The sequence below is a fragment of the Brachyhypopomus gauderio genome, chromosome 11, assembly GCF_052324685.1.
Source record: "Brachyhypopomus gauderio isolate BG-103 chromosome 11, BGAUD_0.2, whole genome shotgun sequence".
Classification (NCBI taxonomy): domain Eukaryota; kingdom Metazoa; phylum Chordata; class Actinopteri; order Gymnotiformes; family Hypopomidae; genus Brachyhypopomus; species Brachyhypopomus gauderio.
In genome coordinates this window covers 9,235,823-9,357,718 of record NC_135221.1, presented here as the reverse complement: position 1 = coordinate 9,357,718, position 121,896 = coordinate 9,235,823, and the positions used below count along the sequence as shown (strand labels likewise).

Sequence of the window (121,896 nt, the reverse complement as noted above, 5' to 3'; positions counted from 1 at the left end):
ATATCTAATGTAAAATCCAAAAACTCAAAAGGAATTATATTTCTTAGTTTAATTTGCAGGACCTGTAGCCATTTTCTAAATTAACATCTATCTGGTTGTGATTTTTTTTTTATTATGTTTTTACATCCTGACACGAGTCCTGCTCATTTATTTATACAGGCTTTTAAATAACTATTCTCGGTATGTTTCAAGAGGAGACCCTGCAGTTCACACATTTTCGAAGCAGTGAAGTAATAAGGTACGAATCACTCAACAGAACTTTCAATTTAGTTGCACTATTTTGACAAAACCCTTTTTGTGTTTTTAAGACCTAGTGTGGAATGAAGGGCAAAATTCAATCAGGCTATCGTGGAATTGCTACCAAGGCTATTTTAGAGTTCATTTGCTCATTTCTATACTCTGTTAAGAATGACGGGCATTTGTGGGTAACTGATTTTTGAATGCATAAAAAAGCACTGATTACCAAACAACATAGGAAATATTGACTTTATGCCTGATAATCGCTATTTTTTCTTGTCTCTGTGTATTAAAGCATGTAAAACCTAAACCATTCCCAATATAATGGTAATCAGGACAATTATAGTATGCTGAACTGTGAGCAAATGCTTCGGCATCCCTCTTGAAATCACATGAATGGACTGATATGCATATGAATAACTGAAATGGAAACACCAATCTGTTATTTTTATTTTAAACATTGGTCAAGAACATATCTCACACTATACTTTGAAAGAACATTTGGAATGACTCATGAAGTGCCCCTAAGAAACTTAGATCAAACTTGAATTGACTTTCTTTTCTTCACATTTTTCAACTGAAGAGAAATATTAACCAAACAAAATCAAAATAACAAAAATGCAGAAACATTCAAAGTGGATGTCTGCTCACCTCACGGAAGTAAAGTAGGTTTTCAGACTGATAGGAAAATAAATAACATATGTATCAAGTGACTGCATGCCTTCAAATACTTCTTGAGACAAAATTGGTATTGGAAACCAATATAAAAGATTCAGAGCTCCTATTAAAAGTGAATAAAAACCTCCTCCCATCTGTCCTGAGGTTTGAGTCTACCTTTTTCCCTTCCTTTTGTTAGTTGAAATGCTAGTCAATGGTGTCTGTTATACGTGGGCTAACAGGGTTAAACACACTGTCTTTCATGTAACCAAGACATCAGAATAATCATGTGTTTGTCATAAACATCTTTTTATTTGCTGTTTAAAACACCCTGAAGCAGATTATTTTGGACTTTTGTGAACCTAAAAACAATAGATAAAACATGAGAAAAATATCAATTGGCTAAGACGAGTTGATTTGCTCTAGCCCCAATCTGTAGTTTGAAATGCTCCCTTGATTAGATATTCATTCATTTGCTTGTTTGTTTGTTTGTTGTTGTTGTTTTACCCCTCATTGTCTGTTTGGATCCACCCACTAGAAGCAGTTAGGTTATAAAATTAATGCTTATTAAAATGTTGAAGTTAAAGAAAATACAAGGAGGACCATACCAAAACAGTAAGTGCCTTTGTAATAGAAGTCACTGTTAATAGTTGTTTATTTATCTAAGTCAGTAGTCTTAAATGCTCTTTTTTCAGTCTTTCTAACATGCCCTCACCCACATCACCTTGCCTTTATCACTCTGGGGAATCACTGATGCCATCTTAAGGGCAGTATTTATACATTTATACTTTATTAACTGAAGTGAAGTGGTGTTAAAGGAGCCCTTGGGAGGCTGAGGGAGTGAGTGAACACAAATCTACACTTCAGCAGCAAAGCTTGACCAGTTTCTATTTCCATTCCATCAGCAAAAACAATCGATCAATTTATATATATATATAATATATTGACTGCTCAAAAAATAAAGGGAACACTTAAACAACACACTTCTGTGAAACCAACCTGTTCAGTTAGGAAGCAACACTGATTATGAATCAATTTCACAATCAGTGTTGCTTCCTAACTGAACAGGTTGCTCAGTTATGCAAATGCTGTTATGCAAATGGAACAGACAACAGGTAGAAATGAGAGGCAATTAGCAAGACACCCCCTATAAAGTAGTGTTTCTGCAGGTGATGACCATAAACCTTTTCTCTGTTCTCATCCATTCTGGCTGATGTTTTGGTCACTTTGGCATTTTGTCAGTTCTCTCAATATAGTGGTAGCATGAGGCGGTGTCTACAAGCCACAGAAGTGGCTCATCCAGGATGGCACATCAATGCGAGTGTAGCAGATGTCAACGGGCTTGGCACCCAATCGCGGAAGAAAGCCACAAGAAGTTGGGGATCTCAATTTGCCTCACCGTTTATTTGTGCCTGTACAAGACATACGGCGCAATTGACACACACACGCACTTAGTTGTTCTTTCTCTCCCATATAACGTTCGCCATCCGAGTGACAAAAACCCGGGAAAACACTCAGTGAACAGAAAACAAGACAATACAGATATCCTGAACAACGAATGACCACAAGATAAACAGCAGAAAAAAATAAGCGGGAGCGAAGATGAGCTAACGAAGCACGACATTAAACAGCACAGTGACGTTACAGATCGGCAATATCGATACATATAGTTAATCTTACATTTTACATTTAATGTTGAACAGCAAATAAAACATACCTGTACAAGACATAAGGCGCAATTGACACACACACGCACTTAGTTGTTCTTTCTCTCCTAACAAATAAGGGGAAAAACACGAGGATCAAAAAATTGTGCACAAAGAACTGTGTATGCAGTAAACTCAAATAAAATCCCACTAACAATGTTTGCAATGGTTTATTGATGTTTTCGTCAACTAAGGTTTTACTGCGGTTTTCATATTAAAGTCCCCAAAGAACAACTCTGGAGAGAGAGAGAAATCGTCGTGCCTACCCATATAACGTTCGCCATCCGAGTGACAAAAACCCGGGAAAACACTCGATGGATAAGAATGGTGTTACATCAATTAGCGCCCTACGTGCAACCGATTAAGGGGAACCCCCCAAACAAAATAAACATGTATATATATATACATAAGCCCTTCCTCCCACAACCAGCTAATCTCAAGCGGCACATTTTAATCATCACTAAACTTTGGGGAGTTCATTTCAGGACATTTCAGATGTAATAACATACAAAATAAAAAAATAAGAATTAAAGAAATCAAAACGAAAGCACCACTGCCACACGAGCAGTACACCAGGAGACATGGAGGGGGCCGTAGGAGGGCAACAACCCAGCAACAGGACCACTGACTCCTCCTTTGTGCAAGGAGGAACAGGAGGAGCAGTGCCAGAGTCCTGCAAAATGACCTCCAGCAAACCACTAATATCCATGTTTCTGCTCAAACTGTCAGAAACAGACTCCATGAGGGTGGTACGAGGGCCCGACATCCACAAGTGGGGCTTGTGCTTACAGCCCAACACCGTGCAGGGCGATTGGCATTTGCCAGAGAACACCAAGATTGGCAGATGGGAAGGAGATTCCTCAGGAGAACATCTGCCGCCTCATCAGGAGCATGACCAGGTGTTGTAGGGAGGTCTCATCAGGAGCATGACCAGGTGTTGTAGGGAGGTCTCATCAGGAGCATGACCAGGTGTTGTAGGGAGGTCTCATCAGGAGCATGACCAGGTGTTGTAGGGAGGTCTCATCAGGAGCATGACCAGGTGTTGTAGGGAGGTCTCATCAGGAGCATGACCAGGTGTTGTAGGGAGGTCTCATCAGGAGCATGACCAGGTGTTGTAGGGAGGTCATACAGAAACATGAAGGCCACACACACTACTGAGCCTCATTTTAACTTATTTTTAGGAATTTCCACTGAAGTTGAATCAACCATTTTCAACTGGAATATTTTATTAATTGAGATCTAGGATGTGCTATTTTTAGCAGTATGTGTGTGTATATATATATATATACATATATATGTGGTCATGTAGGTTGGCATAACTGAAAAAAAAGTTGAATGAGAAGATTGACTTCATGTTTGCAGTGCTTTGATTAATATGGCTTAATTGGACAACAATGTTGGGCCCAGCTGGGACACTGATAAAAGTATTTAACATTGATGTTAAGAGCTTACAGCTATGACAAACTCAATTGATTCTTCAAGGTTCATATTTCCTTATAGGTTATTTTTACAGTGTACTGGCTAGCAACCAACCTGACCTTGTACAGAAGACATTAGCACTCTGGTGTTGAGCATTGCTACCATACCAATATCCTCTAAACAACCCTCATCACTCTAGTCCCTTTCTCTCCAGGTCCCAGGATGAGTTTATTCATCTAAATGTTGTCAAAGACTTTTCCTTGATATCAAAAAGGATGTTATATTATATAAAATAAAATTTTTCCTGCAGCATGTGAGGTCATGTGAGGTAAGAGTTATAGCTGTTTAACATTTTGATTTATTTATTTTGTAAAGTAAATAAAATGCTATTAGACCTGTCGAGGAACAAATTCATTGTTTAAAAGTCTCATGGAGAGCTGAATCAAGATTTATTTCAGTGTATTTAATAATGAAATTATTACATACAACAGAATACCAGCCTGAATCCTTGATCCTGAATGATGGAAGAAGACTGGACTTGTGTGTGTGTGTGTGTGTGTGTGTGTGTGTGTGTGTGTGTGTGTGTGTGTGTGTGTGTGTGTGTGTGTGTGTGTAATAATTTGGATTAGGTCCAATATTTCTGAGTGTGCTCAGGGTGGGCTTGATCAGACTGGTGGCAGTATCACCCAAGTGGCACACACACACTTTTAAGACTCTGCCTAGAAAAAAAATCCTGATATCTATATCTACTGTTCCTATGTGACCCCTGTCATTGAAGATTGGGTGTCTTTAGAGTATCTCATTCTGATGCCAACCTCATGGGTATCATTTCAGCCGTTCTTGTGGGTATGTGATCATGTCACATGGTTTCCCGAGCAGAGCAGAGCTGTTTTGCAGATGATCATAAATATCCTTCTGCAAAGTCTCTAACAAACATAAATATGTGGTCAGAACAGGATCAAACATCCATTTGAGTCATTTTTCTTTTACTTTTAAGGAGCACATAAAGGTTTACTGTCACACGGACACAGATTTAACCCTCATATTTAAATTCTCTTTGCAAAGGACGTCTTAGATTGTGCAGGAAATGAATGATCACTGAGGTGTGTCCTCTGAGGAGAAAATCTCTCTGTAGAAGAATATAGGCATAGACATTTTAATCATCACTTATCACTTTCCTTCATCTTCCACTTCCTCACTCATTTAAGCTCTCCATTATTTACAGTTTCTTGGAGCTGTCAGTATTCCTGTTGTTAACGGCCGTTTACACTACAGATGCTAGTCAGATGACTGCACTCGATGTGAAATGTAGGACTTGGCATACATTTTTGCATGAAAGCCAGTGGCTTTGAGAGATATGAACTAAAAGTAGGCTGAAGCATTTTTTTTTTTTTATCTTGTCACAGTTTAGAATGTCACTATTGACCGAGCAACGTATCGGGCTTCATATCCTGATTTTGGGAAATGCATGAACAGGCTGTTGTTCCCTCACTGTCGGGCTGTGCTGGTGTCCTGATGAGACCGTGTCCGTATGAATGAAGAGCTTCTCCTTTAGTCTACAGTAATGGAGATTCTTGGTTGGCCACCTTCCAGGCCCTTCCATTTTCCTCTCCAATTGGTTTGATTTGCATCTGTCAGCTTTCACTCACAGCCCTGACCCAAGTGGAAAGGAAGAAGCGCTCGAGCAGGTCTCACGCCAGCGAGCACACCACAGACGTCTCACCTTCGGCAGGCTGCGGCCGCCTGGAAGGGCATGGTTGAGCTTCCGGGGGGTTATTCGAAGCGGCTCCATTCATCAGCTCTCGTTATTGGCGCTAACAGCTGGCGGCACAGGAATACAACAAAATAGCAACGAATCTCTTCATCCACCCCCATCTGTTCCAGCCGATTAGCCCAGGAGATGGGCCTGGGACTGCAATAAATGCTTTCCAGAACATTCTAATCCCACCTAACTCTCGCCAGCTTCTTTCGCTGTGCCATGCCAGCCCCTTTATGACAGACACAACATGGCGACTTGGGGTGGGTTATAAAAATAAGCATTATAATGATAAACCAGGGAAATGCCAGTAATTATCAATACAACAACTCTGAAGTTTAAAAATGGCCTTGAGTGATTCACTTGTCAGTCTCTGAGTATGAGCTCATACTATATTTTAAAACAAAAAAGATAAACAAAAATTCAAACGCAAAAATAAGCTTTCTGTTTATCTGTTTATTGCACACTGTTTACAGGTCCAGACTGCAGGATAATAACTACAATTATCCCAACATCTTCCACATGAGGCATAACTTCTCAGAGGCATTCAGAACTTTGTCTGTTTACACTGAGAGCTGGTTTGGCATTTTCAAAAGCGCTGTCAATGTTAATGGCTCCATTAACTTACCAGATCTGGTCACCCTTCACTAATTTATTCATGAACACGCCAGGAGCACAGCCTTTGAAAGTGTAATTGACCTTTAGATTGGCTTTCTGTAGCGGAGCACGAAAGGAAACAGGCACCAGGAGGCCACCTGGTTAACACACAATGCTAACCAGCATCCCCAGTATAATACACCATGAGCTGAATATGCAAATCCCTGTGCTGTGTTCAAATGAATCAAAATTGCAAATCTAAATTGCGTATATGGTTTTCCCAAAAGCTTTAAGAGCAGTTAATTAAAAAAGTAACTTAATCAGGAATGCAAATGAAATTAAATATAATGTGGACTAAAAAGAGAAGTAATAGCTGAACTGAGTTTTTTTTCGTGTGTTTTACAAATATAAATCAAACCTAAATTGTGCACTATATTTTGGTGCATGGACAGTGAACTAAATTTGTGAATTGCATGTAATTCAGATTATTCGTATGGACTATTGCCTAAAAATATAATAAAAATAATTCTGCAAGAATATGTTTAGGTGATGGTTGTAAAGTCACAGGTCTCTTACAGTCATGTAACATTGTAGACACAGACATTGGTAACTGTGGAGTTATGTAAGCTCCATCAGAACAAAGAGGTACTCAGAGTTCCATCTAAGGAGAACTCCCTGTACCTTTCAGTCTGAGAGCACCTCACCTAAGAGATTCACAAACATATACCCTGAACTCAGAATGTACTGAGACAAGAATAAGTGTAATTAGGCTCTGGAGGCAAACGAGGCTAATGGGTTGGTGCATGTATTTATTGTCACTTGTTCGCCTATGTAGACAAGGATAATTTTTTTTGGTACAACATCTAAAGTAGATAATCTAGTTCAAGGACTTTCAAGGAAATTTGGAACAAGTCTGGGGCCTTTATATCCAGGACTGCAACACAGCCTCATCTAAACATTTAATCTGATGGCAAAACCAAACTGGTTTTAAACCAGTAATGCTAATAATAGTCTTTGGATGCTTTACCACCCTGTGTCCGCTCAGCTGATGATTTTTGGAGCAAACAAATATCAGTACAGCAATGCAGTTCAAATTATATTCCTGCTTTACATCGATCATCAGATAAGCCCAAAACATTCAAGCCATGCATAACAGTCGTCATTGTTCTCCTGTTCTGGTGAGAGATGGTGCCGTATCTCACCCAATGTAGTGTTATGCCAAAAGATCTCATGAATATTTAACGCCATACCCACACATTCCACACAAACACTGGCAGTGTTGTACAGTGAGGTGCAGACCACTGCACCCATGCAGCTGTCTCTACGTTACCACCGCCCTCCCGGCTACACAGAACCCAGGGGAACCATTCAAGAGGCAAAAAGGTTGTTCACGCATTCGGAAACTCATAATGCACCATTTAGTTTTTTTTCTTTCTTATTAAAAACATAAAAGACCTGTACAAATGAATGGCTCTTTGAAATATAACAAGCTGCAATTTGAGATGTGTCCGGCAGATCTCTCTATTATAGGGAGAGCTTCCCTGTAATTATTACCAGTTGTTTACCTTAGGAACACTGATTATGAATTCTTTTATTCTGCATATTATTTTCATATTGATAGTCCTTACAATACAATGTTCCAATTTTAAAATGACATGAAATCCATTGCCTGAGACAAAAGGAAGAAATTTTATTTTTAAAAAATGCCTCCATTATCATTTAAGATTTTTTGCTATCTTTGATCAGTGGAAAGACATTGCATGGGCTAATTAACACTGAATCGTTTGGGCAGGGTGTGATCTGGGCAGCAGAGTAGCAGGAGTTGAGATCCAAACTTCATAAAGGAAGCTTGGCCTCACCAGGCACGGTGTGTGGCCACAGAATCTGCTAGTGTGTGCATCAGAGTTAACTACCAACAAAATGGGTTCATTCATTCGCTCGTTAATTTGTTGCTTTATTAGGGCGTGACAAGTAAATACCTGCAAAAGTGATGTGTCTTCCGTTCATCGCAGTCCCAGTCGTGATCATGTTGCCCACGTGTTTTCTGTGACGCTTATTTTTAGGTGTGGAATAAGGCTAATTGTCCTTCAGAGGCTGGCGTGTGAGAGTGAAAGAAGGGTGTGCCAGCACAATCGTGTGTCACTGTCAGTGTCACACTCCCACATTAAAAGTGTTGTTTTAACCAGCAGGTCTTATTGGCATGGTGCTAAATCGCTCCATCGTAGTCCAAACATAGCATGCATGAACAAGCATGGCATATTCACTTCCTGAAACAGGAGGTATGACCTTTATATGGCAACTTTTATTATGCAGGATGAAGGAGTGGGGTACATATCTTAACTACCTTACAATACAGCACAGCAGATGCTACCAAACTTGTATTATCTTTGAACAATCAGTTTAAACACTAAATAAGTTGTAGATGTATTTAAAGGAGCTTTTAAAAAAGTTTAGGGTGAGTCTGAATCTCATTGTTTTAATCTGGGAGAATGGTTGTGTGTAGACCTGCATGTGATATACATTTTGTGTGCTGACCATTTGAACTTGTTTTTTCACTGAGCTTCTGTGTTTTACAATGGCTCGTGTGTACTACTGTGTTTACATTTTGTTCTTACACTCTTTTACACACATTTCTCAATAGTTTACTTTCTAAAATTCTTCACACATTTTTCTTACACCAGTTAACCTCACAACCAAAGTACCAAAACTTCATATATGCCACAAAATGACATTTTGAACATGACGACAAGGTTAATTTATCATTCCATGCAGACTGATATAAAATATACTAATATCGCCTATCTTTAATTTATGGAGTTGTTCACAGTAATGGCATTCAGCAGTCGTATCCAGAGCAACATACATATTTATCAGGATGACAGTACACCCAGTTCACTTCCTGGGAATCAAACCCATGACCTTGGGGTTTCTAACACCTTACAGGAGAACCATATGAACTAGTGCAGTTTCCTCTGATTTACTATGTGATCAGTAACAGCAGCTCTAATCTCATCTGAGGCTACAGATCATCTTCCACATTGACTATGCCCCCCCTCCTCTCTCATTCTCTGTCTCTCTCTCATTCTCTCTCTCTCTCGTTCTCTCTCTCTCCCCCAGTCACTCCTCTTTCTTTGCCATCCAGATCCATGTTTACATGCCAAAATCATTCCTATTATATTCACTTTTATATCGATGGCAGTAAAATAAAAGCACTGGGTAGGTCTTCAGCTAAAATGAGAATCATCTGTGATTGGTCTATTGTTTGTTTGTTTTTCCTAGTGCTTAAGAGGAAATTGCATATCTTCTAGCATTTCAGGAAACATAATACACATTTTGCAAATCCTTACATATTGTGAGTAAAATGAAACATTTGCTTTTATAACCACTTTTTGAACACTGGCCTCAAAATGAAATATTCACACCAAAATGCCAGACATTTATCATATACATTTCTACCACAAACCACATTTTTCACACTACACCAGTAAAATGGGTGGTTGTCATGATGTTATTTGACTATCCTGGCTCCATAGACCATAGACAATGAATTCATGTACTTTTATGACGAATTATTTATCAATGCATCATGACTCTTTTATATTTCAGATCGTTCGAACTTATGTTGTAATAACAATATATAATAATGATGTACATACTGCATAAGTAGAATATACGATGCATGTCCTAAGGACATAATCTGAGAATTTTACACATCCTGGTTGGGCCACAGCTAGTCCTAACATAGTGGGAACCAGCAGTCAGAGACAAAAACTGCTTCCATTACAGTTTGTGTATGCATGTTCATTTACTGCTCAAATACTCTGAATGTCCCAATTTTTCCCTAATCCCTAAGCCATCATACAGTATCTTCTATTCATTTCTACTACTGTAAGTTACAATTCACAGAAATGTGTGTGTTCATATCCAGTAGTGTTGCTTTGAGATTTACAGTATGAACATTAACATGACAGTTAATTCTTTATGTAGAAATAACACATCCATCAATGTGGGGCATCTAGTGCATTTGAATTTCTCAGACACATCAATACTATTTTCTACAAAGAAATGACATTTTGACTTTTATCTAATGACCTACCACTTCCACAAGTGTAAAGATAAGCTCTTTAGATATTTGTCCTACTGAGGTTGTAGTTTCTAGAATAGAATAGAATATACTCTATTAGTCCTGGAGGAAATTAGGGGTATAATAGAATTATTTCTGTCACCAATTTGTTCATTCTACAGAAATATAGCATGGAGGTTTGTACTGCAGTGTTGTGTGCAAAAAGTGTGCATGAAAACGTGCACGGAAGTGTGCACAAAAGTGTAAGCCATTCGTAATGAAAGTCCATCTAGTAATATACTGTATAATTATATTTTTGAAACACTGACACTGGCAACAGGAACCTGAACATCAGTGACTGAGATCTGTGGTTAATAACAATGAGATAAATGTATGAAAATATAATGTAGGAATATGCATATGTACAGAAATTGTTATAATGCACATTTCTGGGGCCCCACTACGAGAAGCAAAGTTATTATTATTATTATTATTATTATTATTATTATTATTTATTATTAGATGTATTGTTATTTTTAAATTATGATCAATTCCTGGGGACCCCCACAGTTCGAGCCCCCACCCCCACCCCACTACCCCCACAGCGTGTCCCCCAAATACCCTTCCCTACCATGGAGAATACTGCAGCAAGAGGACATGCATTCAGAAAACAGTGCATCTTTGCCCCTCCCACACTCTTAGCTCAGTGTACTGAGCCTGTGTGTGTGTGTGTGTGTGTGTGTGTGTGTGTGTGTGGGAGGCCCCATCTGGGCACTATACCATAAAGAGTCCTTGGGCAAGACTCCTCACACTACACTCACCTTCCCTTGTAACATGATTAAAACTTGTAAGTTGTTCTGAAGAAGACTGTCTGCCAAATGCATAAAATGTAAACCTAGAGCAAACTTCTAATTTTAGTGGCTGCTAGCATGCTGGGAAAAACACACACCTGATGGGACTATCAGTGAATCAAAATAAAGGGTTCAGGCCAGGGTATAAAAATAGATATGATGGCTGAAATGAATACAACATATGAGTATGGTTAAAAAACCTAAACGATCTAGGTTTGATTATCTGTCTATAATATCTATGATTGGATTACCTCTGACAAAGGGATTAGTGTGTTTGTCTTCATAACACTTAGTCAGCATAACACGCTTCTAAAAAGTAAGTGTAGCCATAATCAGTAGGACTCTTGGCTTGTTTCTGCAGTCAGCAAGTCCCACACCAAGACTCCTTCCCTTTCTGCTTTGGCAAACTGTGTGATACAGGGACTATCTAGGAAGTGAAGGAGTTAACCTGCTATGTAACAAACCATTGCTCTGTCAGAATGATTGCACTCGTTAAACCTCTAATGATCTAACCCTCATCAGCAAGTCACTGCACTATATCAACACAATTTTTTGCATGTCATCTTCAAGCCTCTGGTTGAACTGCCACATACTGGGACACATCCAGGATCCTGCCTCCAGGTGGGCGGTCAGATCCAGAATCCTGCCTCCAGGTGGGCTGTGTCACATGGTCCCGCCTCCCTCCTGTCAGTCATGTATTCTGTTTTATGTATGTGTTTGTGTGCCTTTTATTTTGAAATTCCCAGTTCTCCGCCCCTCGTTATTGCTTTCTGGTGTGTCTTGTTGGGTTCCTTGCTTGGTCAGTGTATTTAAGTCTTGTGTTTAGACTCTTGTGTTGTCAGTTATTGTAAGTACCACTTGTTTGTATGCTGTCATTTATGTTATGATGCTGTTTGCAATCGTGGTCATTTATGTTATTAATACATATGTATGTACTCCCTGTTCTATGTATTTGCATTCTCTTTTAGAAGTACTTAGTGTGATTTTGGTTTCTCTAGTTGTTTGCTTGTTCATGTTTTTCTTTCTTTTTAGCCACATCTCCCCAGTTTCTGTTAGTGTTATTTGGTTCCTATGGTTGGTGTTGTTTGATTATTCTTGGTGTTAGGTCTGTGTGTGCTGTGTAAGTTTGTCAGTGTTAATAAATCCTTGCTCAGTCCTCACTTGCGTCCAGCCCACTCTTCCAGTTCGTTATGGACTGTCACATTTTAGATGCTGTTCACAGGGTAGGTTCATCCTTCCAGCTCTCGGTATCTGGAGGGTCAGTTTCTATACCAACACCCTCAGCTACAGCTCCACAGAGATGTACAACGCTTTCAAGATAACAGAAAATTGATTTTAAAAGTTACTGCAATGTCTTTCCTTAAATTTGCATATCATTTAGACTACAATCAATGACAAGGTGTCTGTTCCTTATTGATGGAGACCTTTACTATTTCTTTTTAAATACCATTATGCTCCATAATATTCAAAATGTCACTTTCATTTTAAGTTTTAATTATGATCAGCTGAGTGATACCAAGCAACGACATGGAAGAACAGTAATTTACATGTTGATGCTGATCTTAAACACATTGGACAGCAAAAGACACAAATGCACACATTATTTCATTCAAATAAATATACAGAAAGAAAGAGAGAACTATAAAGCATTGTAAAGAGAATAGGGGTTACTGATGGCTATATTAGTATTTTGTAATGGCAAATTAGTCAGTCAGTTGTATTCTCTCAGAAAGTAGGCCTCACACAAGTGAGGGCTTATCCACGTTAGCCCACTGTCTACCGGTCTCACCTCGCTGTTTTCTACAGCCTCTGAAGTCTACAAGACTAACACAACATTGAATGAATGGATATATTTATTTACAGTATTATATAAATTGGGCTTTGGCCCAAAGATCATTTGGTGAATTCTATTACGATATTCGTTTCCCACAGTATTAGTGGTCATGAACAAATTTCACTCATGGACCTTTTTTTGCTGACAACAGATGGAAGAACATGGCTGTTCCCTCCTCTCACTGCTTTATGCTTTGGCTGTAGAGCCATTATCTCCTGTGCTCGAAATCTCACCGTTCATTCATAGTATTTGTAGGAGAGGACCACAACCATCAATCTATATGCTGATGGTTATTTCTAGATCTATTTCAGATCAGGTTTCTTGTGCCCTAAATGTACCAAAATATATTGCACACATTTGGTTTTGCTTTCCTGTTAATTGTGCAATTCTGCATCAGATTCAGAATCAGCTCTAGGTCTGTCACAATCAATCTTCAGTCTTTTATCAAATCAGTAGTCAAAAAAATACATCAGCATTTTCATGATATCACAGGAGTCCTAAAATACATAAAGAGGATCTTCAAAGGCATAGAGCTCACAGTGCAAAACAGAATCTCCAAGTGGTGTAAAATACAGGGTGTCTCAAAGGTAAGGAAACACCCATTTAAAATCATACTCTGAGAACATGCAGTGTTCATCTTAAAGACAGGATTGTTGTTACTTGTGCATTCAGCCAGATGTTTTAGTGAACATTCAACAATGGCAGAAAAGGACAGCCTTAACACTCATTTCATTTTGTATGGGTGCTTCCTTACTTTTGAGACACACTGTCCAAATGGTACAAAATAGAACCTCTGAATGGTGAAAAACAAAATCTAGCTCATCTTTGAAATGTAGCCCTTTTTACCCTAATAAGAGTCAAACTGACCTTTTCAATTTCACAAGACACTTTCTGTCTGATTGCTGGTTCTGCTTTGAAGATCTGAGTGTATTTTGAATTTCAAGACCTTTCATGACAACCCCAACCACCTGTTTATTCAAGTTAGCATTACTCAACTTTAGAATAGAACTGCAGACGATCTTGGTAAATTCAATGGTTTTTGCCTGTTTTAAACATTTATACATTCATCTCCCAAGCCACTTAATCCAATTCAGGGTCACAGGCTGTTTTACATACATTTCAACTAAATTTCAACTTGACAGTCATGACTTTGTTAACACTAGTCTTTTCCTAACCTGCCACTGGACTCATTTTGGTAACTCTTGTACAACCCACAAGCCTGATACTTTGTATTTGTGGTGATGTCTTGTCCTCTAAAATAGGGTGACAGGTAGGTTACACTCTGAAAGGGAGAATGACAATTAATGATATAGATATAATTAATAGAACATACTCTTGAGTCTAATTCTGTTCAAAATCGTTCACTATATTAATTAGATTAAAGCTAAATTAACTAAGATATGATAAAGTATACATGTGTATATTCACTGTGTTATATTCACTGTGACGCTGTTATGGGTCTTCCCCTCCCCCGGGGCTGTTGACAGGGTAGGGATGGATTTGTGGGATGTGTTATTTCTAAGGAAAACAAGAAAACACCTGGAGAATCTTATGTTCTACCCATACATATAATACTCATGCTACTATAAATATCATTTTTAAAAGACCAGGAATAGTCCCTAATATATTATGCTACTATATCTTCACGACATGTACTTCAGCAGATGGTATGTGATGTTACAATCACTCACATTGATTTCTATGTTGAGTTTCAGACTACAACAATTATGGTTAGATGAGACGTAAGGCTGGAGAACATGGAAACGTTTCAGCTCTTCACATAGACGTGAACGCGCCCTCTGGTGGTGGGCGAAGGATCGTTGTTCTTTATCTGCTACATTCCCTGCAGTAGGTCACTCCAATGCAGGTACCTGCCAATCAAAGCCACCCTGCCATTCTCAACAAGGCTGCCTGTGGCTAATGACTTTCATCTCACCTGTGGCCACAACAATCATCTCCCCTGTGGTCATAACAGTCTCCACAACAACTCACTTCTTCTACTGGGGGACATATGGCCTGTGAAGTGGCATTGAATTTTTTTTTTGCACTTTCAGGAGCTTGACGTTTGTCTCCTGCCCTTTGAGTGGACTGTTTGCAGGGCATGACATTTTGCTGGTGCCTGGCATTTGCAGTGTCTCGCAAGTGTGAGCTCTGCTGCTCATCTCTGCAGTGTTTCCCTGTTGATGTTGACGGACAATACATTTTTTAACTTGCTCATACCACTGCACTGTTTACATGTGACATTATAGATGTGCTTTTCAGTTTGTTTGTTTGTTTGGGGGCCGGGAGTGTTGTAGTCTGAGGTTGCTCAGTAAGATGCGGATATATAGAAACTAGAGCTGGCAGACAATACTAGTACTTGAGAAAGCTACATTTAGTATTTTGTGAGTTTCTTTCTCTCTGTGTATCCCTCTTTGTATCTCTCGTTTTAATACCTTTGTTACACATGCTTTTGAGCTTACACAGATTAGAGCACAATATGCAGATGACATTTTCACACCAGTATTTGGAGTCTGCCTTCAAACTGACTCATGGTTCTGGATGGAGAAGGTGGGTGCTGGCTCTCAGAGCTGTCACACCACCACCACACACCACCTCCCTCCCCTCCACCCCCCTGCTGCTCCACACATCCTGCACCGTGCAGTTTTGGGAACCGAGGTCGCGAGAATGCGTGTTCTTAAAGCGGTAACAGGTCTGTAAAGTCACACACATCAGTGTGTCATTCGAGTACAGACGTGTAGATCTAGGAGAGCCTTCTGCAGTCGTCCTCAAAGTTTCATTCTTGCCTACACATGAAACGATGAAATCAGGTCACACTGCTCCTGTTCAAGGTCAGCTCATGAAAGAAGTTTTAAAAGTGAGAGGTAGTGCACGAATCCCAGTCATAAATATGTCTTGAAACAGTCACTTGTTAACCATTGATAATTTACTATACGGTCAAATTCTATTTTCTCACCTTTAGTGAGCTTTGCTGTAGGTAAAACAGCATTTTCACAGATAACAGGCATGCGACAACACTTCAGTAATCGGAGACCGCAATGACTGATAACAAAAAATAAAGCGTTTTAGTGCCATCTAGCGAGCTAATAATGACGCATTTCAAATAGTAAAACGGGATGAAGCTCAGAGAAAAGTGCTGCTATGTATAACCTTTAGAAGATAATCAAACACATACCATATATAATGTTGTACCACTGTGTAGTGGAGACTGACCGTCAGACTCATTATAACTGCAGTGAAACAGCGATGTCAGATACAGCCCATCTACATTGTCCCAGCGTCTTCTACATCTAATTCAGCTGGCGTTGGCAAATCGTTGGATCGACTTCTATGCACTGTTGGCAGCAGTACATTTTGTACGACTAACCAGTAAGTGCATCTTATCTGAAACCTATTTGTGAAGTCTGCTGTCTGCTGCTTTCACTGTGTTTCTGAATGAAACATATTTATAATAAGTTAATTTTAGATTAATAAAGGATAAGATGACCGACCTAAAATGGGGAGATGTATTTTCAGTCATGAATAAGGGCATTGCTTAATTTTGTCGTCTAGTCATTTGATAGCTGTTTCCACACTTCTAACAAGGATTGGTCTCAGATGTTTCATAGCAGCTGATTTCATCACATCGCTCCTTGTGGAGTTGCCTCACACTGATCATCAACGCTGGAAGTATTCCTCACTAAATGTCTCACGTCTTTGCAACCCCTTGTCCTTTTCCCTGAATTAGACAATGTGAGAGTCAACAACAGAGGCTACCCAGATAAAACCCCCCATTTAAAACAAAGAATCTTAAAATTAATAATATAAACTAATAGTGAGATGAAGAGTAGTGTTGGGATGTAAGTCAATAAGTAGTCTCTCCCTCAGTACACATAAGAAGGGCATTTTGAAAGTGCAGCGTCTGATTTAGTTCAGAATAAGAACTGCCAGAGGTTCATGTGCTGGTAGCACAATGGTCTATAAATACAGAAAAGAAAAGTAGAAAGCTAAGGAGGTCAAAGTGAATCCGAATAAAACAGCAGCAAAAACAAGAGGATATTGCGAAAGATACTCTACACAAGGCCACGCTAGCCCGCCTGCTTTTGGCAGTCTCAGCTCAGGGATGGAGGACGTGGGAACAGAGCCCAGCATACAGGAGCTCAACGCCGAGATCGCAGACTTCTTCCTCCGGATCCGAGAAGTAACGGCCGTGCTGTTTCTGAGCATCAGGCAGAAGTTCATTCAGACCGGCGTCGTCCTGTGTATGATCGCCCTTCTGTTCTGGGTTGCCATCTTCCTCTACGGTAGCTTCCACTACTCTTTTATGCCCACCGCAAACTTCATCACTCCAGTGCACTTCTATTACAGGTGAGGGGACAGTCGCTCAGGTGAGTCTGGGCAGGGCTGTAGTGTAGTAGACACGAGAGGACCTCAATTCACTGTTTACCTCTGCTGTCATAAGCTGATTTTGCTACTGGAGATATATACCTTCTAAACAATAAGAAAAAGAATAATAATCATTGATCTAAGTGTTATTTGAAATGCCTGCATGGCAAAAGAAACAAACTGTGCTAAACTATACAACTATACAAGAGTGAATGCCTGAAAATGATTTTAACCGGAAGGTGAATTATATAGTTTTCTACAGTTTCCTACAGATGTAGTGTATATATATATATATATATATATATATATATATATATTTTTTTTTTCATACCAGAAACACTGCAATAATAATAGGCCCCCTGTCCGTGTGTACAGGGGGCGGGGCAGGGGGTTGTGGTCTGCTCTCTGTGTGTACAGGGGGCGGGGCAGGGGGTTGCGGTGTGTACGGGGGTGGGGCAGGGGGTTGTGGTCTGCAGTCCGTGTGTACAGGGGGCGGGGCAGGGGGTTGTGGTCTGCAGTCCGTGTGTACAGGGGGTGGGGCAGGGGGTTGTGGTCTGCAGTCCGTATGTACAGGGGGCGGGGCAGGGGGTTGTGGTCTGCAGTCCGTATGTACAGGGGGCGGGGCAGGGGGTTGTGGTCTGCTCTCTGTGTGTACAGGGGGCGGGGCAGGGGGTTGCGGTGTGTACGGGGGCGGGGCAGGGGGTTTCGGTCTGCAGTCCGTGTGTACAGGGGGTGGGGCAGGGGGTTGTGGTCTGCAGTCCGTGTGTACAGGGGGCGGGGCAGGGGGTTGTGGTCTGCTCTCTGTGTGTACAGGGGGCGGGGCAGGGGGTTGCGGTGTGTACGGGGGCGGGGGGGGGGGGGGTTGTGGTCTGCAGTCCGTGTGTACAGGGGGCGGGGCAGGGGGTTGTGGTCTGCAGTCCGTGTGTACAGGGGGTGGGGCAGGGGGTTGTGGTCTGCAGTCCGTATGTACAGGGGGCGGGGCAGGGGGTTGTGGTCTGCAGTCCGTATGTACAGGGGGCGGGGCAGGGGGTTGTGGTCTGCTCTCTGTGTGTACAGGGGGCGGGGCAGGGGGTTGCGGTGTGTACGGGGGCGGGGCAGGGGGTTTCGGTCTGCAGTCCGTGTGTACAGGGGGTGGGGCAGGGGGTTGTGGTCTGCAGTCCGTGTGTACAGGGGGCGGGGCAGGGGGTTGTGGTCTGCTCTCTGTGTGTACAGGGGGCGGGGCAGGGGGTTGCGGTGTGTACGGGGGCGGGGCAGGGGGTTGTGGTCTGCAGTCCGTGTGTACAGGGGGTGGGGCAGGGGGTTTCGGTCTGCAGTCCGTGTGTACAGGGGGTGGGGCAGGGGGTTGTGGTCTGCAGTCCGTGTGTACAGGGGGCGGGGCAGGGGGTTTCGGTCTGCAGTCCGTGTGTACAGGGGGTGGGGCAGGGGGTTGTGGTCTGCTCTCTGTGTGTACAGGGGGCAGGGCAGGGGGTTGTGGTGTGTACGGGGGCGGGGCAGGGGGTTTCGGTCTGCAGTCCGTGTGTACAGGGGGTGGGGCAGGGGGTTGTGGTCTGCAGTCCGTGTGTACAGGGGGCGGGGCAGGGGGTTGTGGTCTGCAGTCCGTGTGTACAGGGGGCGGGGCAGGGGGTTGGGGTCTGCAGTCCGTGTGTACAGGGGGCGGGGCAAGGGGTTTCGGTCTGCAGTCCGTGTGTACAGGGGCGGGGCAGGGGGTTGTGGTCTGCAGTCCGTGTGTACAGGGGGTGGGGCAGGGGGTTGTGGTCTGCAGTCCGTGTGTACAGGGGGTGGGGCAGGGGGTTGTGTCATCACAATGCTAACTCATGTCTATCAAACATCAACGACCGCCCAACCCTAGTACCAAAAGTGTATTTATTTCTCACAGTCCTCCTTAACCAGTGTGTGATTGTCCAGCAGGACAGACTGTCCATCCGCCCAGCACTCTGTGTGTTCCCTGCCCACAGCCAACTTCTCCCTCCTCAGAAACAGCAAGAAACAGGTGACCTCATATTCTTATTCACTGTCTTATTCCGCACTTCTTCTGGTTTATAGCAGCATAGATATTGCATAAATAGTGAACGCTTTGCTACTGTTTGCTTCAAAGCATTTTGGTCATGTTTATGAAAGGAAACAAATGGATACAACTCTGGCTTCTAGCATGTGTTCTGGTTTGGCTTCTAGCATGCGCTCCCACAGTCTCACAGCGAAACACTGCTGTACACCACCCCTGGGTCTCTACACCACCCCTGGGTCTCTGCTTTCTATGTAGCTGCTGCTATGGGAACAATATCTTTCACTTCTTTCCCCACCCTCTGCAGGTGATGACATATGGTCAGCCCTACCACATCACACTGGAGCTGGAGATGCCCGAATCCCCGGCCAATGAGCAGCTGGGGATGTTCCTGGTGAAGATGACCTGCTACTCCCATGAGGGCCAGATCGTCGATTCCTCCGCCCGCTCTGTAAGAGTCCACAAACGGACACACGCAAGCTCAAACACATAAATGCAACCAAGCTTGACTGTGCCAGTTCGGCGCGTCGTCGTCCCTCGGTCACGGCCCTGTGTGCGGGTTCCCTCTAGGCCATGCTCCGCTACCGTTCCGGCCTGCTACAGAGTCTGGGGACTCTTGCTCTCCTTCCCCTGCTGCTGACGGGCGCTACTGAGCAGAAGCAGCAAGTCCTGGTGGAGATCTATTCCTCTTACGTCGACAGCTCAGTGAGTAGAGCCGGTGCTCAGAACGAGGAGGTGGTCAGAGCCACGCAACAGGCCATATATTATCACCTTATAGAATGACCACAGAGTGTGTACTGTGTAGAGCTTTTTTTTAGGTCATATTAAAGTGCTCTATGTAGTGTCTAATGTCCAGTGGCACTGGGGAACATCGGATCACTGCACAGTGCAGTGCTGTGGCACACCTGCACTAGAATATCAATTTTTGCAAAAAAGTCTTCAAAGGGTTCCGTACTCATACTCTTCTGACTGAGAAACTATTGTTATCACAGCCACATACAATGTGCAGAACACTGTGAGATAAAATAACATTTCCCCTGGACTGAAAATGCATGCATACAAATGTACATACACAGTGCTGAAAGTAAATGCAAATAGCAAAACAGTAAAAATCATGAATTGAAATAATTGTACAACATGAAAATCTTTTTTCACCCCTTTATTCTCTCTCGTGATCTCCCTGCAGTATAAACCCACTACTGGAGCCGTTATAGAAATCTACTCGGAAAAAGTTCAAATCTACAATGCCTATCTCTACATCCATGCTCACTACACAGGGATCAGGTGTGTGTGTGTGTGTGTGTGTGTGTGTGCGAGAGAAAAGATAAACAAATGTTAGAACTTTAGTCTAATGTTAGTCTTTAAGCTGTATCTAACATGTTTGTGACATTTATCTACAGGTACATGCTCTACCACTTCCCCCTTGCCTCAGCTGTGGTGGGCGTGGCAAGTAACTTCACCTTCCTCTGCATACTCATCCTCATCACCTACCTGAAGGTCACCCTGGATGGCTTGACAAATCCACAAGTGTGCCCTCCTAATCTCTAACCAGTGTTACTTTAGTTTCTGAGAGTGTGTGTGTGTGTGTGTGTGTGTGTGTGTGTGTGCTTGATTGCATGCTTTGTGATTTCATTTCCTTCTGATGATTTCAGGTTGTAAATTGGAATAGAATTAGGCTGAGCAGAGCAGGAACTATAGATCAGTATCACAGAACAACACCCACTGAAGACCACAGTGCAGGTTAATACTACACGGTACTGAGGCTTTTGTGATATGGTAAAGAGAAAAGTAAAAACAAACAAACAAACAAAAAACAATATGTACTTTTTTCTTTAGACACAAAGACAAATCTGCAGGAGACCTCTGTAATGGGATCTGGTGACATGAAGAATTCTGGTTCTTCAAGGCACATGGAAGAATCCATTCTTGACACAAGGATGGAGAGAGAGATGAATGATCCCACAGGCTTCCCCGAGGGTCAGTCTGTACCTCGGGTAGTTGACATGGATGTTTTTTTAAAGCACAGATTTTTGTCTGAAGGGCCTTCAGGTTCATCTCTGCCTTTCTCGGACCAAGACAACACCTGCTGTCACAGTGGACCTTGCTTAAGCTAATAAGTAAATGGAGAGCTTTAGAAATGAGAGTAAAGATTATGACAGACAAAAGCAACATTGAGCTAATATTCTCAGTTTCATAGCTTGAAACCAATTAATCATTCTTAAATGAATTAGATATGCATTTTGGCCATTAACAAGCATATGTGTATTTGTGGATTAATTCCCCAGAAATCCAAATTAAGGAATTCAACCGTTGTTTTTAACAATTGCAGTTTGTTTGTGAACAACAAAGCCCTTCTTTGCATTTATTTACATGCACTTTCTTTTTCACTCTTGAGATATATGACAGGTTGCATGTTGAACAACCAATAGTGTTGTTTCCTTTGTTTACATTACAGGTACACCCCGTGGTTTTTAAATACACTATGAAGGAGTTGGAGGCATGATATGCAACTCAAATGAATAATAAAACTAGGCCTAGGTTCATATGTGTCAGACAGGCGAGATCTTTATCAAATTTAATTAATTTGTTTGTTTTTGATACCATGTCAGGTTCAGTAGCATCATCCTAAACCCCTGATGTCACTGAAGTTGGGACATTCTCGTATTATTACGATGTGTCCTCGCATGCTGTTAGTACTGGCGCTGGTATGGACGGCTTGATTTTTGTATTGACATTGCAATAGGTTATGTAAAGGTTACGCCAGGAGGTTACGTTTCATATATTGATGTAAACTAAATAAACGGAAATGCATACGAAAAGGTTTTCAGTTCACATGCTGATGTATGGAAATGCTTTTTACATTTTGCAATCTGTTGATGCTATTTTTGTTAGTCCTTGGACTATAACGATATAACCAAAGTGTTAGAATAAAACTCCACAGTCTCTCTCCCTCTCTCTTTCACCAAGAACACCAAGAAATGAACACCAAGACTAGTCTTTGTTTAATAAATTATTTGTTTATTTTTTAACTGGGACGCCTGTTGTCTGGCTGTAATGCACGCTAACGTTTCACATCTCTAAACTTTGTGTAACGGTAAGTGGTACTGACAGGTAGGCCTACTTACAGTTGTGGAAACTTCATGATGTCATTTTATGCAAATACAACTCTACGAACCTTGACGTCAAGCCTTCAGACCGAACTAAATTGCAGACTTTGGTGGAATTCTGTTTGCCTTTAGGAGCTGACGGGTCAACTTAAGACCATGAACGTGGAAATGTGATGTGGTTGTATGAAAGTGAGTTATCATTACACGGGAATACTTTAAATGATTGTTTTTTGGTTTGTTTCTCACTAAATTATTAGGTTTAATAGTTATGCAATTTTAAGTGTTTTATAATGTAAAATGGTAATTTTCTCATGTATGTTTCACAAGGTAGTTAGATCACAATTTATTGTCGGATTTTGTTCTGCGCACTGTGTTTGAGGATTTAGCTTCATGAAAGGACGAGTTTTCAGTGAGAAATATGAGCACATGGACATATAAGCAGAATGAAGACAATACAGGAAGACATTATACCAGGAAGACAGAGACTGAAGAGAGTGTGAGAAACCCGTTTAGAGTGAAGGGAAAGAAACAGGATGACTGTGCTCTAAAGCCCAGTGAACCTGTTCTCACTTGGAATATTTGCACGAGAGAAGCACTGCTAAGTGGTCAGAGGTCCAAACCAAAACTGGCGTTAGCTCAGGCTGCACTCTCATCAAGACTAGAACCAGAGTTCATTCAGGAGGAGCCATTTGGGGCTCTGGCAAATGCACTGGGAACACCTCAGGACACCGATCCAAATGGGAAACAAGAAGGCATACCATGCTCCATAGAAACCAGCACCTCCAGTGACCGAAAACCCACAGACAACGAGGGAGTGACGGAAAACGTGGAAGAGGGAAATGCTGCCAGTTCATTAATGGAGACTGGTGACATGTCCAGAAGAAGCGCGTGGATAGCAGGACACAGGGAGCGAGGGAGGGGGAAGAGACGTGAAAGGCTGGGAGGGAGTGTGGAGAACATGGCAGAGGACGTCAAGACCGCTGAGAAAGAAATAAATCGAGGCGTCCGATGGAGGCGCCCACGAAAACACTCTGGATCTACAAAGAGGGAAGATGAAGAGGATGAAAGGGTGGGAGGAGAAAGACAGGCGGAGCGAGGGAGAGCGGAGGGGGAGGTGGAGACACGAGGGGTGACCACACACCGCATGTTCTCAAGGGTCCTCGCTCACTCCTTCGTCTCATCTTCCTCCTCTTCATCTTCATCCTTTAACTGCTCCTCTGCAGAGAGTGATGAAGTGTTCAGTGAGGGAGAGGAGACAGTGAGGAAGAAAGACGTGCGGCAGGTGAGTGGCAGGTTGCCTAGACAGCAAAACTCATCACTCTCCACCTGCATAGACAAAGAGACCACGGTGCACCCGTTTCATTTACACATATTAACATTTTGCACTGCATGGCTTTTCTAAGGCTTACTTTGAACACAATGTTCAACATGTAACCAACAATTTCATTTAGAAAAAACAGCGCACTTACATTGTAGAAAAAAAGTATTTTCAGTAAGTCTCTCTGTCATGTTACTTTGCATACTTTTGAAAGAGAAGCTTGAGAGCATCCATTTGAATAAGCTATTTGCATAACCCAGTAGATGGAGACAGCATGTGATAATATTCTGTCACTGTTAAATTTTAAATGTTATTTGCTAATATTCCAATAAATGTCAACATGACAAAAGTTTCAGCTAATGAAAGAGTGAATATAGGCAAAAGTAATATTAATCATTATATAAAGCATTTTATAACCTTCAGACTTTCACAGTTTGAAAATTCTTCATGCATTTTAATTTGTCTGTGGCATTTGCTGTGTCTGGTTAAACATTTATTTTAAAACTGAATTTTAATAATTCCAGTTTGAAGAACTCAACCTTTTATGACTTTATCTCATATGCAGGCCAATGATTGCAACTTAATTTAAATGTGAATTAAAGTTGGCTTAGTGCAGAAGATAAAACCGAAAATACAGCAGGCCTTTTTTTTCCAGTCTCGATCCTGGAGAATGTTCCTGACCATGATGCAGTGGTCAAAGCGACGGCAGAGTTCCTGGGTTCAGCTGGCTGGGCACCAAGGCCAGTGACCTGTGCCCACTCACTGACATCATCACCCCACTCCCCTCATTATCCAACCCTGTCTAGTTATTGTTGATAATGAAATTACTTTGTACATCTAGTTTTACACATTAACTATATCCCATCTGCACCATGTAAATCTTGTAAACATGTGCTCTGACAAATCCATGCATCTGCAGCTTTATGAAACTGTTCCACGGCCTTGCAGAATGCAGCGCATGTAATAAAATGTCCTCTTTGACCTGTGGGGTTCAAGGCAACATCCAACAGGGTGAAGGCGGGGAGGTGTTGAAGAAGTTCAGCGTGGTGGAGGACACCTGCCTGCAGGCGCTCATGTCTGATCCGCTCCACCTGTTCGTGCCTCGCTACTATGGGCACGTCAGCAGAGATGGAGAGCACTACATCCGACTCGAGGACCTGCTTAGCGGCCTGAGGAAGCCCGCCATCATGGACCTCAAAATGGGGATCCGGTGCGCAAGTGCCTTGTCCATCTTATTTGGCGTGGTGAAGACTAAGATACAAGGCCTGTTTCAGTTGGTATAACAGTTCAATACAAATGGCAGAGATTAGTAGTTTCACTGGATTTATTCTATGCTATGTCCACATCAATGTCAACTGTAGGGATATGTGCTGTGTGTGAACCATGTGAACTAAAATACTTTGCATGCTGTTTGACAGTAGGGCAAACGAGTGTTTCCAGATGTAAAATGTAACATTCGGTTCTATCCACACACAGTTAGTCAAATAGTGAAAGAGCCAGAAGACTAAATTAACATTTAATAGTGTGACAGTGGTCTCACTTTTCACACCACTGCACTGTGAGGATATGCGGCACTACTTAGTGCCAAATCTGTACTCTTATTTTTGGGAAAGACAGCTTGTTATGAATCCAAACCACACATAGTTATGGCTGCGAAATCAAACTACGGAAGCTTAATGATCTGGGCTATACTGCTGCCAGCTAAGGTCTGGCAAGCATAGTGGATTCAACAGTGAAATTATACTGTATGCAGGTTTTATTACAGAATTCAAAACAAAAATGATCTTATGTAATGTATGAAGGCTTATTATACACGGTATGGTTCAGCAATCTCACGCATGGCATGTGATCATGGTTTTGATAGCTATTTTCTAGTGTTTACTTTATAACATGCAAAAGAGCTCAGGAGCGGTGCCTTTCATGATAATGCCCAGATTGTCAGTAGTTAAAAATGGCCAGTATTCACCTGCATTTAATCCTTTAATACTTGTGGGACTGACTGTCTGTCCTCAAATTTACACACTTGTTTAACCATTACCTTCACTATTTTTCTACCTTTCTTCCAGCACTTACCAGGAGGAGGAGATCACTATAGCCAGGACCAAGGCTGTCCTGCGGTCCGATATGTATCAGAAGATGGAGAAAGTGGACCCTACAGCTGCTACAGCAGAGGAACAGGCGCAGGGAGGCGTGACAAAGCTGCGTTACCTGCAGTGGAGAGACAAAACTAGCAGTACCTCAACGCTGGGGTTCCGCATCGAGGGGATAATGGTACGCCACTAGCAGGAAGCGCCGGTGCCAGACCGCTGAGGCACACGGCATTGCTTGGAGACCCGTTTTAGTCTGCGAATGTCAAGCTCCCTTCTGCTCCCTTGTGTCTCTATGTTCTCTTTCAGACAGAGAATGGGACTGTATTCCGAGATTTCAATAAAACCCGAACCAAAGCACAAGTGACTGAAACGCTGTTATTTTTTACCAGGAGGCAGGTACACATTCTAGTAAGTTGCTGATGTTAAATATTTCATTCATTTTTACCAGAATAAAAGTTCAAAGTTTGAAATCTAATATTGAATAATGTTGAAATTATCATATAATTGTAATAAAATTATGCAATAATTTGTCACAAGGTATTTAAGTCCTTCAAAACGTTTTCCTCATTACCCCATGTATGTTAGGAAGCCTATCTGTCCAGATTAGAAGCACTGAGAGAAACATTAAAGGAATCGGCATTTTTCAACACCCATGAAGTAAGAACATAAGCAGTGCTTCTTCCTAGTGTGTCTGTTTTTCTTGAAAAACTAAAATGTGCATTCTGTACATTTGGCATCCAGTAACTGTATGCTTCCTTTTGACCCCTAGATAATAGGAAGCTCTCTCCTTTTCCTCTATGATCAAACCAGCAAAGCCAACATATGGATGATTGACTTTGGGAAGACCATACCAGCACCAGAAAATGTGTATCTGAAGCATGATGTACCATGGATCGAGGGGAACCGTGAAGATGGCTACCTCATTGGGTTGGCATCTCTCATCTCTCTGCTGCATGGGGCTATTGCGGAAGCTGTGGCTCAGAGTCTAGAAAGCCACCACACAAAGATTAATCATAGAGAGCCAGATACTTTTATGAAGCCTCTGCCTGGGGAAAATAAGTCAACACCAGAGCTGTTAAAGAAAACCATAAATGTCCACCATCTTGGCTGACACCTTGCTATTCTAAAGCATGCTTATGCATGCACATGGCAATAACATCTTTTTTGTTTTAATCTTTTGTTTTAAATGTTGTTTTTTAATATTTGTTTTAATAAAGTTGAAACATTATTTACCCATGGATGTAAAGCCTAGCAGTAAACCAACGAAAGAAGAGACGCTTGAATACTTTTTCGTTTTGCTTGTCAAGTTTCTGCAGTGGGGAGAAAAAACGTTGGTCTGCTGTAAAGTAACGTTACGTTTCTTAACATTTATATCCCCCTAGATGGCACCACTAAGACATTACCTTCATACTGTTATACAATTTGAAAGACTAAAACTATTCTAGTTTGCAGTTAAGTTTAAACGACAGACTGTCCTCAACCTCTTCATTCTTAGGCCAGACACACACGTTGAGTCCCACTTTTGTAACCAGGTTTCGCTGTGCTGGAAGGCGGGAGTGTAAACGCTGCGTTGCTCGTTTTTATTTGAGCTGTACGTGGGGGCTCCACACGTGATAACACCAACACTAGTGTAAAAATAACGATAACACCAACACTAGTGTAAAAATAACGACAACACTAGTGTAAAATATTGCTGAAACGAGATGTCTCCGTTTCGAAGATGGTACCATAATTTAGCCGTGGTCACACGTGTCCGTCCTGATTTCCCACAGCAAGGTAACGTTTTCTTTTCGAAATTAACTTGCTAAATATCTCGATGGCGCGCAGTTTTGAAGTTTTAAACGTCTTTCTCGTAAATGTTGGTAATAAATACAGTAGTTATACGGGGCTGGTGGTGGCGTTCACATATCAAACACATGTTGCACAGCTTAGCCGTGCAAACGAAGGACGAGGAGTTAGTTAACATAGCTGTAGTAGATTATTTATTTATTGTTGTCGATATTATTTATTGTGAGGTGGTATATTGTTTATAGTTATTTCCTGGCGTTATTGTTAATATTTTATGGTAATAAAGATCAGTGGAGTAAATACGGGGCAGGTGTTGGCTCGCTAACATAGAGTTGGTCAACTAGGTTGGACAGGTTAGCTGAGTAGTTAAACACAGTAGCCACACGCATTTGTTCCGTCAAATGTAGACATGAAATATAATGTATGTATGCAGTATATTTGGAATTGCTGATTATTGAGGGAAATTGTGTAAACGATAGTCAAATTCTTTTGATTTCCATGATAACGCTGGTTGCGGGGGCGGGGATCAACCCGGAAGTAAATGGCAGCGACGTGCTGGGTAGTGTAGTTCTTTAATCATATTGTTTGGGTAGTGAGCAGTCATAGTAACCATTTACTGCTGTCATATAACTTTAAAGAAATATGTGAAAGGTAGATTTTAAATGTTCATATTTGTTTGAAATAATATGCAGTTTAGCTTTGGTAAGCGGACACTGCTGTTAGTTATTTTTTAAACCGACGGTTCCGTAGTCCGAGGGGATATGGCAGACGATGGGCGCTACTACAATGGTGAGTAAATAATAGTGTCAACTGTGTTGACAGTGAACACATGTCTCACTCCTACTCTAGATGTTGACCAGTTTCCTGTTGTAAGGGAGGTCTGGAACAACCACAGCGTGGTCAGAGGTAAACAGACTTAGACGAATGACATTTGTTTTCCCATATGTTGTTCGTCCGTTTCTCGACTTGTAGTTGCATAGTAAGTTAAATTTAGTATTTGCAGAAGATGTTATGTAGGGCGCCGTGTGGGTATTTAATAAATTGTGTACCTTAATACACTTGGGTGCAGTTATAAATAATAAATGCACTACAATAATAACACAGGAGCAGTGAGAGAATGAGTACCTGCTATCGTTGTTTAAGTTTGAGAGCGCACTGTCCCACCTGTTTATTGTACGGCGCAGTTAACTTTATGTACAATACTTTAAAACCTCTTTTAATGGGATGTTACATGAATCATTTTGCTTAGTTTGTGTACACTTATGGAACTTTTCTGAATATTGTAAAACTATCTACACCAGTTATTTCTGTGCATTCTTTTTCTGCAAGGTATCAAGTGTAGTGCCATTTCTGGGATACTTTCACAATTTTCTGCATCCATGCCAGTGTTGTATTTGCAAGAAGACTTTTTCACTACAACATAAGATTGTCTTTACACCGATTCTTATGAGTGGTATTACATAGAAACCAATGTAAACACTCATAAACTATTTCAGCCAGTCAAAGAATTGTGTATATCCATGCAAAATCATATGTTATGTGGTCCAGAGCATGACAACCGTGTGGGCGGCCCCCAGTTCCGTCATCGTAAAGGTCGTGGGCCCTTCAGGGGACACATGCACAAGGAACCGGTACGTCAGAGGCACAGAGGCTCTGCCGCGGGGGGCTTTGGCCCTGGTCCCCTGATCCAGTTTGAGGATGAAGACTGTGATGTGGCCATGAATGATGGTCAAGACGGGCCATCTCATCGGCGATTGTGAGTGTAAACGTGCGTGTTGGAGTTTGTGCCTGCATGAAAAGAACAGGAAATCTGACTGATTTGCGATGCTTTCTTTGTAGCAACCCCTATGGACGTCCCATACGAAGGGGAGATGGCAGAAGAGGTGGGAGATTTTGCAGGTCCTGGCCAGCAGGAGGCAGAGGAGCGTTTGGGGTTGCAGGAAGACTAGGAACTGGAGTCAGTTCAGACACGTCCAAAACATGGTACAAAATAACGGTAAGACAAATGTATGGAGCCGCTTCCCATTTTGAAATGGGAAGACTGTTCTCGCTTCTGTTCTCGAATTCATTGGATATGACCCATGGCTCCCTTCTACAGATACCCTATGGCAGGAAATATGATAAGAAGTGGCTTCTGACTGCATTACAAAATCTCTGCCCCATACCCTTTACTCCAGTACACGTGAGTACACGTCTGTCTGGCTGACACTTAGTTAACGTACTGTTTAAAAAAAAATCGTAAATGAATAATAGATCAATAATCATGTAACATGGAAAGTCTGAATATGTTAATAAATATAATTGATTAGGATGGCACGAGCTGTTGATTCATTCAGGTGATTGTCCCTCTGTCCACGTGTAGTACACCACAGAGGGACAGAAAGTTCAGTTCTTCTTGGAGGACGCCACTGCAGCCAGCGCCCTGTGCAAGATCACACGGAGGATCCCAGATAGTGAGGGATATAAGGCACGACGCGTCATTTTCACTACCTTCTCTCTTTTCAAATTAATCTGTTGAACTGTGTGTGGGTATGCAGTCATGTTTTTATTAGTTAAATTACTTTCCTATGCTATCAGATTAATGTTTCCCACCAATATACTGTCATTGCTAATCCTGAATTAATCTGGTACATCACCAAACTGAAAAGAGATCCTGATAAGTCACATCAAGTAGCATTCTTTCATGTACACCACTGTAGCATTATTTATCAAAGTATTTTGTGAAGAGTTTGTGTTGTTTTTGTTCAGGTGATTGTGTGGGTGAATCCCTGCTCCCCCCCCTCCTTCCTCCAGAGTGACCTGAAAGACCAGGATGTAATGCACTTAAAGGTTAGAGAGTGAACATCATTTAATGGGAGAGGTTGATTCTGAAGGCTTGCATTCACTGCAACTCTTGTGTTTACCTAGGAATGCATGTCCAAGCGTTTCGATTGCTCTGAGCAGTTCCTCGATCTCAACAGCATCTGCACTGACCCAGGTAAAGCTTCTGCTCTGTCAGTGTATTTATGTGAAATGTAAGGACGTGTGATGTATGTTCCAGGTCAGTTTTCAGTTGTTTCAACTGGGTAGATGCCGATAGGCAAAGCAGGGTAGAATATACAGATAGATTCTACAGATAGATCATCCTGTGATGATTGACTATTGTGTTGTCTTTCCCAGATTTGGTGGTTAAGAACATTAAGGTGATTTTGAACAGAAAGAACTGCATGCAAGCTGTCATAAAGATAATTGAGGAGAATATTCCAGAGGTAAGACTGCTTCAGAAGTAACAATCTCCCAAGGAGTTTAAATGCAGCACTTGCAGGGAATATTACATTTTTATGCTTTTTTTTATACACGTATAGACCACTTTTTACCACTGAAAAAAAGTAGTCTATACCACTGAAATTTGTGAGGATTAAGGCCATGGAGCCAATCCCAGCATCAAGCAGGTTGCCAGTCCACCACATACACTCACACTTATGGGCAATATAGAGTGACCGATCAACCTAACACACATGTCTCTGGACTGTGGGAGGAAACCGGAGTACCCGGAGAAACCCACACAGGCACAGGGAGAAATTACAAACTCCACACAGAGCAGCCTGTACCGAGAATAAAACCCAGACTGCCTTGCTGTGAGGCGACAGTGCTAACCACCATGCCACCCCACTTCCGACATAGTTTACGTATTTATTGCTGAACAATAAATGTGTTTCACTTTTTTCTGACTAGGAATGAAATCGAGCTCATTGAGTATGGAACATACAAACTGATATTATATGTACCTGCAGGCTTTTACACTAATCGAATCCACAGCTGAAGATTTCAGCACAGCTGCTCCTCTAAACAACTGTTAGCCACTAGCTAGCCAAACACTGCAGCGTTATCAATGATGGAGAAGTAGGAGAGAGAACATTCATGCATATTTGAATGTTCCTACTAACTAGCTAGCTACATAATATTTCAATCATTAGAATATAAACCCGAGCTAGACCTGAAACCCGATGCCTCTCAGCTTGGGGTCAGGTTGCAGACATCTAATTCCAGTTAGCCAGAACTTTGTTTTACACATAACGACATTATTTGAAAAATTTAACTGTTAAACCACCTTCATGCTGTTCAAGTGGGATTGTAAACATAACTGATTATCACTGAGTTTATTGCTTGCATTGGCCAATATTGTACATGTGACAGGTTGATACACACAGTGACAATATCTTGTTGCGTCCCCAATAGCGTTATTGTATTGTATTCCTATATACCGACACATCTACGTAGCACAAACATGACACGTTTCACAGTTTTGTCATTTCACCTCCAAAGTTTATTTATACATCATTATTGCTAATGTCACAGTATACTCCTAAAATATGCAGTACTTCGGTCAGGAGAAGAGTGAATTATATGAACAAATCAGTAGAAAGCTGATGGAGATGAGTATATTCATATCTTGGTATTTCTTAAGCACAAGCCTATTGTAACTCACACTTTGTGATTGTTGTGAGAATGTTTTTTCTGCTGTGGTTTAAATAAGAGAAAGGAGTTATAGAATAACTGAAATAGGGGAGAAAAATTACACCTGAATCTCCACTCTGGTTTCTTCCTGTTTATACTCCCAAACTCCCTATTTTTGTCTGTGGTTGGTGTTGAAAATGTCCTTCCTGGTTCCCATACTTGTTGCCTCTCTTGCCTCTTCTGTGGGGGGGGGGGGGGGGGGGGGGGGGGGTCAAACGTCTACCCCAAAGTTCACCCACATGTTCTCCCTTGCCACTGCCCCTCACACAGACGCACACCGTCTCAAACATCTATTCCAGCCCCTAGGGAAGATGTGCACTTGCAAAATGAGATTTGTGTTTAAAATAAAAAAAACAAAACAGCTAATTAGATGCTCTGATTTGTTCAGTGTGGACTAACTATGGAAAACAAAGTCAATAACACCAGAATGGGACTAGCCATGGAAGGTAATCAATACCATTATAGGTTTTCAAAAGTCATTTATAGCACCACTGATTCAGCACACGCTTTCTTTCCTTCTTGCTCTTTTTGTCAGCTGGTGAGTCTGAATCTAAGCAATAACAAGCTGTACAAGTTGGACGACCTGACTGATTTGGTGAACAAAACCCCCAGTCTGAAGGCACTCAACCTGTCTCATAACGAGGTGACGCATCAACATATAAATACTGCCCTCCCACCACTTAAAAATACACGTCCAAGCTCATTACTGTTTACACTTCTGAAGTATCTCAGATTTATCCTTGTGAAATGCCTTTACTTGAAATGGCTAACGTGAGCATCTCCTAATGGCGGTTGGTGTCTCCTCTCCCCTGCACTCGTGCTACAGCTGAAGTCCGAGCGGGAGCTGGACAAGGTGAAGGGCTTGAAGCTGTCGGAACTTTGGCTGGACCGCAACCCGCTGTGCGATCACTTCAAAGACCAGCCTACGTACATTAGGTGAGCGTCCACACCCAGTGCAGCGCCATGCGGGGTAAGAGGATTGACAAGGCAGGTACAGGAAACGCGTCCTAGTCTCGGGTTTCTGCGCGCTTGTGGTTGAGGTTGGATTTCAGATTCTTAGTTTACAGTGTCCGGGTTGTTCCTATAGCACAGGTCTCTACTTGAATTCTAAGCAGGCTAGCGATCATATCAGTGTCTTTTTAAGAGCATGTGAAATGGCTGATAATTGAAAGAAATGCCCACTGGAATTCCAGAAGGCGTGGTTTGACCAGAGCAGGGTCACTCAGTGTCGGTTGCTGTGAAAGTTCATAGTTTAAATGAATGGATAAAGACTAGATACCTGAAATTTCTCATTGCTGGACAAAGAAAGAAGTGAGGTGCATTGTGTGCATTTTGAATTGAGCATTTAAATATTGGTTTGGAATGCTGTTATTTGCAATGCGTTGAATTGACTAAGCATCCATTGTAATCACTGGGTATGTGAAAGTGTGCAAATGAGTGTTGGAGAGTTAAATTTTGGAGAGATTTGCTGAACTGCATTATCTTTTTTTGCCAAGTTGTTTGTGTGTTAACATTTCTCCATATCATAAGCCCCAGTTGAACAGAATAGAAGCACTCTATGTCCTGTTTCTGGGATATTCTCTGTTTTGCTCTGTTCAGCTGTTCTTTCTGGAGACATCTGTCTCCCTGAGTCATCCTCTTGAGAAACAGTTAAACGTGAAGTTGATCTGCTCCACTATAGACAATCATCTATATGGTAATATGAAGTTGTACCATAGACATGTTTCAAGACAGTTGAACAATTCTAAATCAGAAGAATTGTTATATAACTACCTTTCTGGACATCTGAAATTCTTGTGAAACTCAGGACAGCTTGAAGATGTTTTGACCATTACCTCAGTGGAATTCAGTCATGTTATCATGCTGCCTCTGTAGTTTAGTGCTTCTTATTTATCCCCTCCCCTCATGGTCTACCACCAATCAGAGCACTGCTCTTTGGCCAGTGGTGAAGGCTGGTTAGCCAATGACGGGTAAGATCCCACCTTCTACACATGGGGCAACCTAAGGCAGGCACAGTCATAATAACTGGCCAGGAAGTCACACAGAACATGCACTCAGATGGAGAACCTCCACTGGAGGAAACAAAAGTAAAACCTTTTTGTTTGAAAGGAGGGGTACTGGTCTGCGTCGCACCAAAATTGGTGAAAGCGTTGTGTATCTGGACATGACTTGGGAGGAGGTGAATGCAACAAGCCCGCCCAGAAACCTTTGAGAGGGGATGCTCTACCATGGGGAGACAAACATCATTATTCTGTGCTAGAATGCAGTTTTGAATCCCTTTCAGCTGTATGAAGACTTATTTACCTTCAACTGCCTTTGAAACAAAGCTAAAGCTAGATCCAAAAGAAATACTTGACAATTCAGTTACCTCATGTGATTAATGCTATGTTTCCTTTGACATAACATTTGGTTATTTGGTTGGGTTATGTAAATTGGTACTATTTAAAGAAAATGACTTCTATAGTGAAGCTACTATGGTTAACTTCACTGTTTAGCTTTTTTTCGCTTCAGGCTTCTTCAGTTTGGCTTAAAATGGTGCCTTTTTTCTGCAGATTCCTCTGCCTGTTGATGAATTTCTAAAATTTGTTTTCCTGGTCTGTCCATCTGGTCTGAACATAACCTAATGCTGAGTGTTTGTACATAACATTGGTTTTCTTTTTGTTCCCATGAGATGATCCAGTGAGATTCTTGCTCAATGTCTGCCTGCTCTATGCTTTTTTTTCACTTTGGCTACAACCCATGTCTTTTATATGTCTGATTTTTTTATTTTTATATTATGTTGTTGTATTTTGTGTTGTAGTAAAGTTCATTCTCTGCATTATCTTTTTGCTGACATTGTGTTTTTCCAGCTTTGACTCCCTATCTGTCTGTGTGTATATTGTCACTTGGACAAAATCTTGTGTCTGTATAATAATATAATAGACATCTTCGGTCTGGATGTTGCACATTTGAACTGCGTGTATGTGCATACAGATTTCCCTGTATGTCGCATGCTCTGGGTTTTAAATTGTGTGTTTCTCTACATATCTGGGTGTAGGTGGGTGGCAACAGCTGGTAAGTAAACTCTGGGTTTAAATTAAGTGGAGTGGCAGAAGGCAAGTGTTTACAATGGATAGACGTATTCAAATTATGAGGAAAAGACTACTGAATGAAGCACCAGGAAAACACAAAAACATGAAAAGTAAATAAAACATGACGATATAAGAGAACATTTTTACATAGAACTATAATCTGGCAGTCAAATGAAGTGTGATACAAAACTAGGTATACTTATACACCGATGGGGTAGAATTACATCAAAAAATGAAGCTAGGCCCAGGGAGGACAGTACCCTGCTATATTTCTGGTCTTTCAGATGTACATATTTTTAAATACCATAATATTACTGATCATTTCTGACCCTGATGACTGAGTAGAGACTTTCATTGTAGTTATGAAGGGGTGTGTATAAATGTGTGTGCAAAAGTATATATACACACCGGCCACTTTATTATGTATACCTGTCCCAACTGCTCATTAACGTAAATGTTGAATCAGCCAATCTACAGCAGCAGAAGACCACACCAGGTGCCACTCCTGTCAGCTGAGAACAGGAAATTGATGCTATAATTTGCACAGGCTCACAAATTGGACAATAGAAGATTGGGAAAACTTTGCCTGGTCTGATGAGTCTCAATTTCTGCTGCAACATTTGGATGGTAGGGTCAGAATTTGGAATCAACAGCATGAAAGCATGGATCCATCCTGCCTTGTATCAACGGTTCAGGCTGGTGGTGCAATGGTGTGGGGGATTTTCCCCCACCAAATTTTCCTGGTACACTTTGGGCCATGTCATAAAGCGCAAATCATCTCAGACTAATTTCTTGAACACAACAATGAATTCACTGTTCTCGAATGGCCTCCACAGTCACCAGATCTCAATCCAATAGAACACCTTTATGATGTGGTGGAATGAGAGATTCACATCATGGATGTGCAGCCGACAAATCTGCAGCAACTGTGTGATGTTATCATGTGAATATAGACCAGACTCTCTGAGGAATGTTTCCCGTACCTTGTTGAATCTGTGCCACGAAGGATTAAGGCAGTTCTGAAGGCAAAAGGGGGTCCAACCCGGTACTAGCAAGGTGTACCTAATAAAGTGGCTGGTGAGTGTACCAGTGCTTAAAGGTCAGAATTAAGACTTTGTTCTTTCTCCTTCACATTAACAGTGCTATTCGGGAGCGATTCCCCAGGCTCCAACGACTGGTGAGATATGCCTATTGACTCTGTTGTACAGTCGTATCTTAGATGATTTAGTCGCACATCACTTTTCTTCTCTCACTCCTTCTCTCACTCGTCTTCTGTAGGATGGCCATGATCTTCCTGCAACCATAGGTTTTGATGTCGAAACTCGCACTGCACTTCCTGCGTGCAAGGTATCTTGTTCAGTCATGCAATTTATTTGCGATGAATATTATGTTCATACTTTTAACACCTGCTGTTTTTCTTGCCGTTTCAGGGCAGTCGTTTTGGTTCCGATGAAGTCAAGGAGTTCGTCGTGCGCTTCCTGCAGCAGTAAGCTTGTGCCCTTGGGACTCGTTTGGTTTTAATGGTATTGCTTGTTATACACAGAGGGTCTTCAGCATCTCTTTCCGTCAGATACTACAGTGTGTATGACTCGGGGAACAGGCAGCCTCTGCTGGACGCCTACCACGACGGGGCCTGCTTCTCCCTCAGCCTCCCCGTCACCATGCACAACCCTTCCAGGTACGTTGGTATTGTCTCTGGTTCCTAGTTTTTCCAATGTCGTCCTCTCTCTGACTGATTTTTTTTGTCTTTTGAACTATTGCAGGTCTTGTTTGGGAGATTATCAGAAAGACAGTCGCAATATTAAGAAAGTCAAAGATCCTGGTATGTTTTAGCGACATTTTTACAAATGAGGTGGTATTAGTAAGTGTATGTACATATGTATATACACTAGGTACATACACAGGTTTCACTTCTGCACTCCTGCTGTAAGCTTCACTAGGAAGCGTTTAGATTGGAATGCTGCTCTCACATGTTGGTGTGTAGATCTTTCGAAAGATTTCCCTCAAGGGAAACCAGTGAACAAAACGCATCAAGATTTGCTGACTGATGTATCTGCCACCCTTTCCCCGTGATCTTCCTCCACAGCCACGAGGTTCCGCTCGTTGAAGCACTCTCGACTAAATGTAGTCGCCTTCCTCAGTGAACTCCCCAAGACCCAGCATGACACCGCCTCGTTCACTGTGGATGTAAACACGTACACAGTGAGTTTCTGGCCACTTAAAAGTTTTATTTCGCGGTTTGTTATAGAAATTCTCATTGATACTTTTATTTCAATGTCTATGATACAGCAAACATTACTGGCGTTTACAGTCAGTGGAGTGTTTAAGGAAGGTAGGTGTTTCATTGCTACACGTTTGACAAATGGATATTCGCAAGACAAATCATGTTTCCGCCCCTACCTTTAAAAAAAATAATAAAATAAACTTTTATTTTATTTGTTTATTTGCTGTTGTATTAGTTGATGGCAAGTCCGGAGACTCTGTCCGTGCATTCTCCCGGGTCTTTATTGCCGTTCCAGCCATGAATTCTGGGTATGAAAGCACGACCTGTTCTGTTGTCTTGTCAAAGTAAATTTAAAAGTGTAGATAGTGTGTTAGTGCTTAACTGTCTTTACATTTTGTGTAAATATCCAGATCTATGTCAGAACTTTCACGTTGTTACACCTTTAGCTGGAATTTATACAGAAATTAAGAAAATAAAAGCTTTTTAGATTGTTGTGTGTGTGTGTGTGTGTGTATATTTGTTTTGTAGCTTGTGTTTAGTCAATGATGAGCTGTTTGTGAGGAATGCCACCCCTGAGGAGATCCGCCGTGCGTCTGCTGCCCCAGGCCCCGCCCCTTCCAGCAGTCCCGTGCCCACTCTCTCAGCGTCCCAGCAGGACATGCTCTCCGCCTTCTCCCAGAATTCTCAGATGAATCTTGAGTGGTCCCAGAAGTGAGTGGTGTCCTTGGCAGAAACAGCCTTCAGTCTGTCATGTGTTCTGATCTGTGTGTGTGTGTGTGTGTGTGTGTGTGTGTGTGTGTGTGTCAGGTGTCTGCAGCATAATGAATGGGACTACAGCCAAGCCATTCAAACCTTTACAGAACTTAAGGTGAAGCTTAATAATAATGCAATGAATATTAATTTATATTAATAATGCAATCAGAACCAAACAGTATTACATTTTATGCCTACAGCCTGCTTAGTGTCTACTCTCCATAACACTCTCATCCCAAATTTCTCCTAGGAGCAGGGCTGTATTCCAGAAGTCGCTTTCATAAAGTGAAGAAGAAGCAATGTACTTTTGCTTGTTTAGCAAATATAAAACTAAGAAACATAGTTTTATATGATTTTTTATTGTTTTCTTCTTTTTGTAATTTTGTATTATATCTTAAGCTATTCTGGGAGCCTCCGAAAGCACTTGTTCTGTTACAGTTGCATTTTTTATTTAATATATGTAACTACATATAAGCATTCATGTTTTCATTTATACGGTATTATACTGTTTTCTCAGAAATAAAAATTGCCATAATATATTTTTTCCTGGTTACTTTCTCAAATTAGATGGGGATGGTAAAGCATGGTCATTGTACAACCTTCTGAAAAATGTATTAGAATTGTTTAGTATCAATTGACTCGTACTGTAAGGGCTGAAATTAAATGAAGAGTTGGTAAAGAATTAGAGTAAGAAATAATTACTTAAACGTTTTATGTTATGATCACGCCTTATTCGTGACCTTCTCAAAATGGCGTCCCTCCCTTCCGTTTTGCGAGCGGCGCTCCGATGACGCGATGACTCCGCTCTCGCCCCGAGTATGAAAACAATAAACAACCTTATGAGAAGAAACGCAAGAACCTGTCGCTCACACTCGAAATACGTTTAACCAGAGGGAATACCTTGTTTTACAAAGAGACTTGTTTTAAAGTAAACGAGACCTTTAAAAAAAAACTGGACAAATATTTTGTCCCGAGTTATATTTCAGGAATTTAGTGTGTGTGAAAAAGGAAGTTAGCGAGCCCCCTCGGAGATATATCCGTCCCCGTCCTTCACCTGGTGTTCATGGTTATGCGGTTACCGGAGCGCTGCTGTCTCACTCGCCGTCCTCCGCCGCCTCTCCACCCCCTCACCCCGGTCTCTCCGGCCCCATGTCTCGGTGGCTCTTCCCCTGGTCCGGCTCCATAAAGAAGCGGGCCTGTCGCTACCTTTTGCAGCACTACCTCGGCCACTTTCTGGAGGAGCGTTTGAGTTTGGAGCAGCTGAGTTTGGACCTGTACAACGGCAGCGGGGTCATTAAAGAGATCAACCTCGACGTTTGGGTAAGTCGGTCCGGGTGACTGGGTCCACAGCCGTGTGCAGGCCGGTGTCTTCCAAACCAACGCAGAGACCCGTAGCTCAATTCTGAGTAGGTTGAGAACAACAACCCTTAACGTCATCATGCACATCTTAACACTGGAATAAACATGTCTTTATCCACGGTTCCTAGCTCATATCTGTCCCCTGCTCCTTAGTAAGGCCTATAAATCTATTGTCACGTTGACTAAATACATTTTAGCCATTTACACTCAGCTGTTATTGTGATGTACCTCTGAGAGCTACTGTCGTTCATTATGTCTACTGTACCTACTCTTCCAGGCGGTCAACGAGCTGCTGGGGTCCCTGGGGGCCCCCCTGGAGATTGTGGAGGGCTTTGTGCGGAGTATAGCAGTTACAATACCGTGGGCGGCACTTGTCACTGACCACTGCACACTTGAAGTCACTGGGCTACAGATCACATGCAGACCCAAGTACAGAACCAGTAAGTCTACTTAAGTCATCTCAGTCATCTGTGTGGCCGGGTATTGGTTATTGATGCTTTGTGCTGTGAGTCACATACGAGTGGCTTTGCTGTTGTAGGTGGGAGCTGGGACTCCCAAGGCTGGTCCTCATGTATGACGTCCAGTATGCAGCTGGCCCAGGAGTGTCTGAAGGACCCGCCTGAGGCTTCTGAAGAGCCCCCTGCTCCACTGGAGGGGCTGGAGATGTTTGCACAGACCATTGAGACGGGTATGCGTGATCAAAGTGTCATCCGAGCCAGAACCGGTCCTGGGCTATTGGCTAGATACAGTGACAGATGGTGTAAAACCACTAATAGCTTTTTTGGAACTAGAAACAACTGAGTAAATGTTCAGCATTCTTGCTGGTAAAGGATGAAATGTTAAGTATTTCCTTATTTGGCTATTTTTATTTTCCTATTCTGCTGTACAGTCTAACAAAATGTACTTTTTCTACTCTGTGCAGTTCTGCGGCGGATCAAAGTAACGTTTCTTGACACTATAGTGCGAATTGAGCACCAACCTTTTGATGCTGAGACCGGGGTTGCCTTAGAGATGCATATTAAACGGTAAGTACATGTAAAGTGCCTAAATAATGCAAAACGGCTATCAAAGCATCCTTTGTCAAGAGAAAAAAATAATCAGATATACAAATCTGTTTGTGATCAGATGACTGTGCACGTAAACGCACTATGGAGTCACACTGACGTGTTGTGACGTTCAGCAGCTCTGCTTGTGTTCCAGTATCTTGTTGAAAGATGCTAGAGCAGATTCATCTCACTGTAGATGCTCCTTATTTAATTCCTGACTAAATGTTATACTTTACATTTACAGCAGTTAGTAGACACTCTTCTCCAGTGCAACTAACAAAAGTGCTTAGTCGTATTCTCACAGAGTGTATCCTAACCAGTACGGTAGATTAGAATCAAACTGAACAATTGAAATTTTAAACTTTATTATTATCGTTTTATACTCACCATGTTAGGTATGAGTTATGTATGAGGTATGAGTCACTTATTTAGAATTATGCTACTGAAGTCCACTGAGCATGTATTTGATTGACTGAGGAAAGGTGGAAAGCCCTTAAAATAAGCAGACACTGGGAACACGTCCATTACATCAGCAGGGAAGGGCCCTAGTTTCTGATGACATCTGTGACTTCATCAGTCAGGCATTGCAAAGGCAGCCAAGGGCTAAACAAGCAACAAGCCTTTATATAGTAATATTATAAAAGTATTATATTGTCCCATTATGGTCCTCCAAAGTGGGACTACTGCATATAATAATATAATTTGTGAATCAGATGTACCCAGTATTAAGGTAAAGATATAAAGTTTTTCATTCAAATTCCCCTTTATTTTTCCTGTGCTTAAGGACAACACAGGCTACAAATAAACTCGTTGTTAACCTGTGTGTGTTAATGAGCTCTCCTCTGCTCTTGTTGGTCATGTGTCATGCAGTCTGGAGTACTGTGACGAGGCCGTGAGAGACTCAAGCCAGACGGTGCCTGTAGATATCCACCAGCCCCCTGCCTTCCTGCACAAGATTCTCCACCTGACCTCAGTACAGCTGCTCTATGAAACTATTGGAGGGTCACAGGTGAGAGGCCATTTTAAACCATGAGTAGTGGGAGATGGGATTTAATATACATCACTTGGTGTAAGTGGCTGCCTGAAAGTAGAAAACAAAAATGAATTTGATCTTCATGCCAACAAAATGACGATAAAGCCATTAATAAAGCGTTGATCCTGTAAGTTTAAGATGATGGAGGTAAGACAGCTGAGATCCTCTCCCATTATCACCCCAGTACATGACAGTACTTGACTTCTCTGACTAGATCCCTTTATGCTGTTGAGCACAAGCTTTTTTGGCCATCATTTTGATGTAGTTATCTGATGTAATAGACATACATTATTAAAGCCCTCTTGTGTTTTCCAGGGACTTATTCCAGAAGATGCTGGGGGCAGCGAGGGTGATGATGAGGAAGACTCTGCCCCGCGGCCCCTGCGGCTACATTCTGGACCTTTGCTCATTGGCAGCTGCTCTGGCTTCATGGAGACTACAGTTAAAATCAAACAGAATGACATGCTTCCGGGGCCTAAGGCATGTGGCCTTGTGTGTGTGTGTGTGTGTGTGTGTGTTTCTTGATCCCCAGGGAGCACGCACACTGTCATAATGATAAATAATAGTTTAATCTCCCTGGATACGAGCGTTTGCCACCTGCTGAAAACGTCATTTGCGCCATGTGGATTTTGGCAGGACATGTTTTGCTCGGCTAAGACAACCATGTCCTTACAGTGTTTGTACTCGCATCTTTCAGCTGGAGCTGGACGGGAAGGTGGGATGCCTGCACCTGTTGTTGTCTCCCGCTCAGATCGTTCACCTGACGGACCTTCTGACTGCCCTCTGCATCGAGACAGGTCTCACGTCCTCTCACGACCTTTGGCTGCTCGCTGTCGCTCAGCCGTTGTTCGGCTGTCTGTCTGCTGTCTCTTAGACCCCCCCCCCCCCCCCTCTTCTCCTTATTTCTGTCTCTAAGAGGGGAGCAGTAATTCTCGTGGTGCTGGGCTTGGTGCGGGTGGTCACAGCAGGCCTCTGGGTTCAGATGATCTGAGGCTGATAGAGGAAGACCTCAGCAAGCAGCTCAGTACAGATATGGCAGACCACGATCTGGAGCTGGATGGAGAACCTTATGTCTGCAGCCTGGAGAATGGAGGTGTGTGTGTATGTTTTACCGGTCAATGGAAAGAGTCTGTCGCTTTTATTTTTCTTATTTTTTCTGTCGTTACTCCATGTTCGGTGTGTGTTATGCTTGTCTGGTCGTCATTTTCCCTCTCTGCGTGTGTCTCAGAGATGTTTTTCTCGATGGGTCCTGGTGGTATGACCAGCAGTGTAATGTCAGCACGTTCAGGAAGTGAGCTCTCGGACAGTGACATGGAGTCGTCCATACACAGCCAAAGCAGCATGGCCCAGACCAACCCCCTGTCTCCACAGGTCAGGCGTACCAGAGTTTGTACACATCCATGCTTGAGAGAGAAGCTGTATTTTATTCACGTTTCTATGGCTGGTGAATTTTCTGGTGTATTTCACCTTCCAGGGAATGCTGAACTGCCCCAGACGTTACCCCGTACCAGGAACCTTATCCAGCTTGCCTCAGTGTAGCAGACCTCCACGTACATTACCCTTCCTACACACACACACACACACACACACACACACACACACACACACACACACACACACACACACTTCTCATGCCCCACTATTTGTTGAATTTCTCAGTGCACCCAGCCTGTTCCTCTGTGCAGGACACCCAGCCCATGGTGGCCAGTCAGATTCCATGAAGCCTGACGCCTTGCTCCGCCTCTCTCTGGGTGGAGTCACTCTGACGTTGCTGGAGGAAGAGCCGCCTCCCGGGCCCGAAGGCGTGTCCTCATTGGCTCAGGTGTCCCAGGTGTTCTTCCGTGAGCTGGCCTTCTTCAGGGACAGCATGTTCAGTGAGAGGGACTTTAAGAATCTGAGAGGCAGTTTTGCCACTGCCTGTCCTCATTCTCATCTCAGGTACTCTCCTTTTCTCTCTTTCCGTTTAGTATGTTTTATACTTTAAATATTCACGAGGAAGTGCGTTCTGATCCTGGAGAGTTTGGAGACTCTCGCTGCTCACATCTGGTGTGCAGCTGTTCCACAGAGCGACATCAGCAGTGTTGTGGAAGTGTGGGTTACAGTCTCGCAGACAAGAACCGCTCTACCAGAGTCAAAATGAGAAACATGTGATCCGCTAGGGATGTTGGTGGACTGTGTTCTACCTTCTCAGAGCTGCAGAAACGCAGAGACTTTTCCCCTCAGCTTCTATTGCTCACTTACTCTGTGATGACGGAACATGTTAATGTTCGTTGGCACCACGTGGCTACGGGCGGCTAATACTTTTATTAATAGTGCTGTGTTCACACTCACGGAGGTTATTAGCTCACACATAGAAATAAAGAAAGAATGGGAGCAGCTTTTGCTGTTCGAGTGACTAATCTGAATACGCTTGCAGCAGTTCCCCAACTGTGTGTGTTCAACACGGTCTGTACTGCTTACACACCCACCGTAGAACTGGACTAAAACCTGAGCGTCTCGACGCTGGATGGCTTTAGCTTGACAGGCTACGAGATTCAGAGAGACACTCTGCTCTGTGTGTCCACTGTAAATGATAGTGATCAGACTCTAAATCACTGTGTCCACTGTAAATGATAGTGATCAGACTCTAAATCACTGTGTCCACTGTAAATGATAGTGATCAGACTCTAAATCACTGTGTCCACTGTAAATGATAGTGATCAGACTCTAAATCACTGTGTCCACTGTAAATGATAGTGATCAGACTCTAAATCACTGTGTCCACTGTAAATGATAGTGATCAGACTCTAAATCACTGTGTCCACTGTAAATGATAGTGATCAGACTCTAAATCACTGTGTCCACTGTAAATGATCGTGATCAGACTCTAAATCACTGTGTCCACTGTAAATGATAGTGATCAGACTCTAAATCACTGTGTCCACTGTAAATGATCGTGATCAGACTCTAAATCACTGTGAAGACGTCGTCTGCTGTCCTCCTCCCTCCTCTCCGTCGGCCGCTGAGCTCATTCTGCTGTGCTTTGCTCCAGGTTGACGGGGGCGGCGGTGCAGGTGACGTGCGAGACGCGTAGCTCCGGACGACACGCCAGCTCCGTGACCTCCGACCTCTCCTTCAGCAGGCTGGAACTGCTGGAGTGCCTGTGGGAACCCGGCCAGCCCCAGTACACAGAGGTTCTGAATTTCAACACACAAACAGGCAGATGATTGTCCACATTAGGGAGCCCTTACGCCTCATTGAGAGTTCTGCACTCTCATACTGCATGCACACAGGTGCTTGTTTGTGTGCGTGACACACATACAAACAAGTTCAGTGGTTTGAACGCTGAGTGACGACAGCGGTTTGCTAATATGAGAAACTAAGAGTGGACTCCAGGAGTCCCAGGGAGCTGTGAGAGTGGAGCTTGGCATTAATGATCCTGTGTGCCCTTGGATTCAGATTCATTCCCTTCCTAAGAGTGTGGTCAATCTTGAACACACATGATACCATTCGTCCTGCAAGATATTTGTTCATCTATGATAGACTCGTTCAGTTTGTACTGAATTTTATATTACCGGGCATTATGACGCCTGAACTACTGCGTGAGGAAATCCTGGTGGTTCTGGAAGATCCGACTGACCCTGCATGCTGCTCTTCAGCTGTTGCAGTTCCAGACGGCTGGTCTCTTCACTGTGGGAGCCACCGCCAGACCCTGTGCCCAACTCCACTACAGCCTGATGGAGAAACACCAGCGCAAGGTGCTTTGCCTTCTGTTCACAGAATGCATCCTAGACTGTACAGTACATTCGAGACACCCTTGACCCAGGCTACTACTAAACTACAGGAATCCTCGAGAACTTTGTGAGAAGCACAGGCATCACATAGTACATAGTACTAGCAACGTGTCAGGAGATGTTAAACTGTTAAACTGACCACAGGGTGCTATCAGTTGGTCAGGAATTCACACGTAACGGCAAAGTTGTGATATAAATGTCAGCAGCTCAACTCTGGCTCGCATGTGTCTAATTGGCAATGTCTTAAATTCCTGTAGTATTGGTTTGGAAATGGCTTAGTGAGGGTGTGTTTTGCTCTTCCACAGAGCGGCTCCAAACAACGCGTGGTGCACAAGGAGAGCTCGCTGCACGTGGACCTTGGCGAGCTGACCGCCGAGATAGACCTGGACACGTTGGGCAGACTGGACAGCATCATCCGGGCCCTGAGCCACTGTCCCAGCCAGGCTCCAACGCCCGCACACGCCCAGGTCTCGCCGCACGCCACACGTGCTTCTGCCGGGACCGATTACTCTACTGTTCCCGCTCCACTAACGTCACCCTCCCTTTCCTCAGGCCCAGGCCGTAGAGCTGCACTCCTCCCTCGCCCTCTCGTCCCCCCGCGCCGTGCTCCGCCTGCGTTTCCCCATCCCCGACCTCCGACCTTTAGGGCAGAGAAGGCCCGTCGGCCAGCGGGTGGTGCGCACAGAGGTCCTGAGCCTGGACATGTCCAGCCTGGAGCTGAAGTCTCAGCAGGGGCCGGCCGCCGTCTCCCAGGAGACGCCCTCCGCCCCCAAGCTCACGCAGCTGCTGGAGGCCACCTTCAACGACCTGCACGGTGAGGGGGGCGGAGCCTGATCAAGCGTGCGCACCTCCAGCAGTCCTGGTTGAACTAAGGACTACTGCGTTTCACTTTTACGAAAAGATTTATGTAGAGTGTTTCCCCCAGTTTTGTCAAATATGGGGTAGAAGTCCCCAGAGTGTCGACTCCAGTGGAGATGACAGCAGGAGCACTGAGCCATCATAAAGACGTTCTCCACGTGCTGTTTTATATGTGGTTTTCTTCTCTCTCTCCTTCTCAGGGGTCTATGAAGGATGGGATGGGGGATCTTTTCCCTGCATCTGTGTCCAAAGGAACCTGGACGTGCAGAAGCCAGAAGGGACACCTAGGTGGGTTTGTGTAGTGTGGGTGCTGATTGTAGTCCTCACAACCAACATAATTATGTTTAAGATGGTTAGCTTCAAGAAGAATGTCTCCTTGTCTAGTTCCTGAGTGTTTCCAGTGTGTCACACATCTCCACCCACGTCTGTTTTTTTCTCTGTAGAATTGTGGTGCGCGTGAGTGGAGGAGCAGGTTTGGATGGAGGGATGGGTGGAGGTGTGGGGTTGAACAGGGACCTGGGCTCAACGTCTATGGAGAACCCGTGCGAGATGAGGGAAAAGAACAGCTCCCCCTTCTCCTCCAACCGCACCATGTTTGAGACGGAGGAGGTGGGCCACGTTCTCCTCCCCTCACTGTTCACGGTGTTTTGTCTCTACCCTCTGCACCACCCACAGCACCACCCACAGCACCACCCACAGCACCACCCACAGCACCACCCTCTGCACCACCCACAGCACCACCCACTCACCAGGTCTCTTCATCTGTGCTTCCCGTTTCTCGTCTGCCAGATGGTGATCCCCGCAGATCCCGAGGAGATGAAGGAGTTCCAGTCTCTGTGTGTGTCTCAGTGTCAGTGTGAGGTGGAGATCACGCTGCCTGTGGCTTACGTGCTCCTGCCCGGTAAAGACGCCTTCCAGAGCATCTACAACAGGCAAGTGCTTCTACTCCAGGATCACGCTACGATTCCAACCTCCACAGCCAACCTTCCTCAGACTTCCATCTGCGCTGCCCTGAAACGTCACCACCTTGACTGGTGTGTGGGGTTCGTTTGAAGGTCAGTATTAATGTTTCCCATTTGTGTCCTCCTAGGATCAATAATGATTTGTTGATGTGGGAGCCGCCTCCCCCCGCCCCTCCCTCCTCTCCCACGAGCACTCCCAGCCTCCCGCGACACCACAGATCCGAGGACGAGTTTCAGCTCTGCAAATCTGCCTTCAGACTCGGTCAGACACTTAAAAACGCTGCCATATTTTTTACCTGTTAGCCATCAACTCTGTTCATTTTCAACCGATGTGGTTGAGGATTATTTTAATGCTTACGTCTGTTCGTATGTTTTTTTTTTTTACTCGTTGTAGAATCAGATTCAGAAGAGGAAGAGCCTCAGTTCAGTACCACCAAGGACGCTGATAGGCAACCCGAGCCCCAGCTTGACCACGCCCTCAGTCTGCTCTGTTTAACTGTACTTATTGGCAAGGGCCGCCTCCAGGTCATGACGGACACTAAAGTGAGCAAATGACCACGTTGGCCACGCTGTCAGTCAAACGAGGGTGAGAGTGCCTGCTATCCCGTGACCTTTTCCTCTGGTACTTTGGCAGAACGAGGCAGGACAGCAGGGGGAACTGTGTCATGGGGAACTGCTGCTGGACTTTGAAGGAGGCAAAATGTTCAGTGTTACGCAGCACCAGAATAACCCCAACCTAAACTTCTTGACTATTGAAAGCAAAAAAGTGGAGCTCTATCACAAAGGTAATATTGTAAAACACCGTCGCCTCCTCCATAATACAGTCTTGCATGTCTGAATCACATTTATGTCTTGACTATTGCGTGATGTTTTAAGTATTACTTTTAATAAAGATAATTCAAGTCCAAACTAAAATCTTTTTTTTTTTCCCCTCTCTTTATGAAGCGGAAGTTCCAGACTCCCCCATTCCTGTACGATTAGAAATGCCCAGGTTTGTTCCCCCAAACCATCTGGACCCTACCATTTATCCCACAGAGGTGGGGGTCAGCAGCGTGGGAGGCAGAGGGACAGGCGGTCAGATGCTGTCGACTGCCATCAAAATCACACTAGACCTCCAGCGCAATGTCAAGGTTGCTGTGTGCTTCCAACACCTTTATTTGAATTCAGTGTTAAGCTCTCGTGCTCAGCTCTTCATCTTCGTCTTCCTCAGGAGTTCCTTGTTGCCCTGCGACTCCAAGGTGCTACTTTACGACATCACATGGCATTGACCAATCACAGTTGGCACGAACAGGTACAACTTTTAATGTGATGGATTCTTGGATGTCACTTTTTAGTTATAGTTTAGTTATAACTATAACTATATAACTATAGTTTTTGAATAAATCAGATGACTAATGAAACATCATGTAGTGAGATATGTAATGGGGTGGGTCAATGGGAAATCAAGATAAATTAATAAAGGGGGGGGCACTGAGGTGGGATCCCTAGATATGAAAAAAGCAGGAGTTTGTTGATATCACAAAACAGACCCACGACTAGACTCTATCTAGCACAGCCAGACAGAGAAGGAACCCCGACACGTATTCCAGTACAGTGTGCAGAACTAGAACTGTATGTTCATACTCCCACTGCTGCTGAAACCACTTCGCTGTTCTTGTCCTCTGTTCCGTCTGTAGTTGGTGGATTTTCTGGACGTCCTAGATGATGATATTTTAGGGTACACACCACCTGTCATCATTACAGTCTTACACACACACCTGGCCACCTGCGCAGTGGACTACAGGTAAAAGTTCAATCTTGGAGCAAAACCAAGTGAAATATGGTTTAGAAGTTGATATGTGACATGTTCCCTTATAGTATTGTTGTGAAATGCATTTGTTCGTTGAATTGGTATATATATTTTTTTTTCTTCCATTTTTGTGATCTCTATTTTTGTCCCATTCAGGCCCCTGTACCTTCCACTGCGAGTGCTGTTAACGGCAGAATCGTTCTCTTTGTCCAGTAACATTATCGTGGATACAGCCACCTTCCACCTCAGGTACTGACCTCGGCATGCTCTGTAATGTAAGGCAGTAAAGGCCAGGTGTGGTCAGGGCCAGGTGTGGTCAGGGCCAGATGTGCACTGCTGGTTGACAACTTTGTTACTCTTTTTAGGTTCATCCTTGATGACTCTGCGTTGTACCTCACTGATAAATGTGACAGCGAGACAGTGGATCTGAGACGAGGTGCAGCACTTGATTACTTCTGTCTGAACTGTCTGCCCCACTATTAGTGTTCTGCTACTGATTATCTGTTATCTCCTGTCCAGACTATGTGTGTGTATTAGACATTGACCTGTTGGAGTTGGCCATTACTACATGGAAAGGCAGTGACGCTGGCAAACTGGTGAGTTTTGTTTACACCTTCGCATACATTTGAATATCATATTGAATTATGTTCAGAGATGTTTCTAACATTGGTCTTCCTTTTCCAGGCCCAGCCCCTGTTTGAGCTGCGCTGCTCAAATAACGTGGTTCACGTGCACACCTGTGCGGACTCGTGCGCTGCTCTGGTGAACATGCTTCAGTACCTGGTCTCCCAGGGCGACTTGCACCCTCCCCCACGCCACGCCTCCCCCACCGAGATCGCCGGGCAGAAACTCCCTGTGCGAGTTTGACCTTTTTTTTTGCCAAACTCTTCATTACTGCTGTTCACTTGGACATAAATGGGCCTCCAGGTTCTTAGGTGAACATGTTTGTCTTTGGGGTGTGTTTTCCAGCTCTCAGAAGTACCGACGTCTTTACCCCCCTGTCCACCAGCGGAGACAGCAGAGATTAACCAGTGTGATCTTACTGATGCTTTAATTGACACAGAAAGGATCCCGAATGAAGAGGACCAAGACTCTGGTTAGGATTTATGAAAGTAATTTATAGTGATTACGTACATGGTTTTAGTCATTATCTGCCCCTCCTTACTTAACCATGTAGTGGTGGGAAAGCTACTTAAGCCTTGCTACCTTCTGATATGCTGTGTGTATCATTTTCAGAAAAAAATTATTTAATTGTCTATAGCCTTTCTACAGTGCGTAGGTTCATGACTTATTGTGCATTGGTTTGCTGACTTCTTTGATTGGCAGGCTCTCCCTCCTCGATAAAGCGGGCGTCACCGGTCTCTGTGTACCTGTTCCCTGGAGAAGCCCCCAAATCACGTTCCTCCATTTTAGAAGGGGAGGACTCTGAGCTTGATGGACTGGTGGCCACAGCCAACGAGGCAAACGTCGACCTGATGTCGGAGGCGGGTTCCGAAGGTTCCACGGACAACGATGACTTCTGCATCCTGGAGGCTCCTGGCATGGGCATTCCTGTGAGCACCTCCTCCTCCTCCGGAGATCACGCCCGGCATGCTCTTTCTTCCACATTCTTTATATTACGCCTTCATGTTCTACGTTTTGACGAACGTACGGCCGTCAGCATCGGACCAGCAGGATTCTGAATCTAGAACTAAAATTATTTTTGAATGTCATACTGAATCATTATTTTTATATCTGCGTTACAAACGATTCATACATGATTATCTCCAAAGTAATAATATAAAATAGTTGTTTTGTTTTGATATTAATTGAATGTTTTAGGTAAATCATGATAGACATTTAATACTCAGTTGCTTATTGTGACTAATTATAACTGTGTTTGTGGTTCTGCTAACATGACGTTGAGCTGAGTATAATGTTGCATATTAGACTCATTCCTTCTATTTTATCTTTCTATTTTAAAACTGTTCAACAGTTATCAGTCTTGAAAGTGAATTCAGAAATGAAACTCTTCCTCTCGGGTCTCTTCAGCCTAAAGACGGTGAGCCGGTGGTGACGGTGTTGTGTCCGGGCCCGATAAAGGTGCGTGAGGGCTACTTCTCCCGCCCCCGGGGCAGTTCTGACCTGCTCCGTGCCCCCTCACGCTTCCCCATGCCCCAGAGCAGGGTCGTGCTCAGGGAGGTGTCGGTTGTCTGGCATCTCTACGGGGGCAAAGACTTCGGGGGTAAACCCATCTCTGCTCACGCACAACATAGCCACAGGTGAGGAAGCTCCTTTAACCCATTCATGTGTGTGTTCGTGTTCGTGTGTGTGTGTGTGTGTGTGTGTGTGCTGCTGTAAAATACCTGATTCAGCAGACTCCCTTGTTAGCTGATTCAATCAGGTGTTTTATAGCAGGAAACACTCCACTTCCCTTTGACTAAGGCATGAGAACTCTTATGTAACGCATGCACGTCCCTCTTCGTGATCTATTATCCACCCTGTGTGTTCTCTCCAGGGGCCGTTCGGCCCCCCCAGGGGCCCGTGGTTCTCCCTCCCGCACGGCAGGCTCCTCCAGACCCCAGAACTCGTGGCGGTGGGTGGGGGGCAGTGGCCGACAGCACTCCCTCCTCATGGAGATCCAGCTAACTAAGGTCGTGAGAGCGCTACATCAGCACACACACCTTTTGCACCATGTGACGCCTCGCTGGTTCCTAAACCCCCCCCCCGGTCCTTCCAGGTGAGTTTCCAGCACGAGTCCTACCCCGTGGTGGCGCCCTCTGCTGTTCCCGGGCAGGAGGTGGAGAACGCAGCCATCGGGGAGCAGCCTCTCTCCCGCCAGGTGTTCATCGTGCAGGAGCTGGAGGTGCGAGACAGGCTGGCCTCCTCCCAGATCAACAAGTTCCTCTACCTGTACACCAGCGAGAGCATGCCCCGCCGAGCACACTCCAACATGGTGAGCAGACCTCTCCCGCACGGGCCTCTCCCATCTGTGTGTGTGTGTGTGTGTGTGTGTGTGTGTGTGTGTGTGTGTGTGTGTGTGTGTGTGTGTGTGCTGCAGTGTGTGGTAAACAGCCGTGTGTGCACTGCAGTGTGAGGTTAACAGAGCTGTGTGTGTGTACTGCAATGTGAGGTTATGAGAACTGTGTGCGCGCTGCAGGGTGTGGTAAACAGCTGTGTGTGTGTGCTGCATGGTGAGGTTAACAGAGCCGTGTGTGTGTGGTAAACAGCGTGTGTGTGTGCTGCAGTGTGTGGTAAACAGCCTTGTGTGGGCACTGCAGTGTGAGGTTAACAGAGTCGTGTGTGCACTGCAGTGTGAGGTTAACAGAGCTGTGTGTGTGTGTGTGTGTGTGTGTGCGCACTACAGCTGACGGTGAAGGCCCTTCAGGTGCTGCCTGACTCTGGACTGGGAGGAGCTGAGTGCTGTTTGAGAGTCAGTCTCCTGCCCCTCCGACTCAACATAGACCAAGTAAGCAGGCGCTCTGTCCTACCACGGGGGCATCACTGAGGGTAGGGCTGGCGTTAAACTGGCTCCCTCTGCTCAGAGTGCCACCCTTCAGGCACTCCTTGTCCTTGTATTAGGCCTCTGACTGCAGAATAAACCGGATTTATTACTGTTTTTAAGAAAAAAGCTGGAGCTTTTAAAACGAGTATCTCATTTTAATAGAAAATTAAATTAAAATTAAAAAAAAAATTAATCTTTTTTTTATTTTTGTTTTTCCCAATACATTAATATAATTAATTTTTTTTCTGTTTTTATTTTGTTGGTTTATTGACTTTTACTACTGAGAATTCATTAATGTGTGCCATATAAAATAATTCCCTTTTAGGGGTATCATGGGTACAGCACTGATACTGTCTCTCATTCCTGTTGTTCCCTCAGGACGCACTTTTCTTCCTGAAGGACTTCTTTAGTAATATGGCAGCTGGGGTTAACCCCTACCTTCCTGTTGACATAGCAGCTGAGGGTAAGAGTGTACAAGAGTGTACAAGAGTGAGACAGGGGTTGGAGGCAGATGAATATAACACTTTACACTGACATTTGTCCTCCTCCCTGCATTTACAGTGAAGCCAGACACTTCTCAAAAGCAGGCAGAGGAGGCGGAGCCTGGCTCTGGATTGGGCCCTGACCTGACTGCTTCTGTGGAGACAACCTATAGCGAGCAGAGTTCCTCTTCAGCTGGCTCCTCCTCCTCCTCTGACCAGCCAATCTATTTCCGGTAAAACAAACACTGGGTTTTACTGGGTTCTTGCAACAAAGTGCATGTTTTCTCAATACAGTGTGTTTTTGTCTCCTGTTAGAGAGTTCCGTTTCACCTCAGAAGTTCCAATCTGGCTGGACTACCATGGGAAACATGTGGCTATTGAACAGGTAAGAGAGCGACTGCTGCACTGACTTGCACAAGCTTCTCAGATTAGAGCAATCAAAGATCACTAAGACAACAAAAGTTTTTTATAGGTAGAAAAAAAGGTAGAAATATTTTATTTTGTCTTTTTGTTTTTGAATAGTTCTCTCGTAGGACTTTTTTTATTTCGATGTCTTACTGATACATCCAGACTGCCCTCTGTTTAAACCCCATGATGTCGTGCGCCCTCTGTTTAAACCCCATGATGTCGTGCGCCCTCTGTTTAAACCCCATGATGTCGTGCGCCCTCTGTTTAAACCCCATGATGTCGTGCGTCCTCTGTTTAAACCCCATGATGTCGTGCGCTCTCTGTTTAAACCCCATGATGTCGTGCGCTCTCTGTTTAAACCCCATGATGTCATGCACCCTCTGTTTAAACCCCATGATGTCACGTGCCCTCTGTTTAAACCCCATGATGTCATGTGTTTTCTTAGGGCACGTTTGCAGGGATTCTGATTGGCCTGGCACAGCTGAACTGCTCCGAGCTGAAGCTGAAGAGACTCTGCTGTCGGCACGGGTGATTAGCCCCGCCCTCACTCACACGCTGCCCCTCCCCCAGATCCATACCCCTCTCAGCACTGCACCTAGTATAACCCACTCTGACTCCACCTGACTGATCACCTTGCAGCGAACACGTCTGCTTTCTTTCATCATGGTTTTGTCATATTTTCTTGCACTGTCACAGGTGTCTCTTTGCAGGTCACTGCCTGTCAGATAGCTAGATATTGATTGAATGTTAAAAACAAAAGCAAAGGGAAGTTCAATTGTGCTACGCTTTGTTCTGTTAGACTGTTGGGTGTTGACAAAGTCATTCAGTACGCTGTCAACGAGTGGCTGACTGACATCAGAAAGAACCAACTGCCAGGCATTCTGGGAGGTGTAGGCCCAATGCACTCTGTAGTTCAGCTCTGTAAGTATGGATTACGCAACCTGTTTCAGTCACTAACATAATATACTAAATATCTGTGTTAACAATCTCTTTATGGGTTTATTGTCCAGAAGCAGGTGAAGTATTGGCCTGCTATATAACATTGTATTGCATCTCTGAAAATGCAGCACGTATTTTCTGACACTGTCTTGTTTTAAGAGTCCTCTGAGTTCACACTTTTGTAAGTCACTCTGGATAAGAACTTCCATTAAATTCTGTAAATGTAAATCATAGTTAATAACATTGTTATTAGGTGTCTCCCCATTGAACGTTACTTTAGGCTAAGGCTAGGCTTTACCTTTGAACTAGACATGAAGTGCAAACCCACATATTGGTATTATTTTTGTTTCTTTATTTTCCATCACAGTGTTTGAGAGAGGGAGTGGACCTAGCAAAGCTGAGAGATGTATAATTGTGTTGTATGTATCATATATTCTTAATGGCTGCCTCTTCTTCTGTCCTGGTGCCCTCCCATTACCTACTGTAGTCCATGGAGTGCGGGATCTGTTCTGGTTGCCTATTGAGCAGTACAGGAGAGACGGGCGCATTATCCGCGGCCTCCAGAGGGGGGCGGCATCCTTCGGGACCTCTACAGCTTCTGCTGCCCTGGAGCTTAGCAACAGGCTGGTGCAGGCAATACAGGTACAAGAACACTGTGTGTGTGCGCGTGTGTGTGTGTGCGCGTGTGTGTGTGCGCGCGTGCGTGTGTGCGCGTGCGTGTGTGCGCGTGTGTGTGTGTGTACACAAATATTTGCCCTGTTTTTCTAAAGAATTTCCCCCCGATAAAAAATCAATCACATTTTATTTATATAGCGCTTTTTACAACAATTGTTGTCACAAAGCAGCTTTACAAGTGTCCGAGTCCTAGCCCCCAGTGAGCAAGCCAAGGGCGACAGTGGCAAGGAAAAACTCCCTAAGAGCATGAGGAAGAAACCTTGAGAGGAACCAAGACTCAGGGGGGAACCCATCCTCCTCTGGCCGACACCGGTCACCATGACAACAACAACAATTTAGACAAAGAAATAAAGAAAAGGAAAAGATGTAGTAATGTCCATCATGGTGTAGGCTTATCCGGTCCGGCAGTAGGTGGCTGGCACAGGATGGATCGCTCCTCATCTAATTTTTCCTCGAGCAGGCGGGCAGCCATGTGGAGAAATGAAACAGGGAAAATTAGCTCTGTACGGGGACATATACAGGACAGATGAGATTATGAACATTTCTGGAGTGTGGCAGCAACTCCGGCATTAAGTTAAATTATTACAGCCTAGCTAAAAAAGGCAGAGCCAGAAGGTAACATAGGCTTGGGGGCATTCTGAGACAATAGCCGGGTTTCCATCCAAACTTTTCGAAAACATAATGCACAATTTCCAAGTTTCGGCAGAAAAAAATGCGAATTAAGCCTTGTTTCCATTCATTACAGTTATGCGAATAAACTTTAGATCACGTGAGAGGACGCCAAACAATGGTGGTTTTACGTCCATCTGGCAGTTACGCATTTTTGCACGTTGAGGTTTTGAAACATTTTTTTATTTTTATTTTCTATACATGGAGAAGTTAAATTCAATTTTTGCTCTCTCCAGAACTGTTTTTGAATGCATTTGCCATCTTTACATCGTGATCAAGTACAGAACCACATGACTTGAGGCATGATACGTCATCGTTTATGCGAAAAACCCTTTTCCATCCAGTTTTTCCGAATTTTGGCGATGCGATAGTCTAACTTTTCCACCTCCTCCTAGCGTAAAAATCTTTTTGCGATATTTGGGGCTTTTTTCGAATTTTGGTCTTTTTCCATCCAGCTTTTTTCATGCGCATTTTTAAAATGCGCAAAAACTCGGTGGATGGAAAACCCTCTAATGGCATCCATCCACTGCACTGTCAACAAACTTGAGTGATCACGAGCAGTGACAGGACGACAGCACCAGCGCCCCAGTCTACCATAAAACCCTTCGCCTGTGAACCCCTGGATCTGTACCTTTATCTAAGGGGGGATATTAATTATCAAACGCTAAACCAAATAGGTGGGTTTTCAACCTAGACTTAAAGATTGTGACTGTGTCAGAGTCCCGGACGCATTTTGGAAGGTTGTTCCAAAGCTGGGGGGCCTTATAAGAAAAGGCTCTTCCCCCTGCTGTTACCTTATTAATTTGTGGAACTAATAAAAGACCAGCACCCTGTGATCTTAGTGGACGTGGGGGTTCATAGTAGGAAATAAGTTCCTGGAGGTATTCAGGAGCAAGTCCATGCAGTGCTTTATAAGTTAATAATAGAATTTTAAAATCAATACGGAATTTAACTGGGAGCCAATGCAGGACTGATAGGACTGGTCTGATATGCTGAATTTTCTAGTTCTGGTCAGAACTCTGGCTGTGGCATTTTGAACTATTTGAAGTTTATTTAGATTCTTATTTGAGCATCCTGACAGTAATGAGTTACAGTAGTCTAATCTGGAGCTAACAAAGGCGTGCACCAATTTTTCTGCATCATCCTGTGATAATGCATTTCTTAACTTGGCAATGTTGCAGAGATGTAGAAAAGCTATCCTAGTGGTATTATCTATGTATTTATCAAATGATAGATCAGAGTCGAGGATGACACCTAGGTTTTTCGCTACTGAGCCAGGTGTAATGGGATAGTCTGCGAGATTAAGCATTAAATCTGGAATTTTCTGTCTTGAGGCCTTAGGGCAAATGCATTTTATCACTAACTATATTTACCCCCAACATACTGGGACTACAATGTGGATGTTCTGCAAAAACGTACAAATCCCTCACGTTTGAGAATCCGTTCTGCAGGCCACAGCTGAGACGGTGTATGACATCCTGTCCCCAACTCCACCCTTAACACGTTACATCACCGAGGGACGTCCTATCACCCGCCCCAGACGGACCCCGCAACCGGCCGACCTCAGAGAAGGCGTGGCCAAGGCCTATGACACCGTCAGAGAGGTATCATGCTGTGCTGTGTATTTCTGTGCCCTGATTACTTGTACACGCTGGCTGTTTAATCTGTTTATTGAGCACAAAATATTTAAATGTTTTTATATTTCTTAGGGAGTGATTGACACGGCTCAGACCCTGTGTGATGTTGCCTCTCGCGGCCATGAGCAGAAAGGTCTTCCGGGGGCAGTGGGTGGGGTTCTGCGTCAGATCCCGCCCACAGTGGTGCGTCCGTTAATAGTGGCCTCTGAAGCCACCTCCAACCTGCTCGGGGGCATGCGGAACCAAATCAAACCGGACGCTAGGAAAGAGGACTTCCTAAAGTGGCGCACAGAAGATGGCCAAGAATGACTGAGTACTGAATGCTGAATTCTGAGTTTTTTGGTTGTGTGACTGGTAGAGTGAAGGTGTGACTGTACAGGTGAACATGTATCTCTGAGTATTATTGCGAAGATGAAGAAATTTCCCGCTCACTGAAACCCGAGATGTTTAAGTGGCTTCCAGATGTTATTTGCATATTTCATCGTGTTCATGCAATGCAAACGTTTTCATTGTGCACTTTGCTACAAGCAAAGCGCTCCGTAAGTAGCCGAGTGCAAATTGCTGCCATTTCATCTTGGCAGTTCTATCAATCCTGTACACTGTTTACTGTTTACCAAATGACTGGCTACTCGTTTCCTCTTGGAAATAAAACACAAGGCATCAGGGTTTTTTCTTCTTTCACCAGTTTGAATTGTTCAATATTTCTTTTTGTTCGCTATAACAAAACATGTTCATGTTGCCCAAACTAGTTATAAGAAATAAACGTCCATCAGCAAAATTAGGAGAAACGGTATAACAGTGAATTTGCCATGTTTATTTTTAAACAGTAGGACTGTGTTAAACTGTTTAATAACCTTTGGCTATTTTAAACTGTGACCCTGATGTTGTTGTGCCATAAATCTGTTTAATGTCCCGGAAATTTTATTTTTTTAACACCATTTCTGTCTCTCTTCCTTATGTCTGCATTCGTATGTCTATAGCATCTTCATACTTGTTACTTATTGAGTTGTCTGTTTCATTTGATTTTGTTTGCTATGTCATCAGACTCGAGATGAGTGGGGAGAAATCTGCTCATCTGTCCGGTTTCCCCAGTTCAGACATGCTCTGCTTCATCTTGATAGTTGCCTTCTGGAATTTTTAAACGTTTATTTTGTAATTATGATTAACACAATTGTCATTTGTTGTATTGTATCCTGGGTGTTGGAAAGGATTGGAAAAGGTTCTGTGGTTAATATTTTACATTTTGTGTTGCATTATATAGTTTAAGGGAAGTGAGGGTGTGTGAGCACATACATTCATGTTTCTTATTAGTGTGTGTGTGTGTGTGTGTGTGTGTGTGTGTGTGTGTGTGTGTGTGTGTGTGTGTGTGTGTGTGTGTGTGTGTTGGGGTTAATTGTTTCATTGGGGTGATCCATTAGCTATGTCACTCATAGCTCTCAGTATGTGTTTTTCTGTAATTACTACTATATTATAAGCTGTAAGAATCACCTGTATAATACCAAGACAATGTGTAAACAAATTAATACAAAAATAATAAAACATGTACATTTGAATTGATGTTTGAAATTAACATGTCATGTATGTATTGAGATGTTTCTGATTTGAGATCAATTATACTGTCACAGTAATGTGTTTTTACTCTGTATATTAAGGGTGTCTCAAAAGAAAAAAAACACCCACATAAAATGAAACCAGTGTAAACGATATAAAGGAGTGTTTTTTTTCTGATGAACTTTCACCAAAACATCTATTTTGATGCTAGCACAAGTAACACCAGTTATGTCTTAAAGATGAACAGCATTCTGTATCTCGACGGAGTATATTCATTTTATTTGGGTGTTTTGAATGTCAGTCAGAATCCGTTGTTTGTTAAAGGGAACTCTCGTGATGTCCAGTAGGGGGCGATGTGGTCTGCGACGACAGTCTCAGTCACCGTTTGTAATCTGAGAAGAACAGAGACACGTGAGGCGCAAACGCAACTGGACGCTGTTTTCAAACGTTTCTCTTCGGTATTAGTAAAATGAAGCTGTTAACTCATAACATGTTGACATCGCACGTGAAGGGTGTGACTAAAGGATATCCTCTCCTGATTAAAGTAAGTTAACGGAACTGGTACAGCCATTTATGTTAGCTAACGTTAGTTCCGCGTAGATTCGCACGTCCTAATAAACGTTTGTGTTGCTGCTCATACTGACTTGTGGCAGCACCGTGTGCTGAAGGGTTTAGACTAGACCCCTGTAGATATAGTCCTGTAGTGTTGTTGTTCCCTACTTTCTGAAGGGTTTAGACTAGACCCCTGTAGATATAGTCCTGTAGTGTTGTGTTCCCTCCTTTCTGAAGGGTTTAGACTAGACCCCTGTAGATATAGTCCTGTAGTGTTGTGTTCCCTCCTTTCTGAAGGGTTTAGACTAGACCCCTGTAGATATAGACCTGTAGTGTTGTTGTGTTCCCTCCTTTCTGAAGGGTTTAGACTAGACCCCTGTAGATATAGTCCTGTAGTGTTGTTGTGTTCCCTACTTTCTGAAGGGTTTAGACTAGACCCCTGTAGATATAGTCCTGTAGTGTTGTTGTGTTCCCTCCTTTCTAAAGGGTTTAGACATACACCTGTAGATATAGTCCTGTAGTGTTGTTGTGTTCCCTACTTTCTGAAGGGTTTAGACTAGACCCCTGTAGATATAGTCCTGTAGTGTTGTTGTGTTCCCTCCTTTCTGAAGGGTTTAGACTAGACCCCTGTAGATATAGTCCTGTAGTGTTGTGTTCCCTCCTTTCTGAAGGGTTTAGACTAGACCCCTGTAGATATAGTCCTGTAGTGTTGTGTTCCCTCCTTTCTGAAGGGTTTAGACTAGACCCCTGTAGATATAGTCCTGTAGTGTTGTTGTGTTCCCTCCTTTCTGAAGGGTTTAGACTAGACCCCTGTAGATATAGTCCTGTAGTGTTGTTGTGTTCCCTCCTTTCTGAAGGGTTTAGACTAGACCCCTGTAGATATAGTCCTGTAGTGTTGTTGTGTTCCCTCCTTTCTGAAGGGTTTAGACTAGACCCCTGTAGATATAGTCCTGTAGTGTTGTGTTCCCTCCTTTCTGAAGGGTTTAGACTAGACCCCTGTAGATATAGACCTGTAGTGTTGTGTTCCCTCCTTTCTGAAGGGATTAGACTAGACCCCTGTAGATATAGTCCTGTAGTGTTGTGTTCCCTCCTTTCTGAAGGGATTAGACTAGACCCCTGTAGATATAGTCCTGTAGTGTTGTTGTGTTCCCTCCTTTCTGAAGGGTTTAGACTAGACCCCTGTAGATATAGTCCTGTAAGTGTTGTTGTGTTCCCTCCTTTCTGAAGGCAACTGAAGTCAAAGTGAACGAGGTGGAGTTCAACCCTGAGTTTGTGAGCAGGATGATCCCGAAGTTGGAGTGGAGCGCGTTGGTCCAAGCAGCCGACGGGGTGAGACTGTCGGATCATGTTTAACACTAAATGAACTCATGAATGAACTAAATGAACTCATGCAGGAGACACTCGTGGCCACACGTTCGGTCTTATGTTGCTGTCAGGAGCGACAAGTTTGTTCTTGGTTTCTCCGATGTAATGCTGACTACATCTCTTGCAAGTAATGCAATAGACAACTCCTGCTGTGGTGCATGAGGATGAATAAGATATAACAACTGATCCTTTTGTGCCAGTTATATTAGTGGTTATAGTAATAAATTTACACGTAGCACATCTAGATTGGTTGCAAGCTACAGTACCACAGTTGGAATCTGAATGGTTATTTTAATTATTCTTGACCAGCTTGTCTTTAATGTTCTTGTCTCGTCTATAAGAAATTATTGGAGGTTCCTTAAATAGGGAAGTAGTCTCTACGTCATCCTGGAGGATCCTGGATCCTGGATATCTGCCACTGTTTTATTAGTGGAATGGTAAATCAGCACCAAAGGAATTCCTGTTGTCTCAGTAGACTGTATATAGTTCAGTATAAACTCTCTGAACAGGTTAAACACGAGCAAAAGCAGCACCTATGTGGTTTAAGAAAACCACAGTTCCACAGTTATGCTCGTCAAGGGTTTTTAATACTAATGGATATTTTATTAATGACATCTGTTTGTATAGTTGTTGCTATGGCAGCAATGAAATTAGGAAATTCAAAGATTTTTCTTGAATCTTCAGATTTATATATATATAGCAATTGTATAATGACCATATACAATTATTTCTCAGTCTCTTTTTAAAGATACAGAAAATACAAAAAATATGAACATTTGCATATAAAATTTCAAGAAGCACAATTTTCAGACCATATTGGCTTCTATAGGCAGAAACAACCAGGTTCCTGGTGAATTAAAGTCACATTTATTTATATAGTGTTTTTTTACACCTGTAGTCACAAGCGTTAGATCAGTTCACACTAAATACCTGCCAGTCCAATATACTAACTGGTCACATGACCACCTGCTCTGATACACACATTTAATGAGTCGACCTGCTACAAAGTGACTTTACAGTACAAATGTGAAATTGCTCCTGCATGACACCCAGTCATGAACACTCATGACACCCAGTGTTTCTCTAGAGCAGGTATGTCCAAAGTCAATACCTGGGTGTAAATGTGGCCCACGTTCAAGTTTGTACTAGCCCACAGCCACCGTCATAAAATCAATGATGTGCATCCCGCCAGCACTGTTGACCACAACGTGAAATACACGCATACAAAAAAATGTATTTTAAATTTCACCAGATGGTGGCAGTAGACCTGGCCTATTCTGCAGTGGAGATATCGGTCAACCAAAACGTTTATAAATTAGATAATGGTCAGTCCCCACACTTTCACTTTACCAGATCTGATGCTTGTTGCAAGAGGTTTGGGCAGCGCTGCTCTAGAGACAGTGTCACTGTTTAAGAATGTGTCTGACTGCTGATCCAACCAATTATTTCCATAGCTTGGATACTTGCAAGACTTGCCCAGTGCACCCATATCAAACTATGAGAGCGATGAAGATTTCTTAAAGAAAGTGCACAGGGTTCTGCTTGAGGTAAGAGGAACTCTACTTACCAAGGTTTCATGTTCCTGTGTTTTGATACATTATCCCACAGTACACAATGATTGCAACAGGTTTGCTGGATTTTTACGTAAGTTTTGCTAAATTGTATTTGTGACATTAAGAATACATCATTCTTGTAACAGCACAATTCACAATAATTCACAATAATTCTTAAAATATTACATACATTAAATTACTGAATTATAGTCAGATTTTCAACTCTGATCATTTCAGTGATATTAACATGGAATTGTTTTTCCTGTAGGTGGAGGTGATTGAAGGGTGTCTACAGTGCCCCGAGTCTGGCAGACAGTTCCCCATCTCACGGGGAGTCCCCAACATGCTGTTGAATGAAGACGACTCGTAGGTGTTGTCTCTAGTCCAGTCATGTAACGAACAGATGCAGCATCGCTGATATTTGGGTTTAAAAGACTAGGATTGGACTTTGCCAGAAATGGTCGTTTTTGCATTTAAATCTTATTTTATAGTCCATGTTCTGTAAACTGTGGTTTGTAGTTTTTTGTTATTATTTGCTCTGTTTTGAAATAAAATTGTAATTGTTGAAAATTACATTTAATAGAATATTTAATTTGTTAATCAGTTTGACAGTAGCAAATAATGTAGACCCTTGTGATAAATGTACTTGTATTAACATCTTTAAAAAAAGTTTTATCAGGAAATTTTTTTTTTGCCAAGGACAACACACTGGTAATAATATTGGTAATGTACAGTTAAAATTACAAAGTACTTCTGAATCGCTCGTGTTTGGGGATTGAGGGAGAACTCTGCCCTCTACCGGCGAATTATTTGTTTTCTTGAGTGTGTTGAATCGGCCTACGTTTACCATCAAGGAGAATACACTCACTCTTACTAAGTTGCACACATGTACACACACCAAGTAATTTTGTAAATTAAATATTTTTAAAAGGTTCATGAGAAATACATTTCAGTCTTGAGTTATGGACAAGTCATTTATTCACAAAAAATGCACTGATCCACTCCAGTTATTCCTAGTGATTTGTGTACAGAGTATGCGGGGTTTGATGTTTACATCAGTCAGTGAAAAAAAATGGCTTTGCTTTTAAATTTGCTTTTTGTTTAGTTTGTTTTCGCATTCCTTAGGTTTGTGTTGAAGTTGGTATAACAGTTGAATTGAAACACACACCAAATCCGAAGTCTTCGCTTGCTTCAAACTGCACTTTTGCTACAGTGTGTGACACTGTTGTCTATAAACACTATAGCCTCCAATTATTAGCTGTTCGTCTGTTGTCCACAAGCTGAAAGACAGGACCGTGTTCATCTTTAGAGAGTTGAAATATTGTACCGTCATATTTGTGCTCTCTGAGATGCGCGTTGTTTGTTTGATTGTAAAGCTGCTTTGTGACATGTAAAAAGCGCTATATAAATACGTTTGACTCTTACGTGGAATAAAGATGCACATCGATCTGAGCTCTCGGCTACGACGTCACTGGCATAGTATAGTTCACACTTTTGGAAATAAGATATATTCCCCCTGCTCTTCATTTGCAACAAAAGTTCACCAATATTTTTTCAGCTAGTTTTGCTATTGGTCCTATAAATATATATTTGTAAAGTGTCTTAGAATTTGAACCTAAGATGGCGACGTTTGCAAGAAAATATCGGAGAGGAAGGTGACGTGGCACCTTGAAGACTATATTTATATTATGGGTGGTCTAGGAAAAAAAGCGAATACTTTGGGGAGAGGGCGCTATTTTTAAACGTCGTTTTGCAATACCGCCGCTAACCACCAGAGATTAAACTGTTGCCTGTGCTTCACCATGCTGCCGCTAGATGTCGCCAACCCACTAAGATCCACGTAAGCACTTAAATAAACGCTACCGGAACACTACCCTTAAATAAACGCTCAAATTCTTAAGTCATGTATGAACAGGAGAAAAAAAAGTATTTTTGTGCAGTGGTATGAAACACTCTGCAAAAATACTTCCTTGTACATTTGCGAAGCACTTTCAGTGTGACCTTGCTGCTGCTTAGCCTGTTGCTTCAAGTTCAATTACAGCCTTCTCAGCGAAACTATAATAGCGTTATAATGGGAGAGGCAGAGAGCTACAGTAAAGTTGGTTTTGAAAGATTAACGATCATGTAGTTCATAAACTGTAATTAACAATGAGACTGGGGGTGATAGAAGCGAGGGAGACGGAAAATAAAGAGAGGGTGTAGCCCATTTTAAAGTGGATATTAATCACTATAGTGTCAAACTAAAATTGAAGCTAAAAAATAATACAATATGTAATTATTTTTGTTTCACCACTATAGCTGTTTGGCTGACATCGTGTGGTCTACTGTTTACATTATTTTCTGGATTGTTTATTATCTGACAGTAAAATGCTATTTTCCCTGGTTGAACAGTTTCAAAACAAACTGATGGGCGTTAGTGAAAGATCAGCCTCCTTCAGACCTTCCTTGACCTTGTTAAAATATGGCTATCATTTCATTTTCTGATGGCTTGACCTATCTATCTATCTATCTATCTATTGCATATCGCTCGCAAGGAAGTGTATATAGTGTGTAGATATAATATTCACACATTTCCTTGCAATTGATATGTTTTTATCATATATTACTTTAATTGGCTATGGCTCGATAGATACATATGAGATAACGACGTGGTTGGTGTTTATCTGATGTTAAAGATGCTAAACTTTAACATGAATCCAAATGCTGGCCAATATTAAACGGTCAGATCTATCTGAACGCCTGGTGTGTCATGGGAAAGTAGTGGGAGAGCAACATTAAAAAGAAAGTTAACTAAAATAGCGTCGCGTCCGCTCACAAAGCGCCGAGCAGAACCGCAAGAATTCGAAGCATGACTCCGACACCGCAGTGGGCTCTCTCAGAAACACTCACTGCGAAGAGAAGCAGGTTCTGTTTATTACTTCGCCGGTAGCAAAATATTTTAAGTTCAGAGAACAAAGTTCCTCTCAGCAAAATTGATAGAAAAGGAAAATATAGTATTTTTTAACATCTGCATAGTTTATCTGAATAACATGTAGAAATAATTTACAATGAGGATTAGTATAAGCATTTGTAGTTTCCTTAAAATGGGCAAAGGTTATTTTTCCTAAAGGATCCTAAGGTGATGAAGTCTAAATGATGCAAGGACTAATTCGGTTATTTCGCATATTTTAATGTCCTTTTGTATCTCAAATGAACCTGAGCGGACACAATGTGGGCTACTATGTGAGTGGAGCATCGTAAACTACATGGAGCTGTAGGAAGATAAACCCAGTATCTGGACGCCCCGCGGGTCACACACCAGGTGAGAGGCGCAGTCAGCACAACCTACGCACTTCGCCTTGAACCCATCTGAACACAACCTTATATTCACCGAACCGCCGTGCATTGGTCGTCGAAGCAATTCAGCATTCGAATCCAGACAGACGCTGCAGACTTTTATTCCTCACCATTTCAGTCATGTGGTTCATCAATCTGGTGCTGCTGATCCTGAAGTTATCGGTCTGGGCGGAGGGCTTTTCCACTTGTCAGTCTTACGACTTGGAAGATCACAAATCTAAAAGGATAGAGGCGGTGCGAGGACAGATTCTCAGCAAACTGCGCCTTCGCTCGCCACCGGAGCCTGCGTCCAGCCCTGCGGCCGAGCCGGTGCCCGTGGAGGTGATGTTACTGTACAACAGCACCAAGGAGCTGCTGAAGGAGCGCGTGCGCCACGCCGAGGCCTCGTGCGACCGGGAGAGCAGCGAGGAGGATTATTACGCCAAGGAGGTGCAGCGCGTGGACATGATTCCTCCGCGCGCGGACACTAGTAAGCAAAAACTGTTTTTTTTGTTTGTTTGGTTTTTTTTTTACTTTTGAGCTGCCATAAATTCCAGCAGTTAAAAGAGCTATAGCCCATTCATTTAAGAATAATTACAAATAGTGGTTTAAATGTTGGTATACGGTGAAAATACCCAAAAGTTTTTATTAAGATGCTCGTTTACTAAGACGTTTTTCGCCGTCTTCCTTGCTTGGTCAGCATGACAGCCTAGTGTTCAGCCTGGGGTTATAGGTAATAGTTGGTGACTTCTGAATGAAATGATTTAATTTATATTTATTTGGTCCGCCAGATGCAGACATATAACCTTATGATTCAAAGGGTTTCTGGGAAGATCAGGGGGCGTTTGTTTTGGCGCTGTCTGAGTTTTTCTTTGAGGTGAGTCGTCTGAAAACCACCCAGACTTTAAAAGAATACTCGTGTTGTTCCGCAGATGCAATAAACACGGTGCCCCAGAGTCCTTACTTCAGAGTAGCGAGGTTCGACGTCACCGGTGTAGAAAGAAATTCAAGTACACTTGTCAAAGCGGAATTTCGCATCTACAGAGTCCAAAACACCCGGGCGCGAGCCACAGAACAACGAGTGGAAATATACCAGGTGAATTAATAATGTGCATCTAAGACAAGCGTGAAATTATCTCAACATTGCTTGCAGTTTGAAGTATATGATTACATGATGAAGAAAACGTTTGTGTCAATCTATCCCACTAATAAATCAATAAATCTATCTATGTCTGTCTGTCTATCTATCTATTCATCCATCCAGATTCTAAAATCTGATGACCTTACAGCTCCCTCTCAGAGGTACATCGATTCCAGAACAGTACAGCCCCAAGCAAAAGGGGCGTGGCTGTCTGTTGATGTCACAGATACAGTGAAAGAGTGGCTGGCGTTTGAAGGTCAGAAGGTTCATGAAGCCACACCACACCAGCAAACCATTTTAATTATTCCCCTATGCTGTCAAATGACAACTGGTTGGACTGTTCTCCTTCAGAAATCTATGAATAACATTAGAGGCAAGAAATGTTCGGAGTCAGCCATTTTCTCTAATTATCTTCCCACTCAGAGAAGAACCTGGGGCTGAAGCTCGGTGTTCATTGTCCATGCTGCACATTCATTCCATCTACCAACAACATCGTGCTGAACAAGAGTGAGGAGCTGGAAGCTCGATTTGCAGGTCACTCTTTCTTCTTTATTTCACCTGTGACACGTTTCATGCCTGCAGCTCAGTCAGACATGGTCACTCCAGCTGCTGATAGTATATACCAGTGAACAGAGTTTAATAAATATCTTTCCTTTTCTAATGTACAGGTATTGACGATGACCTCGTTCGCCAGAACAGACGGCCGGCTCTGATGAAAGGCCAGGTGGAGTTTAGTACTAAAACTCCACACCTCATACTAACGCTGTTACCCACCGACCGCCTGGAGAACCCTAACAAAAAGACCCGCAAGAGGAGGGCAGCCGGTGACACTACAACATGCTCGAGGTAGCACTGGGAAGGCATTAAAGCACACACGCCATATTGTTGTGTGTGTGGCAGGGTGTATGAAAGAGCCACTGTAGCCCCTTCTACTGTAAACTAACTGTCATACAGGGTATCCAGTGTTTTGCATGTAGCGACCTGCTTAGGGAGTGCCTTGTGTTTAAGTGTGGAAAAAACCACCCAGATGTGCATAAACCTTTCTTTGCTTGTGCCTTTTCATTCTGGTATAAACTGTACTCAGTAAGGGAACATTAGGCCAGAATGCTTAGATAACCTGACAATGAAAATGTGTGCTGAATCTGCTTTTGTGGGTTTTTTGCTTTCAAATTAACTTGGAGAAAAGAAGTTGGGGCCAGTAATTCATTAAATAACATTTCAGTATCAAAGTACTTATCTAGAATCAGTTTTGTTTCACCCAGATAAAGACTCATCCAAGTCTCCTAGTCTGTTGATCTTAGCTACTAAAAAAAGAGGTGTATAAAAATAAATGAGTAAATAGATGTGCATATTAGCAGCGAGGAAATCAGTAAGAAATGATCCACAAGAAGTGATAGAAGGTGTTCGTAGAACAGAAAAGAAAGCGTGAGCAAAAAGGACATACATAAGAAATAAGTAAATAGAAATAGGACAAAAACAATAATAATCAAATTTTTTTCAAGAATGACTCAAATTTAGAAATGCAGGAAACAATATTCATGTTAATCTTAGTGGCAAAGCTGGTACTTGTAACAGTGCAATACAGAATAATTATAGTTACATGTACTGTTATTTAATATTAATTAGCTTTGACTTGTCAATTTTCTAACAGGAACACAGAGCAAGGCTGCTGTTTGAGGTCTCTTTACATCGACTTCCGTCGGGACCTAAACTGGAAATGGATCCATGAGCCAAAAGGATACAGAGCAAATTTCTGTGCAGGGAACTGTCCTTACTTGTGGAGCGCAGACAATCACTACAACATGGTGTGTGAATGAAGTTCTTCATATTAATCCACTTAATGAAAACTTCTCTTTTGAACCTAGGGTATTGTGTTAGAAAATAATGTATAAAATCAAATATCCTGAATTTCTGAAATTCTGCAAAGCACACTAGTCAAAGTCAAACACAACACGTTGTCACTAAGCACCTTTACAAGCACATGGGTCCAGATTCCTAATGAGCAAGCCAGGGCAGTGGAAGGAAAAACTCCCTATGTGGGGAACAGGAAGAAACCTCAGGAGGACCAAGACTCCAAAGGGAACCCATCCTCCATTGGGCGGCCCGTCTAGCAGCAGTCCAGCACCCTAACATCCTCTTCAATTAGCCTCTAGTTATTGTGCATGTTTACTGATTTGTGTGTGTGTGTGTGTCTCGCCTAGATTCTGCCACTCTATAACAAAATGAATCCCGAGGCTTCGGCGTCCCCCTGCTGTGTGCCCCAGGGCCTGGAGCCACTCACTATTGTTTACTTCCTGGGTCGGACACCCCGGGTGGAGCAGCTTTCCAACATGGTCGTCAAATCCTGTAAATGTCGCTGACTGCTGTAGGTATTTGACCGGGGGACACTGAAGAAACGGTGGATACGGGTGGCCCCTAGGAGAAGGGAGGAGCAATGTACATAACACCATGGACAATATCTGACACCATGGAGAGCTAGCAAATCTGTCTGAGACCGTGGTGTGCAGGCTCGTCTCAGGTCTCGCTTTGAGGTGATACAGAGTTGCAGAAGAAGCCACATTTTTCAAGATGTAACTTTCAGGTCGGCATATATGATGTTTTAAATCTGAGACTTTTACAACAGTAAAAGTAAGGCTACAACAGCAGCTAATGTAAATAATTTCCCCGCCTTATAAGTGTTGTATATGTTTGCAGACCAAATACTACAATTTCTGATTAGATAGGTGGTACTTGGCCCTTTTTATCGTCAAGACTACAAACTGGTCTTTATTCAACTGTGGACATATCAATTGATCTATTATCTAGTTTATTAGCAAAGTTAGATTTGTAAATCTAGTATTTTCTTACTAACCAAAACGATAGTAAACTAACTTGAAAGGTAAAAACAAAATGGGTAATATCGTTTTCCTACGTGATGCTAAACTGCCTCCTTTCTCCGAAAGAAAGAATATTTGTTTCCCTGACTCAACAGTCAGATGCGGTTAAGGCTTGAAAATCTTCGGCGTAAACAGGATGTGAACGATTTCCATAGACCGACCACTCACGAAACGCCAGATTTAAATGCTTGGGGTTCAGGGTTTGCGGTGACACAGCAGAAAAAAGCAACGGAACAAACGTAGGTTTGCGCATTTTACGCAGTTTTACGCGCATTTCACACCGTAAATCTTTTCGGCTGTCTTGAAACATTGCTGAATGATGCCATTTTTGGGGAGACAGTTTGACTTGGCCAACTTATTGCTTCTATACTTATAACGTCTGGCTGTACCCTCCAAAATCGCTTCCTATATGTCTTGCCAATGCATGGCAATGTTTGTTTTTGAAGGAGACATTACGTTTGAACCGTTACAGTTCTTAGGCCAGTCTGTGTAGGTCTGTGAGGACGGTCGCTGGTAAATGAGAGGCGTTTTGTGTCTGGCTGCCAGGGTTCAAGAGCAACGAGTGCTTCCGTCTTCCTAGCCAAACGAAAACAGCTTTTTATAACCTAAGAAAAGAGGACGCGAGAGGTGGTGTTAAATGCATTTGTGTAAATGGCTAATAAATAGAATCAACCAAAATATTGTCTGTACACAGCTGTTCAGTCATGGTGATTCATAACCCAGAGCTCTGTGCAAACAAAAGTTACAATCGTAGAGAGAGAGATTTGCTTCTGAAGTAATGTAGGTCGAAGAATGTGGTTAGGATAACCTGAAACGGCTCTTCTGGGACTGTTCCAGGCACTGGAGGGTTTTACGCTGAAATTTCATAACATGTCCATCAAATCCCCACGGCTCCTTCCTGTGATACAACCTCCCTAAACCACAAAGTAAACTAGAGCCGACCGGATTCAGATGGGGGCATATAATGGGGGATCGTAAAGGCTTAAGATGTAAAAGTGTGGTAAAATATGGACAGATTGAAACTGAAAAGTTAGACTGAAATTTAATGTATGGAGAGAAACTCAATTGCAGTTCACTACGTATTCAGTTACTCTTATTTGGGTTGATCTAGACTGCATGGCACAAAATGAATTACCTAAGTGCACCCATCATTTAATTAATTACTACATTTAATTCGGTGAATTCCCCAAATATTCCCTCCATTTAGTATTAAAAGTACAAAAAGAACAGAACAGGAAAGCCTGTAAATGGATGTAACACCACCACAAGGTATGTAAAGGATATGTAAAACTCTTTTGTTCTACAAATTTACACTGTATTTTTACATATTCTGTAAAACGATGTGTATATATTTTTTTTAACAATTTGAGTTCTCGACATGCTTGATATTTATATCATTTATGATTATATGCCTGTTTTTGTATCAAATACATCACCTTTCTTAACCAAAATTTTAAAAAGCCTGGACTATTAATGTTGGAGGGGAAGCAGTTATAAATGTGGGGAAAGTTTATAATCAGTGTGAGATGTAAATGAGCAGAAACATCCACGGTTCTCTGCAACGTGAAAACACCAAGAAAACAGAGAGCGGCGAGAAAGATTCGGATTAAAACTGATCTGGGTCGTGTGACGGCCTGGGCAGGCCCTGAACCCAGTGCTCAGGGTGCTGGTGTTAGGTGGGGCAGCGCCGGGAGCCCTCCGAGGTAGAGATGAGGGGAGCTGTGCCCTGTGGCACGGTTTCTTCCTAAACCACCGTCATGTGTTTGTCCTCTTGGCTCTAAATACCCCCTTTACTATGTGTACCCGCCACTTATCTCCGCAGCCAGGGAGCGTACAAAAACCTTTCCTGGAGTTGTTTCCCGCCGCTCTGGGATATTCTCCCTCTCCTCTGCCACCCTGGCCATCGAGAAAGCTCGTCTGCACAGTACAGTTTACGTCTTGAGCCTGCTGGCTCGGACTTTTCCCAATAAACACGTTGTTTGTGTTTCGAAATCGCTGTCGGGTTTTTGTGTACACACTGTAAAATGGGGGCTTGAGTAAATGTATGGGAAAGGATGTAAAGAATCAAGTCACTGTCTGAGAGTGCAGGTAGGTGTGTAGGTAGGTGTGTGTTTAATTTGCAAGGCAGTCCTCCAGTTAAAGAGACATCCTGTTCAATCAAGTTCCGAAATGAAATACTAAGTTCTCACCACCCAGGCGTAGTGTTGAGTCGTTTGACAAACGTGGTGACGTCTGAGAACAGCAGTCCAAAGAACTTTGTCGTACAGCCACAAGAGGGAGACATGCTTTAAGAAAAAAACTTGCAGAAGAACAGATTAGAAAATAATATATTGTCACATAGCCATTAAAATATTCTATATGAACAAAAACTCAATAGAAATTATAAATAATATCTTCACCAGAAACGTAAGCTGTCATTTTTAGTAATGTGTTGCGTTGTGTAAATATGGTACATTTATATTTCAATAGCTGTGTATTCTTTTTAAACTAAACTTCAGTGGACCCGATAGTACCAGGCTCTTCTTGATTATGTGATCATAATGGTTTTCAGATTTTTAAAGAGTTTTCAGAACGGCGTCATGCTTTTTTGTGTCTTGATTACATGATTATAAGAGTTTTCAGAATATTATAGTTATCCATGTTCATGGCAAGGCAACTGACATACTTCAGACTTAACTGTAAACCGTATATACATGTTTGTATCTTAATCTTTCTATAGATATGAGCAACACTGTCTTCGTGGCATCAGACATGTCACTCAGCGTAATTTTCAGGTCATCTATATGCGTAAGGCACACAGCTCTTCTGTCAACATATTGGTTAATTTTTGCCCAATTCATATAAGTTTAAGGCTGCTTATTTGATATTTGAGTTTATGCTCAGCATGGGGGTTTATTAACTCAAGTCTCACAATTCCTCAAAAGAGTGTCTACTGATCTGGTATCAGTCTTTAGGTGGAGGAGGCGTTGGGGGGTTGGATGGAGGTTGAAATTCACTGCTGCACTCTGTGTGTAGTCCTGGAGGACCCCTGTAAGGAAGCTGCCTCCTCATGCTCCTCCGCTTTGGCTTGCGTGGTCGGTTCGGTCCAGCCCCGGCCGGTTTGATGCGGTCACTCAGAGTGTCAGACGACTCGTCGATGTATGCCAGGTTCTCGCCGAAGAAGTCCAGGAGAGAGGGGCCCGGAGGAGAAGAGGGGCATGAGGAAGACGCAAGCTGAAGATGCGAACAGCTCTCCGTCAAGGAAGCAGGGTCCCCCTCACTCACCATATTCTCCCCGAGCTCAGGGCCCGACCCAGACTCCTGGGAATTCCAGTCCGACTCAGACCAGGACTCCGACGGCGTCTCAGATCTGGAATCGGACTCCGAAACTGGTCTGGATGCAGATCTTGATGCAGGCTTAGACTGGGACCCCAGCTCAGATCGAGAGACGGGCCTTGATCCGTGTCCTGACGTTAGCCTTGATCCAGGTCTTACCTCAAACCGTGGATATAATCTAGGCAAAAGCCACATCACATTACAACACTGTTATTAGGCAGACACATTTACCTGGAATTTTACAAAAAAAAAAGTGCAAAAAGACTATATGTATTAAAACAAAGGAACCAGCGGAGAGGCCAATCCCACCGGGTATCAGATGCAGCGTTATGTTGAGAATCAGGCAACCTCACAAACAGATGCCCATTCTCCCTAATGGCCTCGACCTCCAGGGAGACCCCATGAGGAAGACCGTCCACGGGCGGCCTAGGGTGGCGATGATGGGCACCACGGTGACGCCTCCTCCTGCGTCTGCGCTGGAGCTGGAAGGGGTCATTCAGGTCTAGAGGAACCGGGATGCGGAAGTCCATAGACATGTTCTGGATGTTTTGGGTCCAGTCGGTGGCATGGGCTCTCAGCTCCTCCATCTTAGGGCAAGGGAGCAATAAGTGAAATTAATGGGGAATTGTTGTTTTAAACAGTTCATTATTTACAACTAAACTCCAAATTAACCATAAATCATATGTTTTGTGCTATGGTCATTATGTCTTTAACATTAGGTGTTCAACAGTTAAAACAATATGTACGGACACAAATATGTACGCTGTACTAGTATATGCAGTTGTACTGTGAATGTTGATGTAAGTGAACCAGAAAACAATAGAGGGGTTAATGTTTAGATTATGGTCATGCAAGGCGCATTAATTATTAAAATGCACAAGCTGACTTCACATAACAAAGCACGCACGCGCACGCACGCACACACACACACACACACACACACACACACACACACACACACACAGTTCCAGACCTACCTCTGCCCTGGTTTTCTTGGAGAGCACCCTGAGCCAGTTGCCTATCATAGTGAGGATGGAGGCAAAGTAGGCCAGGCCAAACACAATCCACAGCCACACTAGGGGCTTGTACATCGGGACTCCTTCTCTCCGATTATCTGAGCATCAGGGGAGGACAAGCACAGTTTCAGCCTGGTCTACCTTTCACAGGCTTATATATAAAGGCTTATTTGAGCTGCAGGACCTTAAATATCTTATGAAGTAGTCAGCAAGTCTGTAACTATTTATTCAGCTGTAAATACTCAAGTTCAAGACTAAAATACACATATCTCATTTAGGATTGCCACAATAAATCAGCTTTGATTATCATCGTGACATTTAAAAGAAATATTGATATCATATTGATATCATAAATAACCCAGTGTCAGTAACTAAGGCTGGTGTTAGGGATCGTTTGTTTATTTTTTCATCTGGATGGCTTTTTACTATCCATTAATTTTAAGGTTTATTCATTTAACAACAAATACAGAATAAACACATTTAAAGATTAATTTGTCTGCTATTATTATTTTGTTATACCTTCCAACAATATTCAAAGCATGCCATGTTAGTCAAAGCATGGAATACTTGGAAAACCTGAAACTTTACTAGACTTGCAACTAGGTTTGGCAACTACTAAGCTGTGGCCTCAAATAGCAAAACAAAATAATTAACAGCATTATGTTAGCACAATATTAGTAGCCCATCAATAAAAACAGATTTTCTTCAATGAGTAATTATGAACAGATCAAATCATAAATGCACAACCCAAAAGTCTGTAATGCTGAAGGAACCGTAAGCTGTTCATATTCAGCTTTCTGCTTTACTCTGGTGCTTCTACTCAGACCCCAAGCAGCCGCATGGTCACGACATAATCTTGTGTTCTTGTATATATTCTGTTCAAATATTCAATACATGTTGTGATCATATTGACATGTTAGATTCATCTGGCCATGATAATAGTGTAGTGGAAATCTGATACTGTGACAGCTCTAATCTGAATGTATATCTGTGGATTAAATTATTATTCCCCAAAGCCTTAATTAGGTTGTTAAAGCTGCACTGTAACGGCCCCCTTACACAGATTACTGGTAGGCATTAGCTAAATTAGAGAATGTTGTGCATGGTGGGAGAAAATAACTTCAAGACTTCCTGCAAACCCAGTGCAGATGCATTATCTTCCCCCAAACGACATTAAAATTATAATTGAGTACCTGCTACATAATCTCCAAAGCCAACAGTCGTCAGCGTGATTACTACAAAGTATCCTGCCTCAAGGAGAGACCACTTCTCCACTTCCTGAAACACGACGGTTGGCAAGGCGATGAAGATCAAGCAGCCAATCAGAATGGAGAACACAGCGGATATGACCCGGATGCTGGTGTGGCTCACACCCTTCTGCTGTTTTCAGGAAGATTAGATGAAAGAGACATTATGCGAATCCATCCTGGAACTCATATTCTTGGAACAGGAACCAGTCAAGAATTTCACGGTTGCCTTGGTCTTAATGATGTTGGTTTTACTCCGGTTGTAATCTTGTATTCATTATAGGATAATCAGCAAAACCATTTTGTAGCCTTGTAAAAAAGATTTGTAGGCTTGTAAAATTACCAGTGTCCTCGTGTAATAAAATTAAATCAATAATGAAATGTTTATGAGGAAAATTAAATTGTGAAATTAGATAACTGTACTGGTCTTACCAGGAACAAGTCCTCTATCTTTGCCACTGCTCTCCTGAGCATGTTGCCTAGGTGATCACCCACACCAGCTAAGAGGATCCCAAACATGGGAATCCCCACCAAAGCGTAGAAGATACAAAACAACTGCCCCCCTTCTGTCTTCGGGGAAAGATTCCCAAAACCTGAGAGGTACAATGGGAGAGGAGTCGGACCTTTAATACTATTTGACTTACAACATCCCATGGCCACAGCATCAGTAAGTCTCCACATCCTCTCTGGTTGCACTGTCTCACCAATTGTGGTGAGGATGGTCCCACAGAAGAAGAAGGCGTTGGACAGGTCCCACCTGCTGGTGTAATTGGCTGTGCTTCTAGCATCCACACCAGCCTCGATGGCATCGACCACTTTCTGCGCAGAAGAGCAGAGAGAAGAGACTGTGGTTGAAATTCTGAAATCCTTAAATGGTAAGCACAATAAAAGTCAGAAGCAGTTGGGTAAGATAATAAAGTACAATGATTTATTTAACAAAGCATGGATTTATTAAGCAAGTATGGATTAATTAAGCAAGTATGGATTAGTTCCAGAGACCCCTGTTACAAACGCACAAGACGTGTGCCACAGAGAGCCAAGAGACCCCTGTTACAAACGCACAAGGCGCTTGCAAAGAGAGCTAATTCCCTTCTCCAAACTCTCATTTTTTATACTTTAATCATAAGCACACAAGGTGTTCACGAGGTGAACATGAGGTGATTAACAGAATATGATTGGGTAAACATGACATAATTAACACATGATTTGACAGATGTATATTGGCCTCTCCCCTCGCATGACACAACACGCTCAGCATCCTCGTGATGGCATGATGGACTGAGTGTCGCCGTGGCCCCTTCCCAGTGGAGATTAGGGGGGACTGGCCGGCGCCTCCACCGAGGTCAGTTTAGGAACATCAGAGGAACATCAGATTAGGACTGAGCCGAGGCCGTCCAAAGAGAAGGCAAACACATCAGAGGCCTGCTGAAGCCATTATTAACACACATATATGCAACGAGCCCTAACATATACATCTAATGTGATTAATATATACTAAGAAAGCCTGGCATAAAGGGAAATCATAAAATTTCCACCACAAGATGCTTGTGATTCAGACGCTACTATTACAAGAATTACTGTGCATTTTCTTACACATATATATATATATATATATATATATATATATATATATATATATATATATATATATATATATGCACATAAACATATGCTGTATAAGAATACGAATCTATAAAAATTAAGTTAAGTAACTGCAGTGTACTGAGGTAAGATATGTAGCAATGTTAAAAATTGTAGTAAAGTACACAAAGTTTCCAGAGAAACAGGACGCTTCCTTCATCAGCTGTGCAAGCAAAGTGCTTCAAAAATGTCAACATTCAGAAGCACTTTGCTTGCACAGCTGATGAAGGTCTTATGTCCAAAACATCCTGTTACTCTGGAAACTGTGTACTTTACATACATTTTTAATACCTCTCTATATATAAAAATATATGAAAATGTTAGATAACAGGTCTGGTACTGTTGGCCAGTAATGATTAACCATGCACACAAATGCACCTGAGTGAACTCGCGGAGACTGTCCTCTTGAACACACGTGTGGTTGCTCAGGAAGGCATGGCGAGAGTTGAACAGCTGGTCGTAAGCCCACTTCTCACGGGATGCTTCCAGCCACCCGAACACCAGTGCGCCCATCACCAGGTACAGCAGCACAACAGCCAGAATCATCACCAGCGTTGAGCAGCGCATGGTTCCTCAGCCTGCCTTTGGGAGTAGGGCAAGGTCCACTACTGGGTCCACATGAATTACCTGTGGGGGAGAAGTGGTTGCTGAGCATCATATTATGCCTGATGTACAGGCAAGGTGGAAACCTAAGATGACGGGTGAACGAGGAAGACCGTGTGTAATGTCCACAGCTGTGTGTTAAGCATGACAGCTGGATTATGGGAGCCTGGGTCACCTATGACTTTGCACCATCATCCCAGCTGGGGGACTCGTCCTCCTTCATGACGGCAGTCAGCCGTCGCTCTCTCCGTCTCCTGCCTCGCCGTCAGCCACCTTCTCCGGTCCTTGCTGAGGCCTGCGGAGCGCAGCGGCGGAGAAAGCTGAGGTGTTGGCCCAGCACCAGCACCGCACGGCAGAGGCGAGACAGATCATTATAAGGATAACAGTTCGGAGTACAGCAAATGACGCCATAGTAACAGCCGCTGGAGGAGGTCTGTGTAAACACGGCGTTCTAAAGGCTGGTGACAGCTCCTTGATGCACAGCAGGGCACTGAACACATGTTCGCCCAGGGCAGCCCGCGATGCACCGGCCATAGGGGAGCAAGAAGCAGTTTGCAGTGATAAAAGGTTTTAATTTAAAAAATCCAGAGGTCACATTAAATCCATTCGAATCATCACAGGATAGGATCAGGATTAATGGTAATATACTTTTTTTGTTGTTGATAAAGCACATGCTTTAACAGAACAGCTGCAGTATTACTGTAACAGTTTTTTGACGTTTTATTTCCTTGCCATTTAAACCTGTTATAAAAATGATAAATAATATGAGCGGTCAACATCAAAAGTTACTTATATATTAGAATTCATGACTTACTGAACTTCACAGTAAAAGAAAAGAAGCAGAAATTAAGCATTAGTTGTGGAATCAGGTTTATGTGTGTGTGTGTGTCTAAATTCAAACTATTGACACATATTATCGCATTAATGTTCCTTATAGCACAAAGCATGATTACACTCTACCTTCACATTATGACATCAACATATTTATTAATGGAACATTTAGTCAAACCCTTGAACCTTAAATAAACTACAAAAACTCAGTGGCACAATGACTCTGGCAAAGGATCTACTTATTTCTTTAATTTACCAGGCAAGAATATTAAACACTCATCACTTACCTCAGTGAAAAGCAAAAATGTGAGATTGCAGCAAGTGACAGTGCGGAGTTCCCTCTCTGCAACAAAAGAGAGTGTGTTCAAACATTCAACGGGTGTTTCCCCATTCCCAAACCTTTACATCAGCCAGGCAGTGCAAGAGGAGAGAGACATAACAGACCATGAAGGATAGAAAACAGAGAGAGAGAGAGAGAGAGAGAGAGGCAGAGAGTGAATGAGAGAGACAGGCAAAGAGAGGGGGAGAAGAGAGGGAGAGAGACAGGCAGAGAGAGAGGGAGAGAGTGGGATTGAGAGAATGAGATCAAGAGATGGAGAGAGTGCAAGTGTGAGATAATGAGAATTATGAAAAATGAAGTCAAGTAGAAATTTGGAGAAAGAAAGACTTAACTATCAATCTCCTCCTGTTTCCAGACCCTTTTCGTTGCTAACTGTTTGTTTTATTTCTGGTCTCACGCCCTTCATTTTATTTGGAATAGAGCTTATTCATTTTTAGACATTTCATCTCCCCTAGAGCAGGGCCTCTTAGCTCTGGGGAGTCACTAGTCTACACAGTGTCCCTGCTCTCCTACACTGGAGAACCTGTGCTGGGAGTTTACAGCCTGAAGCCGTAAAGCACAGCGAGTCTCCAGCACTGTAGTACAGCACCTCCCTGTAAATAATCATTTATTTGTCACATTCCAACTCTTAACCTATTAAGTGCTTTCAGTCTACTTTGGAAATATGTGATCTGGTGACGTTTTCTACAGTAACACAAGCTGTTCATTGCTAATGGTTCGGTACTGCCATCTACTTATTACTGCACAGGAGACTGACGTACTGGCCAATATTTTGTTCTTATTACTCATATAACATTTATTGTTTTAGGTATGGGTGTTTAACTTCTTGTTAAATGTGTCCACCCAACGTGCCACTTCTGGCAGCCCTTAGCAGCCGATGAAGACTTGTTTAGAAATAACTGCCTTCATGGTTTTATCTACAACCAATCTCTCTGAAGACTGGTTGAACAGATTAATGGATTTTATACAGAACGCTATTAATGGTGAGAGGCAGCAGTACCTTCTATACACCCAGGGGAACAGGGCTGGTGACCCACTCTGGACCCGCTCCACACTGGGGACCTACAGTCTGTTGGCCAGTCTCACAGTGCACCGTGTAAACAGGCCCCCTTTCAACGATCAGACACAATACGTCTTTTTCATTCCTGATCCTGCAGTGATCCTTCCCTGCTATGGAAGACATCAAGCTTGATGTGAACAGATAAACAAACTCAGCCAGTTTCCCAAAAGCAGCGAAGTACTGAGTCTTTATATAGTGTTGAGTAAGTGTGCAAAGTGTTATCAGTCAAGCACATCTGGGTTCTCAGAAAGGAGCTCCATACTGATCTCAAACCTGAGACATTAGAGAAGCTGCATGCATTTCACACGTATACATTCAAAATGCACACTAAGTATCAATTTGGAAAAAGTACTCATAAGAAATCTCAACCAAGCTCAAATGAGATTTTAATTCAGCTTTACAAATCCTCATGACACAAGACACAAAAGAAAACAAATTAAGGAATCTGTGTACACACACTGCACAAAAGGAGCCTAGTCAATTGTATTCATCTTTTAAAACAAAAACAAAACCTCAAACAAAATGAACTGTACAAAACTCTTGTTGAAGCAAGATCGACTAGGCACTGGAAAGTAGAGTGTGAGCACACTTCTGCACAGATCACCATACAAGGAGCGGAAACAGGCCCAGGTTGGTCTGAGGCATATTACACACGAGCGAGCGAGCGAGCGCGCGCGCGCACACACACACACACACACACACACACACACACACACACACACACACACACACACACACACCCCTCCTCTCCATCTTTTTGTGTACCTTATTCACAACAACCTACTGGCAAATAAAAATCTAATGAGCAAAATATATAAATAAGGATATCAACTTTTTGAAAACTGAGTTCATATACATCACAAATGTTAACGAAATGTACAGTAAGGCCTTGCTTTTCATATAGTGATCACAAGCAAAATGTTTGAGAATGTTACTGTGCTTCAAAAATCATCTTTAAAGTTGAAATTCACTGCCGAGTCCCTGTGGCTGGTAGAGTCTCTCAATGATGCAGCAGGCAGGTTCCCATCTGCCTGCTGCATAAACCTACAGAAGGGCAAAATAAGAGACATTTTAAAATGTGCAAATGCAAGTTAGGTCCTAATTAGTGTAAATGACACTATAAAACCGGCTTTAGGAAAGATGATTAATGCTTGATTATGAGTAGCAGAGGACCAGCTGTTGTAGAGTTTTACGTGCGTCTGTACGTGCAGTGGCGGACTTAGCAATTTGGGGGCTCAAGGCGAATTTAGCTAGGGGGCCCATCAACATTAATTAATTAATTAATTAATCGAACATTCATTCATTAATATGCGAGAAATAAGTCAGCCAATCAGGGGGCCCCTACAGTGGGCTGCAGTGGGAGGGGCCCAAGGCAGTTGCCTAGCCACGCCTCTATGCAAAGACCGCCTCTGTGTACGTGTGTGTGTGTGTGTGTGTGTATGTATATAATTACTAGCAGCAGTGCAAGTCTCTTAAGGGTCAACTTCTTCCTCTGCCTCCTTGACTGGGGGGGGCTTTCTGAGTGGGAGGGGTAAAGAATTGGTGCCCAAAAGCCCCCTGCGCAGGACATATGGACAAGCTGGTCCCATAGGGATGTCAGCAAAACCTAGAGACACAGGGCCAGACACAAAGACACAGAAAATATGAAGAAAAAAAAAAAACTCATTTCTGAACTTCTGAATATCTGAATGTAAGCACAGCTTGTCCAATGCTCCAGCACCCAGGCAGCACCCACCTTTCATGACCACCTCGGGGAGGCCGTAGGGTTCGTACTCAGTGTCGTCGTAGGCTACCGACATACGGCTACGGCCACGTCTGATGCGCTCGGCTAGGTGTGCCGGGTCGGCCGGGATCGGGAACGATCCGGAAAACAGGAGTTTCTCCGTGTCTGGGGGAGGGGCCAGAGGGAGGGGAGAAGAGCCAGCGGCAGCGTCCTGCTCCTCCTCCTCCTCGTCTCTGTGCTTCGGCTCATCGGCGCAGGTCTGGGTGCTGGCGTGGACGAGCAGCGGTCCACGGCCTGCAGGACGGGAGGGGAGGAGCTCTTCCTCTGCCCTACGGAGGTGTGTCTGAGTGGGAACACTCTTCACTTCTCTGGTCACGTTTTGGCTCGGGCTCTCTGTGATATTTGTGACTTGGGAACTTTGACTTTCAACTACAGGAGGGCACATTAGTGTAGGCTCCGCCCCCCTCTGCAGTGGTTTGTCGGTCTGTCTCCCATTAGCAGCAGCATGCTTATTTTGGTAATCTGTTGTGCTTACAAGAGCTTCACCATGTTGTAGAGAAGTGAATGTATCATCATGTTTAATGCTAGGCTTCTGGGAATGTTTCTTGCTTGATGCTTCTGTATTTAGCTGTGGACATATTACTTTGGTCTGAGTTTCAGCTGTGGCCGAATCTTCTTGGCTTTCTGTTCTGAAAGCGTTTTCCCTGAGCTGGTCATCACAGCTGAATGAGACAGCTTGCTGGACATCTTCTCTTGGTCCTGTTTGTTTAACACGATGAGCTAAATCAGGCCTACCATCAGAAATCCCCAGTTCAGAGGACGAGACGGGACGAGATGACAACGAAGTGTTGACATCGGTGCCTCTCATCTCCATTTTTACCTCCTCGCTTGCTTTTATTGTGCCGTTATTCTTTACAACCAATACCTGAGGGTCAAGAATAAAGCAACTAAATAGGGCAAAACAACCTCGCAGTTATGAAAGTAATAACAATCCACTCTACAGACAATAGTTTTAAGTTCACATAACCAAAACACCGCTGTTATTGACCTGGGCGTCGGCTGTGGGTCGGACGGGGAGCTGATAACCGGTTTGGTCTCCAGTCTCAGGGCCACAGCAAGCGCTTTCCTGCGTGAGACCTCCCTGCTGCTCCATGGCCCTGAAACAGACAGCGCACACTAATGTGGAGAGAGGAGGACCGTGTACTGACAGTACGACATAAACATCTCTCACCCAGCACCTGTGTTTAGCGTCCCGACACGCCACCATTAACCTCAAGTGCTCCACAGCTCACGGACAAACACACGTCCTCAACACACACGCACGCCATCCATCACGGCCCCTCGCCATTACTGCACGCTTATCTATAACAAACGCCAGTCAGACGGGTACCTGCTCCGCCCGCCGTGAACGCACGGAAGGACGACGGCATCCTCTCGCACCAACACTATGGGCTGGCCGTCGCCGTGGCGACCCAAACTCGGCAGCGGCAGGGCGGAGAGTCTCCAGAGCTGCAGTTCTTCAGCCTGCTGCGAGTTCTGCTCACAGAGCAGCTGGTGTTGGGTCTGCAGGACCCGCAGCTTTGAGAAAGAGAGAGAGAGAGAGAGAGAGAGCGCGAGAGAGAGCGAGCGAGCGAGAGAGAGAGCGCGCGCAGGAGCTATGAATACGCGTTTCAGAGTCCACAGAGACAAAACACAGTGTGCTGGTAGATCACACAAACCAGCCCGTTAAGGTGCGTCTAGCCTCGTGTTGCAGAAATGTATAGTAAATAAAATGCACAGTTCAGATCATATGTGGAAACTTGACGAGTCTATGAAAGCTCACTTGGTGGCAAATGCACTGTTCAGACTACAAGAGATCCTTACACGTGTATCTGGTAGGCCACTATGCTACAACTGACCAATTTCTAATGAGCGGAAACAGAAATTTCCAGGAATTTGATCAGGGATAAACTGTTGGCAAATAAGAGTATACCTGTTCCTGTAGAGTGTCGACCTCTGGAGAGGAAGGCGTCTCTTTTTCACACACTCCATTTTCCTTTCCACCGTCCTCCCTGACATTTTTCAGTCCGTCTCCAGAAGGTCCATCAGTTTCTACCGTTTCCTCCAGACCACAGGAGGCACCAGCGCAGCAATCTTTAGTTGCCTGATGCCTTTCTTGGGTGTTTGTCAAATTAAAAGATTCTTGTTGTCCGAGCGGAGATGTTCGAGCTAAACATTTTTCATTGTCCAGTAATTTCAATTTCAGCTGATCATTCTCCTGCTTGATGGACAGGAGGTCCTGTCTGGACACGTCTTCCAGCTGCACAGTTAGCTGGTCGTGTTTAGCTTTCCACAAAGTCAGCTCGCTTTGTGCTTCGTGTAATTCATTTATTACCCTCTTTAAGACACTGATGTCAACTGTGGAAACCCCCAGAAGCCCCTGCAGGACTTCAGGTGCATCACATGGTCCGTCTGTCTCCTTGGAACCTGGCACAGCCTGGACCTCTGAACTGTTCTTATGAACCGTACAGTGGCTGCCTTGCTTAGTAGTAGTTTGCTCTTCCAGTGGTTCCTTTGCCACTGTGCTTTCTGTGAAGAAGGCAGAGTCTTTGTCATGTGCGTCTAATGTAGGTAGTGACGTATGGACCCCAGTGCCCAAGGGAGCGTTACTCATATACGGATCACCTGAGGTAGAGCTGAAGCTGCTAGGTTGACCATTACTACCATCTTCAGTTGAACAGGGCTGTAATGGATCAGAATGTAGTGGTTCATCTTCAATAAACGGAGAGGCAGCTTCTCCAACGGTTTCAGTAGTTGGTGTAGCACTGCTAATTTCTAATTCACAATGTGGATCTTCAACGACCTCTAAAGAGTGTTCTGTGTTTATGGGTATCCCAGAGGCCTCTAAAGAGTGTTCTGTGTTTATGGGTATCCCAGAGGCCTCTAAAGAGTGTTCTGTGTTTAGGGGGATCTCGGCAGCCTCTAAAGAGTGTTCTGTGTTTAAGGGTGTCCCAGAGGCCTCTAAAGAGTGTTCTGTGTTTAAGGGTGTCCCAGAGGCCTCTAAAGAGTGTTCTGTGTTTAGGGGTATACCAGAGGCCTCTAAAGAGTGTTCTGTGTTTAGGGGGATCTCGGCAGCCTTTAAAGAGTGTTCTGTGCTTAAGGGTGTCCCAGAGACCTCTAAAGAGTGTTCTGTGTTTAGGGGTATACCAGAGGCCTCTAAAGAGTGTTCTGTGTTTAGGGGTATACCAGAGGCCATCTCTTTTTGTTTATCTGATTTTAGCAAGGCAATCTCTTCTAGACAGTTATGCAGTTCCACTTCTTGCCTCCGGAGGGCATCGTCCCTTTCCTGTAGCTCCCTCAAGAGGTCTTCAATGTGCTTGCTCTGGTTCTGGAAAGCTAGGGTTAGCTGCTGGGTCTGCCGGGTCACCTGGTGCTGAAGCGTCTCCAGCTTTTTCTGGGTGTTTTTTGCTCTCTCAGCTTCTCTGTCTTTCTGTGTTCGCAAACGTTCCACCTCCAAGACTAAAATGGTCGTGTTGTCCACGTCCATCACGTCTTTGGTCTTTGCTTGTCCTCCGAGCTCCTCTGCTGTAGTGTTGTCTTCTGTATTCTGTTGGGACTGTGTTCGTGTTTGGTCTTCTGTAATCAGTGCCGTTGTTTCCATTTCCTTGGAGAACATAACATTCTGAAGGTTTGCGGCCTCGCAGAAGGAGAGAGGCGAAATGACCTCATTTTCAAACACAGCAATGTCATCTGTGGTATTCGACTGGTTTCCGAGCTGCAGGTAGGCTAAAGGCATGTCTATTACACTTTTGTCCTCTGGTCCAGCAGACCGCTGTAGCCGGTCCAACTCTGCTTGGAGTTCTGCGATCTTCAGCTCCTCCCTTTCACAGCTCTTAAGACGCATCTTCTCCTCCTCCCTCTCCCTCCTCCTCTCCTGACGCTCCTGCAGAAGCTCGGACTGAAGCGCCTCCAGTTCCTTTTGCATCCGCTCCCTTTCTCCCTCGTGCTCCGCTACCTTCCTCTCCGTCTCGGCCAAGGACTCTCTGAGGAGCGCGTCCTCCCCCCGTCTCGCGTCCTCCTCCCTTTCTCCGTCCTGCCGTCTTTTCTCGGCCCGCTCCTCCAGGGCGGTGACCGCTTCCCGAAGCCTTGCGCTCTCCCTCCTCTCCACGTCCAGCTGCGTCTCCAGTTTCGCCCCCTGTTCCTTGAGCTCCAGGGCCTTGGCGCGGTGTTGCTCGGCCTGGGTGGAGTGCTTCTTGCTCAGCTGCTTCAGTTTGGTCCTGGCCTCTGCCTCCGCCCTCCTCTGGGTCTCCAGGTCTTCCAGACGTTGCTCCAGCTCCCGCTTGACGTCCCAGAGTTCGTCGCGCAGCGCCGTGTTCTCCTTCTTTAATTCCACAAGAGGGGAGTCTTCTTTCTTTTCCTGGTCCAAAGGGTTTGGGTTTTCACTCTCCGAGTAACGATGAATGTCCTTCAGAGGAAAGGCATCGCTGGTCGAATCGGACATGTTGGACTCCGTGTCCGTGTCTTCTATCCCCGTGTCCTGCTCAGTCATGGAGCTGTCCATGTCCACCACACCAGGACTTCCTGCTTCATGCTGACTTCCCGCCTGTTTGACGCTCGTTTTCAGGGTGTTTTCAGAACTATAAACACTGATGTGCTCCGAGTCGATACCCTCCCCAGGTTCTCTGTCCGGGGGATACGTCAGCACGCCTGGCCTGTCTGCCTGCCTCACTCTCTCAGCTCTCAGGGCCCTGTTCCTCTGGGACGAGGGCTGGCGAGGAGAAGTGTGATCCTGGTGGCCTGAGAGAGCAGGACTGAAGCTGTCCACGGCAACAGGAGTGAATGGAGCAGAGACTTGAGGAGAGTTCTCAAGTTGGGCTGAAATCAAGAGGAGCATGTAAGACTGAGTGTATATTATACCGTGGTTTGCAAACTCAATCGCACTTTCTGTACATCCAATAAACTTAATTTCACTTCTCAAATATCACCGTGTTCATATGATATATTTTACTGAAATTGTTGATCCGCTCAACCAAGGATTTATAAAGGAAAATCATGAAAATTATCACGGGTGCCCAAACTTTTGCATACCACTGTATATATTATATATTTTATTATATAATATATATAGGCATCCTACTTGATAGAACTGTTGTTTTATATAGAGCAGGGGTACTCAACTAAATTTTTCCGCGGTCCAATTTTGGCAGATAGCTGTGACCTGAGGTCCGGGTCGGGGTGGCGAACGTAAGTTGTTGAGCGGGGGGTGGGGTGGGTGGTAAACGTAACACTCGTGACGGAGTGTTTTTTCAATAGCCCTGAAATAGAAGCTCCGGTTTAAAATTAATTCTCCCGTCAAAATTAATAAATATGGTTTTTTTTGGTCCGTATCCTGTTAATCAGGAATGAGATTGGGTCCGGACAGGACTACGTTCGGGTCCGGATCGGGACCGCGGTCCGCCAGTTGAGTACCCCTGATATAGAGTCTAAATAACATGCCTAAATAATTGTATATTTCCCTTAAGTTCTGGATGTCTCAGATTTGATCACATTGGCCAGCAGATGGTAGCAGAAGCATACATGATGAGCACACAAACCAACAGAATCCATATTCTCTACACAAAACCAGAATCCACATCATCTACCCTGAAGCTCTCTGATGAGCTTCAGTGCTTCAGCCAGCTCCTCAGCCAGCCTCTTCACATCTGCCTCCAGGGTCTTCTCCCTCTTCTTCAGCTGCTCCAGAGACAAACGCAGGCCCTCACTGTCCTTCAGCGCCTCCTACAGACCAGGATCGGAGTTGCAGTAGGCCAGAACAGGAAAAACAAGACTTATAAAAGGGTATTAAATAATTTATCATAGCTCATTACTGTGTGATCTGCTGACATAATTAATAATTCATTTGTTTCTAGACATTATGAGAGGAAGGCGTTCAACCAAAACTAGAAGTAAAAGGCGTAACACTGTTGCAATGGGCCATTACTGAGCTGCTGTTTTCAGACACGCAGAAAATCTGCAGCACATCTTTCACATTAAGATTCCAAGCCCTCCGAGATTCAGTTACTCTGAACAGCAGATACACTGTAACGGACACACCCCAAAGGCTGAGTGCACGCAGAGAAAAGCCGTCAGTGCACTGACAGCGAGAAGATAATGATAAGATAATGGTGGCTTATTTTGCCAAGTCACTAACGGCAGTTTAACAGGGACACCAGTTCTCTTATGGGGGAACGATGGCACGTTTAAGAAGTCCCAGTACTACCACAAGAAAATGCACTGCAGCTGAAGAAAAAAAGAAACATGCTGAAGAAAACAATGTTGGTGCAGTAATCGACTAACTGCACCAACATTCCTCACTTCATTAAAACCATAATTGTTTCTTACTTAGCCATTTCTAATTTTAACATCCAAGTTTACGAGAAAAAACTGCACCATTCTTTAACGCAGTAGCCATGCGTCATCAGACCAAGTGCTATGACTTTTCATTGAGGCAATAAAAAGAGCTTGTATTTGTGCACGGACTGGAGGCGTACCGTGAGTTTTCCCAGCGTCTGAGCCTCTCTCTTCTGACTCTCGGTCAGATCAGCCTCCATGTTCTTTAGCTTGGCCTGTGTGCCCTCCAGATCTCTCTCTACAGCCTGCTTCTGCAGTGCCAGCTAGAGAGAGAGAGAGAGAGAGAGAGAGAGAGAGAGAGAGAAATGATGAATGAACGGGGGAGTGGCAGAGAGGCCGGCGGCTTAGGACAGAGATTAATGCCCAGGCACAGCAAAAACAGTGTGATCCAAGAGTAGTGGATACATGTGTGAAAAAGAAAAAAATCCATCTTTCAAGTATAGAAAATGAAAACATCATCAGTGCTTGAAAGGAAGACCTGCGTGTGATTTATGAAATGAAAAGTGGTTGTTACTATGGTTGGTGGGTTTTCTGGCATGGTCATCATTCAATCAGCTCAGCACAGATGTCAGGACAAACAAAACAGCATGAGTTATGACCATATCTCGCACCATGCATTATAAAGGATATTCTGATTATTAATGAAAATTCAGAATATCTTCAGTTAAATGAAGTACAGAATGTAAGCAGACCAATTCATCACTCAAGACACAGGGGTGAAGAATCCCCTGAGCTGGCAGTGATTCAGCGTACAGCCCTTTGTGCCCAGACGGGGGAACAGAAATGTACCTCTTCTAAAACATACAATGTCAGAGAATACACTATATTTGAAAGTGCTTACATAATCTGTACTTTAAAAACACCACATTCAACACACTCCGAGGTTGTAGTTAGCATAGGATTTAGTAATCTCTTCAGTGAGTGATACGTTTAATACATGATTCTAAAAATGACCTAAAATACACTAGAGACTAGAGGCCTTTGCAGTATTATGTACAGATGGGAGTATTTGTGTGCATTTCTGCATGTTTGACAGAGTTTAATGAGAGAATTAGTTTGAATTATATTAGATATAAGCATAATATAAAGGACACATTGTTCTGATTAGCCACTGTCAGTCAAGGACCCAATCACACTTCATTTAGCTTCACATCTGGGGAATGAGAAGTCTAATACTATTACTGAGAAAGCTGCAGGCCAAGGGACCTATTGCCCTCTGTCCTGTGGTGTTAATTACATCAGAGAGTCTGGTTTTACTGTAAGCAAACAAAGGCAAAAAAATGACACACACACACACACACAAACACTCCTAGAGCTGAAATCCAACAAGATGTTACAGACAACTGTAGTCACAGGTGAACATGCAGCCTGGTGGGCATGCAATCTGCATGACTCTGTTGCTCCTCTTAAAGAACGAGAGAGAGAGAGAGAGAGAGAGAGAGCGAAAGAGTGAGTGAGAGAGAGAACTATATAACTAGAGACTATTGTTCTGAGTTTAATCAAACCACACAGAGATTACAACACTGACCTTGACTCAAGTGCCTTTTGTCAGAAAGCCATGAGGCAGAGAGAAGGAAAGCGTGAGAGAAAGAATAACAGAGAGAGAAATGAAGGCAAGAAAGAGGGATAAGAGGAAAATAAGAGGGATTAGTTAGAGGGAAAAGGTCACACTACTGACCAGGAGAACACACACTCACACTGCCACGGGGGGCAGAAATAAAGAGGAAAATGAGAGACAGCCAAGAAAAAGAAGTCGAAAAAGTAAACATTTTCACAAATGCTGCAATAACAAAGCAACATTTATCTCAACTAACCTTTCGTCCACACACACACACACACACACACACACACACACACACACACACACACACACACACACACACACACACACACACACACACACACACACACGGAGCGGGGAGAGGAGGAGGTGGGGAAAGAGAACAATAACGAAATAAAAGTTTTAAAACACATAGAAGTCCTTGTCTGCAGAATATGTAGCATCACACAGAGAGACACACACAAAGTTGCTGTGTAGCGCATCTCCTACTTTATCACACTGGGCCTGTAGGGTGTTGTGTAGAGTTCTGGCTTGCTGGATCTCCTGGTTGAGCCGGTTGCTGTCCTGCTGGTGCTGCTTCTGCAGCGTATGCCTCTCCCTCTGGACCTCCTGTAGCTCCTACAGAGAAAAGAACACACGTTTGAAGCTCCATCCACTTCTACGAGTAGTTTTACTTTGAAAATGGGTTGAGATTAAGCTTTAAATGCACCTGGGTGGTGTTAACAATAATCCTTTGTTATGGTATTTTAATTTCAAAAGTAATAAAAAGTATTGCGCTTTTCAGATTCTGAATGACAATAAAATAATGACACATACAACGAAGAACACGCACAGAATACAGGACATCAGCACACAACAAACATGAGCAGGAAGAGATGAAAGGCGATTATTTTTTGGGTACATCATATGCAAGTAAAAAAAAAATATATGTTTAAGGCTAGTTTTAAAAATAGAGAAATTTGTAGACAGTTGAAGCAGAGGGGGAAGAGAGTTGCAGAGTGGAGGAGAACATCTGAAGAAAGCATCAAGCCCACAGCGGTGGAGACTGCAGGGGGAAGAGCACGCGGCCTGCTGGAGGAAGCTGCAGGAGTGTGGGCGGGTTGTGAGGAAGACCGGAGACGTATGAAGGAGCACGTTTATTTAAAGCTTTAGAGAGGAGTAGGAGTAGTTTAAACTGGACCGAGTATTTTACAAGGAGCCAATGGAGATGTTGAAGAACAGGTGCAATATGGCAGGAGGAGTGAGTATGAGTGAGAAGACATTCATAAAAACGTAAGGCTGGGGTACGGAGCTGGGGTACGTTGGGCTTTACAGGTTAGTAGGAGACTTCAATCCGCATGTGCAGTAAGACCAGAAGGCCGTAAACCCGACAGAAGACAGAACAGTCAAGACAGGAGGACATGAAGGCATGTAGGAGTGTGTGTGAGGGCGCACGCACACACACACACACACACACACACTCACTCTCTGGTGCTCTCTCTCCGTGTCTCTTCTGCACTGCTCAGCATTGCATCGACTGGTCTCAGCATTCTGCCTCTGGCACTTCAACTCCTCCTGTAGCTGCTTCACACGCTGTTCAGCTGCCTGAGCCTACACACACACACACACACACACACACACAAAGAGTCATTCCATACATTCTAAACTACAATTATAAGAGTCATAAAGATAGGAGTGATATACATATCTGATCTGATATATCATGCCTGTGCGCGCACACACACACACACACACACACACACACACCCACCCACCCACCCACCCACCCACATAATGTATAATAAACTGCAGTGTAGAGACATCAGGGGAGAAACGATGCTAAAAATCACTTCAGAATCAAGAACAATGGATGCCTCTGTGTGTGTGTGTGTGTGTGCACGGACACTCACGCGGTCCCCTTCCTGCGCGATGCGCGTGTGTGCTCGGGCAAGCTCGTCTGCGGTGCGGCTGTGGTTCCGCTCTTTGGTGCTGATGTCTCTCTGGGTCTGGGCCACGCGGGCCTCGGCCTCACGAAGGCGCTCCCTCTCCAGCTGGAGGTCCCTCTGCAGCGCACACACGCGCGCGCTCGCCTCTGAGAGAAACACGGTCATTTAAATAAACAAACGTGCTCATGAATATGCATGTTAACAATTCACAAACCCCTTTCTGCTCTTAAAGGATAATTGAAAATTATGCATTAAAAAAATTCATGTTTCAGTCCTTGAATTCAGCAACCTAAAAAGATCAAAGACGACCATCGTAGACTAAACTCAAAAATGATTACACACCACTAAAACACTGCTGTGTTCATTTGCACACTCTCTGCCCTCTTAAACGCATGTGGATTAAGCCATTTCAGCTATAAACACACCACACATTCACACCAACTCCAGTGAAGTGCTATATTAAGCACTGTCAGTTTTAGTAAGCTGTGTTTGTCCAACTCTTTCCCCTCCATAACAGGAAGCCTCCACGGTGTCTCTATAGGAAACAGATGATGAAAGAAACTCTTAACTATCACAGCCTTACAATTTAAGCCTCATGAAAGCAAGCTCCATTGGACCCTGTAGATTACACACACAGCACAGAAAGTGAACCAGAGGTGAAGAGCCCCCCAATTTGATACTACAAACACATTTGGATATGATGCATGTTGCTATTCTTAAAGCAGACCAATTTGATAAATGTTTGTACATTTTGATATTCAATTATTCTGTTTACAAAATAAGATAACTTTTCATATTTGAGATCCCAGCATGCCTCTGGGGAGGTTGGGGGTGGTCATTGCTACTCATTGGCTGTGGCTCCTCCCTCCAGCCTTAGAAGCCTCTCTGCTGTGGTCCATCCCCTCTCCACCCCTTCACTGCCCTGCCCTGACATTTTTCTGCCAGATGGGTTTGACAGCACTGCACTCGTGGAAGCCAGACTGGCTCTTCTAGAAACCCAGAACAGACCTTTATGTTCTCATTACTTCTTTTGTTTTTTGTCCATTGTTTATACTGTTGCTATTGTGGTGTCGGTGTCGACCACAGGAGGAACCCCCCCCCCCCCCCCCCCCCCCTTTGAGTCTTGATCCTCTCAGAGGTTCTTCCTCATACTATTAGGGAGTTTTTCCGTGTTGTCTTTGCCTTGCTCACTGCTGGCTTGGGCCCAGATATCTTTCAGGCTGCCTTTATAAAAACACTACAGGTTTCTTGACTTGACTACTAATGTTACGTCAATACTGTTTTGTTCATCAAGATGGCTTTCTTTCAGCCATTTTAAACGGTTCATGCTCAAAAATCAATACACCACCCCCACTCCTTGGGGAGCAAAATCACACGTTCTGATTTCAGTTCCACATCTGTAGCACTTACAAAAAACAAATTCCAGAAATATCTTTATGGGCTCAGCTGTAATAAGGGAAGAGTCATAAGTTATGTAAAAGGAAGAATTACATTGTTTAAGGAATGTTGCTTATTGGCTCAAACCATCATCTGCCCACACGGTCTATAACAATCTGTCCTTTAATGCCATATAGAAAGACTTAACACTGCTTTCGTGCTTCTAATACAAAAGCAGTACACACCCGTGGCTGAAGACAAACAGCTCTAGTGTTAAACTCGGCCAACTGCAGTCTGACGGTTTTTGTCTGATGTCTGATGACATTACAAATCCAGCTCAGTACATACACCTGAAGCTCCTGTGTGTCAGTGACAGAAATGGCCATTGTTTAAGCAAGAAATACACAAGGGAGTTTCAGCCGCTGCCGGGGTTGACCAACTAAGTCAAACGTATCACCACAGCAACCTGCTAAACCAACTAGCAAGTTAGTGTCCAAGAATCACTGTGATCTTGTGATGGAGTCCACCACTATGGTGGTTAAATGGGTGACCTGGCCACTATGCCAGAGAGCTGCTCTTTGGTTCAGTGGTCAAACCTCCCGTTTATCTCCTGGGTAGGGCGGTCGACTTCAGCCTTCTTTACACATCTACAAATGTTTGGGTTTTTTTGTGATATTCCTGTAGTACACATTTCTTTCTGCGTGTCGGTGATTATTATTCAGTATACGAGTTTTTCATGTTCTTGCTGATATTTTAAGGCAGCATTGACCGCTGTTCTGGCTTTAGTCAATATTCTTACCATCTCTCTCTTTACGAAGAGCCTCCTCAGCCCCATTATCCCGGGAATCACTGATTGAGATCACAACATCATTTGAGGAGATGGAGGAACAGGGGGTGGAGACCGGCCTCCCTCTAGGAGTGGACCTTGTGTCATCCCGTTCCCACGGAAACACAGAGGAGAAAGGGCGGGCATCCGATTGGTGGACTCTGCGCCGGAGGGGTGGAGTTTTGTGCGGTTGCTGTGCGGATTCAGATGAAACTCCACCCACTGGAGGTCTGGGGCTTTCTCCAAAGACAAGCCGTTGCTGAAGAGGAACCGGACGAGGGAACATTTAGATTTCATACTTCAATCTCAAACGTGCTCATAATCAACCACCCAATCAGCAGTTCCTGTTCTTTAAATGACCAATTATATTCAGGTATTTTTGTGAAACAGCACCTAAATCAAACGAATGGGGAGAGTAATTGTGTTTATGGAAACTCACACGACTACAGTGAGCTGTGGCATCACCCGCTCCTCCAGGAACACTCTTACCATCTACAAAGCACAGTGAAAAAAGACGTATTAAAAAAAAACCCAGACTCTTCTGTGGTTATGTATAACAAATGTCACAGAAAACATTGTGTAACACTGTACAGTGATTTGAACCAAGGTACCTTAAAAGTCAAACAATGATTTTTATGGGGGGGGGGGGGGGGGGGTAGAAGCTTTTTGCATACTGGGAAGCCTGGACAGCAGTGTTACAAGGTTAAAAGACTGCAGTGACAGAAGCAGTGAGGAGGAAAGAGAAGCACTTTACCACTTTGGTCCCATGGTGAGTTCATGCTCCAGGAGGGAGTGGAAAACAACATGGAGTCTCCCGAGACACTTCCCTTCTGGAGCTTCTCTAGTTCCGCCTCCAGCCTAGTCAAACAGGAGACGGGGAGGGCCAGAGGAAGCTCTAAATCATTTAGCACCTCTGTCTAAATTAGCAGAAGGTCACATTCACCCAATTTCCCTTCATTTAGCTCATGCTAATCTACACAGATAGGCTGTTTAGGTTTCCACCCAGCCTGCAGTTTTAATACAGCTGACAGGCAATAATTTAATACATGCCTATTGCGGTAATCACGCTTAAGTACAATGAGTACACAACGCTCATCACACTGCCTCCTGTCTCACTGTGGGCACACACGTGTCTCTCTGTATAACCTGTTGTGCAACTGCACACATGACATACGTGCGTGCGTGTGCTTGTGCGCGTGTGTGTGTGTACACGCGTGTCTCACCGTTTAACCTCCTGTGTCAGGTTCTGTGCGAGTGCTCGGGCTGAATCCAGCTGGCCCTCTAGACCGCAGACCTGAGCCACTTTAGTCTGCAGCTCCTGGGCCAGGCGCTCCCTCGCCCGCGCCTCCCCCTGCGCCTCCTCGCGCACCCCAGCCAGCTCCCTCTGCACCCCAGCCAGCTCCACACGCACCTCCTCATACTGAGGCAAGGAAGGAGAGCCACGGTGTAAGAGCAAGCTCAAAGAAGCAATTACAGCACCATCACCAAGCGAGCACTAGACACAATAACTAAACTCCTTATTCATATCACACTGAACTGTTATTAAAATTTTAAAGCCATTGGACATTTTTTGGTGGAGTTGAGGTAAGGCTCTTTAAACATGTTGCCTATCCATGTTACTAGGCCTTGTAGTTTTAATTGTGTTCCAGGAAGCCACTGCAGAATATTTATATGACTCAGCTGAAATCCACAACCATATGTACAAATGACTCAGCTCATGGTCAACTGCATGCTCGACTTGGCATTAAATAATAAACAAAAAGACTCCACCTTTTATTGCTTCACCTCCATTAAACATTACAAGAGCACTGTAATCAGCTGGGTTATTGCCCCATCATTTAGAAGCCCATTAAACCTCCATTATGCTACCCAACTTTACGGACAAAGATCTTGCTTCATCTACCACGTGCTGCCAGATGTATTATCATACAGGTGGAACTCTACACCAAAACTGGAGTAGCCAACTGATAGGGAGCATTAAAGCATTATACCATTAAAGCAATTTGAAAGAATGTTTCTTTCAAAACTAATGCTCTTTTTTAATGCTCAATTCAAAATATTCAAATTTCAAGCCGATGCAAATTCATACTGCTCATTTGACACGTATTTCAAGCCAAACACTTTCGTTCCACCACATCACGCCATAGTAATGGACTGTGAAACCTTTTGTTTCTGTTTGTGTAGAGCAGCATCCGAGTTGTCCAGCTGAAGCTGCCGCTGCTGTCTCTCTCGCTCCAGCTTCTCAGCGCGTGCCTGCAGCTCCTGAACCTTCTGCAGGGCCCGACCGGACAGGCCTGAAGTCCAGTCGTCTGCAGCCCAGCTCATATTTACACATATATACAGCAGTGGAACCAGGAGAGATGATGTACGTTTCAGAGAAGATCCAGCGGGTCACGGGTCATTCTCAGTTCTGCAGGAGCGAAAAAAAAGACACAGGGCAAAACACCTAATGTGATGTAGGAGAAAATCCTATTTTCATGGGTTAATGAATGTGGTCAGTGAAGAACCCCTTCTTTACTCCAGGGAAGTGACTCAGTTCACATTTGTTCTTTAAATAAAACACCAGACATTGAGTGTGATCATCTACTGGCTAGGAAGAAGCTGGTTCATCCGGATGTCTGTACTGATGATATACGAGCGTCAGTGAGCTGGTGTTTTCTGCTTGGGCTCTCAACAAAACACTCCCAAGGGAATTCTGTTGCCAAGAAGCAAACACAGCAACTCACAAACACCACTACATAAACTATGCAAAGGTCACATACACTAAAAATCAGATGATTTCAATATGTAATCTAAATTGTGTTCTTCAACCACTTTATTTCCCAGTCGTCTGCTGAAAGAAACTGCACAAACATAAGGACATGGACGACACGAACCATGATTCCACATACACCTCTCTCTCCCTCTCTCTGGTCAACCTTATTAGTACAACAAAGTCTTTTTTTTATTAATTTGCGTCAATTGAACCACAACTAAAATAGAAAAGGTGGAGAAAGTATGTATGGCAGCATCTGTATGTGGGTAACTGAAGCACTTTATAATCCCTCAACGCTGCCTGTGTACTTCCTTAAGCGAGCAAACAACTACATGGGACAGCAGAACCGGTTTACACAGCTGCTATTTGTATATTATAAGCATGGAAAGAAATAAATGAAAAGAAAAATGTATAAAATATGTATAAATAGGGTCAACGTACAGCAACATAAAAGATATACTTGAAGCTAATTAGCAGGCAGCCGAAACAAAGGGGCACGCGGCGCAAAGACTGAAGTTAAATTATAAACCAGCAGGTCTCGCGACGGCTAGTCGGCTAGTTAGCCCGCCGGCTATCTCACCTGGTAAATACATCGCTAGCGAGCTATTTGAGATCACTTACCGCCAGTTTTGGGATTTGTGAATCACAGTAACTCATTTTATATTCTCAACAGCGCTTAATGTCTTATTAAACTATTTTAGAATAAATATTTATCCTACAGACCCAGTGCCAAATATCGGGATTTGTAAACAGACGGACCGCGGCGGTAGTCAAACAAGCGCGCGGGCGGCGTGTCTCGCGCGCCTCGTCAACCCTCCTAAACTTGATTTAACCCGAGGCGGAGTGGGTGACGTAGACACAGGGCAGGACAGCCCGCCCTGCAGTTCTCCGCTTCAACCACTGGGGGGCAGGACACGACCTAACTGTGCGTTTGAGCTTCAAACACAGACGGTGAGAGCAGTCTGCAGTTTCAAACAAGACCTATCAAACCCGAGAAGTCTATGTTTTACACTGACTTGGCCTATGCCATATACTTGCTCTATCACGTTTTTTTACAGTTATTTCTATATATTAGTATATTTATTTCATTGTTAAAAAGTATTAAGAATCCATCACTGAATCAAATGTTCCTTATATATTATAACAGCAGACTAAAGAGATTATTAACTGCTCTAAAGTGTGGTTTATAGGTGTGTGCATTTCGTGGAACTACATTATAATCCCAATTAATACAAACAGAATAAAGCCCTCTTAGTGCTGAGCTGAGTGGAAACCTTAACAGTATCCACAGTACTTTCACACAACTGTCGACCTAACTTACCCGGCTATCAATGTCAGACTGCAGGGAATATAGAAGTTATGATTAAGATGATATTTAGGTTATGTAATCTATACAGGGATTACAGGCTTGGCATAGTGAGTGTGCTATTTATATCTAAAATCTGTTGCACAAACATTTCAGTCCTCGTTATAACAGACTGTTTTGTTTTTACATAAAGATGTGTCCCCTGCTGGCCTCTACATCTGCTCCGAACACTCAGAACCTCAGTCGTAATGCGTTACATAACAAACCCTCACCCTTCACTTCAGGAACACCTGCCTTCTCTCCTACCCTCGTTGGCCACTCAGTAATTTATTCCATGTGACTAATCATGTCTAATGTCTTATTAAACAATTCAATAATAATGATTTACAGAAACACTATTCTATGGACTGAACCCAACAATAGGTAAATATATAAGGGCACAATTACAGACTGTAATCAATTTGTTGCCATGCAACTAACCTCCTCCCCATTTATTACAGAAGATGGCTGTGTATATAACTGCGTAAATAATTTGGCTTTAGACTACAGTTCAATATTAAAGTACAAGGGTTTCTCAGAATGGATTGTTTTCTTCAGAACATTTCTTCAACTATTCGGGCCTAAGTTATCACTCTGCGAATGAATTCAAAATATATATATCAAATGCAATGTCTTCATAAGGAGGCATATCCTTTATTTCACAAATAAGACTTAAGCTGTTTACACACACATACACACTCCTCCCCGGAAAGGCTTAACTAACTAGGTAAGACTGGTCTGTCACTATGTATTTATATAGGATTATTCTCCTATTCTACACAAGTCATACAGCCTATTTTGCTATAGGAGCTCATGGGTGCACACAAGTGTGGATGTGTGTTTTACTAATAATTTCTTCTTTAGATGAGATGATTGTACATAATGTATGAATGTCAGTGAATATAAAACTTGGACTGCTGACAAATCAGTTGGAGCACATCTACACTTGCAAAAATCAACCTTAAAGGTAAGGTACTTCCTTTTCCAGTTCAGTAGTTTAACTGCCTTATCAGTTGCCTATGAAGCTGCACTTAGACCAAAACAGAACACAATGTTCAATAGACAATATAATATACAACATGTAATGTACAAGGTTCCATACAAGTGGCAAAAATTGTAAAAAAAAAAAAAAAAAGAAGTAAACAAACAGCAATCGTATAATAGGAAATATTCATTGTAAAACACAGGTGTTTTGGCTCTCAAGCCTTGTGCCGGTGAAGGCTTAATTAAAGGCTGAAACATTTGTGTCATTGTCCTAGAATCTACAGTAGATAAATTCTATTATTTTTTAAATAATTGTTTTCAGTGGATTCAGCACATTATAAGTGGTTCTTGACAAGGAGCATAGCTCATTTGGCCTCTGAAAGCATAAAAAAAAATTCTGATTCTATTTTGAATGATAGAAATTTGTTTCTATTCCTATAAACTGGCTTCAAATATCTAATAAGAATAATATTTTTATTGTATTAAAGCTTAGGAATGAAAAAGACTGAGTTATAAATTAATTAAATAAATCTTTAAAAATGCAAATCTCTGTGTCAGATGTTTCCCTGGTCTGCGGTGTTCTCTGTGGACCCGAAGGTGCCAGGCCAGCGCTCGGCGGAGGAGCTGGTGACCGACACTCTGATGCTGGAGCTGGGTGCCGTGGTGAAGAGCATGCAGCGCGTGCACCTGGAGAAGGCCGCGCTCGCGCGACACCGCCGCGCCTCCAACTCGCCCGACTACAGTTGGCTGGCAGAGCCGCCGCGCCACGTGCCCTACGAGCTCGCTCCCGGTGACGTACTGGACCTGCAGGACCTCTGCGCCAAGATCCCCCCGCAACAGTGCGGCCCCGTCATCGTCAGGTGGGCAAGAATCAGGACTCTCGTCAGTGGTGGAAAGCTGATTACTAAGTTGTATTTTATTATTATTTTTTAAATCTATGTACATGTCAAATACAACTGCTAGAAAAATATCACTCAGTCTTTATCCAGTGGCCCCCCAGTTCTACATACATAACTGGAGGGCAGCAGTGCAGTTAGGTGTCTCACTAATGATGATTATGGTTTTTAGATTCCGGAAACTAGTTACGGAGTTTGAGCCGGAGGTCCACGAGGTTCCTCAGCTTTTCCGCTCCGTCCTGCGTAATTGTCTCGATGAAGCCCAGGGCGACGCAGAGCTCCACGGCCGGGTGAACCGCTGGGAGAAACAGCGTAGCAAGAGTCTCTCTTTCGTTACTTTCCGCTCCAAGTTCTGCACGCTCGGTCGCAGTAGGTTAAGCTTCAGCAGCTCCCCCCGTAACCTGCAGGACGTGTGGTCAGACGAGGACGAACCCGCCCAGCACCTGACCACAGCCGCGCGGCCTGCGAGGATCAGAAGCCAGAGCCTGCCAGAGATCATGCCTCTGGAGCAGGATACTCAATCAACGTAGTGGAGTTGGGAGGAAACGTAGTTAAACTTATAAAGTGTTATTCACATGTGCTTATACAGACCTTAAATTTTGAACATATGTAATCAGCCTCAGCCTAGTGACTTAATATTTTCTGATTTGTTTGTATATGTTGGAATCAAAGTGTCATTTTTAAGTTCCGCGTTAATAAAATTGCTGTATATTTTCAATAAACATAAAAGGTGGATCATCGTCAGCAAGCTATTATAAAACTAGAACATTCAAGTTTATTTATCTACAAAGGGGGAAAAAATCAGGTTTGCAGATTTGTTTTTAATATGCACTTCCTTTCCAGACATCAGTTACTATATTCGATACACAAAGCAAGGCATTGAGCTAAAAAAAAAAAAAAAAAAAAGTCAGAAAGTGTTTTGATAAAAAGTGCTCATTGTATTATACACTGTACAATAGTTTGAATAATTTTTAGAGAAAGAAAAACATTTGGATTACTTAATGAACAACTCTTCAGACAGACTCGATCTAATGTTAGTAACCATCTTTTACCTCCTTAGTCCAATTTTATTCATAGCCTAAGCCTCTATTTTAGAGGACTACCTTGCCAACATCGCACACATAGCAGCCAGGTTGAGAGAAATAACAGACTGGGCAAAGGTTTAATGGTTTCCACTTCACCATTACTATTGTGAAGTGACACGTGTCCATTGACAGTATACATTATGAAACCAGGCTGTACCTCCTTTTGCATTCAACCATCTCCTTTTGGCAAAATTAAAACTACGAAAATAAGAATCTCAACAATTTACAGTAAAAAGCCACTGAAAGGCCTTTTCCTTTATCAAAGGACTATTTCTCCTTCATATAAACAGGAGACAAAATGATGCCCAAGTGTTAATATAAGATGGAAAGCTTATCATAAGGTCACATTAATTTATTGTAAAAGCAAAACTTTTACTTCATTCGTGTTACCGATTGCTGATAACACTCAAAAAGAATCAACCTAGTTTGCAGAATCAAACCATTCAAAAACTAAGTCTTCACTTTAATATAAATATGAGAAGCAAAGACTCAATTTTACTAATGGAGATCATATCTAAAGGTAACAAGGGGACAGTACGAGAGAAATCTGAATACACCAGACCTTCTCTCAACAAAAATGGATGTGTTAGTTCTGCCATCAACACTTTAAACTTTCCAGAGAGGAAGAGACAGATAATTTCTACAATTTATCTCCATCACTCTCTGTAAAAGCATATGACCCATACTTATCATTTATCCCCCTCTGTCCCAGATGCCAGATCTACTGTCCGTTCTATCTCGGGAATTTTTTCATTTGCACATTGCCCTCTATAGTTCATAATTTATCCATTATCCACTCTTTCCATTCCTTTCTTCTGCCCTCATGGTCCTTTCCTTTCAGGCAAGGAAGACCACAAAGATGATGAAGAAGATGACAAGTACAAGGAAGATCTTGATCATGAGCCAGCGGTTGGAGGAGACAGACTGAAAGTATTTGAGAATTTCAGTGTGGGCCATTTCCACGTTCAGCTGAGTGTCCTCCACATTGGAATCGATCCTACAAGGTGACAAGGAAGAATATCCAACATAAATGCTCATTACAGACATCTAAAACTAATTTATAGCATTATCTGTCTTGTGCCACATACAAGTCTGTGCTAAATCAAACTAATCCTGGTCTCTGATGTAGCTGTGTTTTTGTGACTCAACAAATCGGACTAGATAATGCATCTTAACATGAGTGATGATAAATAATTCAAAGAAAGGGGCAGAAAAGAAACCATAACTAAACACTCGTGCCTTTTTGCAGCACTTACATTAATATGACATGAAGTGGGACTGAGTGGATTTGGAAGCAAGGAATTTAATGAAAAAGTTTTTTTTTTTTTACTTTTTAAGATCCCTTAAGGCTGGTCAATATCAAACTTCTGCCTGGATCACTAATCAGTCAATAGAACATCATTCTCTTCCTCACCTCTGTATGGTCTCCTCCTGTTCTTTGACCATATGTGCCAACTGTTGGAAGATAGACCCCAACTCCACGATGGTGCTCTCGATGTTCTGCATGGTATCAGCTCGACTCTGGATGTAAGAGTCCTACATACGACCACAGAGGTCATGAGTGAGAGGGAAGCAACAACAACACAGCCGCTATAAAAGAACTGAAGATCTATCATGGATGTTTAGCTTTTATAAATCCACCGACAGACAGACAACACAACAGACACCTTTTATCATCTGACTGGGCATTTTAAACAGGAATAGTACCTGCTCGTCAATAAGCTGCAGTTGAAGGGGGTTATTTCTGGAGTCCACATCAATGGCCACCTCCCCACCAAGGCTTCTAGACTCATCCTGCATCAACACTGAGCTGTCTGAAATAAACACACATTTTTAATAGGCCAGACTGGAGCCAACATCAAATAAACTGGTTTAACATTCTAACCGAGAAATGCTAAAAAGCACCGTCTTCAGCACCCAGGTTATCATTTTCTACCTTTACATAAGGTGTGGATGTGAAGAAAATGGCCATCTAATCTAATGAACTCCTTAATTCGGGAATGAAAAACGATGACAAACAGAACAACCCGTACGTGTGGTCAGGACTCGTTTCAGTATTCAGTGCAGATCAGGACTTCTTTACATTCATACACGGTTTCCCTGAGACATATTGGATGTGTTAACTTACTGAAGTTGTTGGCCAGTAGAGGGGAGGCGGCCACGGGGGCCTGAGAGAACTGCTCTCTCCTGCTGCGTTGCTGCTTCAGATTCTACACACAACACGTCAGAGTCACTACCACTCCCCACAATAACCCAGCATTAGCACAGGTGTGCAACACACACACACACACACACACACACACACACACACACACACACACACACACACACACACACACACACACACACACACACACACACACACACCACTACCACTCCCCACAATAACCCAGCATTAGCACAGGTGTGCAACACACACACACACACACACACACACGCACACGCACACCACTACCACTCCCCACAATAACCCAGCATTAGTACAGGTGTGCAACACACACACACACACACACACACACATCACAACCACTCCCCACAATAACCCAGCATTAGCACAGGTGTGCAACACACACACACACACACACACATCACTACCACTCCCCACAATAACCCAGCATTAGCACAGGTGTGCAACACACACACACACACACATCACTACCACTCCCCACAATAACCCAGCATTAGCACAGGTGTGCAACACACACACACACACACATCACTACCACTCCCCACAATAACCCAGCATTAGCACAGGTGTGCAACACACACACACACACACACACATCACTACCACTCCCCACAATAACCCAGCATTAGCACAGGTGTGCAACACACACACACACACACACATCACTACCACTCCCCACAATAACCCAGCATTAGCACAGGTGTGCAACACACACACACACACACACGTCACTACCACTCCCCACAATAACCCAGCATTAGCACAGGTGTGCAACACACACACACACACACAAAAGTATTTGGACACCTGATGCTCAAACATCCTTGAGCTAAGTGTACTGTTGAGTTTAGGTGCAGCTGCACAGCCGTAGAAACTCCCTCCCTAATCATCTCAATGCAGTTTGTTCTTCTGCTTCCACATGCAGCACAGAGCTCCAGTGACTGAGGCAGCGTAGGATTAACAGAGGCCATTTTAATACTGCGCATGCTTCAACGCTCAGAGGCCATTTTAATACTGCGCATGCTTCAACGCTCAGAGGCCCTTCACGCTTCTCTGTGAACCGGCACAGTCTCTTCCACTTTGTGGCTGACGAGTTGCTGTTCCTGAATGCTGCCAGTTAACATTGATAGCAGTTAGCAGTTAGATAGACGAGGAGTTGAGTTAACCTGCAGTTGGTCTGGGTGGATCTAGAAAGACAAATGTTTGTCTACGGAGAGTGCACAGATACGTGCCTGATTTTAAGCACCTGTTGGCGATGGGTGCGGCTGAAACCCCTGAACTTCATTAGAACAGGTGTCCACATACCATTGGCTATACAGTGTTTTCACCATCACACAAAAAGAACAAAACCAATGATAAAAAAAAAAACGAACCAAAATCAACTAAATAAATCTCACCTCAGTTCTCACTTCCAACACAGACTTGAAATCATTGGACATCGATGCCAACTTAGACTGCAAACATAAAAAAATTTTTGCGTTGCTAAAAGCAAAGGCTCTTTACACAACTGTATTACATGATGGGGTGACGAGCAAAGCCAAGATGAACGAAGATAAGAGGAAGATCACAGAAGGTTTCCTTTGATAAGATCAGATAAAAAGCTGAACCTGGAGGGAGACGACAATCGTGTTGGAATGTGTCTGGATGTGGCGTCCATTCTGTCCGCTGCGGGAGCGCACCAAGTCCTGCAGCTGTGCTATCTGTTTATTCAAACTGTTGATGTCCTGCGAATGAGCCAAACACACCCCATATCACCCTGGTCCCTCAGTATCCACCAAGCTTTAGTCAATATGGAGATAAACACACACACACTGCAAAAATCTGAGACACAGTAGTCATACATTCACCCTTCATTCTGAATACAAATGTAAGACATTGTAAGACACAACAAAAAAAAAAAACACCTTAAAAACCACTAACCTGCTTTACAATGTACGTCAATTCTTCAATCTCCACAGCTTTGTCATCAAATAGAGACTTCCTTTTGGCCACTAGAAGGAGGAAACGATAGTTACCAATGAAAATGAGAAATACCATGTACAAGTACTGCTAAACCATACAGCATGTGGCCTATATTGGCCAGCAGGCACTTACAAATTGTGAGCTTCTCCAGTTTGGCAAAAGTGTTACTCAAGTCTTTTCCAATTCTCCTGAATAGAAGAACAGGAGGAATTAGAAGGAAAATGTTGAGGAAGCTAATAATTCTACCATTATAAAGTAAAGAGGTATCTTAATAAACATAAATCTTACTTTGCCATGAGTGTGAAGTCACTTCTCTGTTTAAGAGCATTAAGATTGGGCTTTGCCTGCATGCCATTCTAAACAATGGAAAGAAATAGTGGTAATGGAATTAAGTGTGTTATGGAAAACCTTTTGTGTAAGCCAAAGAATACTATATTTGCTAAATAATACAAGAAATACAACATAGCACCATGGTTTTAAATCCATGGTTGGCTGTACCCTATGAATGAAAGTCAATTAACATATGCATGGTTGCTGGGCACACACACACACACGCGCGCGCGCACAGGCACACGCGCGCACAGGCGCACACACACTTTCTGGAAACCATTTTTAGCCTACGTTTTAACTAGAGCATGTTGTCCTTAACAATATGAGATACATAAATAGTCTCAGTTTCAGTCACATGGAAAACTAAACAACGCATTATGGGCAAGTATCCCGAACTGAAGATCATGCTACAAAGTCTTGCGTTCAGGGTTTTCTGTTTATTTTGCCTTGAGATGTACCTGAATCTGCCTCCCTTGAAGAGACTTGCAAGCGGACTGGAACTCCAGCGTGCGATCCCGACACGTCATGATGCAGGTGGGGAGAACCAGGACGGGCAGAACCGGGCGATGCCAAGCAAGGGTCGGGTCGAACCCTGGGCTCAGGTAAACAAACTATACACAGGGAGCCTCTAGGATCTGGGTGGAGGTGGGCACTCTTGAATGGTTCCGCACTTCATCTGAGGATTAGAGAACATCAATCGCTGATGACCACCTGGCTGACATATGGACAAGTACATCAAGTCCAAAACCACAGCAATGTTGCACTATGAACCTCACAAGTCCTTAAACCTGAGCACTGAAGCAGTTATGAGATAATAACACAGTCTATATGCAGTACCGTTAACATTAAACGTAAAATTAATGGGTAAGATTAGCCAGACTATTAGACAGATAACCTAGTAAATGTAAATACATTACAATAAACATTATTTATGTTAGTGAACTACCCACCCAAGTTAATCACCCATCCTGTCCTAACTAGCAGCTGTACATCCAGCTAGCCACAGTCTCTCAACTTCTGAATACTGACACTTACATGCAACACTAAAGAGGCTAAAATATGGCAATGAAACATCAGACTCAAGACAAAAAGTAAATGTTAGTCCACAAATCAACATCTAACGTCTTCATCCCACCTGCGGCTGGCTGGCTGGCTGCGGTGAGAGTGAAACTCTGCTAACGCCAGCTAGCCCAGCTAGCGCCTCAGCTGCTTAGCCCCGTCGCTAATGGAAACACTCGACACAATATCGAGTAATACCGCGTGTTGTAAACACGAAAGTAACAACAGGATCAAATGGATGTTACAACTGACGTAGCGAAAATAAAGCGCACACATTTACTCACTGTTATTTGGTACAAATGTCGTGTTTCAGCGTTACCCAGATCGGCGGTGAATCCGTAGGTTGGAGTTTCAGTTCGGCCCTGACCACTTCCGGCGCGAGACGTCACTGCCACGTCCACTAACGAGCACGCGCCCTTCGCCTTCGAGCGGCGTGACTGATGACGTCCGATGACGCAATGTATATTAACGTACAATATAGTACAACGGTGCTATGTAGGACTCTATAGTCTTAAGTATTTGGCTAGCAGAGTATCGCACTATAGAGACTTCCCTATAGACCTTTTATATTTGGCTTTCGAAACAGTTAAATAATTTCTGTCGTAGTGTTTAGTGGATCAGAAAACATTTCCTCCCACCAGATGTCGCCAATTTGTGCAAAAAAAAAAATGTTGCTGTCATTAATAAATTTTATTATTATTTATATTTTTGGCACAAAGTGGTTAAATAGTAATAATAATAATAATAATAATAATAATAGATCATCGCAGCAATATGATGTGCTGAATTCCCCGGTCTTTGGCAAAAATGATGAAGTCCAGGGCATTCTGGTGACTGAAACACATTGATTTAACTCAACAATTAATTACCATGGAAATTATAGTAAATTATACCCTGGTGGTAGGGAAATGGTCTTGTGACCAGAGGGTCATGGGTTCGATTCCCAGACCTGAGGCCATGACTGAGGTGCCCTTGAGCAAGGCACCTAACCCCAACTGCTCTCCGAGCGCTGGGCTAGGGCTGCCCACCGTTCTGGGCATGTGTGATCCACAGCCCTCTAGTAATCACTAGTGTGTGTGTTCTAACTGCACCGATGGGTAAAAAGCGGTGAAAAATATCACAATTGACAAATTTGGCACATTTATTATTATTATTATTAAATAGAGGTAGAAAAACAATGAGCAACTGGGCCAGAGGGCTGATGTCTGGATATTCAGTTCAGTTCAGCTAAAAACATAAATTAACTAGAACATAAATTAAGATAAGTAAAAGATTTGCGGTGGTTGCAAGAGAAAGAAAGAGCCTTTGAGATAACTGTCACTTGTTTTAACTGTTATTACATGCACACACTTGGACCCATATTGTGTATCCCAACAAGCAGCAGCATGTTGAGTTTTTATTGTGTCCCCTCTTCCCAAGTGTCTTTTTGTTACCACATTTCTCTTCAGTGATGACAGAGATTTGTGTTTTTTTATGTTCATGCAAGAGCATGTTAATAGAAAAACACGACTTGTTTCCTTCATTTATTTCATATCAGCATTACAGATTGAAAAAAAAACCTTTATATTTCTGTGACATTTCTTTGATAAATTCATCAGAACAAACACACAAAGAAATCTTTCTCTTACATATACATATGGCTGGTGTTGTTGTCTCTCACAGATGCCATCAAAACGTGCATGCACGTACATTCATGTTGTCCAGATACCATCCAGAACCTCCCTGAACACAGCTGCTTCAACAAAGAGTCATAGTATAAACATGGCTGGTGTTTTATCACTACTGCCACAGTGAGAGAGAGAGAGAGAGAGAGAGAGAGAGAGAGAGAGAGAAAGAGAAAGAAAGAGAGAAAGAAAGAAAGAAACAGAGAAACCAAGGATGGCTAGAAATAAACAAGACCCTGTTTTGAGATGGAAATGTAAGGGATGAGTGTGAGAGGAAGGGGGGAAATCTCAGTGGAAAAGAAAAAGAGATGATGATCAAGCAAACAGACCTGTTTGTTTTGCAGCTTAAGGGAATACCTAAAAGAATCTCGTCCTTCACAGGCAGTGGGGGATACTGAAGAAGGATTTTTGCCATGATATATCTTATAGAGATTAGAAGCCTGGATGGTGAGGGCCAGACAGCAAGAAAACAGCATGTAAATGTACCCTAGCCTCTTTGTGGATGACTCATTCTGGCTCTTGATTTCTCCCTCCCTCTCTCTTTTTCTCCTCTCTCATTCTCTCACTCACTCTCTCACTCTAGCTTTCTCTCCCTTCCTCTCCTGTGTCTCTCTGCTTTTTCCTAATCTTGTGCAGAGTGCTAAATTTAGCCGGCACAGAGGCCTTACAAACAGGTAAAACTGCATCAGAATCTAGAGACTCTGGCTGCTTCACACACCTTGCTAACACACACACACACACACACACACACACACACACACACACACACACACACACACACATTAAAGTAAGACAGTTGCATCAGCCGTAGTCCCTGTTCCCACTGCTACAAGTGAGGACTAATGTTATCAGAACCAGAGATCTGGACCTCTCCTAAACTCAGTCCCCCCAAGCGAGTAAAGATCATACAGAGTGCTGCAGGGTCTCTTGGCTACATAACATGCCAGCTATGAAAAGTGACATTCACAAAAACAATACATGGCAGTGAAAGCTGATGTTTCGCAACAGTCATGATCCAATCACAGGAACTGCTAGACGGGCTGGGAGAATGTTAACCGAATGTGCGTCGGGTGTGCAGCCATGGTTTAATAAGGCAGAGGACAGGCGACATTGGCAGTTGCCATATTCGCTGAGTCATATTGTGTGCGGATTGTGTGCTAGCGCATCAGTCGGACTGACTCAGCAGCAGTTAGGCAAGAGGAGGCTAAGTGATAATATTATTTCTCACGTCATTGTGCTGCAAGCAGCCGCCTCCCGAGGCGGCCGATAATTATCAGCATGTTTGTCTTTCATTATCACTAAACAACCAGGATGAAAGAGAGAAAGAGAGAGGGACAGGATGAAAGAGAGAAAGAGAGAGGGATGTAGGACATAAAATTGGTGGGAGGCTGAACTGACAGATAAGCACGGTGAATCAGACAATGATGAGAGACGAGCCCAGGGATGCAGGTGTGTTACAGAGAGATGTGCACGGAGAGGCCATTTTGAGAGCCCCCCCAAATAACCACAGAGCTTTCTCAAAAATAGGACATTTAACTTTAATAATACCATATATAGAACATTACACTGTGGCTGTAGCTGACTGGATATCTACTAAATATATTGTAAGTCAGCTTTTTTTATACATGTTGTAGACATAATGCAGATTATGTCAGACTGTATACTGTAACACAACAGGAAAAAGGGCACAAATGGTGTAGCAGCAGTAAGACTATTGATTGTTACCATTAGACATATACAGTATGGATTACACAGAATAAAGAGGGGAGCTCTGGAGAGCCTTCTAGTTTGGTTTCAGCTCTCTTTCAAAGCCATGTATCTTCACTCACACAACGACGTGAGAACACACTTGGATCCTAGAATATTCTGTACATTACTAAAGGTGCACGGACACAGTGAAGAGAACTAGGACATTTTTGTACAGTACATGTAGCTTGAACTTACTTGAACTTACATATTTGCATGATTTCAATGAAACACTGGTTTATACACTTGTACATTTAGTTGACTGTACAGTGAATGCGGTAGTTGAGATTACCACTGCGGGACAATGAGCATTTGAGTTTTGAGCATTGAGTTACAGTCATGTAAGTGAGGAAAACAACAGGTCAGCAGAAGACACAACACTCCAGTGTCTGGTCCACACAAGACTAAAACTCAAAATAATCCACCAACACAAGCCCACAGGTCAAGAATCAATGAGGTGGTTATACAAACTGGGGCAAGCAACTGTATTCAGAGCTTAAAGAAAAGAACTGGAGGGATCTTTCTGTTAACATTATTGCATATGTATAACCAACAACCCATCTCTCAAAGGTCTCCTCATCCTATTATTATTGCAGAAACCTCTATATCACTGGGCTGCATCTTAGATTTCAGGTGGACAAGCTACATGATGATATTTTAAGTGCCTGTGGCAAAGATTATGCATATTATTTAAAACACTGTCTATTGCCTTCACCTAAAATAGTATTTATTTACAACTTCTCATAGTTAAATTCATATTTATGGACCTGAGCATTGAGAAATGGATATTATTAATGTATGACTCGACAGAATACTGAACTACATCATATCTAATTTTCTAATAATATCACAGTTAAAGTATACAGACATTTATTTAGGTCACAAAATAAATCTCAAAGCAACAGCAAAAAGCTTGATATAAAATGCAACTCAATATAAAAATAAATACATTATAGTTTGGATACTCTATAGTCAGTGCAGAATGCAACAGATTCTTAAACTAAAAAAAAATCATGTGTTTTTTTAGCATATATTTGTATATGTACAGGTGAGATCTGGGGTTTTAAGCTGATTCAACAAACATCCCTCTGTATTTCAGGGCTGGGTTCTCCCCCTACATCTCTATTCCAGCTAGACACAGACTCCCCATACCAAGCTATGGTGGGACAAAGAATGTGTCTCATAGTTGGCCACCCAGGTTGATTTTTAAGACAGATTAACAAAATACAAAAACAACACAACAATATATTTCTGCAAATGAACCAAACATGAATACAATAACATTAGTAGAACTTACATAACAATTGAATATAAACATATAAAATAATTTTTATTTCTTCTCTCAATATTAACATAGAAGCTTATCTTTACCTGTTTGTGTGTGAGAGCAAGAGAGAGAGGTAGAAACATTAGAGATTTAAAAAGTGTTAAGAGAGTATGTGTGTGTGTTAAACGAGGAAGAAAGAGAAAAAGGGGGGGAGCAAGTCAAAAGATTGTGTATTGGTATGGATGAGAGAAATGTGTGTGTTTGCAAGCACCAGTGGAACAAATCCGGGTCTCTTCACCATTGACATTCTCCTCACTGCCTGGTCTTGGGGAAAGATTCATTCATCCTCAGAAGGACAGAGTGAAACAAAAAGCGAATAAAACAAACACAAAAAGCCCCATTGAAACACTCACAGAGTCCACACGATGGGCTCACGAGAGCAGAGAATAAATCAGGCCCGACATGCAGATCCTTATCATTCAAAATGCAGACCACATAGACGACCGCCCATCCATTTAGAACATCTCAATGCGAGCCCCTCTCCAGACACAGCACATGTGACTCTGGGAAACATCCATTTAACTGACAGTTCTTTTGATGTAACTTAAATCTGGACATTTGAGCTCTTTGAGTTTCTTGGGTTCAAATGATCTGTTTGGATCATTTTTTTAAATAACAAACATTCCTGATTTTTTGTTTGTTTGGGGTTAACACAATAAGTCCAAATTCGGAATGCCACTTTCAGTACATTTACACTAATGATTATTAGTGTATTAAGTTCTTATGAAGTCAAATCCAGTCAGATGACTGATCATTCCAATCAGCAACATGGTCATATGGATAAATGTCCCGTGACAGTAAATGCTTGGCATGATGGGTCTAGTAGCCACATAGATCAATGTTTTAGCCATAGCACGTGCTCTCACAATATCAGGGATGCGTGATGCTCTTAGTTGTATCATGTATGTCATCATTCAGGTTAAAACAAGGGAATGTATAATTAAATACAGCATCCTACTCCCGTGACTCCACTAACCACACTTCCCACTGTGCATCACATTAGATATGGTGGACTGTTGCAGTATGATGCTTTAGAAGCAATGACATTTGTCGACACATAGTATACACACACCAGTGCTGGGATGTAGTTACCGATATGAATACTTGCATCTAATGCTGCACTACGTTTGTTTAGCGGGTGATGCGGAGGAGGGATGGCTTCATGTGCTTAGATCCATCGGCCGTTGATGGGCTAAGCCCGACACCACAGCTCCACGATGAAGACACCGAGCATGGATAAACCTTTTCCCTTTCCAAAAGATGGATGAGGTTGTGATGGTGACCTCAGCTCATCACAGTCGTATGGACTCGCATCTGAAATGAAAAGCAGAATTTACATTAATTTACTTCAGTCGATTAAGTCATACCACTAGGTAGCGAGGTTGAGTCAGCTAAGACGGGGAGAGAGTGAGCATTTACCTGCAGCTGTGCTGGTTGAGTCTCTTGCCTCTTTTGGTACAGCTCGCCTCCCTCAGGGTGCACGCACATGCACAGAGAGGGGGCTGTGATGTCATCCTGCGTGCAGGGCAAGGAGGGCACTGGCCTTCATCAGGGAAAGGAGGCGGGGTGCTCGGTGGGTGGGGCGTAGGGGGCGGGGTGGTCGGTGGGTGGGGCGTAGGGGGCGGGGTGCTTGGTGGGTGGGGCGTAGGGGGCAGAGTAGTAGGGGCTGGAGTCCTACAAAGAAACAAGATGGGGTAAATATGCTTCCAAAGCCTGTAAAATATGAACGTTATAAGAATGACGACGAAGGAAATATAATAAAAAAACATTTGTCTGAAATTCGACAACAAATATAGATGCATTAACACCGTATTAAGTGTCTTAATCTCATGCTCAACTAAGCAAATAAGACAGCACAATAAAATAAATAAAATCTCCTGGGTGCCTAGTAACTCCACGGTGCCCTTTTCATAACGCCTTTAATGTGCCAACAGTCTGACGGGGCAGCCTCTCTCCCCCATGCAAATGAACTGGAAGGCGAGAGAGGATGTCCGCAGCTGAGTGAGTTAATTATGGAGGAAATCTATCTTTGTCTGAGTTCAAGTGCTTGAGCGGGCTGGGAAGGAGGCCGGGGGAGGGGTGGCCGCGTTCAGCCTTGCAAATAAGACTGATTTCACACCTGCCACTGACTCTGTGCATGGAGGGATGGATGATGGATAACAGTGATGGAGATGACGCAAATGTAATGCCCTCTGCTTGCCCCCTCCATATAAGTGAGGCGGGGGTGCTATGAGGTGTCAAGTAAAGTCTGTTATGTGATTCTGAAACACATTTGATTTCTTCAGCTGAATGTGATACGAATGACATACCAAAACAAAACTGTTTCTGGGTTTACCAAGGTATAACACACAATTTAAACACATATTCCATGAATTAAGAAGGAACATACGAAGGTTTTATCTTCACAGGTTTCTTTCGTTTCGGTTTCCCCCGTTTCCTCCCTCTTCTTGCTGGTCGTGGATCTTGCCTTTCAGAAAGAGAACACCAGTTAGCATGAAGTTCCATGCTGCAAACATCAGAATGACGGATTTTGGTATCATGTGACTTCCTGTCTTAATTCCTGTGATTTCACAGCTTCTTGGAAGCCTGAAAGAGGCCAGTGGCCTAATTAAGCAATAAAATGAATGTCTTGTTTCTCAGCTCAGGAGGAGTTCTGAATTCTGACTCACATCCAGCTTCTCAGACACAGGCCAGCTGCACTCATGTCCAGGACAACTGAGCGAAGCCCCTCGCTCACTTCCCCTAGCAGCTTCAGTACATGGCCCTTCAGTACATGGCCCTTCAGTACATGGCCCTTCAGTACATGGATCTGTGCCACTGATGTATTTGAATGGCTTCAGCTCATTTGAGGTGATGTTTTTCACCAGTTTGGGTTATTGGATTAACCACAACAATGCTATAATTTGTGTAATGCTCAAATGCTTGTTTCTTCTTGCAACAGGAAGCATTAAAACTGGAATTACTAAGGGGAAATAAACCATAATTTAATATTTTAATATTTTAAAATATCCGATTTTATATCTAATTTTACACATATAATTTCATTATATAAATCCTACTGTTTTAGATATATAATCATTTCTGTGTCACTATTCAAGTGGGTGGTAATATCTGTCAGGCCTTCTGACAGAGGCCTGGGAGTTTAAAGGTGCAGTGCAATGTTTGCTGTTCCTAGGATTGCACTCTTCAGGGCTGATATTGATGTTCTCATTCCTGGGGTCTGTTAGAGCCATTACTCCAGCTTAGGGGTCAAAGCCCCAATGCCCTCATCACCACTGGGACAACCTTGGTGTTAACCTTCCACATTCTTTCTCTTTCCTTTTGCAGTCCCTGATATTACGCCAGCCTCTAATATTCTTTTCTTTGGATGTTTCAATCACTTGGAATTGCCACATCTACTACCACTGCTATTTTTCTAATCTTATCTGCTTATCTGTCTGGATCTGGAGGTCCCACAGCATCTTTGTTTATTCCTCCTTCCCCTGTGCCACATGTTTGTATATGATCCCTGCAGCGCTATATATATGTATATAGCATTATGATACATAATGGTATTTACCATAGCCTTCCATAGCTTAGCACAAAATCTAAGACAGTAAATATATGTTTATTAAACAAAGGAGGTTAACTCATACGATATATAACATGAGTACAGACAGTGCTGCTTGAAAGTTTGTGAACTCCTTGAACAGTTTAGATTTTTATGTTGTTTTACCTTCATTCTCTTAATCATCACCAGTTTTTGAATATGAAATGTCAGGGTTCATCAGTTCCATTTACATGTTTTGAGGGAAATATGTAAGTTGCCAGCAGACATTAAATATGAAAATCATGAAACATGGAATCAGAGCATGTGCAAATATAAATGAACCACAGCTGCATTGGTTAAGTCAATTAGGGGAAAAAACACATGTGACACACTGATTAAAAGGGAAAGGAAACCAACCAACTGTTGTGCCAAGGCGTAAAGCACACAGATCAACATGATGAGAAGAAAAGAGACATCCAAGGACATCAGGAAGAAGGTGGTGACAGCCCATGAGTCTGGGGAAAGCTACAAAACCATTTCCAAAACATTCCAGCTCCATCCATCCACTGTAAGTCAAATCATTTACAAACGGAGGGCACTAAATATCACCACAGCTCTGCCCAGAAGTGAATGACCATCAAAACACCAAGAAGCACCAGAAAAATAACAATTCAGGTAAAGGCCAAACCCACACATCACCTCCAGAAAGCTTCACACCTCTCTGGCAGCATGTGGGATAAATGTGCATGCATCTAGAATAAGGTGAAAAATCAACAGACCATCATGGCATTCATGGGAGAGTTGGTAGGAGGAAGGAAGTTGCCTGTACAAACTTTGCCACAGAGCACTTGGACAAACCAGTGACTTTCTAGAAGTCCATTCTCTGGACAGAAATCATAGGCGCTATATTTGGAGAAAAATCAACACTGAATATTAAGAGAAGAACCTCCTCCCAACAGCGAACCATGGTGGTGGAAATGTGAAGCTCTGGGCCTGCTTTTCTCCCTCCAGACCTGAATGACTCCATATTATCCAGGGAACCATCAAATCCCAGGACTATCAACAAATTCTTGACCAGAATTTCTTGCCATCAGCAAGGGTGTTGAAGCTGGAGCAGAAATAAATTATGCAACAAGGCAACAACCCAAAGCATTCCAGCACAACTACCAAGGAATAGATTAAGAGAATGAAGATTTGCTCTCTGGATTGGCCCAGTCAAAGTGTGGACCTCAATCCCATTGAAAGGCTGTAGCAAGATCTGAAGCAGCTGGTACACACCAGATGTCCCTCCAACCTCTCTCAACTGGTGGAGTTCTGCAAGGAGGATTGGGCAAAAATCCCACAAAGTAGATCTGAGACACTCCTTTGTGGTTCCAGAAGACATTTGGTTGAAGTAATGGTTGCAAAATGGCTGCTCAAGCTATTAACTAAGAGTTAACATACTTTTGCATAGATTTTCAGTTTTTGGAGATGGAAATTACTTTTGTTGAATAAATAATGAAAATGTACATTTTCCATTGAGATTTGGATGTTCATTTCATAAGATTATACTTTTTTAAAAGAACACAATGACCATGTTTGGGTGGTTCACAAACTTTCAGGCACAACTGTAGAGTTACTGTACTTCTAGAACTGTGAGTTCACTAGAAGTCTGAAATCATTCACCTTCCTTTTTAGACTATACTATACTACTATTAAATGTTTTGAATTATTTAATTCAAATCAAATAAGATATACTGTATGTAATGTTTCCACAGCATGCATCTCTAAGTTAATACTGAAATATCTAAACAGTAGTTATGACCGAGCTCATTTAAAATGCTGAGTGCTGAACTTATGGGCACGGTGCATGAGATAAGAAGAGGAATGTGACGTGTGCAGGTTGTGCTGAAGGCCAGACTGCTGGTGCTCTATTACACTGCTCTAACTCTGATTAAGTGTCAGATGTGTGTGCTTGTATGTCTTATATGTGAGTGGGAGACAGAGACAGGAAGAAAAAAAGAGAGAAGAGAGAAACATGCAGAGAGAGGGCATGAGAGGTAAACGGAGTGTGTCAAACTATTAATGGCTAATGCTACATGACGAAATAAATACCCTCATAATCTCTCTCTCACACACACACACACACACACACACACACACACACACACACACACACACACACACACACACACACACACACACACACACACACACACACAGACTTTACCTAGTTGGTTGTATTTGAAGATCTGCTTTGAGCCTGCAGAAAAACAAATTAAAAGGACAGAGTGAAAATATTTCATTTGGCTTTAGTTTAGTGAAATCAGGAGTTAAAATGGTACCACTTACAACTTGGCCTCAATATTCCAATGATGTCACAGGAAAAGTTCAAGTACTGTATACATACCGATACAAAACGGTCTCAGTGAAGTAAATAAAGTTGCACTAGTAGCGTGTAAACTGTGCAGGGTTGGGAAACTCAACCCTGGTAAGTTAATGGTGTGTTTGATGGGTTCAAAATGCTGAGCAGTGAGCACCAGTGTATACAAGCAGCTCCATGTTACAATGGAAGAAAAGCAAGGGCACTAGATGTAAATGATCTTACCGAACGCCCTCCACCTCTGACCCTAATCTTAACCCCCTCAACTTAGAAAGAGCTTTTGATGCAAATCATACAATGACCTCCAAGAGCTCTGATATAAACAGCTCAGCTGGATGCCAAAAAGGGGCTTTTGGGGGCTACTCAGTTTCATTTTTTTGGGGGGGGGGGTGTCTTTCTGACTGCATACGAAAAGGTTTCCACAGTGAAGCAGGTTCTTTATGCACATGCCAAAGGGGGGGGGGGGGGGGGTGTGTATATGAGTTCATGCTTGGTATATCTGGACTTGGTCTGTTTTTTCATTATGTCCCAGAAAGACAAAAAACACACAACACACAGTCACCTTCAGAACGTGTGTGTAGGTCAGTGTGTCAGACGCGTGATGGATGGTGTGTGTACATGTGTGTGTGTGGGTGTGCTCACCTGCACTCACACTGGCTATGCTCGATGAAGGGTACCTGCACTAGTTCATGCCGCATGTATGAGGTTTTCATAAGCTGGGAGGAGAAAACAGGGTCATTAGGAATCAGCATTTAAACACAGACAGAACACACACACACACACAGCTCTGCATAGTAATGACTCCATCTTGTATTCCTCAATCTCTCCAAACAGTACGTGACCAGAGTCCCTTCTAGCCCTGTCAAATCCACAGGAGACTTTAACCACCCCTATCTGAATATGTATGATGGCCTCATGCTGTGTGTGGGTGTGTGTGTGTGTGTGTGTGTGTTTCCTTCCAAACAATTTTTCCAACATATTGAGTGAGATTTTGAGATCTCACTTCGTTTGGAGGCAGTTTGTGTGTGGGTGCACGCAATATAAAGCTTTTTATTGTTGTTTCTAGGCAATCGTAATCAAAGTTAGCCATATAGTGTGCATATTCCTGTTAATATCTATATAATTAGATCATTTACACATGTAATTTACCTCCAGTTGAAATGATCAGTGTATGTGTGTGGTACGTACCACAACAATCACCTGAATATATGTAGACGTTGTTTTCTTTGTTGGAGTGAGAGACCTGAGTCTGTGAGAGTGTGAGTGACAGCATTCAACAGTCAGACAGACCAGCTAATCAGGGTGTGTGGTGTACCTCCATATTGATGTAATCAGGGTGTGTGGTGTACCTCCATATTGATGTAATCAGGGTGTGTGGTGTACCTCCATATTTATATAATCAGGGTGTGTGGTATACCTCCATATTGATGTAATCAGGGTGTGTGGTGTACCTCCAAATTGATGTAATCAGGGTGTATGGTGTACCTCCACATTGATGTAATCAGGGTGTGTGGTGTACCTCCAAATTGATGTAATCAGGGTGTGTGGTGTACCTCCATATTGATATAATCAGGGTGTGTGATGTACCTTCACATTGATGTAATCAGGGTGTGTGGTGTACCTCCATACTGATGTAATCAGGGTGTGTGGTGTACCTCCACATTGATGTAATCAGGGTGTGTGGTGTACCTCCATATTGATATAATCAGGGTGTGTGGTATACCTTCACATGGATATAATCAGGGTGTGTGTTGTACCTCCTTATTGATGTAATCAGGGTGTGTGGTGTACCTCCATATTGATGTAATCAGGGTGTGTGGTGTACCTCCAAATTGATGTAATCAGGGTGTGTGGTGTACCTCCATATTGATGTAATCAGGGTGTGTGGTGTACCTCCAAATTGATGTAATCAGGGTGTGTGGTGTACCTCCAAATTGATGTAATCAGGGTGTGTGGTGTACCTCCACATTGATGTAATCAGGGTGTGTGGTGTACCTCCATATTGATATAATCAGGGTGTGTGGTGTACCTCCATATTGATATAATCAGGGTGTGTGGTGTACCTCCATATTGATGTAATCAGGGTGTGTGGTGTACCTCCAAATTGATTGTTTCTGTGTGTGAGGGGATGCATTCAAGCGCCTCATCTGAGCAACAGCCCCCACAGCGTCTCAGCGACACACACGATGGCAAGAAGAGGTGATGCGTCTCCCATGGGAACTCCTGCCACACCTCCACCAATGTCTCCCTCGGCTGGCAACCACTCTTCTGATACACATCCAACCATCTGACCACTGAGAGAGAGAGAGGTGGGGGGTAGAGGGTATATCAAGATAAAGGACAATTGAAACTGTATGAGGAGTTCAACATTTTATAATCAGCAAATGGGAAAGTGGAGAGTGTCAGGGACAATAAATAAACATATAATCCCAATAGTTCACACCGATCTCTGCTGATATGTTGCCCAGAACAATACACATGCAGCCAGCAGTGTTCTCCCCTCACGGCTGTGGCCGCATGTGTTTTTGGGTCAGAGCGTGGGGACATGTACCTTGTCCTGATGTGTGACTCTCTGTGGGCTGCCAGTGAGTTAACTGGAAGAGGATGAACACAGATGCAGTAAGACATAACAGACCCAATATGGACGACTAAAAACATGCTAAAAAAAAAACCCTACTAAAATTTTTAGCAGCTCTTGTAAGTTAATAATGTGGCACATATTAAAAAAAGCATTTGTTCAATACATTTATTTAATATGTAGTCTATACATTACAGTACATTAATCCAAACTGAAATCAAAATCCACCCCAAATGTATTGATTGGTGGTTAACCATTCGACAGTGGTTTCCCACAACTGACGAATGCAAGCAGCGAATCCCTCCGAGTGGACACTGAGGTGGGTGCATGAGCGAGGTTACTTGTCTAGGATAACTTAAGTTAGCATAACCTATCGATTTAACCTTATTAAAATGTAAAAACTATGAAAGAACATCAGTAACGTGGACACCGAAAAGATGAAAATTAGCTGATAAACCAGTGAATATGGCATTGGCTTAGTTTTAATGTTGATATGAAATTCATTCAAATGGGTTTGTGAAATATATTATGTATAAATCTGATGCCATGTATTAGTGTGCAGTAAAATAAGAACAGGAAGTAACATGCATTCCCATAAACACCCCCTTAGTACTGTTGAGTCCACACTCTAGAACAAGGTCACAGCTAAGAGAAAGAAGACTTTGTACTGCAACACAAATCCACACACACACAGAAAGCACAATCTGCCTTTGGCCGAGTTGGTGTTTTCAAATGAATGTGTGTGCAATTTCTGGTGCATGTGTGACGATCCTAATATGGTCTGTTAGGGTACATGCACACTCATTTATACCTACCTATATATATGGAGGTGTACATTCAAGTATGTAAATGCAGGGTTCTGTGTAAATAGATGTTGATAATTATTGTAGTGATTTACATTGAGAAATTTAAAATAAACTGAGTAATAGAACATACAATAAGAGTAGGTCTCTGTAGCCCTTTTGCAATATAAGTGTACTGAGGTTTACACACAACTGGTACTGTGTGGTACAGTGTTGAATTGGATGTTAGACAGTGACTGTGTTGCAATACTAGGGTAATATCACTACATTTTTTAATCGCCTCTTCTCCCTCAGAGCCATTGTGAAATATAGCCACCAAGCTTATAACTGGCAGAGAGGCTAGCACTCCCCCCCCATCACGCACTCTCACGCGCGCCATCTCAGTGCTGACTGCTCGTGCAGCAGCAGCAGCTCGCTCTGTCTACGTCACTCCCCTCTCCAACACCCTTTGATCCCCCAGCACGGGGAATCGGCGCGGGGCCAGCGACTCTAACCCAGGCCTGTCCCTCCACCCGCGGCCTGTCTGCCAGTGCCTCGCACACCAACGGAAAGAAGCAGCCTTTCTGGGCGGTTTTCCCAATTTAGTCAAATTGGAAAAGGAATACACGCTTTAAAAAAAAAACTGAGCGTGGTTAGCGGATGACATCATCATCTTCCCACCTGGTGGTAACGGTATGACAACCGTCGCGTGAGGTGTCATTACAAGTGCGCGTGAGAGACTAAATCCGCGTGTTTATGTAGACACCTTGAGCAGGTGCAACCAAGTTTACCCAATAGGTCGCGGGTCGGTGCACACTGCACATTACTGTGCCTATGCTTTTGACTTATTGCCCTTAACATACATTTAGTTTTTACTTCTCCCAAAACACGCAACTTATTAGCTCTAAATATGACAGCTGTTCTAAATGTCAATCTAAGTCATAATTGAAAGCTTCAGGCAATTAAAATTACTAGACACTAGAGCGGCCGTTAGCTTTTAGAAGAGGAAGCTGAAACATTATGTGAAAAAATGTATAGTCACAGTGTTTGCTGCCATGAAACATGGCACCGATTTCACGTAGACCCACAGACTACTGAGAATCACGCAGTCTCTTCTAGTTAACCAGGATAGGTACACAACCATTCAGGAAGCAACTCACAACCTTTGTTTTATTGTGTGCTATTCAGAGCGCACATATCAGGAACAAACGTGCTGCTAGCGCCGTAGACTAACGTCCACTCAGTTAATGTCAGCTTACCAATAGTAAAGGTCACATCGTCCTGTTAACATCGAGGATATTTTGTCATGCACGTTATATCAGCACGTAGGCTAATTAGCTAATGAGCTATAGTTTTTTTTCAGTGCTTGCTTTTAAAAATGCAGAACCTTTGCGATGTCAAATGTCAATGACCCTGAGATTATTTAAACAGAAAATCCTAAAAGGTCTAAAAGTGTTGAGCACGTTCAGCAATAAAATGCGAGAACAATTAAGAATGAAAAGAAAGCAACTGATCTTTCGTTGATTAATTTTCTTTAACGGAAGCAGAATTGGTAGTTTAGTTATGAGTGGATGACAACATTTCCTAATATGAAGTCTTCGGGGGGAAATAGCACATGTAATTTTCTCCAAATTAATGTGGTATTCTTACCGGTGCCTTGGCACACTG

General features: G+C 43.1%; 11 protein-coding genes and 1 long non-coding RNA gene across 23 annotated transcripts in view; 7 read left to right on the top strand and 5 right to left on the bottom strand.

Annotated features, from left to right (window-relative positions):
* Positions 1 to 16,497: 16,497 nt before the first annotated feature.
* On the top strand, positions 16,498 to 22,342 carry bscl2l (BSCL2 lipid droplet biogenesis associated, seipin, like). 2 transcript variants are annotated; one of them, XM_077021775.1, is made up of 8 exons: positions 16,498 to 17,467; positions 19,391 to 19,475; positions 19,795 to 19,938; positions 20,058 to 20,192; positions 20,674 to 20,771; positions 20,888 to 21,014; positions 21,140 to 21,227; positions 21,324 to 22,342. In XM_077021775.1, the coding sequence occupies exons 1-8, from the start codon at positions 17,223 to 17,225 to the stop codon at positions 21,599 to 21,601; spliced, it is 1,200 nt and encodes a 399-aa protein (XP_076877890.1). In that variant the 5' UTR covers positions 16,498 to 17,222; the 3' UTR covers positions 21,602 to 22,342. The 2 variants fall into 2 exon arrangements, with proteins under 2 accessions (XP_076877890.1, XP_076877891.1); XM_077021776.1 differs by having other exon boundaries at positions 19,394 to 19,475; positions 21,324 to 22,334.
* Positions 22,343 to 22,681: 339 nt separating this feature from the next.
* LOC143526942 (inositol-trisphosphate 3-kinase B) lies at positions 22,682 to 27,325 on the top strand. Of its 3 annotated transcripts, none has more exons than XM_077021770.1 (8): positions 22,682 to 22,783; positions 23,818 to 23,876; positions 24,568 to 24,652; positions 24,909 to 25,122; positions 25,979 to 26,183; positions 26,309 to 26,410; positions 26,588 to 26,659; positions 26,772 to 27,325. In XM_077021770.1, exons 1-8 carry the CDS (start codon positions 22,768 to 22,770, stop codon positions 27,111 to 27,113), a joined length of 1,095 nt encoding a protein of 364 aa, XP_076877885.1. In that variant the 5' UTR covers positions 22,682 to 22,767; the 3' UTR covers positions 27,114 to 27,325. The 3 variants fall into 3 exon arrangements, with proteins under 3 accessions (XP_076877885.1, XP_076877882.1, XP_076877883.1); XM_077021767.1 differs by having other exon boundaries at positions 22,696 to 22,783; positions 22,974 to 23,876; XM_077021768.1 differs by having other exon boundaries at positions 22,737 to 22,783; positions 22,981 to 23,876.
* LOC143526948 (uncharacterized) lies at positions 25,034 to 27,539 on the bottom strand. 3 transcript variants are annotated; one of them, XR_013134001.1, is made up of 5 exons: positions 27,406 to 27,539; positions 27,236 to 27,312; positions 26,890 to 26,987; positions 25,986 to 26,120; positions 25,034 to 25,163 (listed from the first exon to the last, which is right to left on the bottom strand). It is a non-coding gene; the product is annotated as an uncharacterized LOC143526948 (long non-coding RNA). The 3 variants fall into 3 exon arrangements; XR_013134000.1 differs by having other exon boundaries at positions 25,044 to 25,177; XR_013134002.1 differs by having other exon boundaries at positions 25,044 to 25,177; positions 26,922 to 26,987.
* Positions 27,540 to 27,559: 20 nt separating this feature from the next.
* Positions 27,560 to 38,874, top strand: nxf1a (nuclear RNA export factor 1a). 2 transcript variants are annotated; one of them, XM_077021765.1, is made up of 22 exons: positions 27,560 to 27,778; positions 28,640 to 28,696; positions 29,339 to 29,546; positions 29,630 to 29,786; positions 29,889 to 29,972; positions 30,153 to 30,257; positions 30,539 to 30,619; positions 30,698 to 30,767; positions 30,950 to 31,038; positions 32,823 to 32,930; positions 33,114 to 33,223; positions 36,499 to 36,535; positions 36,637 to 36,705; positions 36,789 to 36,844; positions 36,929 to 37,036; positions 37,122 to 37,180; positions 37,445 to 37,560; positions 37,648 to 37,690; positions 37,818 to 37,890; positions 38,111 to 38,293; positions 38,390 to 38,450; positions 38,586 to 38,874. In XM_077021765.1, the coding sequence occupies exons 1-22, from the start codon at positions 27,706 to 27,708 to the stop codon at positions 38,622 to 38,624; spliced, it is 1,986 nt and encodes a 661-aa protein (XP_076877880.1). In that variant the 5' UTR covers positions 27,560 to 27,705; the 3' UTR covers positions 38,625 to 38,874. The 2 variants fall into 2 exon arrangements, with proteins under 2 accessions (XP_076877880.1, XP_076877881.1); XM_077021766.1 differs by lacking the exons at positions 27,560 to 27,778; positions 28,640 to 28,696 and adding an exon at positions 28,344 to 28,579.
* Positions 38,875 to 39,136: 262 nt separating this feature from the next.
* Positions 39,137 to 59,002, top strand: atg2a (autophagy related 2A). The gene is made up of 42 exons (XM_077021764.1): positions 39,137 to 39,655; positions 39,972 to 40,134; positions 40,233 to 40,382; positions 40,617 to 40,719; positions 41,611 to 41,749; positions 42,089 to 42,253; positions 42,471 to 42,570; positions 42,690 to 42,866; positions 43,002 to 43,144; positions 43,248 to 43,323; positions 43,459 to 43,711; positions 44,805 to 44,946; positions 45,412 to 45,510; positions 45,852 to 46,013; positions 46,099 to 46,360; positions 46,605 to 46,692; positions 46,848 to 47,013; positions 47,194 to 47,336; positions 47,495 to 47,628; positions 47,761 to 47,909; positions 48,001 to 48,151; positions 48,312 to 48,496; positions 48,577 to 48,657; positions 49,043 to 49,149; positions 49,312 to 49,404; positions 49,521 to 49,591; positions 49,675 to 49,751; positions 49,840 to 50,010; positions 50,125 to 50,251; positions 50,482 to 50,708; positions 51,187 to 51,416; positions 51,653 to 51,788; positions 51,875 to 52,090; positions 52,502 to 52,603; positions 53,018 to 53,102; positions 53,201 to 53,354; positions 53,437 to 53,506; positions 53,975 to 54,057; positions 54,329 to 54,450; positions 54,956 to 55,110; positions 57,264 to 57,416; positions 57,522 to 59,002. The coding sequence occupies exons 1-42, from the start codon at positions 39,485 to 39,487 to the stop codon at positions 57,756 to 57,758; spliced, it is 6,018 nt and encodes a 2,005-aa protein (XP_076877879.1). The 5' UTR covers positions 39,137 to 39,484; the 3' UTR covers positions 57,759 to 59,002.
* A 363-nt stretch (positions 59,003 to 59,365) lies between these two features.
* trmt112 (tRNA methyltransferase activator subunit 11-2) lies at positions 59,366 to 63,922 on the top strand. The gene is made up of 4 exons (XM_077021777.1): positions 59,366 to 59,544; positions 60,780 to 60,881; positions 62,372 to 62,464; positions 62,739 to 63,922. Exons 1-4 carry the CDS (start codon positions 59,470 to 59,472, stop codon positions 62,838 to 62,840), a joined length of 372 nt encoding a protein of 123 aa, XP_076877892.1. The 5' UTR covers positions 59,366 to 59,469; the 3' UTR covers positions 62,841 to 63,922.
* Positions 63,923 to 65,249: 1,327 nt separating this feature from the next.
* tgfb5 (transforming growth factor, beta 5) lies at positions 65,250 to 71,732 on the top strand. Its single transcript, XM_077021774.1, has 8 exons — positions 65,250 to 65,771; positions 65,925 to 66,275; positions 66,718 to 66,881; positions 67,050 to 67,182; positions 67,350 to 67,460; positions 67,595 to 67,772; positions 68,578 to 68,731; positions 69,128 to 71,732. The coding sequence occupies exons 2-8, from the start codon at positions 65,927 to 65,929 to the stop codon at positions 69,284 to 69,286; spliced, it is 1,248 nt and encodes a 415-aa protein (XP_076877889.1). The 5' UTR covers positions 65,250 to 65,771; positions 65,925 to 65,926; the 3' UTR covers positions 69,287 to 71,732.
* A 383-nt stretch (positions 71,733 to 72,115) lies between these two features.
* kcnk4a (potassium channel, subfamily K, member 4a) lies at positions 72,116 to 79,125 on the bottom strand. 3 transcript variants are annotated; one of them, XM_077021773.1, is made up of 9 exons: positions 78,743 to 79,125; positions 77,800 to 77,944; positions 77,400 to 77,648; positions 76,085 to 76,199; positions 75,813 to 75,973; positions 75,327 to 75,510; positions 74,095 to 74,231; positions 73,427 to 73,704; positions 72,116 to 73,295 (listed from the first exon to the last, which is right to left on the bottom strand). In XM_077021773.1, exons 3-9 carry the CDS (start codon positions 77,586 to 77,588, stop codon positions 72,746 to 72,748), a joined length of 1,614 nt encoding a protein of 537 aa, XP_076877888.1. In that variant the 5' UTR covers positions 77,589 to 77,648; positions 77,800 to 77,944; positions 78,743 to 79,125; the 3' UTR covers positions 72,116 to 72,745. The 3 variants fall into 3 exon arrangements, with proteins under 3 accessions (XP_076877888.1, XP_076877886.1, XP_076877887.1); XM_077021771.1 differs by having other exon boundaries at positions 75,327 to 75,513; positions 78,743 to 79,123; XM_077021772.1 differs by having other exon boundaries at positions 75,327 to 75,513; positions 77,800 to 77,919; positions 78,743 to 79,123.
* A 1,099-nt stretch (positions 79,126 to 80,224) lies between these two features.
* On the bottom strand, positions 80,225 to 97,202 carry LOC143526922 (uncharacterized). Of its 2 annotated transcripts, XM_077021729.1 has the most exons (18): positions 97,013 to 97,202; positions 95,800 to 96,046; positions 94,860 to 95,056; positions 94,391 to 94,494; positions 94,076 to 94,128; positions 93,610 to 93,895; positions 91,398 to 91,579; positions 90,973 to 91,098; positions 89,998 to 90,126; positions 88,088 to 88,210; positions 87,200 to 87,335; positions 84,733 to 86,432; positions 83,551 to 84,615; positions 82,969 to 83,156; positions 82,627 to 82,735; positions 81,591 to 82,503; positions 81,309 to 81,461; positions 80,225 to 80,899 (listed from the first exon to the last, which is right to left on the bottom strand). In XM_077021729.1, exons 2-17 carry the CDS (start codon positions 95,959 to 95,961, stop codon positions 81,328 to 81,330), a joined length of 5,607 nt encoding a protein of 1,868 aa, XP_076877844.1. In that variant the 5' UTR covers positions 95,962 to 96,046; positions 97,013 to 97,202; the 3' UTR covers positions 80,225 to 80,899; positions 81,309 to 81,327. The 2 variants fall into 2 exon arrangements, with proteins under 2 accessions (XP_076877844.1, XP_076877843.1); XM_077021728.1 differs by having other exon boundaries at positions 83,551 to 86,432.
* Positions 97,203 to 99,278: 2,076 nt separating this feature from the next.
* On the top strand, positions 99,279 to 100,499 carry LOC143526936 (protein RD3). The gene is made up of 2 exons (XM_077021755.1): positions 99,279 to 99,580; positions 99,789 to 100,499. The coding sequence occupies exons 1-2, from the start codon at positions 99,279 to 99,281 to the stop codon at positions 100,144 to 100,146; spliced, it is 660 nt and encodes a 219-aa protein (XP_076877870.1). The 3' UTR covers positions 100,147 to 100,499.
* On the bottom strand, positions 100,418 to 106,682 carry stx5a (syntaxin 5A). Of its 3 annotated transcripts, none has more exons than XM_077021745.1 (11): positions 106,525 to 106,682; positions 105,640 to 105,857; positions 105,140 to 105,207; positions 104,984 to 105,039; positions 104,810 to 104,880; positions 104,497 to 104,613; positions 104,287 to 104,343; positions 102,830 to 102,911; positions 102,409 to 102,515; positions 102,116 to 102,237; positions 100,418 to 101,698 (listed from the first exon to the last, which is right to left on the bottom strand). In XM_077021745.1, the coding sequence occupies exons 2-11, from the start codon at positions 105,706 to 105,708 to the stop codon at positions 101,539 to 101,541; spliced, it is 909 nt and encodes a 302-aa protein (XP_076877860.1). In that variant the 5' UTR covers positions 105,709 to 105,857; positions 106,525 to 106,682; the 3' UTR covers positions 100,418 to 101,538. The 3 variants fall into 3 exon arrangements, with proteins under 3 accessions (XP_076877860.1, XP_076877862.1, XP_076877863.1); XM_077021747.1 differs by having other exon boundaries at positions 106,560 to 106,674; XM_077021748.1 differs by lacking the exon at positions 106,525 to 106,682 and adding an exon at positions 106,317 to 106,467.
* Positions 106,683 to 107,803: 1,121 nt separating this feature from the next.
* The window catches only part of vegfba (vascular endothelial growth factor Ba), a 15,427-nt gene continuing 1,334 nt past the window's right edge, over positions 107,804 to 121,896 (bottom strand). Inside the window, exons 1-8 of the mRNA XM_077021753.1 lie at positions 121,879 to 121,896; positions 119,420 to 119,462; positions 118,966 to 119,162; positions 117,511 to 117,584; positions 116,716 to 116,748; positions 113,367 to 113,444; positions 112,397 to 112,651; positions 107,804 to 112,291 (exon numbers count right to left, since the gene is read on the bottom strand). The exon at positions 121,879 to 121,896 is cut by the window's right edge and continues 1,334 nt beyond it. Coding sequence (XP_076877868.1) covers positions 112,270 to 112,291; positions 112,397 to 112,651; positions 113,367 to 113,444; positions 116,716 to 116,748; positions 117,511 to 117,584; positions 118,966 to 119,162; positions 119,420 to 119,462; positions 121,879 to 121,896 — 720 coding nt within the window. The 3' untranslated portion in view covers positions 107,804 to 112,269. The remainder of the gene's footprint in view (positions 112,292 to 112,396; positions 112,652 to 113,366; positions 113,445 to 116,715; positions 116,749 to 117,510; positions 117,585 to 118,965; positions 119,163 to 119,419; positions 119,463 to 121,878) is intronic.

Excerpts from the sequence above, each read along its gene's own strand:
- LOC143526922 (XM_077021728.1), bottom strand. The coding sequence starts at position 95,961 with ATGAGCTGGGCTGCAGACGACTGGACTTCAGGCCTGTCCGGTCGGGCC. Across the intron at positions 91,580-93,609 it reads TCTTCGTAAAGAGAGAGATG|AGGCGAGCGCGCGCGTGTGT; the intron begins GTAAGAATATTG and ends TGTTTCTCTCAG. Across the intron at positions 90,127-90,972 it reads CGGAGAGAGAGCACCAGAGA|GAGCTACAGGAGGTCCAGAG; the intron begins GTGAGTGTGTGT and ends TTTTCTCTGTAG.
- LOC143526936 (XM_077021755.1), top strand. The coding sequence starts at position 99,279 with ATGTTTCCCTGGTCTGCGGTGTTCTCTGTGGACCCGAAGGTGCCAGGC. Across the intron at positions 99,581-99,788 it reads TGCGGCCCCGTCATCGTCAG|ATTCCGGAAACTAGTTACGG; the intron begins GTGGGCAAGAAT and ends TATGGTTTTTAG.
- tgfb5 (XM_077021774.1), top strand. The coding sequence starts at position 65,927 with ATGTGGTTCATCAATCTGGTGCTGCTGATCCTGAAGTTATCGGTCTGG. Across the intron at positions 66,276-66,717 it reads TCCTCCGCGCGCGGACACTA|ATGCAATAAACACGGTGCCC; the intron begins GTAAGCAAAAAC and ends GTTGTTCCGCAG. Across the intron at positions 66,882-67,049 it reads AACGAGTGGAAATATACCAG|ATTCTAAAATCTGATGACCT; the intron begins GTGAATTAATAA and ends TCATCCATCCAG.
- LOC143526942 (XM_077021767.1), top strand. The coding sequence starts at position 23,013 with ATGAGCACATGGACATATAAGCAGAATGAAGACAATACAGGAAGACAT. Across the intron at positions 24,653-24,908 it reads TCAGCTGGCTGGGCACCAAG|GCAACATCCAACAGGGTGAA; the intron begins GCCAGTGACCTG and ends GTGGGGTTCAAG. Across the intron at positions 26,660-26,771 it reads CATTTTTCAACACCCATGAA|ATAATAGGAAGCTCTCTCCT; the intron begins GTAAGAACATAA and ends TTTGACCCCTAG.
- bscl2l (XM_077021775.1), top strand. The coding sequence starts at position 17,223 with ATGGAGGACGTGGGAACAGAGCCCAGCATACAGGAGCTCAACGCCGAG. Across the intron at positions 19,476-19,794 it reads TCAGAAACAGCAAGAAACAG|GTGATGACATATGGTCAGCC; the intron begins GTGACCTCATAT and ends CACCCTCTGCAG. Across the intron at positions 21,228-21,323 it reads CACTGAAGACCACAGTGCAG|ACACAAAGACAAATCTGCAG; the intron begins GTTAATACTACA and ends TTTTTTCTTTAG.
- atg2a (XM_077021764.1), top strand. The coding sequence starts at position 39,485 with ATGTCTCGGTGGCTCTTCCCCTGGTCCGGCTCCATAAAGAAGCGGGCC. Across the intron at positions 40,135-40,232 it reads CAGACCCAAGTACAGAACCA|GTGGGAGCTGGGACTCCCAA; the intron begins GTAAGTCTACTT and ends TTGCTGTTGTAG. Across the intron at positions 44,947-45,411 it reads GCCAGCCCCAGTACACAGAG|CTGTTGCAGTTCCAGACGGC; the intron begins GTTCTGAATTTC and ends GCTGCTCTTCAG.
- kcnk4a (XM_077021771.1), bottom strand. The coding sequence starts at position 77,588 with ATGCGCTGCTCAACGCTGGTGATGATTCTGGCTGTTGTGCTGCTGTAC. Across the intron at positions 75,514-75,812 it reads AGATAGAGGACTTGTTCCTG|CAGAAGGGTGTGAGCCACAC; the intron begins GTAAGACCAGTA and ends TCCTGAAAACAG. Across the intron at positions 74,232-75,326 it reads CTTTGGAGATTATGTAGCAG|ATAATCGGAGAGAAGGAGTC; the intron begins GTACTCAATTAT and ends CCTGATGCTCAG.
- stx5a (XM_077021745.1), bottom strand. The coding sequence starts at position 105,708 with ATGACGTGTCGGGATCGCACGCTGGAGTTCCAGTCCGCTTGCAAGTCT. Across the intron at positions 105,208-105,639 it reads TTCAAGGGAGGCAGATTCAG|AATGGCATGCAGGCAAAGCC; the intron begins GTACATCTCAAG and ends TCCATTGTTTAG. Across the intron at positions 104,881-104,983 it reads ACTGGAGAAGCTCACAATTT|TGGCCAAAAGGAAGTCTCTA; the intron begins GTAAGTGCCTGC and ends TCCTCCTTCTAG.
- trmt112 (XM_077021777.1), top strand. The coding sequence starts at position 59,470 with ATGAAGCTGTTAACTCATAACATGTTGACATCGCACGTGAAGGGTGTG. Across the intron at positions 59,545-60,779 it reads GATATCCTCTCCTGATTAAA|GCAACTGAAGTCAAAGTGAA; the intron begins GTAAGTTAACGG and ends TCCTTTCTGAAG. Across the intron at positions 60,882-62,371 it reads TGGTCCAAGCAGCCGACGGG|CTTGGATACTTGCAAGACTT; the intron begins GTGAGACTGTCG and ends TTATTTCCATAG.
- nxf1a (XM_077021765.1), top strand. The coding sequence starts at position 27,706 with ATGTCTCCGTTTCGAAGATGGTACCATAATTTAGCCGTGGTCACACGT. Across the intron at positions 37,691-37,817 it reads CAGTGGAGTGTTTAAGGAAG|TTGATGGCAAGTCCGGAGAC; the intron begins GTAGGTGTTTCA and ends CTGTTGTATTAG. Across the intron at positions 38,294-38,389 it reads AATCTTGAGTGGTCCCAGAA|GTGTCTGCAGCATAATGAAT; the intron begins GTGAGTGGTGTC and ends TGTGTGTGTCAG.